The sequence below is a fragment of the Populus trichocarpa genome, chromosome 1, assembly GCF_000002775.5.
Source record: "Populus trichocarpa isolate Nisqually-1 chromosome 1, P.trichocarpa_v4.1, whole genome shotgun sequence".
NCBI lineage: Eukaryota > Viridiplantae > Streptophyta > Magnoliopsida > Malpighiales > Salicaceae > Populus > Populus trichocarpa.
This window is the reverse complement of record NC_037285.2, coordinates 32783157-32912562: the sequence shown is the minus strand read 5'-3', so window position 1 is coordinate 32912562 and position 129406 is coordinate 32783157. Positions and strand designations below refer to the sequence as shown.

At 33.0% G+C, this 129406-nt stretch overlaps 12 protein-coding genes and 1 non-coding gene across 15 annotated transcripts in view; 4 read left to right on the top strand and 9 right to left on the bottom strand.

Moving 5' to 3' along the window:
- The first annotated feature begins 19396 nt into the window (after positions 1 to 19396).
- Positions 19397 to 21467, top strand: LOC7495843 (protein ECERIFERUM 26). The gene is made up of 2 exons (XM_052446759.1): positions 19397 to 19944; positions 20259 to 21467. The coding sequence occupies exons 1-2, from the start codon at positions 19513 to 19515 to the stop codon at positions 21156 to 21158; spliced, it is 1332 nt and encodes a 443-aa protein (XP_052302719.1). The 5' UTR covers positions 19397 to 19512; the 3' UTR covers positions 21159 to 21467.
- Positions 21468 to 25416: 3949 nt separating this feature from the next.
- LOC7495844 (chaperone protein dnaJ 20, chloroplastic) lies at positions 25417 to 27092 on the bottom strand. The gene is made up of 2 exons (XM_002300115.4): positions 26605 to 27092; positions 25417 to 25848 (listed from the first exon to the last, which is right to left on the bottom strand). Exons 1-2 carry the CDS (start codon positions 27043 to 27045, stop codon positions 25696 to 25698), a joined length of 594 nt encoding a protein of 197 aa, XP_002300151.1. The 5' UTR covers positions 27046 to 27092; the 3' UTR covers positions 25417 to 25695.
- Positions 27093 to 35661: 8569 nt separating this feature from the next.
- LOC7461644 (uncharacterized) lies at positions 35662 to 42567 on the bottom strand. The gene is made up of 5 exons (XM_024608260.2): positions 41869 to 42567; positions 40757 to 41197; positions 40063 to 40579; positions 36122 to 37459; positions 35662 to 36036 (listed from the first exon to the last, which is right to left on the bottom strand). Coding segments are annotated over exons 1-5 (2862 nt in total). The 5' UTR covers positions 42434 to 42567; the 3' UTR covers positions 35662 to 36035.
- A 4364-nt stretch (positions 42568 to 46931) lies between these two features.
- Positions 46932 to 68057, top strand: LOC18095239 (U3 small nucleolar RNA-associated protein 20). The gene is made up of 31 exons (XM_024589072.2): positions 46932 to 47148; positions 47285 to 47407; positions 47602 to 47759; positions 48565 to 48609; positions 49626 to 49704; positions 49804 to 49883; positions 50106 to 50212; positions 51138 to 51320; positions 53049 to 53252; positions 53371 to 53587; positions 53683 to 53757; positions 53849 to 54198; positions 55320 to 55506; positions 55633 to 55885; positions 55965 to 56301; positions 56814 to 56988; positions 57104 to 57244; positions 57352 to 57613; positions 57726 to 58184; positions 58599 to 59062; positions 59562 to 59686; positions 59769 to 59950; positions 60048 to 60425; positions 60905 to 61030; positions 61509 to 61574; positions 61655 to 63513; positions 63615 to 63936; positions 64660 to 65217; positions 65416 to 65940; positions 66095 to 66260; positions 67308 to 68057. The coding sequence occupies exons 1-31, from the start codon at positions 47074 to 47076 to the stop codon at positions 67568 to 67570; spliced, it is 8544 nt and encodes a 2847-aa protein (XP_024444840.2). The 5' UTR covers positions 46932 to 47073; the 3' UTR covers positions 67571 to 68057.
- Positions 68058 to 69152: 1095 nt separating this feature from the next.
- Positions 69153 to 73688, top strand: LOC18095238 (probable magnesium transporter NIPA2). Of its 2 annotated transcripts, none has more exons than XM_006369752.3 (9): positions 69153 to 69439; positions 69711 to 69919; positions 70044 to 70100; positions 71723 to 71813; positions 72015 to 72175; positions 72362 to 72489; positions 72569 to 72706; positions 72920 to 73012; positions 73181 to 73688. In XM_006369752.3, the coding sequence occupies exons 2-9, from the start codon at positions 69793 to 69795 to the stop codon at positions 73382 to 73384; spliced, it is 999 nt and encodes a 332-aa protein (XP_006369814.1). In that variant the 5' UTR covers positions 69153 to 69439; positions 69711 to 69792; the 3' UTR covers positions 73385 to 73688. The 2 variants fall into 2 exon arrangements, with proteins under 2 accessions (XP_006369814.1, XP_024444852.1); XM_024589084.2 differs by lacking the exon at positions 69153 to 69439 and adding an exon at positions 69480 to 69584.
- Positions 73689 to 75260: 1572 nt separating this feature from the next.
- LOC7495846 (stress response protein nst1) lies at positions 75261 to 77268 on the top strand. The gene is made up of 2 exons (XM_024606013.2): positions 75261 to 75449; positions 75552 to 77268. The coding sequence occupies exon 2, from the start codon at positions 75638 to 75640 to the stop codon at positions 76982 to 76984; it is 1347 nt and encodes a 448-aa protein (XP_024461781.1). The 5' UTR covers positions 75261 to 75449; positions 75552 to 75637; the 3' UTR covers positions 76985 to 77268.
- Positions 77269 to 80504: 3236 nt separating this feature from the next.
- Positions 80505 to 82880, bottom strand: LOC7495847 (probable inorganic phosphate transporter 1-5). Its single transcript, XM_002300117.4, has 2 exons — positions 82650 to 82880; positions 80505 to 82314 (listed from the first exon to the last, which is right to left on the bottom strand). The coding sequence occupies exon 2, from the start codon at positions 82247 to 82249 to the stop codon at positions 80642 to 80644; it is 1608 nt and encodes a 535-aa protein (XP_002300153.4). The 5' UTR covers positions 82250 to 82314; positions 82650 to 82880; the 3' UTR covers positions 80505 to 80641.
- A 1610-nt stretch (positions 82881 to 84490) lies between these two features.
- LOC7461646 (F-box/kelch-repeat protein At3g06240) lies at positions 84491 to 85910 on the bottom strand. The gene has a single exon (XM_002300118.3). The coding sequence runs from the start codon at positions 85753 to 85755 to the stop codon at positions 84637 to 84639; it is 1119 nt and encodes a 372-aa protein (XP_002300154.2). The 5' UTR covers positions 85756 to 85910; the 3' UTR covers positions 84491 to 84636.
- Positions 85911 to 87474: 1564 nt separating this feature from the next.
- Positions 87475 to 89187, bottom strand: LOC7461647 (F-box/kelch-repeat protein At3g06240). The gene has a single exon (XM_024599264.2). The coding sequence runs from the start codon at positions 88755 to 88757 to the stop codon at positions 87663 to 87665; it is 1095 nt and encodes a 364-aa protein (XP_024455032.1). The 5' UTR covers positions 88758 to 89187; the 3' UTR covers positions 87475 to 87662.
- Positions 89188 to 91351: 2164 nt separating this feature from the next.
- LOC18095236 (cold shock domain-containing protein 3) lies at positions 91352 to 94292 on the bottom strand. Its single transcript, XM_024606088.2, has 3 exons — positions 93761 to 94292; positions 93463 to 93675; positions 91352 to 91863 (listed from the first exon to the last, which is right to left on the bottom strand). Exons 1-3 carry the CDS (start codon positions 94208 to 94210, stop codon positions 91549 to 91551), a joined length of 978 nt encoding a protein of 325 aa, XP_024461856.1. The 5' UTR covers positions 94211 to 94292; the 3' UTR covers positions 91352 to 91548.
- Positions 94293 to 110877: 16585 nt separating this feature from the next.
- LOC7461649 (uncharacterized) lies at positions 110878 to 116622 on the bottom strand. 2 transcript variants are annotated; one of them, XM_024595824.2, is made up of 12 exons: positions 116455 to 116622; positions 116252 to 116363; positions 116056 to 116119; positions 115826 to 115927; positions 115668 to 115735; positions 114910 to 115008; positions 114472 to 114551; positions 114168 to 114381; positions 112711 to 112766; positions 112352 to 112480; positions 112049 to 112232; positions 110878 to 111523 (listed from the first exon to the last, which is right to left on the bottom strand). In XM_024595824.2, the coding sequence occupies exons 1-12, from the start codon at positions 116508 to 116510 to the stop codon at positions 111398 to 111400; spliced, it is 1290 nt and encodes a 429-aa protein (XP_024451592.2). In that variant the 5' UTR covers positions 116511 to 116622; the 3' UTR covers positions 110878 to 111397. The 2 variants fall into 2 exon arrangements, with proteins under 2 accessions (XP_024451592.2, XP_024451596.2); XM_024595828.2 differs by having other exon boundaries at positions 115835 to 115927.
- Positions 116623 to 117500: 878 nt separating this feature from the next.
- On the bottom strand, positions 117501 to 117574 carry TRNAV-AAC (transfer RNA valine (anticodon AAC)). Its single transcript has one exon. It is a non-coding gene; the product is annotated as a tRNA-Val (tRNA).
- Positions 117575 to 126407: 8833 nt separating this feature from the next.
- LOC7461651 (uncharacterized) overlaps positions 126408 to 129406 on the bottom strand; it is a 7825-nt gene continuing 4826 nt past the window's right edge. Inside the window, exons 11-16 of the mRNA XM_002300123.4 lie at positions 128846 to 128967; positions 128504 to 128584; positions 128306 to 128380; positions 127560 to 127765; positions 127299 to 127449; positions 126408 to 126864 (exon numbers count right to left, since the gene is read on the bottom strand). Coding sequence (XP_002300159.1) covers positions 126667 to 126864; positions 127299 to 127449; positions 127560 to 127765; positions 128306 to 128380; positions 128504 to 128584; positions 128846 to 128967 — 833 coding nt within the window. The 3' untranslated portion in view covers positions 126408 to 126666. The remainder of the gene's footprint in view (positions 126865 to 127298; positions 127450 to 127559; positions 127766 to 128305; positions 128381 to 128503; positions 128585 to 128845; positions 128968 to 129406) is intronic.

The following is a 129406-nucleotide window of genomic DNA, read 5'->3' as shown; positions in this document are numbered from 1 at the left end:
TTGATTTTATTTTTTTAAAATTAAAATTATCAAAATAGTATCTTTTTTTTAAAAAATAATCTTGAAATAATAGTATTTTGAGTCGATATAAATTAACACATCCAACTTGTAACTAAATCCTGAGTTAGATCATGAACTGGGTAATGTTACTTATAACTAAATCCTGAGCTAGATTATGAACTGGGTAATGTTTAATAACTTTATACGTGACATCTTAAGAACATCACTGAAAAAAATATAGAAATTACATGAAAGAAATTTCTTTTTTTTAAAAAAAAATTAAACAGTGTAAATTTCCCATTCACAACAGAAATTTTAGAAAAGAAAGTTACGTTAATTAAGTGTATGGAAAATTAAAATTTTAAAAGTGCTTTTACATTTTCACACGAAAAGGAATGGCTAAATGGTTAGAGTTGAAGAAATTAAAAAATAAAGTAATTTAATGATACAAGAAAAATAAATGGAGTAAGAATCAGGAAAAGTAAAAAAATATAAGTTAGTTAGCCATCTGTTTTTCGATCTTATATCTGTTTTTTTTAATATTCTATATAAAATATCATATATCTCAACATAAGAAAAATTAATTCCTAAATCTAAAGGAAACAAATATATGCCTCAGTCTCAAATAAATGCAATTAAACTATAAGTCGATGTGAATTCTTTAAAATTATTAAAAAAAAACTAATTAATTTTAATTTACATATAAACCATAATTTTAAAATCCCATACAAAAATTAATTTAGAATAAAACTCACGTCATAGGTGGGCAGAGTCAATCCAAAAAAATAATTTACTAAAAAATTTAAAACTTCATCATTTTGATAAAAAAAAAAATTAACAAGTTAGATATTTGAATTTTGACCGGATCAATTTAAATTTTTTTTTCAACCTAAACTGAATTAGATCTCAAGTTTATCAGCTTCAAATTGTTACACGAAGCTAATCTAGTTTTAAAACAATGATACAAACTTTTTAAAGCTTCTTTTGAAAAAAAAAAAACAGAAATATGGATTTGTTTTATTGAGAACAACAAGAAATGGCAGGTAAAAAAAGACCATTTCAGTGGCAAATAATTTATAAAAGAAAATACACCAAAGAGTTTTACCAACTCCAATAGCATTTAATGCAATTATTTATTTATTTTATTTATATAACAAGTCATAATTACACCTTACATATCATCAGGTTGTTACTTGTTTTTATCAATTTATAAGATTTATTATTATTCTTTTTTTTATATATAGACTTTTATTATATGTAAATACGTGTCTTAAATGACCATATTAATGTGCCAAGAGATCTTCAAGTGTACTGTTGTTTTCAATGAATATAAATAATTAAGGGTATTTTATGTTCAGTTTTCATTTATGAACAAATCTCTTTTTAATTCGATCAATATCTATATAGATAGGGATATTAATTCTTGGTTGAAAAGCTTAATTAAGCAGTTGATATTAGAGATAGCATATTAATGTTAATATTGAATAATAAAATTTTATAAAATATTTAATATTAAATAATAAAATTAAAAAAAATTTAGTAGTGGCACAACCCGTAAACCTGACCTTGTATATATTTTTTTTTATAAGGGATAATTGACTTGTTATCCATTTTTTTAAAAAAAAATAAAAAATAATAGGTAATTTATTGCATAAAAGACAATAATATTGGCCCCCGATACTCGAAGTAGCTAGCAACCTCAACTCATACTCATTATAATATACAATTGTTAACTTCTTGAGCTATGAGACACATATTTTATAAAACAATTAAAAATTTATCAACATGATTTAATATTCATATCCCATGTTATTTAATTGTTTTGTTAATATTTCAAATTTTGTTCAAAGAAAAAATATAGAATATAAAATTTCTAATAATTATGTCATATTATTACATTTAGACCTTTAAAAAGAATTAATGAATAGAAACACCTTTTTAAAAAATTAATCAATAGAAACAGATTAAAGGACCTTATTTACATTAAATAGGTCATTTTTTCAGAAGTCATATTAAATGTAATAAATAGCCTATTACAAGTAATTCTACCATTAATCATGACATTCTGGTCATTGTTAGTTTAATTAGGAAAGAAGAAATCTTTTAGTCTCAAGATACTGATAATAGAACATTACATTAAAAAAACATAATTGATGAAATTTTTATAAATTTGTTAATGATTGTTGCATTAGTAAATTAGTATTCTAGTTCACCTAAGATAAATTGATTTGTTAGAAGTAATGAATGAAATATTTTAAGATTTTATCGTAGTAGTTTATGAAAATAAAATTTATTATATTATATAAATTTATATATTACTTACTAGAGTATATATATAAAAAAATGATGCATGCATTAAATTTTGAATTCATCTCAATTTGTTAGTAGAAAAGAATCTCTAGGTTAATTCAATCAATTTGATACATATTTTATTATAAAATAAAATGAAGATAATAATATATTTGATAGTGTTATAATTACGAACTAATGTTAAATAAGTGATAGAAACTAAAAATGTGATAGAGTTAGTATTGCATGAGGACATAATAGTTATGCTGGTGAATAAAAACTTAAACTAAACATAATTAATTGTGCGAAAAATATTGATATTGGAGAGATATTATAAGAATAAAGACTTACATGATTGAAGAAGATTGATTATTTCATTATCATGTTTAAAAAGCTAAATAACACATGGAATGATATATCCATTCAATTTTTTTTTAAAAAAAACCATGTATTCACTAATAGAAAATACATGTAAGTGATTTTATACTAATAGAAAACGGTTGAAATCATATTTCTTTAAAATTTAATTATTATTTTTTTGATAATTTTTTTTTATGTTTTTAGATTGTTTTGATGTGCTGATCTCAAAAATAATTTTTAAAAAATAAAAATAAATATTATTTTGATATATTTTTAAATAAAAAATAGTTTAAACTACAACCGCTATCATAATTTCAAACAAATCTTAACTGGTTACGACAGCTACAACGTTATTTGGTTCAGTTTCGGGACACATGTTAACTTATTATATCTTCTCCTATAGATTTTATTATTGCATTTGAAATCGATAGAAAGGACATGTAAGAACAATTTTATATTGTGCTTGCAATCGATAGAGTTTTGTCGAAGTGAAGAAACAATAATAAATGTTGTCCATCAATTCGAATGAATAGCATGAAATTAAAGGCAAAGGGTGTTGCTGTCATTTTGAAGCTTTCAACATTTCGCAAATTTTTTTGCTTGAAAGAATCAAATCTTTTTTCTAAAATATATTCAGCAGCTATGTTTATAATTGTAATACAACACTGAATTTTTTTAAAAAAATAAAAAACACCTTGTGTCTGGCATACAAACAGAAGCTTTAAATGGAGGGTCTGTGCAAGAAGTTCTGTTGAGCAGTTGTGGAAAAAAATGCAAAATCATTTTGATATTGTCTATGAAGCTTAATTATTAATTGTTTATATTGGATCTAATATTAAATGATGAAATTTATAAAAATTTTAATTAAAAAAATAACATAAAAAATTAGCCAAGTCAACCCGGGTTAACTCATTAAGCACTATTCTTGAGTCATGAGTTTAAGATAACCTAATAAAAATCAAATTAAAATAAATCATGAAGCCTAATTTTTTATCAAATATATTATTAAATGATGAAATTGAGGGGAAAAAGTCAATTAAAAAAAACAAAAAAAAACTGAGTCAATTGGGTTAACTTGATAAACTCGTGACCTGGGTCATGAGACGGGGACAACCCAATTAAAAATAAATCCAATGTTAAAGGACTTGTGACCTCGATCATGACACCAAGATAACCTTTTAGAAAAAAATTAAAAAAATAACTCAATTTGACCAGGGTTATAATGTCAAAACTCGCTTATTATTCTTCATAAATGTCAACACAATAAATGAGATTTTAAATAGGCTCACTACATTTGGTGGAAAAGGGTGTGAGCATTCACTAAATGTACATATTGTCAAATGCCTAATTGAAAAGCTTAATTCAACAAATGAGTTGGTTAAGTTATTTCATTCTACTAGAGATAGTATTCTTCATAGTGATAATTGTAATTATAAGCTATGACTATTTGGTTAAAGGTTGAATGATGTAAGATAATATGATGATCCGATGTTAGCTAATATTGGTGGCTTAGTTGTTAGTGATATTGGTGATTTATTCTCTAAACGCAATATCATCATTGATTGCCACTCTGGTTCTCTTTAATAAATTTCTAAATTACAACCAAAATTTATAGCATTGCATTACCCACTTCTTTTTCCTTATGGTAAAGATGGATTCCATAATAACTTGAGTCTTGATGAAAATTATTGTCCAAGCCCATGTAAAAGATGTCGAATAACAATGCGAGCTTATTATGCCTACCTCATTCAAGATTGAAGTGACGAAGATTGCACTCTGCTCCAAGGAGGTCTTTTATTTCAACAATTCTTTATTTGTTGATGCTTTTGTTAATGTTGAGGAAGATCATCTCGACTATAGTAGAGTGAACCAAAATAACTTAAGAACTGAGCTTTACAAAGAAATCCATGATGTAGTCTCATTAGGCAATTCTATCAATGCAAATGTTGGAAAAATCATTATTCCACCGTCATTTACATGGAGTATTAGATATATGATTAATAACTATCAGGATGCAATGATAATTTATCGTACTTATAGTAATTCAAATTTGTTTATTACATTCACTTGCAATCTCAATTGGCCTGAAATTCAAAGAGAACTCAAGAAAAGAAGAAACTATACACACAAGGATAAAATAGACATTGTCCCTCGTCTTTTTCGAGTTAAACTTAATGATATGATATCTTATATTAAATCAGGAAAACCTTTTCGGAAAACCATTATTGGTAAATCATCTTTCTACCCTTTTTTTCTATTCTTTTGTTAGTCTCTTTATATTTTTCCCCTTAATACTTTCAATAACATAACAAATTGCTTTAACTATTTTGCTTTGCAATTTTTAACAAATATTTGTGCCATTGAATTCCAAAAAATAGGCTTTCCTTGTTGCCATCTTCTCATCTGGCTTCAACATGAGTTCAAGTGCCATACTGTTGAAGATGTTGATTCAATTATTTATGCTGGAATACAAGACAAAAAGAAAGATCCTATATGTTACGGCATTGTTTCTCAATTTATGATTCATGACCCATGTGGTATGGCTTATCCAAATGCCCAATGCATGAAGTTTGGTTCATGCTCCAAACATTTCCCAAAATGTTTTAAATTTGAAACAACATTTGATAATAATGGTTTTTTTTATTATAAATGTTCTAACTATCCTAAAAACTGTCATTAAAGGTGATACTTGATAACAATTATGTTGTGCCTTATAATAAAGGACTTCTTATTCGCTACAATGCTCATATCAATATAGAAGTTTGTTGTCAATCAACACTTATAAAATATCTTTTCAAGTATGCGAGTAAAACCATGATGAAATATAAGCATATTCCAACTGTCATTTCATATGTCTTTATGAGGTTGTGTGACGCCTCTTGAGTGCCCAATTCATCTTTGTGGTCCTCCTGTTGAGCGTTTATAGATACACTTGTCGTTGCAACACCCTATTATTTTCTCAAACAATATGTCATTGCTATCTCTCTTAAGGAGACCTAATCTTGATAGAACAATGCTTACAAAGTGGTTCAAATGTAATAAAATTGATTCTGAATCTCAATCTCTCTATTATTCAGAATTCCCTTCAAGATATGTTCGGGATCCTGGCTAAAAGGTATAGAGCTCACAAATAAAAGGTATATCCAATGGTAGAATTGCCTATGTTCATCAAGCTGCTGGGGAATTATATTTTCTAAGAATCATGTTTAACAATGTCAAAGGAGTAGAGAGCTTTGATCATTTAAAAATTGTTGATGGTATTCTTCAATTGACATATCAGGTAGCTTGTTGTTGCTTAATTTCGCAACTGCATAAATCGTAACAAGTCGTAATAAATAATAAAGTAATGAGTAGAGTATCGTCCCACGAGGATTTGCAAAAATTACTACTAATACCAAAATCTTTTAAATTATGATCTATTTGAGGAATTGAATGAGATAGTTTTCAAAACAAAAATTAATAATTAAAAAAAAAACCAATTGATTAAATATTAATGAATTAAATTCTACTAGTTCTAGGTTTCTGACTTACCACAACTATTCCTATGTGAACTTGCTCAATTGAATTAATTACTCCTAGTGTTGATAATCAGGTTTTTCTAATTTAAACATTAATCTCTCTCGAGTATCAATGAATTATTTTAACAAGCAAACTTCATATACTCTATGAAAGTTCTGAACTTGTCGAAATTTATTAAGTACCGTAAAACCTTTAACGATTACAAAAGTCCTCGGATATCTCTATCCTATAGATTTTTTAAGGTATTTCAAACAATAGCTAAAATAATTATCACTTCTCAGTCTCAAATTGAATTATAAATAATGCAGATGTTGGACGAACATACAAAAGCATTAAACATAGAATGAAATACTTAACAACTTAATGTAATAATTCAATCAAAGAAATTGTTCACATATTCATAGTAATGTTACATAAAAAAATCCCAGAATAAAAGTCTACTTCATAGTTAAATTAAAGGGAAACAAACTTGATACGATGAACATCACTTAAAAAACAGAGAATGACAGTAGAATAGATAAGTGTCCTCAAATCTTCTCTGATTTTCGTCCCCTGTTTTCTCTGCTTTTTGTCTCCTGTTTTGTATCTATTTTCGCCTCTGTTTTGTGTCGCCTCCTCTCCTCTTTTTTATGTATTATGTGGCTTCTTTATGTCTCTCTATGTGTCCCAACTGAACCCCTTTTTTTCTCTTTTATATTCTGGCCTTTTTACCCCCAAATGGAAAGAAGAAAATTTCCTTCTCTGTTTCGTATTCCTTTCCTATTCGGGTATTGCGGGCCATATTTGAGGCAGGAAACGTGTGAATTCAAAGATCTCTATTTTTGGAGAAACTTTAGAAAATCGAATCTTCTTTCCAATGACATCAATCTTGCAATTTTTGGACCTTTAAGACTTGAGATACAAGCCATAACCCGAGATAGCATTTGGAGTGCAGGAAGTTCAGGTCTGATTCAATCCCTGCTTTTCGACTCGCTTTTTGGGCTTCAAAACAGCCAAAACTAAGTTCTATGCCTTTCATATGATTTGTAGACCTTCATCTCAGATATTTAAAAATGGTGATGAATGTTTGGAACAAAGTTGTATAGCTTCCTTTGCAGCCCAAAATCAATCAATGTTCGGTTTTACTGTCGAATTTTGCCTACTCAGTAATCTAGTATCTGAAAACATATTAATTTTCCACGAGGTTAGTAGTTCAAAAAGGGATCCAAAATTCTAATTAACTAGTGCAACACATCCAAAATATTTCAAAATCAAGCATGAATAGTGGAAAATATACATACTAAAAATTCTCTTATCACTTGCAAAGCGTTAGGCCTTTTTAGAGATGACAGAGAATGGATAGAAGCTTTACAAGAAACCATTTTCACTGCTTCATATTCACAATCAAGACAATTTTTTGCCAACATCATCCTTTTCTATGAAGTTGCTGATCCAAAGTTATTATTTTCAACATTTTAGCAATGTATGTACAACAATATTATTTCAAGATTAAGATCTTTCTATCAAATGCCAAATCTATGGTTATTTGATGGTGAGATCCAAAATTATGTGCTCTGTGAATTAAAGTTGTTGTTCAATGCTTCAGCTACTTCTCTTTTTAAGCATACTTTACCTATGCCTAATAGTAGATTAATGACCAAGATACAAAACAAGATGTTAAGAGAAGAGCTGAATTATGATCTTAAAAACCAGTATTCCATTTCTTTTCCTAAATTAAACAATGATCAAAAACATTTATTATTATGTTATTGATGTTGTCCTTTCAAAAAAATCTATAATATCCGCTTTGAAGGATTGATTGTTTTAGTTGTTACCTCATCCAAGATTGTTTCATTACTACTACTTGGTGGTAGAACAACCCCCTCAAGATTTAAAATCCCACTGAATATGGACAATAATTCAAACTGTGAAATTAAAAAAAAATTACACATCTATTAAAGCTTATAGAAACAACTTCGTTAATAGTTTGGGATGAAACACCAATGAATAATAGATGATACTTTAAAGCATTAGATAGGACAATGCAAGATATACTTGGCTCTTCAAACGTTGATGACCATTGCATGCCATATGGTGGCAAAATTATATTACTTGGTGGAGACTTTCATCAAATCATACTTGTTATTCCTGTGGGAATAAAAGAAGAAATAATTTATGCCTCCTTAACGAGCTCACGATTATGGCCAAAATTTGCAATTCTTACCTTGAAAGAAAATATGAGGGTATCAGATAATAATTTGAATAGTGAATAAAAAATACATCTTTGTATTTTTGCTGATTGGATTCTTGATATTAGAGAAGGGAATATTTCTGATATGCCTGTGATTAATGATCTTGATTCATCTCTCATCAAATTTAAGAATTTTTAGATTGCATCTCTTTCTACCAATTTCAATAACGCTTTTACCTAAAATCCCAGTTTCTTTTTCTAATGTCTATAAGAGTTTCTCCCTCCCTAAACAAAAATAAATTCCTTTTCAAATTCTTAGACTATTTTTTATATACAATGAATTACTTTATGCAGGTTCAAGATAAAATGTTTCACCACAAATGGAAACGATGTTTCCAGTTTTTTTCTGATGGGAAAAACAACTAGGAGTTTCTATGATCAGAAATACCAAGATCCTCACATACTTCCTTCCCTTTTTACAGAAAAACTAAACAAGTTTAACGTTTTCCAACTTAAGTTTGGATTATTCAAATCTACAAACAATATATGTGATATTGTTGTCACCTATGTATTTACTGATGATGATAAACCGAAACTATTGAGCCATCACAAATTCAACAATTCGACAACATAGTTGCATATAACTCTATCTCACAATTATAAGACAACCTAACTACTCCACAACAAGCCAAACATATAACTCTTCTTCCATCATACACTCCACCAACAATCTCTCATCTGCTTTCAATATCTTACCAAGACAGCCACATTCAACATGAAAAAAAGACACTGACCTTTCAATCAGATTCCAAAGAAAGGTATTTTTTCGTTATCATAGCATATTACTTTTAAATTTTTAATGTCTTCTGACTATTTTAACTATAACATCTATACTGCTTTTTTCTTTTCACTGTTCTTTATTAATCTTAACCAAAAATTGATTGCAGTAGATTATAATCCTCTTTTCTTCTTCACCATTTTTAACGTTTTTTCACATGTATCAACAATCAAAATTTAGATAATCTCAACTCACATATATGCATAAATCACTAAACAAAGTTACATCACCATTTTATGATCTTTCTCCATATTATGACAACTTTTATTTTAAAAAAATGACTTTCTGAATCGATTACGACTTTAAAAGGTCTAAAATATCTATAGTTTTTTATATAATTGTTTTTATTGATTGAGTATTGTTATTCTTTGAATTCGGAGGATAGTTCATGTTTTTTAATTGCTTTCTTTATATCTTCACAAAAACATGTTTTCTTTTTACTATGCCTTTGCCTTTTGTTTCCTGTTGGATTTGTCCCTGTCCCTGCATTTGAAAGTCATATAACCTAAATTGTTTTCTTTATCTTTCATGTCATGTTGTTAGAGCTTGCAATGAGACAAGGTTGTAAAGACCTTGCTAACTTTATAAAGGAATCAATCAAGTTTAAACTTATTAGAAAATTATATAACAAATTCTTGCTGATGATATAACAGAGATTTCATGGGTTAAAACTAGGCCATTTATATCTGCGTTATTGGAGAAAAAATATTTTGAACTTTATTTAGAATTTAAAGGGACAAAAAATAAAGAGACAATATTGACATGGTAAAGCTATCATTAATTAACATTCTTTTATTCTTATTGTTGTAGTGAAAATCTTTAAGAGATAAGTATCAGTCCTCTTCCACTTGAGTAGTAGCAAGATACTAGACATTTTTATTAGCAACTACTAAAAAAATAACCCTAACAAAGAAACAGAAATGTTTCACACCGCTTTAAGAATAAGTAATTAGATTTCAAGAACATTCAATGTGTTGTATGCTTTGTTCTTTTGACAAGAACTCATTCACCATCTACTCGACACCATTAAAAAAAAGTTTCAAAATTAACCTATCACTCAGAATTCTAAAATAAAAAAAAAACTAGCCAATTCAATAAATATACAATATTTGTAATTTATATAAATACAACAATACTCGATAATTGTTGTTTTACGTATAACAAAAAATCCCACTAGGTTTCCTATTCTAATACTACTTCACATAGTATACTTGACTCTTGCTTTTTGGTTACACAGTTATTAAATCCAAGGACACCTCTGGCCTTCTACAAGGACACCAACCTACAGACTAGTGACCGTTTGGAAATGTGGTTCAACTCGCGTTTTAAAAAAAATTAATTTTTTTTTGTTAAAAATTAAAATTTTTTATGTTTTCAGATCGTTTTGATGTGCTGATCTCAAAAATAATTTTTTAAAAATAAAAAAAATATCATTTTAATGCATTTCTGAATGAAAAATACTTTGAAAAACAACCGCAACCACGCTCCCAAACAAAACATCAATCTAGGAAGAGCTTTTGCTGATTTTGTGTTTTTCTTTTGTCATTTGTTAATAGAAAAAAAAAACCATGTGTCCTTAGTACAACTAGCAGCTCTTAGAACTTCTAGTGTTTTTTATATTAACAAAAACTCTAAAATGTTTTCTAATGATAACATTGTCCTTTAAAATATATGTTATTTACACTTTACATGTTTCAAAATACAATCTCTTAGCCCGCACGCAGTGCCGTTAACCATTATTTGGAGGCTAAAAAGAAAAAACACGTATACCTGTTTTTTTCCACAATAAATAATGTTTTTTTTTTTTTTTGTAAGAGAGTACTTGAGAAGTCTTATATTTACCATAATAACATAGCCCACTTTGAATTTATTCCTCGATTATATGTTTCGTCTTTTTTTCCGGGCTCTAGACAATTTCCCCCCCTCTTTTCTCAGTGTATATGCTACCATTTTCTTTTCTTTTTTAAAAAAAGTTATAATTATTAAATGAGACTTGACAAGTAATGCTTCAGTGCTGCTACACGTTATCCGATTGGTAAACATGGCAGTCCAGAGGGGAGTCGTAGAGATCAAGGAGACTCCTATTTTATTCTCAGACAATATCCAGATGAAAGCGTCCAGACACAGGTTTGGTCTCCATCAAAAATTATAACACAACTACAAGCTGTTCCGTATTAACGTTACATTTATAGAAAATGGAGGAATGGGATAACAACGAATCAAAGAGAGTCCCTTTCCATGCCTTCTTGAGATCTGGGTTGCATGCAGCACTGTAGTCTTGCATGACAGACTTTTTTTAAAAAAAATAATTTTTTTAATGTTTTTAAAATATCTTAATTAGTTAATATTAAAAATAAATTAAAAAATTTATATTAATATATATTTAAATAAAAAATATTTTAAAAAACAACCCCCACAGCGGAATTAACTAATCACTAGTGCAGTAGCTACTTTGCTCTCGGAGATCAAACCATGCCACAGTATTTTAAAGGCATGGAACTTTCAAGGACATGAGATCGTTATCGTCTTCTTGAAAGACTTGTGTGTGTTTGTATCATGTTTTTAGAATAATATAATATAATATATATTTTATTTATTTATTTGGGAGAGCCTCAATTTAGTCCTTAATTACTTCATTTGAGCTCTTAACCCTTTTTCTTCTTTTCTTCAATAATCAATATAAACAATGTCGACATTCAAGTACAGGGATTTGAAGAGGATAAAAACGAATCCATCGTCGTTTAACTTCTGCTTCTATGGGTTAAAATTTCCCAACGTTAAATAACATATATACTAGAGTAAAGTATAGCAAAAGGGAAAAGGGTTTTTTTATATATATATATATATATATATATATAGTCAGTGGTTAGACAATTTCAAGACATTAGAAATTGAGTTTATCTTGAGCAAACTCTTTAAAAGAAGGATTTGAATCAATTGTAAATAACTTGCTATCCTATGTATATTGATATTTGCTTAGAAGACAAAGTTTAAATTAATGTGGCAAATCGTGGGCAATTGGTGCGAGACTCCGCAAGACAAAGGTTGAAAATCATGGGTGATTAAGAGTCCATTCTATGTGATTTTATTTAATCATGATTTCATCTTATTCAGTTATAAAATAAAACGTAATTTTCATGCATGAGCCCCACTAATAAATGAGTTCTGAACTCGGTTTCTAAGAAGCTATTTCTACATGTTTTTGCTACGTTTCTCCTCTGCTTTTCATTAAGTTGTGTTTTGTTAATTTGCTACCCAAACCAAAATAATAAAAAAATTAATGTTGGGTAGTTTTTGTATAGGTTAAAAATTTGCAAAGATCCAAGTTTTTATATTTGTAAATTATAAAAATATATATATTTTAAATCTCCCCAATTATTTATATAATTTGATCCTCATCTTAATTAATTTTGTTTCTGGTAATTTTTTTAATTGATATGGTTTAATGTTCATAATCTCATTAAAACTAGAGGTCTTCCTATATAGATTATGTTTGTGATGAAATTGCAGTAAATTTAATGAAACAATAAAATCAGTATTGTAATTCGCATGATTATTTTTTTAATTGATATGGTTTAATGTTCATAATCTCATTAAAACTAGAGGTCTTCCTATATAGATTATGTTTGTGATGGCATTGCAGTAAGTTTAATGAAACAATAAAATCGGTGTTTTAATTTGCATGATTATTTTTTTAAAATGTATTAATAATAAAATGTACATTAATGTAATTGCAAAATAAAAAATTAATACATGTATTTTTAGATTATTTTATTACCAATATTAATTTTAATTATTGTTTTAATCAAATATTTTGTTAGTGAAGAAAACAAGGTTTTTTTTTAATAATATTATCTTAAATATTTTTTATTTTTGTAAAAACTTGAATTTACCTGTATCAACCATCAACCACCGTCCAGAAAATCTGAGTTATGAGGTTGATCGCCTTCACCATCCATCATGTCTTGTACAACGAGTTTTTCATGAATTTTTCACTGTGCAAAACTGACTTGGAAATAGTTTGACGTGACAGGCATGAGTGGTCAAAAATCATGCATCTTTCATTAAGTTTTTATTTGCATTAATTGATTTGTTTTTTCATTCTGCGAGGCATAGTTATTAAACCCGGTCCGGGGATTGACCCGACCAAGAAGCCGGGTCCCAGGTTTCAGGGGTCAACCCGGGTCAACTTAGGTCAATCCGGATTAACCCGGAAAAATTAAAAAAAAAATAAAATTTTAATATTTCATATGAAAAAATCCATGTAAATATAGATTATACATATTATGAAGTTTAAAAGAATATTTTAAAAAGTTTTTTATCCCACATTAAAAAGATATTATGTTAAGCTTTTAAGTTAAAGTATTTAAACTAAAAATGTTTTTTATCCCACATTGAAAAAACATAACTTTTTCCTTGGAAACATAGAGTATATATACTAATGGGTTTCGAATCCCACATTGAAAAAACATAACTTTTTTCATGGGAACATGGAGTATATATATGAAAGGGCTTCAAATCCCACATTGAAAAGATATTATGTTATCCTTTTAAGTTGAAGTATTTAAACCAAAAGGTTTTTTATCCCACATTGAAAAAACATGACTTTTTTCTTGGGAACATAGAATATATATACTAATGTGTTTCAAATCCCATATTTGAAGGGAAAAAAAAAAACCGGGTCTCGTCCGGGTTCGCCCGGGTCGCCTGGGACCCGGGTCAACCCACCGGGTCGCCCGGGTTTGGCCGGGCTGTTACCACAGCCGGTCTTTTGTTAAACCCGGACCGGTCCAGCCACCAGATCAACCCGCCAGGCCGGGCCAGGTTTAATAATAGTGCTGCGAGGAATAGAAAATTAAATTAATATATTTTTAATGTTTTATATTATTTGGATTTTTTTGTTATTAAAAATAATTTTTAAAAAATAAAAAATATTATTTTAATATATTTTAAAATAAAAAATAATGAAGATATTCCGAGCACCGTCAAATCCATGATTGAAGGAGTCTTTTATTATGGACAGTTGAAAAGGACTAGGACTTCTCAGCTGAATTAGATGCATAAAAGAGACTTGCACCAAATTCTGGGACAAATCATTAATGTCCACGTAGATCTTATTAGCCTAGACGGTGACCGTTTGGTTTTTTCAATGTTCTTTTTTTTAATTTGTTTTACTTAAAATAATCTTTTTATTTTTAATTTCAATGTATTAAAATTATATAAAAAATGCTAAAAAAATCAATTTAATATTTTTGCTACCTGCCCTGGGAACGGGAAGCCATCTTCTGCGTCTCTTAAAGCACATCGCATATTAAATTATTGCGTATTATTTAGGAAGTATTATTTTTAGCATAGCTTGGTAATTGTGATTATTCTTTTTCATATCTAAAATTAGAGGAGAGCTTCCATCTATAATACCCAAAAAGGAAGTCAAAGATCAGTGGCCGCTGTTTCACCCAAAGAGGTAAAAAATCTGGTTTATCTGCCAGATGCAATGCTTGAAACATGATCAAGGCTCTGCCCAGCAGTTCCTGTAGTAGAGCAAAAGAAACCACTACAGCCAGATCCGAAGATGAAAATCATGTTCCTAGCGCCGCGATGGGAAGAATGGCATCTGTATAGTGAAAGAATAATTGTGACGTTAGAGACAGAGAGAGGAAATTATAATAATGGGATCATGGAACCAAAAAGGGTGGCCGTCAATTACCATAAAAGACAAAGCATGCAGGCGCAGCAATGGCTGGAATGGTAAAACAGCCTTTTGCTGTGAATTCGAGGTTCGATATTGAGGAATGTATACTGGTTTGATGCAAGGCAACATCTCCACCATTAATGTCAACACGAAGAATTAAAGCTGCATCTTTAGAAACCTCCCCGTGATTAGCTTAGATGCAAACAGTACTGAGTTCATCTTTAGAAACTTGGTCGCATATGAAATATCATCACATGCTAGCTAGCACCTGGGCAGGCTCTCCTCCCCATTTCAAATGGAATATTTTTGCAAATGTTACTGCTGTAAGATTAAAGTTTGATATGAAGTAGGATATTTCTTGATTAGATAAGATTGAATCAACCTTTAAGGAAAAGAGATGTTCATGGTGGTGGGTATAAACTCAGTACTGTAGTCCCACCATGTCTTTTTCAGAAGAAGCAAAACCCTCCTTATTTGATGATGATGATCCAGCATCAAAAGAAGCCATGGAGTCATTAACTTCAACAGAACCCCTTGAAGAAACAAACAACCATGACTGACAATCAAGAGGAAGAAGGAGAGTGTGGGGGCTCTTTTTATAATTTAAATTCACACACTGTCAAGTAATAATTATAATTTGGACTTTCCAAATTCTGCCCGTAACAACACAAGATAATAGTACCATCAGCCATACAGGGCTGCCGCCGTCTTTCTAATTGTGGTAAGGTGATAATTCAATATGTTTTTTATTTAAAAATATATTAAAATAATTTTTTTTATTTTAAAAAAATTATTATTAATATTAAAATATTAAAACGATTTGAAAACATAAAAAAATTATTTAAAATAAAAAATTTTAAAATTTTCTAAAACACGATTTGTATTATATTACCGAACATTCTCGTATGCGAATTGAACACAATTTAGTTTTGGTTCTTAAATTTCATTTATTTACATGAGCTGTTTGCCTTTAGGGTTGTGCTGTTTAAGCCTTTAAGGTCCATAATTTCATACCATAAATAACGTTGGTAGCGGCTCCTCGTATCTATTCTAACCACCTGGCTAATAATTACTCATGTGTTTATGAAAATCATCCCATTATTTTTATGTTTTAAAAATATTTTAAAAAAAATTAAATTTTTTTGTTTTTTTTAATATTTTAAATTAATATTTTTTTAGTGTTTTGAGATCATTTTAATGTGGTGATATCAAAAATAATTTTTAAATAATAAAAAATATTATTTTAATGCATTTCCAAGTAAAAAATATTTTAAAAAACAACCATAATCACAGTCCCAAACAAAACTTTGAATCTATCAATTCCTGTATGTGTATATATACTACATATTAATTTAATAAAAATTGGTTGACTAAACTATTATGGGTCAATGTTGTTTTACGATCCTAGTTATTACTTTTCTACCATTGTTCTTTATTTTTATTTTTTTCTTAATTTTGAGAGTTAATTATCAATTAGTGCCTTTGATTTATTAGAATAATTTTTATGATTTTGTGTTCGTTAATAAATTAGTTTTTCCTTATTTTTTCAGTTATTGAAGTGATGAGTTGTCCGGAATTGAGTTGTTTTTCCAAAAATAATTGTTTTTTCAAGTCAAGAATTTCAATTACAAACAAAAAATACTACAAAATACATGTACTTAACTCGAGTACTCCAAATGGCACCACTCTAAGAGCGTGTTTGGCAGTATGATTGTGGGTACTTTTCAAATAATTTTTCGTGCCAAAATGCATATCAATGATGTTTTTTTATTTTTTAAAAATCATTTTTAACATCAGCACATCAAAACAATCCAAAACATACAAATTATATTAAATTTTAATAAAAAAAAAATTAAAATTTTTAAAAAACACAGCTGCAGCCGCGTTCTCAAACGTTCCCTTAAACAGGTGGAAGGTGGGCAGAAAAAACCTTAAAGAGTAATATTATATACATAGACCTCTAGATCCAGAGGACCACTCTTTTAGCACCTACACAAATGGCAGTTCCAAAATTCAATTTTTCCCATCTTCTGAGTTAGTGGCAAAGATGCGTGAACCGAAGAGACAGGTGGAAGGTGGGCGGGAAAAAAAAAAAAAAAAAAAGGGTTTAATGACGCTTTAATGGTTTCAATTTTTGACAAACACTAGATGAAACTTTTATAAAAAAAAAACTAAAAATTAAAAATTAAAAGTATAAAGATTAAAAAATATATATATATATATATATAATAATTTGGGATCGAAAAATAAAATTGAAAACAAACAAGACTCTTATAAAAGGATTAGGAAAAGAAATAATCATGAAATCAAAAGAATAAAAACTGAACTTGAAATATAAAAAAAAAAAACCAACCTATAATTCTTAGGACGGGAGAGAGACAAGAAGAAGAAAAAACAAGAAAGGCCTACCAACAATAAACCATCTTATTTCCATCAACACGAGCCACACCATCAGGAAGAGTATGCAATGACGCATTTAAGGACATGACAGCAGGGTATTTTCTACCACCGGAAGCGCCGCTCAAAGCGTGTGGGCACCTCCCTCACGCCAACAAATATTTGCATTAAAAATTAATTAATCAACCTTAAAACATGAAATTGCCCTCGGTGGTTATGGAATTGACAAAAAAAAAAAAACCAGTGTGGAAAGAACAAAAGGTCCCTAGGATACTTGGTTTGATTTTTTTGATATCAAGGATAGACATGTCTTTCAATTGTATTTTTACAAATGAAAAAACAAAAACACCCCTCTTAGCAAGTTTTTAAAAAATTAGTCTATTACTATATTAAAAAATATGAAAATTATACTCTTGGCCAAATCTATAAGTGAATAGTGAATTATTTGTGTGGACAGTGAATCACCCTTTTATATATATATATATATATATATATATATATAAGGCCTTAATTCTCTATTTTTTAAAATAAAAAGATATAATCATGTGTTTTTCTCTCTATTTTTTTCATTTAAAATCATAAGTTGTGTTTCATTAATGTTTCAGGGCAGAAATGACAAATATAAAAAAAGACAAAAATATATTTAATTAAATAAATAAAGATAAAAACATAAAATAAATTTATATAGTCTTAAAATAAAAAATAAAAAAGACATATCTCTCGTATTTTTATTATTATCGTCTCATTTATCTTAAAAAAAAGTAATAACACGATACTAAATATTTTTATCCTCTTTAAAGCAAGGTTGTTAACTATGTTCTGTTTTGTCCGGAATGACTAAAATATTTCATATCAATTTAAAAATCGGAACAAAACGGAATAATTTCCATCTCATTTTAAATCTCGATCTGTTCCGGATTTTTTAGATAAATTTCGACCGGAATGTTCCGGTTTCATTTCACATGTTCCGTTTCGGGCTTGAAAAGCCATTGAATCAACCCCAAACTTCAACTTATTTTAACCAAAACAAATCGTAAAAATATCATATAAATATTAATAACTCCATTTTCAACTACAAAACAATCTTTAATCAATCTAAAAATAAAAAAATCAAACAAAACAATAATAATAATAATAAATTTATGAACCCTAATCTATTTTTTTGGCATGGTCAAAGGGTAAATTCATCTTCATTGAACTCCCCTCTCCTAACAAACCTTCACTGACACCAATATCTATTACATTCTTTCTATTTTTTTGATTGAATTAAACATGAGTTGCACATCTTTTTTATAAAATGTTAAGAGATCAAAAAATCATTCTCCATTAATATCACAATAAAAATATATTTTGCATTACGATTATAATATAAAAAGCACTGGATTACTTTTTATTATCCTTAAGAAAAACATGATCTCCTCGTGATATTGAATGAGTAAACTGAAGGGAATTTAAAGGGGTGACAAACAAAATTATAGTTTAATTAAGGGTTAAAAAATACTAATGGGATGATATTCGTGTGTTAATCTAAATGTGCCACTCAGATTCCAACTTCTTCTACATTCGTTCAAGAATTAATTGCCATAGCATTTTGACGTGAATAACTTGTGTGACTTCCCTTTATCTTTTAGAAGTGAAAAGTTCGGGTTTGATTTATGTTTTTTTTTTTTTGTTAAAACATTTTACTTTTATAATATTTTGGTATTTTATTTAAGCTGAATTATTTTAAATTAAAGTTCTATTTAATCTTAACTATTTAAAAATATTTTAAATTTTAAAATTATATTTATTTGACATTGTGTTTGTATTATATAATTTATTATTAATTTATCTTGAATTTAAATTATGTTTATTGAATTATCCGAAACAACCCACTAAAACATTTTGAAATCAAAACATTCTTTTTCAATTGAAAATATAAAACACTTCCCAAAACAGAAAAACAGAATTGAGAACCTTGCTTTAAAGTATCCTAGATTTACTCGATCTTGAACTTAAATGCAAAAACAGAGTATGAAACTGCTTCTCACACCAACCAATAGCAATAACACACATAGCATCCCACATTAAAATTCTTACCTGCCTGAAAAAACTCCGGTGTCCTCCTTCCCAATATAAAGCTGCCTAGCTAGCTGAGCCATTGCTACAAATACCATCCATCAAACAAATATATCCCATCATACTCTTCTCCCTCCGTCTGCCCTTGCTCCTCCGCCACCTCCCTCCATTGTTTTCTCCTCTTCAAACATGGTTTCTTGCAAGGAGGATCAAAATTTGGTCTATGACATTAAACTATCATCTGCTGGACCGGGTCGTATTACTGGTTCGGACGTGATTCACGAGCCCAATGGCATGGACTTGGCCATGAAGCTTCCCTATCTAAAAGGTGTCTACTTTTTTAACAGCCAAGCATGCCAAGGATTGACCATCATGCAAATTAAGGGAAGCATGTTTTACTGGCTTAACGACTACTATACAGTTTGTGGCCGCTTCCAGCGAACGGAGGCTGGACGGCCATACATGAAATGTAATGACTGTGGTGTGAGGATTGTAGAGGCTCGGTGCAGCAAGACAGTCGATGAATGGCTAGAAACAAGGGATTGTTCTCTTGACAATCTTCTTATTTACCATTCACCTATTGGTCCTGAATTATTTTTCTCTCCTTCGCTTTACATGCAGGTAATTAATGTTTAAGTCATTTAATTATGCTAAACATGTTTACGTCAAGAATAAATCACTTTCAAAATTAATTAAGTCATGTTCATTTTTCTCGTTATTTATTGTTTGGAATTGTGTTGCAGGTACTTTTCAGTTTTTATTTTATCTTTTTAAAAAATAGTAATTAAGTGCTTTTTAATATATATAAAAGCAAAAGCTCTTGGATGCTGGCTATGATTTCATGAGGTATAACCTCATGGAAGTTATTGTGATTACCCAATTATATAATTAATTAATTATATAGTTTGGTCTTCTAAGACTTTTTCTTGTTTAAGGTAACCAAGTTCAAATGTGGAGGAATGTCCTTGGGCATTAGCTGGGCCCATATAATTGGAGATGTGTATTCAGCTTCGGAGTGCCTCAACTCCTGGGGCCAATTCCTGGCTGGTCTTAAGTCGTATGGGCCTTTGAAGCTCACAAAATCACCCACTGGGCTTGAAGATTCCAAGAGCCCATCTGTGGGTACCCAGGAACCCGTTTCTCTGAAACAGGTCGACCCGGTTGGTGACCTCTGGGTAACTGCCAATGACTGCAAAATGGAAACTTTTTCATTCCATTTATCTGCTTCACAAGTATCTCAATTACACTCAAGAATTTGGGGTCCGAGTGGAATTGCCAAGATCCCATTTTTTGAGTCGCTGTGTGCTATAATGTGGCAATGCATAGCCAAAGCTAAAGATGGGCTTGAGCCTAAAGTTGTCACCCTCTGCAAGAAAGATCCCAACAACCCTAAAGATGGGATTTTGAGCAACAGTCAAATTATAAGTTCAGTCAAGGCAGATTCCTCAGTTGTGGACGCAGATTTGCAAGAGCTGGCCACGTTGCTGGTTGATCAAGCCACAGAGGAGAATAGCCAAATTGAAGAGGTGGTGGAAAAGGATAATGGAGTATTTGATTACATTGTGTACGGTGCAAATTTGACATTTGTGGACTTAGAAGAGACTAATTTTTATGGACTGGAATGGAATGGACATAAACCAGAAGCTGTGCACTATAGCATCCAAGGTGTTGGAGATGAAGGAGCTGTTATGGTACTTCCATGGCCAAAAGATTCAGGCACGGATGGCAACATTGGAAGGATCGTGGTGGTAACTCTGCCTGAAAATGAGGTGGTGAAGCTCAGATTTGAGCTGCAAAAAAATGGTCTGATGCTTGAAGATGACATCGATTCCTGAATGCCTACAAGGCTGATTAAATATTGCCTGAGATCAGCAGTACTGTGTGTAATTAGGACCTGCATATTGTCTACTAATGCTATCCTTTGTCACTCCAAACATAAATAAAATATGTAAGAAATTCACTTAGTAGAAAGTCTCGGAGTGCTCAAGTTCATGTATCAGTAACTCCCTCGTCTTTATTGCTGGAAATTATGAGCTTTACGAGGATTACCCTCATGGATTAGGTTAAGGCAAGATCATTTTCTTGAGCTGGAATGTAACCCATCAAATTTGTTAAAGGCAATCCACCATCTTCAATCTCCATCAGTTCTCCTGCGCAGCCATAATTTCTTAGTGGATTTTCTTTGAAAAATAATCATGCCTGCTTCCTCCAAGAAAATCAAAAGGATAAATTGACTTTATGGAAATATCTAGTGCAATTATTACGATTAATCACACGTCATGAAGCAACAAACCTTCCGCGTACGCTGTTTGATATCACGGGTATGTTTTAAAGTGTTTTTTTCAGTAAAGATATATTTAAATAATTTTTTTTATTTTTAAAATTTTATTTTTAATATTAATATATTAAAATAATTTAAAAATAAAAAAATATATATTTTTAAGACGAGAAAACAAACTCTCAAGGTTGCACCTATGATGCAAGAGAATGAAAGCACGGCACTCGCACAATAATTAATGATTATGTTAGTGTCTTGTCTCTTTGAAAAAGTGTCAGCCCATCATGAACATATGCGAGCAATAAATTATAATATTTTTATATATTATTAATTTAGAGTGTCAATCCCTCACCCAATGAATTGATTTATGACTTTATAACTCAAGTACTTAGCTAATTATAAGTTTGATTTATAATTATTAGAGGTTTATATTTTTATTAATTTTAAAATTAGAGAGATTAGTTGAATAATACGTAAGTTAACCTGAATATTATTTTAATTAAAATAAAAAAAATTGAACATGATTAGAATTATTTATATCTATAGCATTTATAAAGACTCTGACTTGATTTTTATAAATATTTATTTTTTTGTAAAGATTTAAAAAAATATTTTGTTTAAATAACACATATTAAAAAAATAGCAAATAAATATGGAATAAATTGCATTCTTCTAGAAACGTAATTAATAAATTAAGTTGTAGCAACAAATGTTTAACGGGAAGACGCTATTATTACGTAATTATCTACAATACAACTCATTGAGTATGCTTCTTTTCCTAATTAATTTTTTAACTATGTTTAAAAAGAATGTAAAAGGGCAACAAAACCCACCGTTTTACTTGAGACTGCCAGCTACCAAACAACTCAACAAATGTTTGAAAAACACAAAGAAAGAAAGGAAAAGGTCTAAAGAGGCGTCGAATCATGGAATATGCCATATTTCATAGATAGATATTTTTTTAGATCGGCTCGGTAACTTGTTGATTCAAGGCTTAGTCTGAGTTAAATTTACTTATAAACTAAATTGAAATTTAATCTGATTGATTTGATAAATTAATTTATAATATAATTAATTTAAATAAAACTCGATGAGGTTAATTTAAAAAAAAATTATTCACGGCAACATTATTTATTTATTTTATTTTTAATTTTTATCCCGTGCAACATATTTCATTCAAAAAATTTTGAAAAAACATCGTTTTTGACGTAATCTTGTCAACCCGAGTACATGCACAAATTGAATATTAGATTCCTAGAAAGGATAATATCTTGGAAGAGAAGTCATGCTGATCTAGGTTGAATCAGTAAAAGGGTCCCACTGTCGGCCCGAGGCTTGTTCTACAACTTGCCTTGGACATGTTGGGGCTTCTCTTTCCACCAAGTAGCTAGATGTTTCAATCATGGCTTCCAAGAATGGCCCACAAATCAACTCCAGCTGCACCTTCTTCAACTACACGGATAATGTTTTTTTTCTTTGAAATTTTTTTTTGATGTTTTTATATGCAATTATTTTTTAAAATATTTTTTATATAAAAATATAAATTTAATAAAATAATTGTTTTTAGGTCATAATTGTTTTTATTAGAAAAATAAGAGCGCATGTTTTTTTAATGTTTTTTTTTTGGAAAAAAATCATTATAGACAAGCGCTCACACGGATGAAATTACAAAAAATAAAAAATAATAATTCCAGTAAAAATAAAATATAGATAAGCTTGATAGTGGCATGTTGGACAATATATATAGTCAATGTTAACACCAAATATAAAGAATATGACATGTTGGACAATATATTTTAAAAAGACAGAGGAACTAATTTAATTTAAAATCAAACTTCCTAAAAAAAAGGCATAAATTTAATAGAAACGATGAATTTAAAAATTTGAGATAGCCTAAGTTATTTTTAAAATCAGTAAAAAGCAACGGAGCATAATCCCCCAAAAACTAAAGGATAAAAAAACTAATCTTCAAAACCTGGGTTAATCGCTATCTTATGGGTGGGCAAACATTATCCCAAATATAAAAAAAAATAAAATCATATAACCCTAGCATTTCAAAGAAATAGAGAAAATTTGAGACTTGGGTCATCAAGCCTACTATGTTGAACAATTTCAAGTAATTTAGACCAAATTTAAAATGTAAGAAATTGACACATGCTGATTTGGTGGAAGTATATATAAAAAAAGATAACAAAAAAAAGGTCTCAAGCGAACCCAATAATTAACTCGGGTCAACAAATTAAACATATGATCTAGAACATGAAATTGAGATAATCCTATAAATAGAAAAGCAAAAAAATGCCAGCTAAAAAAATATTTAAAAATAAATGCTTTAAAAAAAAATCAAAGTTGGCTCGGGTTAATCTTTTAGATTTATGACTCGAGTCATGAGACCAGGGTGATACCGTTAAAAACAAACCCGAAAAAACAAAGAAACAAGATTCTTAATCAAACAAATATTGAGCGATGAAATTAAGAACAAAAATCAATAAAAAAAACAATGCAAAACAAAACAAACAGCAATTAAAATAATTAGAAATAAATTTGACATAAAAATTAACTAAAATTAAACGTTTATGGAAAAATTAAATGAAAATAAATGCTAGGGATGGAATTGAAAAATAAAAAGCGAATTGGCGTCAAACCAGATTGAACCACTATACACGCACTACCTAGAGAAAAAGAGGACGCCGAGACAATCAAATGATGTGATGAAAACACAATAAAAACCATTATAATCAGCCTTACGCATCGCGTGAAGGCGGCTGATGCATGCAAAGCACACGTTAACATTTTTTTCTCATTTGTTCAAAAACAAAAATGCTCTTAAGAATAAACAATAATAACAAAAAAAAAACCATTATAAAATTACAACCAAGCTATTAAAACCAAGGCTAAAAAATTTAAATGTTAAGGGTAATAGAGTAACTAAATTGTTCATTGTAAAATGCAATTACTATAATAGACCTGGACTAAAGGTTCTTATTTTTAACGTTTAATGTCAATACAGTAATTGCACAGTTATGAAAAAAATAAAAAAACATTGTTGCCCCAAATAAATATAGAATATTAAATTGACCTCGTGTAAAAATCATTTTACCCCTTAATGAAAAGCTCAATTTTCAACCAAGGGTAAAAGAGTAACTCCATGATTACCTCCACATTAATCTTCCGACCCGACCAGGTTTAGTTTCTGTTTAATATTTTATTTTATTCACAAAGCAATCCTTATTTGAAAATTTTTTTACCCTAATATTTTTTAAAAAAATTACATTTTAGTCGTAATAAAAAAAATTTTGCAATTATAAATCCTTGCATGATTACAATATTTTATGTGATACTTGTAATGTAACGAATCATTAAAATTGCAACAGTCCATTACATTAAATCTTGAAAATTACACAACCAAATATAGAAATATTATTAACCATTGCTTCACATGGTTAATTACATCTAACATAAGCGTGAGCTTGGTCAAAGGGAACCAGCAGGACTTCAGATAAGGATGCCGATCACTGTCCAGAGTGCGGCCAACATATATTTATCTATACCACTAGTTATATATAAAATTAAATTTCCAAGGAAATCCGGGAGAAAGAATGGAAAACGAGTAATAAATCGAAGGAGCAACACGGTAGAAGAAAACACGAATAATATGCAGCCTCCAATGAAAGACAAGCTCAAGCTTCATACATCCATGCATTTCAAAAGCATTCTCCACGAAACATTACAGCCATCATGTTTTACATGAACTTCAGCACGCAGCAGACACAAAACACCAGAGAAATTAAAAGATAGGGGAAGGAGGAATGAAATGAAAGAGAGAAGCTTCAAAACTTAATATATTTCAGACACGAATTCTAGCTTCAGCAGTGGAGATAACACTTGAAGGAGCAAGCAATAGCAGTGAACTTTATGTACAGCGTAAAATGGGCAGTAAGTCATGGAAACAACTCTACAATTTCCTATATCAGATAACTGTTTGGTTAGCATGCTGATATAACTTTATTGCTGCTTATGGCAATGCTAACCAGACAGTTCTTGAATAAGCATCTCAATAAAGACAAGTATATACTGAGTATAACAAAACCTATCTAAAGTTCTTCAGATAATCCTTCCCTGCGTCTCCTCATTCGAGCTGCCCATGACATGCTGCTGCCACCGGCATCCTTGTTCATGCTTCTTCTCTTCAGCTCTGATAGCTGAGACTGCCAGCAATTCTTCCATTCACTTCTCCCTTCCATTTCCTGCTAGTGAAAACAAACCCAGTAAACATCAAGTGATAACATAGAACGACAGCCTTATTAGTACTTTATTACATAAGTGCCCAGTATCCGATGTACAGCTTCACTATCTACCAAAATCAAAGCGATCTAACCTTATTAAGATTCCAAATGTTTATTCAATCAAACAATGAAATTGAAGCACTTGAATACAAAAACAATAATTCTCACGATGAAAGTTGAGTGAAGATCTAAACAGAAAAGGATTGAAGAAATCAAAACTTAATTCTCTGATTCTTTACTAATCAATACTTTAAGAGTTTCTACTAAACTTTGTCAGCAACAACAATTGATTAAACACAGAAACACATAATTTTAAAGTTCCCTCCTTTCTTCTAGGCCAACTAGCACAAACAACCAATAATTAAAAAAAAAAAAAAAAAAACCCATGAACCCAATCTGACAGCATTTTTTTTTCAAAAAGAAATCAATTTACCAAGATTGAACACGCCAAATTAGCCCCAAAAGAACCGATAATCTATCAAAAAAATTAAAAAGATAAAGACAATAAAAACTCCAGAGAATTCAAAGAGAAGAGAAAAGAAATACTACCACGTACCCACTTCAAACCAGACCATAAGGAAAAAAAAAAAAAAAAACTCACTCTGAAATTAAAAAACCAAAAACCCACATCAAAATTTTAACCAAGAATAATAAAGAAAATACACAAAACTAACTGCATGCACAGATAAAATAAATATAAGAAAGAAAAAACTATACCTCATCATTTTGATATGGATAACGTCTCCTAGCAGAGAAAGCTAAATGAAGACCTCTAGCCATATCACGATCATAAATCTCTTTCATTCTTGGATCCGATAAGGTCTCATAAGCCTCTTGAACCCGAATAAACCTCCGGGTATACTCTTCGACCCGACCCGGAGGTGAAACATCTGGATGGTACTTTCTTGCCAGTTGCTTGTACGCTTGTTTTATCTCAGGAAATGTCCCGGATTCGGGTATGCCCAGTAGCTGATACAAGGTCATCTGACCCAATTCTGTGGTGATTTTTGCATTGATTGTGGTTTTGGTTTTGAATGACCCTATTGGGATTCTTGTAACGGGTTTAAACCGTAGAATTGGGCTCGACTCAGGCTTCAATGGTGATGGATAGAAGCGAGCGGTTTCGCTTCCTGGGATCATTAATCCATAGCAACGCATCTCTCTCTCCTACAAGCCTGTGTTTTGGTATTTTACAAGAGAGATAGATTCTGGGTGGGTTTTTATAGGTGGGTTTTATTTATTATTATTATTATTTAAAAGGTTTTTTGGAGTAAATTATAACTTAGTCCCACTAGTCTAGTAAAAGGAACATAAGTCCTTGTGGTTTTAATATTATATATTTAATATCTAATTTTCAATTATAATTTTAATTTAGTCCCTACTTTAGCTTCAAACTCTTCTCCAATTTGTTTTATCTTTTCAGAAATTGTTGCACACACTTGGCATTGCACTCCCCACTTCCAAATAAACATAGAATCCATCGCCACTATTATTTAGAGATTATACGAGAGTTCAAGATATAATATTTGGTATATTGAATCATTTCTCGTGCGCTATGAAAAATATAGACATGTTAATGGATTTCATTTGTTTTTATTTTTTAAATAATGTTATTTTCTAAGTTAATTATAAATTAGTCTTTTTGTATAAAAAATAATCAAATAATCTATTTTTTCTTCTTTGATCAAACTTGCTCAATTTGTCCACTTCTCTATTTGTATTATTCTGTTTTTTTTTTTAAAAATGAAATAAAAATGAAATAAATAAAAATACTAACCATATAGTTTTTGAAACCCAAAAGGACTACCAATGGTTTGGGTTTTGCTTATGTTTGGAAATACTTAAAATACAGTGGGCTCATGCATTGTATACTTAACATACAGTGGGCTCATGCATTGTGCGTCGTCAAAAAAGTATATTGTGTAACACGTGGCGCACAATCCAAACTTTATCCTATATATTTCTTAAGAAATATACTCACCGTTAAAGTTAGAATATGCGGATCATTTGCTATAGTCCTATATATATATAAAAAAGTTGCCTTTATTAAAATTTATATCCTTTTATCTATTTTTTTTTAGTTAAGAGATCATGTATTAATTATCGATGTATTTAATGTCTATTTGATATTATAGTAGTTTTTTCAGTTGTAGTTTATAAAAAATAAATTTTAAAAAAATATTTTTAATTTTGGTTTTAAAAAAAATAGATTTTTAAGAAATTATGTTTGATTAAAATTGTTATGAGATGTATTTTTACTTATAAAATAAATGAAAAATAAATTATTTTAACTTTTATAAAACCAAAATTTAAAACACAATTATACGTGAGGCTATTATATGTGAGGCCGAGTGTAAGAATCATAAACTACCTAGTTAATCAAATATTTTTTTTATGATTCGGCAAAAAGTAGAAATTACTACAATATCAACTGTCTCTAAGCCCATAAAAAGGGTTAATGACATGTTTTTCCTTGTATTCTTACTTTTTATGAAATTTTTCATTGTTAAAAATCTTTTGTTGATTCTATACAACTAATTTTGTTAAATCCTTTAATACTTGTTTAAAATTTATAAGTTTACTCGAGACAAATTGATTTCAGAAATTCATGGTTTAAATCTAATAAGTTGAATTAGAAAATACATTAACTTAGAAAAAATAAATTTAAACCTGATAAGTTAAATTTTAAAAATTATAAAAAAAATTAATTTGACTTGATTTAATCATTTAATAACCATTTTTTTTATAAAAAAAAAAGGTTTCCAAACCGGTATGACAAAAGCTTTTCAATAAAGCAGTGGGAACATGCAACAAGAAAGTCACCTTAATTAATTTCTGTTGTCTGACAAGAGAGAGGCGAGCCACTATAAATTATAGATAAAGTTTTTTATCACATGACCAAATATTAGAACAGGGAGCGGAGAAACTTCTCTCAACTTGGTACGGTTAACTGATTAAAATAAATTGTTTGGGAATGCGGTTGTTGTTACTTTTTAAATAATTTTTTGTGTTAAAATATATATTAATGATATTTTTTTATTTTTAAAAAATTATTTTTAACATCAGCACATTAAAATAATTTGAAAATACAAAAAATATATTAATTTTAAGTAAATAAAAAATTAAAAAATTTCAAATTTTTTCAAAATGCTTTTACAAACATGAATGTTTTATAATTAAAAATATATTAAAATATTTTTTTATTTTTTAAAAATTATTTTTAATATTAACATATCAAAACAATATAAAAATAAAAAAAAATAGACAAAAAATTTTTATAAAATGATTTTCTCTGCGTTCCAAACATGCTTGAAACCCATATCAACAAACTTAAAGAAAAGGATCCAACCATCTAGGTGGTGGTCCAGTGGTAAGAGCTTGGGACCAAGAGGTTTGCTCCCTCTGTGGTCTCAGGTTCGAACCCTGTGGTTACTCATATGATGGCCACTGGAGGCTTACATGGTCGTTAACTTCAGGGTTCGTGGGATTAGTCGAGGTGCGCGCAAGCTGGCCCGAACACCCACGTTAAACTAAAAAAAAAAAAAAAAAAGGGTCCCAAAGAGGTCACCTATCTGATGAAATCTGACTAAATGAAATAACACAAGAAATAACTGTATAAATTTCTAACACAAGAGTGAAATCGAATAATGGAGACAATCATGGGAGTAAAATAAAGGGTTCGGTCTTTCCTTTCTTTTTATCATGATTTTAAATATCTAAAAATAGAGTTTTAAAAAAATATTAAAGAATGTGTGCTTATACAAATGCAATCTAAACTTCAATTTTCCATAATTTATTTCTTATTTTCATAACCATGCTTATCAACAATTTCCCTTTACGGCAACAAGAAAACTAATTTTCTAATTTTTATCATAATAAATATAGGTTTTTCAGTTTTTTTATTACGTCAAAGAGGTTAGAAGTCGATTTTTTTTTAACGGAGGAGATATCCATATTAATTAAGGGGGGTGTTTGGGAGTATAATGTCGGTTGTTTTTTAAAGTGTTTTTTTATTTGAAAATATTTATTTTATTTTTAAAAAATTATTTTTGATATCAATACATTAAAACAATATGAAAACATAAAATAAATAATTTGAAACAAATTCTTTTTTAAAATTATTTCAAAAGCCTTTTTAAAACTAAAAAGCAAACAAATCTAAATTATAACTCATTAGTTATATAGTTTGACATAAGTTTGAAATAGAAAAATAATTAGCTTATAATAAATAATTAGATTAATATAAATGGAAGACAGGTAGTGTTTGTTTTAATACATACTTTTCAATTTTTCTCATAACTTTGAAATACTAATGAGAAAAATAAAATTTAAAAGACAAATAATTTTAATATTTTTTTTATTAAAATATACTTAAAAAATTACATTATGTGGTGATAGATGTGATATTTGACGTGGCCATTTTTCAAGCTATAACGTGAAGAAGGGAGTTTTGGCAGCTTTTTAATAAATAAATAAAGGATTTCGCCAAATAAATATATAATTTTTTTATTAATTAGGACTATTTTAATATTTTATTCCCTTTTAACTTAATTAAGACTCTTCTAAGCCTTTTGAAACCTATAATTTGTGGGTATTCTATTTATAATTAATGAAGTTTCGATGACTAAGATTTGAGATTTTGCATAATTGTTTCTTTCTGTGCATTTCAAGAACATTGTTTCTTCTGAATGGTACATAACATCATATGCATTGATCTGAATTTTAACAAACATCTTGTAGTAAGATCATGGGACCTTTTTATTTTTTTAGGGCAATCAAAATTATGCATGGAATAGAGAGGATGGATAATTGGATATTTATTTATTTATACAGTTATTAGATCTTGTTTGATCTTATTAGTTGTAATCTAGTTAATTATTTTAATAAAAATGACTGGTTGAGGATGATTTAGTAATTTAATAACATTTGGTGAAGAATCTACTTTCGTGCTTGAGAGTGTGGTTGTGGTTGTTTTATAAAGTATTTTCCACTCGGAAATATTTCAAAATAATATTTTTTTATTTTTAAAAAATTATTTTTAATATTAGCGCATTAAAATGATCTAAAAATATATAAAAAAATATTAATTTGAAGTAAATAAAAAATAAAAAAATATTTAATATTTTTAAAAATATTTTTAAAATATAAAAACAATCATGTCGCTTTGAGATTTGTCATCTCACACCGCCCTCGACACTTTTTATCTCATAGCTATGATTCCAGCTCAGCCGACATGATTTTATGTTCGGGTCGCAAGACACCAATGATCAGTAGTTCGCTCCAGGACTCCATTCCCTCGCTAGCAGGATGCCAACAGAGATGCAGCTGGGAGCCAACCTAGACTTTCCTCGAGCTTGCCGCAGCACCTGAAGATACGGTGGGGCTGAAAGTTACACAGCTGGGTCATGAGTTGGCTTGTTGAATCACCGTTGTTTAACGTTAATTATTATCTTATTCTTGTTGTTGTTGTTATTGTTATTATTATTATTATTATGAATGTCCGAATTAGCTTGCATGTATCTTAACTAATTCTACAGATTTTAATCAAGAAAATGATTTCATGTCTTTTATAGACTTCCTAGTAAGAGAGCGTTTTGAAACATGAGTTAACTCGTCTTTTTAAAAGATTCAAGAAAAATTTAATATTTTGTTAAATTTTTTTTATATATTTTGAATCATTTTGATGCGCTGATCTTAAAAATAATTTTAAAAAAATAAAAAAATATATTTTAATATATTTCAGCATGAAAAACACTTTAAAAAATAATTACAATCACACTCTCATGTTTTTACAATAGCCTCAGGTGTTAGTGAATCAAATATAATAATTATAAGTAGAAATTGCTAGCATATATATACAAGCTCAATTATCACAATTTGTTCAGAAGCGTTTGTAGGGTAGGATAATTCATCCTATCCAATCTGACTCGTCAAATCTTGTCTCTGCCTGCTGTTTGCTTGGTGTAGGTTTGTGATTGCTATAAAGGGCATCCAAATTATCCTCTGTATTTCCAACGACGGGCCTGGGCTCATATAAACGACTCTCCTGCAATATATTCATTTTCACTTTCAATTGTGTTTCAGATTTATAAATCTTATGAATTAAATCCGAAACGTTTCCTTTATCTTTTAATCATATCCTTTTATCCAGGATGAATATTTTCAGTTCGGTATAATTTTCATTTAAAAAATAACCAAATTAATTTTTTAAAACCAAGTGAAAGGAACTGTTGAGAGAAAAAAAAATCAACTATTAACTATTAAGATGTTCAAGCATGAATATTAAAACTGTACCTGCTTCTCTTAAATATTTCACCTGAAAAGTTCAACAAAATAGGTTAATATCAACTAAAAAAAACTATAAAAAATAAAAAATACAATTTAGAAAAAAAATACGTAGCATTAAATTTCTCATCCAGATTGACGAGACAAAGAACTTGAAGGAGCGACTGTTAGCTTTGATTTAGAGACAAAAAGATGGAGAGATGAAAATTGTTTTTTATAGTATCACCGGTTTTTTTATTTCTATTTGAACCGGTTCGGTTGGTTTATTTGGTTTCAACTTTTTAAAACTGAAACATGACCGAACCGAATTGTTTTTAAATCTTTCTAATCGATTTTTTTCACGGTTTGAATTTTTCAGTTGTTTTTTTTCTGGTTATCTCGGTTTTCAATTAGCTTTCAAACATTTTTCAAAAACTAATTCAAACGTTCTCAAGCAAGTTTCTTTGTTAATGTTCATCAATATTACTGTCAAAGTTTTACCAAACCTAATCTTTAGAAAGACCTCTGATCACAAGGTCATGTTAAGGGGGTGGGACTTGCGAGAGCTACAGAGTATAATATAACACACAGTCAGGTTCAACTGGCCATGTTTGGTGCTTCACCTGGATCATTATATAGTGAAACAAAAGAGAGTTTTCGAAAAAGACTGCAATGACCCGTTTGGTACCCATCTCTTTCTATAGACACTTTAGTTCTGCCTTCACTCTATTCAACCTCCCCAAAATTGGAGGGATTAGGCCTTTATTTGTGATAGTGCACATTTTTTCCTTAAAAAAAGAAATTCTAGCGGTTTGGGTAGGTCACTCACTCCGACACACCTCAGACTGTCCAATACCTGCCTCTAAACACACCTCCATATATTTTTTCAAGTTTCAAAAAATCACACCGCACCTATTTTTTTTTAGTTTAATGTGGGTGTCCGGGCCAGCTTGCGCGTACCTCGACTAATTCCACGGGCCCTGAAGTTAACGACCATGTAAGCCTCTAGTAGTCATCATATGAGCAACCACAGGGCTCGAACCTGAGACCACAGAGGAAGCAAACCTCTTGGTCCCAAGCTCTTACCACTAGACCACCATCTAGATGGTTCACACTACACCTACTTGCATGCACACCTTGTGCACACAAAATTTATGTGTAGGAATGGCACACACCTGCATGCCTCTTCGTGCATAGCAGAAGCACTCAACCTCTTTATTAATAGTACAACGAGCACTACAAATCAATGATGAAAATCAACCTCTCCATCAATAATATTCATTTTCTTATGCTTATAACAGAGTCGTTCTCTATCATTACTTTACACATCATAAAGTATTTGCAACATTACTCTCCACGCTTCACGAGGAGGTAAGATGAGGTGAAAAAAGTATATAAATATTAAATACTATTAGTCACTAGATAAGACATTTAAGACAAGTTCACGTCATTTAGATTTATTCAAGAGCTTCACACTAGTTCATTCAATAATCACAAATTCATCATTATCTTCATTATATTTCTCTTTTCTATATATTATTTCTCTCTTCTATAAACATTTTTTATTTCAACAAGGAGTTTGTTTTCCAGGGACAATGAAAACTAGAGATAAAAACCTACATTTAATCCCATCACATTTTAGTCTAAAATGAATTCATGAAAAGCCCAACCCAGTGTCAAGGCTTCTTCTCAAAGTTTCAATATATATAAACTAAAATATATATATATATATATATATATATATATATATATATATATATATATATATATATATCTATTCACACACACCGTGTATTAGTTGATCTTCAAAGTCATGCTCGCTAGAAACCCTATGCAACTCTACTGTCTTAATTAAGCATAACTTGCTCATCCCTTTAAATATTTGCTTGTGCCTATGCCTAGTCCTTCGAAGTACGGATTAAAGCAAGCAAAGTTTTGCTGTACAATATTTTCAATAAATAAAGTTTAAAACGCATCACAAAACAGATTTGACAGGATTATGTGAATTCATGAGTCCTAAGAAAGAATTCGTCGCCCTTTTTTAGCCAAGTGTTTTAATGGTAAATGCACATTTACAAGTAAATCCCTAACATTTCCCCTCTAAATTTTGCATTATTTTCTGGTCACTCGTAATGAATAGAGTTTGTTAAACATGTCTCCTTCAGTGCAGATAAGGCAGTGGAAAACGATCCGGAAGAAGGCAATGCTTGTTGATAGCTTACATTTGCTTCCTTTTTTATTATTATTATTATCAGATTTGCAGTTATGCCCAGTGTTAATTACATAAATTAGTAACTTGGAAGATTTTACATGTCTGTTCTTCTGAAAATTTTATTTAATTATACTGATTTACTTCAGACTCAAAATGATGCAATTCCTATGTTTTCTTCAAGAGCCAACTCCTTTCGTTGATTTTCTTCCTACACAGCGTGATGCTGCTCCACTCTTTTGCTTAGGCATTGCCATACAAGGGAGAGATGGATTGGAAGAGACAAGCATCGGTGAAGCTTTGTCATGAGACAGAACTCATCCTGACAGATGAATAGAAATTACCTGTAAACAAAAATCTGCATTTCGCCAAAAAAATTGCTCATGCACAACACTGAGCAACTGCCGCTATGCATCCAAGCAACTCCGGTTTCACTTGACCTCAAAAGCAGCTTCACTAACGCAGACACACCTTTGGAAGGAGGAAAGAAAGGGGGAAGAAGAAGAAGAAGAAGAAGAAGGAAGAAGAAGGAAAAGGAGTAAGGCACCAGGTTTTAAAACATATTATTACAGTTACACAAGTATTGACTTCAGACAGATGCATCCATTTGAGTTATTAACAACAGTCCCAAAATTCCATGACTGGTGGAAGGCTTAACAGATAGGTGTCTCACTCTACTGACTGCATACCTTCATTTACATCAGTAAATATCAACAATCCTGTCATTGATCTCGGCAGCTCCAACGGAAACATCACATATAACCTGCATGTATTTGGGGTATGACCGCCCACCACACCATCAAACATAAATAAATGCTTAACCTATTATCAACCTATCTACCACATATACTATAAGTTTACACCTTGAACAATGATGAAAGGAGATGAAAACTGTAAATGGAAATAGCACTAAATCATGTAGGTTGGGTATGAACACCAGAACTACAGTAAGGTTTCATTTTATCATTGGCCGGTCATGCTTATGATCCAAAAAACACTAATATAGCAGGTTCACTAGTTAAATGCCACAGCAATTATGTAATAAAACATTACGTTATACCACTCCATCAAAGGACCTAAGACCAAAGATGTATATGAAATCATATATATATATATCACGCTAAATTTAAAAGAAGCAAGAAGAAAGATAACTGAAAATAGAAATAATTCCTCAAATAAACATTTTTATCAAAAAAAAAAAGTCCACAGTTAGCGATAGAGGTAGTAATAGTCCAACATACATCTAGCAGTAATAGAAGCTTGCTAGAAAGATTGAATGGTTGATGCAGATGACAGCAGAATACCGTTTGAAACATATAATCCTTATCATGAGTCAGCTCGGGCCTTAAAGAGTCTAGTTCCAACATGTTACAAGTGAACCTGCAAAAGATAAACAAACACAAAGTGCTCATATTTACGAGGAGCCAAAGCTGGCAGAAAAATCCAACAACCAAAGAACATTTAAAAAATCTTCTATAAGAATCGCCCATCATGCAAGCAAAGGCTGATTCTGCAGGATTTAAGTTCACGCATCTCTGCAAGCTTCTCAGATTGGATCTTCTCAGATTGAAGCATGGCACAAACACAGCCGCCTATGAAATACAGCTTCTCTACCGAGCCTTCTAGACTCTGCTGTCCTCAAGAATTAACTTTGGTTCTCTAACGCTCTTCAAATTCTGTAAACCAGGCAAAGGATCTAAGCTAATTAAAGGTCAACAACAACATTGAAAAATATTTTTTTCTCACAATGGTAGTCATTACCATTCCAGTTCAGCTGTGGGATGCACAGCTTTCAGTAACAATGGTTCTTCATTGCTTAAATTCAGCACACATTTGCCCCCCATTACCATGTCTTCCACCCGTTCCTTTGAATCACAATCTTTACATTTTTCTTTGTCCGTAAAAGAATTTTCATCCTCATTGGCATCTTCTGTTTTGTCCGATGTATGCTCATGACGAGTTTCATTTTCTTCTCTTTTTATCTCCTCATCATTTGAGTGGCGCTTGTGTTCTGCAGATTTTGATCTAGAGTGCCTCCTACGTTTTGATTTATTTTCCTCTGAACTTCTTGGAGATCTGATATGTTTACCTTCAGCTGATACTGACCTTCGTCTACTGCAGTGCTTAGACTTTTCATCTATCCTGTGATTGGAACGCCGCTTGCCTTCTGGAGATATTGGCCTGGAGTGCCGTCTGTGCTTTGACTTGCTCTCATCCCTACCTTTTGGGGATGACCTACTTCTTCTGTGATGATTTGACTCAGCAGATATTGACCTAGACTGCACTCTATCTCGATGCTTTGTTTTTTTATCCCTGCTTTCATTTCCTCTCTCCTTGTAACAGTGCCTATCATCAACAGATTTTGACCTGGACCTCCTATCACGATGCTTCAGCCTCCCATCCTCAGTTTTGCCCACTTTCTCATAGGAATGGCGTTTAACTTCCACAGATTTTGACCTGGACCGGCTTCTGTGATTCGATTCATCTTCATCTGAACTTCTATGGGATGGCCTCCTGCCATGGTGTTTAAGCTCCACAGATAATGACCTAGATCTCCTCTCGTGTTGCTTTGACTTTTTATCTTGGATTTCATTCACTCTGTCATTGGACTCTTCCACAGATTTGGACCTAGAGCGTGAGTGCCTTTTGTATCTGAGTTTGCTATCTGTGATATTCCTTCGGGATAACCGACGTCCCCCATGACTCCTAGGTGATCTTGAACCACTGTCTGCTGCTTTTCTTGATCTTTGAGCTGAGCTTTCTAGGCGACGTTTTGGCGAGCCTGAATCATCTCTGTAGGACTTTCTTGTTCGAGGGCTTGCGCTCCTGCTTCTACTTCTCCTTGAAACAGGTGAATGACGACCACGTGATCTATCCGAATCCTGCATTCTCATTCTATCAACAATATCTCTACTATCTCTATATGATCGCCTTCCATAGTTATACCTTGAGTGATAGCGAAATCTAAAGGGAGACCTAGATCTACGGTCTCTATTGCGGCGAGATGGAGGTGAGTAAGAAGGTGACCTCAACCTTCTTTGATAATTAATTGGGGATCTCGACTTGGATCTAGACCTTGCTTGAGGTGGGGATGGTGACCTGCAAGAGGCAATAAACTCGTCAGTGGAGAAAAAAATCACGGAATATATCCTTCAAGTTTTAATTAGGGTTACCTAGTTTGTTTGTCACACGAATTGAAAACAATCATCAAACTATTCTCATAATTGCATGCTTAAGTGAAAGAAGATACAAAGGTTTGCGTTTATTAACAACAACCTAAACAAGAAGGAGAAGTTGTTAATGTAGCTCTAGGAACACATCACTATTCATGGAAATCATTATTTGATGAAATTGCCCCTGGCCCAAAAAGCCTTCACGCCAAACATTGGAGGCAATGTGGTCTTTTCACTATGATATAATTGTTGCAGGGTTAGGTTAGTAAATTCATTTTTTGCATGGTAAATTTACTAATTTACCCCTACAATAAAAAAAATATAATGCCTTTCAATCAGGAGGGTTATGGTCTTTTCAATTTTTTTGAAATAGTTAAATTACTTTGTTAATCGTGAAGACATAATCAACATAACTCTCTCATAAGAATTTTCTTGTCCTTCATCATTGGTTTTATTGTTAATTTGAAGGTTACTCAAGGATATTATTGTAATTGATGATCATATATTAAATATTTATTAAAAATAAATCATATGCACGCTCCAGTGAATGGATAGCCACCGTGTCCTTTGAGCGGCGCGTGTGGGTCTGTCCAACCAATAAACGCCGATTTCTATGATGGGGCGGCACGTGCACCAAAAGTGCCTCTAGTTTGGCACGTGCAACAACCATTTATTTTTATTTTTCTTTCTCTAGTTTAACATCAACCCCTACAAAAAATCATACCAACCCCTACAATTTATGTTTCTTTCACACTTGGTCATTGTTATTTTTATTACTATTTTTTAAAAATTTGAATAATCTATTAAATAACAAATGTTTTTCAATTTCACCCATTGTTTTTTTTATTGCAATTTACTTTGCTTGGGATTATTTTTTAGATTGTTTTTCTTTTATAATTTCATCTTCCTTGGGTTTTTTTCTATCAATTTTTTTCCTATTTTTTTATTGTTATCTTTTCTGCTTTGACAAGTTTTTTATATTGATATTTTTTTCACGATTTCATCCTTCAAAATTAAATTGATTAGGGGTTAAGCTTCTTGATTGAACCCGGGTCCAGGATTTCATAGGTTGCGAGTTTTAGAGATTAAACCGGATTTTAAAGGATCACTCGGGTTTACTTGATTTTTCCTCTCTTTTTTTAAGCTTTATGTTTTCTTATTTTCATCTTTTTTTTTCTTTGTTATTTTGTACGGTTTGCATTCTATAGCGGGTTCATGACCAGAGTTACCGATTTCAAAGTTTAACGCGGGTTGACCTTTTTTGTCCTTTTTTAAATTGATTTATTACAATTTCATCCTTCAACATTTTATTTATAAGAAATTAGTCTTCATACTTTTTTTTTCCTTTTCTTTCTATTAGATTATCTCGATCTTGTGTCCATGGTCATGGGGTTAGCAGGTTAACTCGAGTTAGCTCATGCTTTTTTCCATTGCTTTTTTTAATTAAAGTTATCTTTTTATTTTTATCCTTCATCATTAAGCTCATCATTAGGTTGTTAGATAATTGAACTTCATTATTTTACTCAGTTTGCTTTCAAACATGGTTACTCTAGTGTCACGACTGGGTCGAGGATTTTGCATTTTGACCCGAGTGGGCTCGAATTGAGTTTTTTCAACCTTTTTTTACTTATATTTTTTTCTTGATTTTCATCCTCCAACATTTTATTTGCTAGAGATTGAGCTCCAACTTTCTCCTTTTTATATTTTTTTCTATGGAGTTATCATGTTCTCATTTGATTTATTAAGAATTGATCTTCAAACTTTTTTTCCTGCTTTTCTTTCTACGAGGTTATCTCAATCTTATATTCATGATCGCAGAGTTTACGAGTTAACCTGGTTTAACTGGTTTTTTTGTTTGTTTTTTTAAAATTATTTTTTTTCAGTTTTGTCCTTCAACATTAGAATGTTTGATTCTCCGAATGGGCTTAGGTCGGGTTCTTTTTATTATTTTTTTTGTTGTCATTTTTTTTTCAATTTCTTTATTGTGGTTGCATTTTTTAATTTTTTATTCATATTATTTAAATTACCAATTGAACTAATGACTCGAGTCTTAGATTTTTTTTCCTTGGCATTTTTTTTTAACATCGGAAAAAAAATTGATTGGCCTGCGGCAGAGTGCGGACCACAAATCTAGTTAAATAACTATTGCAATAGCAATTTATAAGCAACCAATTGGTCCTTCATCAACTCAAGCAACTCAGTTCTAACAAAAGATTTCATGAAGGCTAATGGATATGGATGGAGAGAAAGAAAGAAAGCCATGGTAGTACAAGATCATACTAAGACAACCTTGTGCTCCTTTCTTGTACCATGTCTCTCAAATAAAAAAGAGAAAGGGGAGGGAGGGAGAACTATAGCAAATAAAAACAACAGGTAATCTAAATCATGATCCTCATATGGAAGACTCGTTGCAGTATTTATGTATTTCAAAATCTTAATGCAAGGCAAAACCAAAGAATATTGATACAAACTATCAACAAATTATCATCGTTGATCTACTTTAAAAGAAAGCGAGAGAGGGTGACGTACTTGGTTTCTGCTTTTGTTTCCTCTTCTCCAATGACAAACCCATCAGCTTTTAACTTCTTACTTATTTCTGCAGCTCTAGCTGCTGCTAACTCTGTTGCAGACTTCATTGATGCAGCTTTGTTAGCTGCCTGCTGCGCAGTCATAGTTTGTTGCATAATCAAAGCCTGTTGAAATTGCATCTGTTGCATGGCAACAGCTTGCTGCATCATCATCGGTAGAGAAGATGAAGCAAGTGAAGAATTCAAAAGAGGTTTCTGAGGAAGAGATTTAGCCATCTCAACGTTCAAAGGCCGACCCCCAACATCCATGTTGTTCAAGGCCAAAGCAGCGGTTGCTTCTTCCGGTTTCGAGTATTCTATGTAAGCAGAGTGTTTTGAATCGGCAATGGCACACTCGACAACTGTGCCACAAAAACTAAACAGCTGTTTCAGCTGTTCCACTGTCAGAAGCGGGCTGAGATTACTAACATGGAGTGTTTTCTTCAGTGCATCCTCCTTCCGAGCTTTGTCAGGCGAGCCTGGCAAGAGGATAAATGCTCAGCAGTAAGAACTTTGGACAAAAATGAAAGAAAAAAAATTCTTAAACCGAAGCACGGCACAAGTAAAATCAATAACTTAAGTAATGGGAAAGAAAAGGATCCATAAAAGCTATCTGATACATGCATGAGCAGCTAATAAGAAAAAAAAAAGGATACCAGATGAATCTTTGGCTGACTGAGCTTGTGCTTGCACCTGAGCAGCATGAGCTTGAAGAGCTTTGGCAGCAACAATAGCCTGAGCAGCAGCCATTGCAGCTGCCGAAGGCGCCATAGGCGCATGACTAAGAGTCCCCATTGTAGTTGTTGGGGCTAACAAAGTCATGAGTAAACTGTGTGGAGGGTGGCCCAACTTGCAATCCATTTTTGCACACCGGCCATAGAGGTACTCTCGACAAACTTCCCCAAGTGATGCTCCAACTCCAGGCAAAATTGCACCACCTGAAGCACCTGAAGCAATGCCTGGAGTCATTCCTAGGAATGCAGGGAATGCCCCTGAAACACTGGCTGAGTAATTTGGCATGTTGGGCATGGTCTGATTCACAAGGTTTGGAAACGTAGTTGTAGGAGCCATACCCAGCAAACCTCCAGTTGAAGTGCCTGTTAACATGACAACAATTCAATACCTAAAAGTGTTAAAGAAGAATAGAAAGAATAAATGTACAAAGAACAAGTCGGAGACAATTTGAGGATAAATTGGATGGTGAGGAAACACGACTGATACAAACAGTTTTCCTCGATCTCAAAATTATTAGTGACCGTTTAACCATGAAAATCATCCTCAATTAACTTTTCTTACTTTAACAAACCACAAAAGAAAATATCCTCATAATTCCTTCACTTCCATGCAAAAGAAATTGCACATGCCCATATGCATAAATAAACCAAATAAAGATAGGTAACAAACATGGTGTCCACGTAGAAAAACATCAGGAACACGTTATCATAATAGATTAACAGTTAAGATTTTCAAAAATATTCAAAATTTTCCAAAGTATCAAAACAGTATGACTCCGATTTAAACTAATCCCCTCCCCCAAAACGTACAAAAGGATCAAGACACCACATACTCAAAAAATTGCAGAAATGAGCAACAAGACCAAACAACACCGGGAATAGCCCATATGTTAGTGCCATCTACATGCTGCCGATAAGGGTGTTGAAATGATAGACAAATACCTATAAACAAACTCATTATTGCAATCAACATTACCAGGCACTGTATAACTAACAAAAAAAACACAAAATTCCATAGCCGTAAATATATACACCTGCACTGAAGAACACAGGGAAAGGACTCCCCATAATAGCTTTCCCATTACACTCAATAGTAACCATATAATTCCCTCTTTTCGGCACCACATACGTAACCGTGTAAGTCCCATCTCCCATATCCTTCACAGCCCCTTCCTGCTCCGTTCCCCCAACTCCAACTCCCGGCGAAACCCTAACCCTAATCACCGCGCCTCCATTCGGGACTTTCCTCCCGTCCGCATCCTTAGTAACAACCACAAACGTGGCTGGTGCACACGCGGTCCCACCAGCAATGCCAGCACCTGCCGCCGTGCACTTCCCGGGGTCAACTGGTCCCACTGGCTTATTAGCCAAATCCTTCTCCGCGTCTTCCTCCTCGGAATCCGAATCGACAGCTTTTTCGGCCTTATCTGATAATACTTTGAATGTCGCGTCGAATGCGGCTTTCGCTGCCGCGGTGTTTTCTGCCTCGCTTTTTAGTTTCGCTTCCTCTGCTTGCTTCATCCATATTGGTTTAGCAGCTGAAGTATTGGTGGTGGTGACGGCGGCAGTAGTGGTTGTGGAGTTGTTTCGATCCGTCATCGTAAGACCCTAATTTTGCCTGGAGGCGAGAATTTGGGTTTTTTAGGGACCGATTGGTGATAGCGTTGATGAAAGCAAGGGGAAAGGGAAAGTAAGTAGTTGTTGTATTTTTCCTTGGAAGAGAACTAGATATGTACCCACTTTACGCCGCTCCGATAACATCCTTTTTTTTTTATTTGATGTTAATGGATGCATTTATATTTTTTAAAGGAAAAACAATTATGTTAAATAAAAAAAAATTATGTTCAATAATAAAAAAAATGTTAATTTATTAAGTTCGATTTCCAAGTCATTTCATCAAAAATAACAAATTTAAAAAAAATTAAAGTTATAAAATGTTGGAGAATAAAATTAAAAAAAAATAAACATATAAAATAATAAAAAAATAACAATTATAAACCACAAAAAAGCTTGAGTTTGCCGAGTCAACTCGTCAACCTAAGAGTTAGATTGTGAGATCAAGATAACTAGACCAAAAAATAAACTCACATGACCCGTTTTAAAAAACCATTGTTGAATCATTAGATGGGAAAAAATAAATCTAAAAAAACAAATGTCAACCCTTTGTTTTGGACCATTTAATTAGAAACATCAAATATAAAAAAATCATATAGGTCAATTCTCAATATATCAAATATTAAAATTTTAATTTTTTTAAAAAAAATTCAATAAAACAAAAGGATCTAAAAGAAAAAAAACAGTAATTAAAAGCCAAAAAAAAACATGAGCCCACATGGGTTAACCCGTCAAACACGCATGTTGGGTCATGACATCAGGATAAATCTATAAAATAGAAAACAAAAAAAAACATCGATTATAATTTTTTTTAAAATCAACGTCGACTAATGAGATAAAAAAAAATAATGTGAACTCATGCTATCTTACAAAACTCGTGACCCGAGTCATTTGATCAGAAGCACCAAAAATAAATAAATAAACATGAAGCTTACATCATAATAAGTTAAATGTAAAGTATAAAATTGAAAAAAAATCAATCACAAAAAAAATATTTAAAATAAAAAATAACAATTAAAATAATGATAATCAAATTTAAAAAAAAAAGGAGAAATGGGGGATTGATAATTTTGAATTGAATGATTAAATTGAAAAAAAAAATCATTTTCACAAAAGAATGAGGAAAGAAATTAAAAAATATATAATAGATTAAAAATCTTGATTAAATGATGAAATTAAAAATTTACAAAAGAGGAAAAAAAAGATTCGGGAGCAAATTTGAAAAAACTAAAAATTAAAAATTTAGATTGAAGAATGAAACTGAAAACAAATAAATTTTTTTTAAAGAGCCAAGAACAAAAAATACAAATAAAAAGAATGGGACTAATACTCGGATATCTCCAGCTAGGGGGACTACCCTCGAATTTAAAATGCCAAGTATGGATTTGGAGGGAGGAGAAAGTGAAGAAAAAAAAAAGGTCATCGATGCTAAACTCGACGTCATTTGGCCACGCACACACACACACAACCTCTCTAAGGAGGCAATGTTAAAAAGAATCAAACATCGCCATATAAAGCAACGTTTGACCGTCGAGTGGCTCCACATGCACTGATATGTGCAACTCATGCATCAACAACTTTTTTCAGCAATATTCTTATATATTAAATTACATAATTGCCCATATACCTGACCTAAAAATTACAAAAAACCTGAGCGCAAATACAATAATGCCCTTTGACATAAATTATAGAAAATCCAAACCCAATGGCATCTATGTAATTCTACTACTCATAAAATGACAAAAAACAAAAACTCGTATGATCGTAAGCTTTAAAGAATTTTAAATATAAGGGTATAAGAGTTATTTTATTGTGCATCATAAAATAAAAAAAGATGTTATTGTCCTTTTAATTTTTTTTATAACAAGTAGAATATTTTGAAATTACTAAATTACTCCCAGTAATATTATTTTTTAGTTTTGTTTTCAAGGGCAAAATAAATTTTTTATTCTAAAGTTCGAATAAGCCATCCATTTCATTCGCCTTTTCACTTTGGTGTCATGGCTTTCAATCTTGTCCTCCCCTACCAAATTAGCTTAGACTGACCTGCAATGGTCAAGTGTAAGTGTGGGGTAGATTAAAAAAAAATTAAAGGGGAAAAAAGGCATCATGAAAAGTGCCTGGTGGATCCACAATATTAGCCTTTTAGTTTGTGTTGCTTTGTGAGTTATATTTTTTAAAAATGGACATGCATGCTTTCATTGACATGTTTTTATATTTTTTTAAAATATAAATTGAAAAGTCCATCCAAACATCTTATTAAGTAAATTGATGAAATCTCTATGTAAATAGACAAAAAAAAGTAATTGACAATAACTAGAATTAAAACTGAAAAAATAAAAATCAAGAGATAGATACGTGTTAAAATATTTGATCTTGTAATATGAAATATTCACCTTGGTTGTGTCTATTAATTTTTTTTTATTGAAATCATTTTTCATTCAATCAAACAACAATATAAATAAAAACACGCATAAAGCTTATTTAATAAAATACCATGTAAGGTTGCGCATGATGATTTTTTTTTAATTTTAAAATATGAAGTTCGTGTATATAAAACATAAAAAACAATTTAGACGAATCAAAATAATATCTTGAAGAATTAAATACACATAAAACATTTTAGAAAAACTCATTAAAAAAATGCTAAATAATCAAAATAAAAAATCATAAATGAGGGATATTAACTAAAACATAAATTTAAAAATTATTTTTTAAAATACATATGAAAAAGGTATCAATTAAAATAAAAATTAGAATAGGAAAATAGAAAAATACATTGATAGTCTAGGTGATGCAGGAGCGTTTAAAAGAAATAAAAAAAATAAACAACTTTGGTTACAAGTTTGATCGGGTTTAGTAAATTTGTTCTGTTTGAATTAGATGATAAAAAAAATAAACAACAATAATAAAAAGAATAGTTTTTTTTATAAGAGCAAAGATCACGATAGCCTAGGGAAAAAATCTTGGAGGTACACAATTGGATAAAAAAAAGTAAAAAACCAACAATTTAAGTTAACATGGTAGACATATACCTGTGTAATAGGGGGAAAGCTAACCACGATGTACCTGCAAAACCTATGCCCTAATTCATGAAACCATGATCACCTAACATAAAAGAAATTGAAGATAACCACATAACTACATGTTTTTTAAAATTATGTAGAATGATGAAATCGAAAAAAAAAAAAAGCATGAAGATATCAACCTGTATTAATTTTTCAAACCTGTGACTCAGGTCATTAGATCAGAAGCACCATAAATGGAAAAACATGAAGCCTAATCCCTAAGAAATCAAACATTGAAAGATGAAACAAAGAAAAAATCAATCACATAAAAGGATATAAAACAAACAATTGTAATTAAAAGAAAGATGGTGAAAATCAAAATAAAAAATAAATTAGAGGGCAACAAAATTTTTATAAGTGGAGGGTTAAATTGAAAAGAAAAATAACTTTAATAGAAGGAAAAGAAAATAAAAAAAATAAGGTCCAAATTAGAAAAATCAATGCACCATAAAAACTTTGATTAAATGATGAAATTAAAAATTAATAAAATTTCAATAAAAAAAACTAAGGAAAAAACACTAAAAGTAAAAGAATAAAAACCGAATTAAAAAAATAATACATGACAAATAGTAATTAAGGAACTAAATTCAAAACAAACAAAACTTTTATAAAAAATTAATAAATTAAATTAGAAATAAAAAAACAAGAATTAAAATTAAAACAATCAAATATACTCTTTCAAGGAGAAAAAAGAAGAAAAGAAATGAAAAACGAATACAAGCGATAAAATAAGCATCCTTTACCAACATCTCAAAAGTACTTTTATTATTCATTTAAAAATGAAATTACCACAAAAACCTTGGGCAAAAAGTTATTTTTGTTTTTGTTTTTTTTTTATCTGAAAGGTTATTTTAGCAATTCTTATGTACAAAAAAATGCATAAAAAATCTGTAACCCAAATGAGTTTTTAAAAGATATTTGTGTTCTTATAAAAATACAAAAATACCCCAGCTTTTTTTTAGAGGGGTAAAATAGAAAACATTGTGAATTCACTGTGCACATCCTCCATTTTTCCCACGTGTTTTAATTTTTTTAATATAATTATATTTGAAGAGTGAAAAAAGGAAATTAAATGGCTATAGGCACAACCATTGTGTCTACCGAGACAATCACTTTTTGTAAAAGGTTGGATTTTAAAATTTGAAAATGATAAAAACCTCTTTCAAATGTAAGAAAACATTACGTAAATCTTATTTTATATTTATATTTATAGTACTCTTAATTACTATTAAGAAACATAAATTTAGAAAGAGAATAAAAAGTGGACACGATTATAAAATTACTATTTCTGTTTCTCTAACCAGTCCAGCCCAGACAATTAACCCAGACCAATATTAAGACCAAGCCTAAGCCCATGAGAAAGCCCATCAAAACAAAATATAAATACTCCAAATTATTTATATATTTTCAATCTAACCGCTGATGCTTAACTGTTTTACACTTCTTTCTTAAACCCTAACAACTAAATTGGCAAAACCCTGATACCTCTGCAACAATTCACAGGGCAGACAGTCTCACCACGCAAATTTGACCCGTTCACAGGCAGGCAGTCTCACCATGGCGACGCCGTCTCATGCTCGGGCGGTTAAGTCGCTCAACAAATCCCCGGGTCTCCATGGCCGCCGTTTTGTTGTAAGGCTTTCGCTCTCTCTCCCCACAACGCACGATCTCAATAATTTTTTTTTTACTTAGTTTCTTCATCTTTTCGGTTCTTAATGTGATTTATTCCTTTTGTCTTGATTTTGTTTTTAAATTTTTGTTGTTGCAGTTCAAGACATTCTCACAGAGAATTGAAGAAATTGAAATTGATGTTTATTCAAGTCTTAATAAAATTAAGTCTGCCCCATCAGAGGGGTCCACTTTTATGCGGGACTGCCTTATCGAATTTAGGGTATGCGACCCGACCTTGTGTTTGCTAGTTTCTTTTTATGTTTTTTTTTTTTAAATTTTTATTTCGGAAGTTTGCTTTTAGAAAGATGAGTGCGGTGAGTGGGGAGCTGTGTAATTAGTGGAATTATGATTTTTGTTTTGAAACATTCGTATAGAGAAGCAATTCTACTTATAGTTCGTGTCATCACAATTCAGGAATTAAATACAGCAGAAGATTTCATCTCATTTTACGAGGAGATGATGCCCTTTGTGCAAACATTACCTTTGGTGATATTACACAAAGAAACCATTTTTTCGCAACTTCTTTCTAGATTACAAGTGAAAGCACGACTATCAGTTGAAGCGATTCTCAGGTATAATGCAAACCTGTTTTATTGAATTGTTATATGTTTTTTCATATATAAAAAGCCTAATTGAAGTTTGTAAATGCTATCAAGGAAAACAAAATGCTTTCAGATTTTTTTTATGAATTTTACCGTGGGTATTAGATTCTGCCTTTTGGTTGTGGTGTAATTTATCTCAAGGAAGAAAATGCTATCAAATGCGTGCTAAGTTTTTTTACTTGGAAATATAGTAATGTTTATTTACTATCTTCCGCATGGGGATTACTGGTGAATTAGTACTAAGGCATTGTCAACGGGTCCGGTTATTATTGCTGAGAGATGTAGGTTGTATGTAGGTGGTGTTATATTGGGGTGTATCTGTAGATAGTAATTGTAAAATCCAAAATATGCGGGAATAATGCTTACCGACTTTTACTCAAGTCTTACCTAGCTGGTCATTTCCTGCTAAGTTTTTGATATAAATGTGTGTTTGTAGTCAAAGATACCCACTCTGTAACAGGAAGGAAATTAGCTCATTTGTTGTTGTTCAAAAGAATGGCCTATGTCTTTTCAGAAACAGAAGATGATCAATTATGGAGTGGGTCAAACAAGCTTTCTCAGCTTCTCAATTATGGTTGTTCCACATTCCATGCTGTTGTTTAAAATGATTATTTAATCATGCGACCTGCCATTAAATCTTTGAGTAATTTGGAAACCAGTTCCATGGAGAAAAGAACTGTCCAAATTCTGATTTTATTTTTATTTCTTTTAACTTTGACCTTCTTTTCTTCTGCTTTATGCAGTCTGAAATAAAATAATCCTTTTTTATGTACAGGTTGATTGCAGCTTTATGTAGAGATCTTCCTGATGACTTTGTCTCGTGAGTTCCTGCCCTTTATTTCTATCTGTCTTTTATTTCCTGTCTTCGATAATCAGAATTAGGCTTCACATATTATGAAACATACCAACCCTTGCAACCAAAAGAAAAGAAAAGAAAAGAAACTGGTGAAAAGATGGTCTAATGTTGTACATTTATGAAGGATGCCAAAGCAATTGAACAATACAAACTTAGGTGATGAATTTTCCACCCATCTCTCTTGCACAAGAAACAACAAAAATGCCTTTATTGTGATGCAGTGTTGAGAATGAAGAGGTGCACTATGCATTGGGTAGACGAGGCAAAGGATAAAGTTGGTTATCATGCACTAAGATTTTTGTTAGGTGGAATATCTTATTAGAGAGGAGTGATTGTCTTTTTTATTTTCTTTTGTGTGTTTGTGTTGGGTGGGGGGGGGGGGGTTAGCATTAAAAGATGTATTAAAATCATATATCTATGTCTTCTGCCTTTTGCTCTCCTTTTCCACTACATTTAAAGTCTCTTGTTCTTTCCTCGGGTCAGTATGTATTTTACACTTTGAAGTTAGGTCTTACTTTTTGTATTTTCATTTAATAGTTTCCTATATGCTTTAGTTGTGAAAACATCTAGCACTCTTTAATTGATTATCTGTAACCAAAATTATGTTGCAGCGTTACTTGATTTGTATATTTTTGGCTATGACGGTACAAGTTGATTCATCTCTAGTTCTCAGTCCCTTCTTAAACTTTTATCTCTAAGCTCTCTTAGCTTTCTCCCCTCTCTAGTTTTCTACCTTTTTGGGTATTTGGATAGCCAAAGAAGGCTTTAACTCTTGGACTGCACTTTGATCATGGCCACATATTATACTAATTTTTTTCCTTGTTTGAGTGGAATAGAGCTTTAGATTGCTAAATAGATCCCCATTTAATTTTGATTGTTTGTTTTGCCTTAGTGGACACCCACTGTTTTCCATCTTTATAAATTGTTTAGTCATGTCTGTTGTATAATTTGTTACATGTGCATATTTTTTGTCTGCCTAGCTTTCTACCGAGGATTGTTGATTCATTGGTGTCTCTCCTCAAAAGTGGTGCTGATAGGGAGCCAGATATCATCGAGCAGGTCTAGCCTTGGTTTCTTTGTAGTTAATTCGCGAGTTCCATTTTTATAAGACTATCTAGCTTGATATTTATCCCTAAACATTTGATCTTTGTTTTGCAGATTTTCGTGGCATGGTCATATATTCTGATGTATTTGCAAAAATCTCTTTTGGAAAACAATAGGCTTGTAGATGTGCTCAAGTGAGTACCATTTTTGCTATTTTGATTTGTTCTGGTAAATGAAGAGCTTGTAGTTATTTTGCAGGAATTTTTGTTGTTCTGTTGGGCAGATAAAAAACCAATCTTATTGTGAGGAACTTTTGATGCCGAGCATTGACAAATTCCAGGAAACTAGACTGGAGATTTTAAGTGTATTTCTTGTGCGAGTGTGTTTCTTATATGTTTAACCTTATTTTTTGGTAGGCTAACAGTAAAATTAAGATATTACCCTAAGGAGTATGTCCAAGAATTTATGGCAGCAACAACATCATTATTGCTGAGAAATGCTTCTGAGGGGCAGCTTAGGAAAGGTATACCCTACTGTAATTTATTGAACCAGTCCCTTGCATGATCAATCTGTTTCTATTTTGCAATCTTAATGAAAAAGGATAAGAAAATCCCTGTCTTACATGTTTATAAGCAAAGTGTGATTCTCCTGTTTACACATGATGCATTACTGAATTCATTTTTCCATTTTGTTCAAGTAATTTTTTATTTTTCACTGAACAAATTGTTCTCTGGCAGATTGTCTGCTTTATATCTTTTGTCACAAACTCAATTAAAGCCTAAAATCCTAGTTCAAGACCAACTACTGTGTAAACTTGTGGAATCTTGGCTGATCTTTTATCATTTTGCAAAATAACAAATCTATGGGCTGAGAACGCCAAATACTGCTTTCCTATTGCCATTTGGACTTTGGACAATTATGGATGGGCACTGATTATACTTAGAAGCTCAATAAGGAATGAATTGTATATTTATCAGTAGATCAATCTACTTGGGACATGGTGCGATAACTTAATTTTTTGGATAAAAAGTTTTTATTGCATGATTTTCTGACGTGGTTATGGAGGGTATGTGGTAGAGAAGGATGTTTCTGTGCTCTTTCTCATCATCTTTGTAATTTTCTTGTTCTTCCTTTGATCAAAACTTGGTTTAGGTAAAGGCTGCGTATAAATGTATTTGTGTTTATGATTTAAAAAGATTGTTGTTTATTTTTGTTTTTTGAGGACAACTATTGTTTTTTTGTATCTTTATTTTTCTTAACTCTTTTAAAATCTTATTCCTTGTTTAAAAGGAATTGGAAAAAAAAGAAGTAATTGCATTCTGTTTTTAGGTTCCAGCTCATTAGTTATGAGTAAATGAACTCAAATTCTTGGCCTGGTGGTTCTTTGGATTCTCTTGTGTTGAATTTGAGTTCCTATTAAACTTAATGATGTGAATATCCATTTACAGGTATTGCAAAGGTCATTCTTGAGGTTGTCAAGAAACCATTACCTGTGAAAAATTATGGAGCCAGCGCTTTGCTTTATTTTGTTATGAGAGGAACCATGTCAAGGCCTTATTCAAGACCGGATCGGGTACTGCAGCAGTTGACAAGCAAAAAAATATTCAGCATTGGTGATGAGTGTGATCAAGGCAAGTTCTTACACTAAGACATGGTCTGATATTGATCATTTATGGCTCTATTTCTTACCATTTTATTGCCTTCTTTCTAAACCACTAAGATATAAATTTGAAGTTCTTTGATTTCAAGTTTGTAAAGGTGCGAGAGAAAATAATTTTTCCCCCCTAATTGAAATTTATAAGCCATCTTGCACATCATTCGTGGAAATCTTGCTTCAATTACCAGCTGATTTGTGTTTTGAGAAAATCAGTCCAGATATCAAAGAGTTATGCTCTATGGTTTATTAAATTACATCACACATGAAATTTTTTCTCCTGAAGAATTTGACATTACAGTTATTCTTTTCATGTGGTTTCATTCTTGTATGCTTCCCACGTAGTTAAATAGCACCAAATGTCTCTGTGCACCTCTAGAAATGTCTCTGCGCACCTCTAGAAATGTCTCTGCCTCACATTTACTGAGACACAAGAAAAAGCATACTCTGAGGTTAGATGTTACGTGTTTGAATTTGTTCCATCGTGTGCGTGGTGTGCATGTTTATGTATACACAATCTCAGATAGGGGTGAGGATGGTTCAAGGGGCTAGGACTTGTGAGAAAATATTAATGTTTTTTCTACGATGACAGAAGTCATATTCAGATATCCTCCAAAGTATTCTTCAAAACTCGATGGAGAATCAGATATCCTTAAGGAAAATAAACCAAAACAAAGAAAAAGAATAAAGGAGCTCAATGCTTCTGAATATCAGTTAAGGTTAAGGAAACACCCATAAAAGCACCTGAAGCATGGCACTTCAGGGGAGAAGGAAACCTATCCTATCCCATAACAATTGTCTGGTAGTGTTCTGGTTCCTGAAAGCTCCAGCATTTCTCTCTAATTAAGTACACCAAATGACAACTTTGGTGGTGCAAAACCATAATCTTTTAACTCTTCCCTCCTCCCAAAACCCACAAACAACAAAAAGTCCAATAATCAATTTACCCATTCATTGATGATAATTTTTTTGGGCACCACTGTCCAGATGAAGGCTTGACTTTGGTGCGAACCTTGACTGTGAAATAAAGATTACTTTAGGAATGTCAAAATGGGAATAACATTGGTTCCTTCAGACAGTGATCTGAGGCAATACTAACAATCAATTAACCCGTTCATTTACATCCAAGCCTAAAGAAAAAGGACAATTAATTTGGTTTATTTTATTTTTATTTTTTTTATATCAGAGCTATATTCTGTAGTAAACTAGTTTTCAGTTTTCTTGTAGGGATCAAAATAATATTGGATTTACAAGAGCAGGATTACACATTTAATTAAAACCATAAGATTGATTTAAAGGTGCTACTTATGATGGTCATCTTTTTGACTTCTCATCTTTTGATCCAAAGTAGCACAAGTCAGCTGCCTCCAAGAGAAAAAAAATTGAAGCACAAGGTTCTGATGGATTTAGCTGTATGAAGATTGGTTGAAATTCTAAGATACACCCTGATATCTAAACTTTTCATTTAGTGGTAATTCTGACCTGCAATGCATATTCTTCTTCCCTTAATTAATTTTTCTGTGGTAGTTTGATGCTTTGATATTTCTTCATTTTAATGGATGATCTCCTAAACTGGTGGTGCTTTCTTGTGCTCCCACAAATTTTCCTTTGTCTCAATGTCACTGATGGGGAATGGAGAAAGACAGCAATGGGAATTATTATTTGACTATTTAGGAACTTTAATTGTCCCCATTTCAATTTGCAGGTTCTAAAACTGTTGATGAAGTTCTAACTACAACCCTTCAACGTTTATGTGAGGAGCTAGAACCAAAGGAATTAGATTTTTTGTGGAATAGCCTATATCAGAAAATAGACTACTATGCAATCAATGATCACTTGCCATATCTAAGTCGCTTTTTGTCACTGCTTATATCAAGCGCCCAAATTAATGATGGCCACAAAGTTTCTGGTAAGTGATAATTTTGGTAAAGGTTATCGATTCCTTATTTGACCCACTAAGTTGTTATATGCACTTGTTTTCATATAACTCTTGCATTGTGATCTTAAACTGCCTTGATGTTGAACAGATTACCAACCTATGCTTGAATGTGTGAAAAACCTTTTTGAGAGGTTTATCATTCCTTATGTTGCTTTGAAGGGAGAAAACCATTTCTCTGAAGTTATTGATAAGGTTCTACAATTATTGCTATGCACTCTTGATGGGCTCAAGAGTTCCAATGATATGGCTACCATCTCGCATTGTTTGTTGCAATGGGCTCCTGCATTCAAGTTGAGGAATTCAAGGTATTGTCTGTCATGAAATAGTTTAATTTTTTGTGTCATCCATATAGTCCCTGTGTTCGTTTTCTACTGGCTTATGTTTGGGCTTGGGTTTTCAGCATTTTGACCTTTTTAAGTGAGCTAATGAAGAGAGACCCGTGCATACTATATGAATTCAGAGCTAATATCTTGAGGTAAGATTCATATTTACAGTTGATTTTGGGATGCCCCCAGTGGTCTGTAGTTCGAATGCATAGTCTCTGACATTTTCTATTGGGTTTTCAGTGCGATGAATGATTTAATAGAAACTTCACAGAAAGAGATTGTATTTCTGCTTTTGACTTTCTGTGAGAAACTGCAAATGGATCCTCTTAGATCCATCTTTTTAGATGGTTCACCTGAAGGACGATATTCAAGGATTACTGGTTTTCTGCAACAGACAGTGCGCTTCTGGCTGGCTGTGATTGATAATATCGTTAATGGAAATGGCTCATTTACTCCAATTGAAAGGGGCGAGTTGACTCTGCTGTGGCAAGTTGTCTGCTGCTATCCTTACATGATGGACCTTCAAGAAATGCCATCCTTGTTAATGGATCTGATAGATGCACTTGATCGGCTTTTTATAATTGAGGCTGGTAAAACTCTTATCTCTATGTTTTAAGCTTAATGAACTTTTAAGTTCCTGCCATGCTTTGCTACATTTGTTTTCAAGAATGGGTTGTATATGTTATACTTGCATTCTATTGAGCCTGACCTTCGTTTGAGTCCTGCACTGAGAGTTTCTTTTTATGTTATTGATCAAATGTCAAAAGTGTGTTTGGTGTGATATTTCTTGTTATTTATGAATACATTATTTTCCTGATTGAGTTTGTAGCTTAGTATTATGAAAAACCTTTTCTCTTTGTTACAAATGGCATTTACTACTCTAAAGATCAAAGGAAGCTGTTTTAATATCATAGTCCTAAATACACATTTTTGACTGCTGGATAAAGCATGTTATCTTTTATCCAAAGGAGGTAATGTAGTAGGCAATATCGTGAAGTTATAAAATATTTTGAAATAAAACTATTAAATGTGATCTCAAAAGTTATCATTGTTGTTGAGCATACAGATCCAACAAGTTTAGGCAGCTAGGCAGCCACAGAGAATCCCTTGCTTCAGTGTCTGTTTTTGCTACAAATTCTGCTTCATGCATGTTTTATCAATCTGTACTGCCCAATCATACAAGAAAGGTATAATTATGCATGACCCTACGTAAGTTAAGACATGAGCTCTAAGGAATCAAATTCATGCTGGTTAGCGGGAGAGACAGTGGAACTGTTAATATCCAGCTGTTTCTTGATTCTTAAAGATAGCAAATTGCTTTTCAGCGTGCATTTTTATCCATTTTCAGCCAGGAAATTGAAGCTAGAATGAGATATGGTTTAAGTTTATGAAATATCATTGCACAATTTGGGGATGTGGTCACAACTTGCAAACTGCAAACTCACATGCTTAAAAAGTGTTGTTTCAGAAGTATCTTTGTGATTCTTTGCCCAATTACTCCTCAAACTGCCTTTCCAAGCTTACACCGCCATACCAAAGACACCTTATAAGTATAAAAAGTTAACTGAGAAGGTGTAGCCTCGTGAAGAGCATTAAATGGAGGTGGTTGTTAAAATGTTGTAACTAATTGGCATAATATGCTTGTCAGCTTGTTTCATCATGTAGATTTTCTTTTGCTTGAATCTAGGTTATTTATATTCTTTTCTTTCAGAAAATATTGCAGGTTTTCCTAAACATACTTGGCAAAGCTTAATTGGTGCTTCTTTAAGTTCCTATTACAAATGCGGTAAAAAGTTTGAGCTTGAAGAAACAAGCAAAGTTCTGTGTCTTGCAAAAACATACAAGTCATCCTCGCAAGTATTGTCTGCTGTTGCTGATTATTTGGACCATGTGCATGGGTAGGTTGATTTGTTTGATATTTGTTTTTCTTTTCTTAAGTCACCGTTCTACTTGGATCTTGAATACCTATTGTTTGTTTGAAAACTGTGCACTTCTATAACATTTTGCTATCATTAATATTTTAGGTCAACACTGGAAGCAGACACCAGCCATAAAATATATCATCCCGAGTTTGAAGGGAAGAAGGCTGTGGATGCATTTGATGTATTTGCTGATAATTTGTGCAATCCTGACAAGGGGATTCGCGTTCCGACTCTAAGAATTTTGTGTCACTATGAACCTCAAGGTTGTCAAATGTCAGCTATAGACCAGCCACCTGAGAAGAAAATGAAAACAGAATTTTCTGAGACATGCCCCGAGGATAGTCAGAGCATTGATGTATGTATATCTAAGGTCTTGCCACTCATTATTTGACTCCCTACTCTAATTCTCTGGCAACTGCTGTTTGAACTTACAGGTTCTTCAACTTCTTCTCTCGATCGAGGCAACTACACTTTCAATATCTACCAGCAGGAAAGTTGTCCTATTGATCTCTAGAATACAGATGGGGCTTTCTGCTGGAAGAATAGCTGAGGCTTATATACCCATTTTGTTGAGTGGGATGATTGGCATCTTCCATAACCGTTTTAGTTATCAATGTGCTTCGGCATCTGAATGCCTTGCAGTTCTAATTGGCAAGCATGTTGCCCTTGCATGGGACAAATTTGTTTGTTATCTTGAACATTGCCAATCTGTATTTCATATGTTTCATGATAAACCTGGAGGAAGTGCTGAATTGTCTGACCAGTCCAGTGGTATGTGATATGATTTTCTCTTTTATGCTTATTTATAAAAGCTTTTTCCCCCTGTTTATTAATCCTTATTTTCCCTTTAAGAAAACACTTGTCCTCAAGGGGAAAATCCAGTGGTAAGTAATGTATTTTGTAGCCCAAAATTGTGTTATCCCAAGGCCCATGGGTCTCCCAGTGAACCAAAAAGGAATTGTATTGATAGATGTTTATCTTAACTCCTGTGTCATACGATGCCCTTGGTTAGGGCTTTCAACTTGTCAATGGTGCAGGTTTTTCCCTTTTCTATTGTGAGTTTCTTTTCAGTTGTCAGAACAGGATATGCTGGTTCTTTTATAGCTCATATGTTTCTGGGTAATACCCCTGGTGTATTTTATCCTTGATTTACCTAATAAAATGGAAAAATAGAAAGTTGTTTTACAATGATAAGACAGGTGATTATTGAGCCTAGTCCTCTTGCTAATTTTGTAGCTATGTTATCACTCTGAAAATCTGATAATTCTCTTGCTTGTTCTCAGACTTGGCTGAGTGTTCATTTGTCACTCCTGTATCTGATAGCACACCATGTGCCACTGTTCTATCTTCATTGCTTCAAACTCTGCAAAAAATTCCCTCTGTTGCTGAATCTCGTTCTCGACAAATAATACCTTTGTTCTTGAAGTTTTTGGGCTACAACAATAATGATCTTGCTAGGTAGGCACATTTTCTTGTCGTTCTCTTGTGTAGGGAGGATCACTGTTTTTGGTTTGGATGACAAATTGCAAACTTTACAACATGATTGTGTCTACATGTGAATTTGCAAGTGCAGTGTGGGATTATTCAATCCAGTTACTTGCAAAGGTAAGGAGTGGAAGGGCATCCTCAAAGAATGGTTAAACTTGCTGAAACTTATGAGGAACTCTAAGGCCTTCTACCAAAATCAGTTTGTAAAAGATGTTCTGCAAACAAGGTTGGTGCAGTTCTAGGGGATACTTTGTTGTTATACTTGCCTTTTCCTTTTCTTTTTTAATATTGGTTGTTTGAGTTCTTCAAAAACTGCTTGGTTGTTTTTACCAGGCTCATTGATGAAGATGATGTTCATATACAAACGAGTGTCCTAGATTGCCTCTTAACCTGGAAAGATGATTTCTTGCTCCAATATGAGCAACATTTGAGAAACTTGATCAGTTCAAACCATTTAAGAGAAGAACTAATAACATGGAGTTTAAGCAGAGAATCTGCAGTCATTGAAGAGGGCCACAGAGCCAATCTTGTGCCTCTTGTTATTCTCCTCCTGATGCCAAAAGTGCGAAAACTGAAGATGCTTGCCTCTCGAAAGGTATGTCCTATTTCAAGAGCTTCCACATTGATCTAGCAACTTTATGGCATCTGTCTGATTTTGAATGCGGTCTCTTATATCATTGAATGTTGCATATCTTCTCTTTATGCAGCACACAAGTATAAATCAACGAAAGGTGGTTCTTCGGTTCATAGCTCAACTCGATGTTGGCGAGTTAACTCTTTTCTTTGTGTCATTATTAAAGCCCTTGCATATTTTACCGGAGGGAGTTGATAGTGCTGCAATTTTTTTTTGGAATTTATGCAAGAGTTCTGTGGATGAATTTCAAACCTCTAATATCTTGAAGCATTTCACCATGGAAAAAATAATGGCCCTTTCTTGGAAGCAGAGGACTGGCTTTCTGCATGTTGTGGAAGATATTCTTGGAGTTTTTGATGAATCACGCACCAGACCTTTTCTGGATCTATTAATGGGATGTGTGGTTCGGTTATTGGGAAGCTGCACTGCAAGTCTTGATGCTGTGAAGGATGCATCTTCTGTAGTCGAAGATAATACTAGTGACAACCAGAAATTGCATGAGAACAACAATGCGATATTAAATCAAGTAGCGGTAATGTTTAAATGTCCTGATTATAGTGAATTCTTGCTGTTTATGTCAAGATTTTAGTTAATTTTGGTTTGTACATGCCTGCTTGTCTTGTTTTTTCACACTAAATGAAAACAGCTGACTGATAGTAAATTATGCACTCACAATTAAGAAAGCTGGAGAAGTGATCCTTTTTATTCATCATTTACTTATTGATTGCAAAATGGTACCCTGATCTTCCCTTCTCACTCTCCCTTCCATTCTAGATGTTACAACTTGCCTTGCTGTGATTACCGTCATTGTACATTTTCTTGGCACAAACTCACCAAAAAGCTAATTCCATGTCATTAGAAGATCACAATAGTTCTTTTTTATTTTTAGCATTCAGTTGTCTTTCAATGTATGGTCGTTTATGATTAAAATTTTTCCCATGCGCAGAGAAGCACAGCTGTGAAGCAGTTTAAGGATATGCGGTCTTTATGCCTAAGAATTGTTTCCCTTGTTTTGAACAAGTATGATGATCATGATTTTGGCGATGAATTCTGGGAATTGTTCTTCAAATCAGTGAAACCTTTAATTGACAGTTTCAAGCAGGAGGGTTCTAGTAGTGAGAAACCAAGTTCATTGTTTTCATGCTTTTTGGCGATGAGTAGAAGTTCCCATCTTGTACCATTTCTGTTTAGAGAAAAGAATCTTGCTCCTAATATTTTTTCAATATTAACTATCCCAACAGCTTCCGAGGCTATTATATCTTGTGTTCTAAAGTTCATTGAGAATCTGTTGAATCTTGAAGATGATTTGGATGATGAAGACAATGCTGCACAAAAACTTCTACTTCTGAACCTTGATGAACTCATCAACAGCTTGCACCATCTCTTTCAAAGTGATAAAGCAACCAAGAGGTATTAATTATGCACTTTAAATAATTTGCATGTATTTGACTATTTTCCCATTCAGGAAGAAATATACGAGAAACTCAAATTAATGGTTAGTTTTGCTTGCCTTGCATTCCGTATTCTTTCATAAAGGATGCTTCCATGCAGCTTAAGTTAAATACATTTTCCAGAACTACTCTGTTCTGCAAGTATTGAGAAACAGCAATGATTAATGATTTGTTTTTTTTGTGTGCACGCGCATGCATAAGTCAATGTGAGATTCACTTTATCATGAAGATAATTCTCAAATAAAATATTTTTCTTTTTGGAATCGGTGTGTTTACCAAGTAATGCTATTTGTTGCCACCTTTGTTGATCTTGTTGTGATACATTAATTTCTAGCTTCATGGTCTTTCTATTTGAAAATGGAATGGTGTCATTTTCAGAATGTGTTTGTTTTCTTTCATTTGTGGATCAGTAATAAGATATGCTAGTTAAGTGCCCCTCTTTGTCCTCCATTGGCTAGATATCCGGGAGAGATTCAAATTAGAATTTTCAAATTCCTATCGAAGTATATAAAGGATCAATTGCCAGCAAGGCAGCTTGTGGATATCTTGCTTTCATCATTAGCAATGAGATATAAAGATTCAGGTGAGAGTATTCCCTAAGTTTAAGTATTGATTCTATTTAACTTCTACCTGGATATTTTATATTATACAAATGGTCATTGCAGATGTTTGCATTGAATATTTGCAAGTAGTTCGGGACATCATTCCAGTAGTAGGAAGTGAGAGTGGTTCAAAAATTCTTAAAGCAGTCTCTCCACTCCTTACTTCTGTTGGACTTGATGTGCGGTTGCCTATTTGTGATCTTCTTGATGCTCTTGCTAAAAGTGATCCTTCTTTCCTCTTTGTGGTAATAATTGTCTTCTGAGTACTTTTCATGCGGTTATCACTGTTAGAGGAACTTCTGCTTTCTGTGTTTGAACTCTGATTATATTGACTTAATGCAGGCAAAGCTTCTCCATGAATTGAATGCAACCTCTGCCACTGAGATGGGTGGCCTTGATTATGATACAGTTTTCAAAGCTTATGAAAAAGTTGGTGTTGGTTTATTCTATACTATCCCAGTAGATCAAGCATTAGTTATTTTGTCGCATTGTGTGTATGATATGTCATCAGTTGACATAACTTTAAGGCACTGCGCTTATAGTTCATTGCTCTCATTTGTTGAATTTTCCTCTGCAATTCTTTGTGGAGAAGATCAAAATCAACCAGTGATAACAAACTGTGAAGGTTGTTGGACAAGGGCATCTATTCAGCGCACAATAAATAAGTTTCTTTTGAAATATATGGGCAATGCAATGAAGGCAAGAAGTTCAGTTAGAAAGGTATGATAAGACTTTCAGCCTGGTTGTGTGAATTGGATTCATTTTAACCTGTGCTTTATAATAGAATTTATGTGAACTTATTGGCTCAGCTAGTGGAAAGCAGATCTCCCGTAGAACTATCGAAGCATGGAATTTCATTATCATGTTACTTATTTCATTATTTCAACTGTTCCTTTTTAAATTCTCTTTCTTCCATAAAAAGGTCCTGTTCAAAAATATCATTTTTTTAGGAGAATTGACTATATACTATGTCCAGTGACCACCGCTTAACTTGTATATATTTCTAACTTTCCCCTTCATAAAAGTTGGTATTTGAATCCAAAGATCATTGTGCAGAAATGTAGGCTGGGAATAGGCAGATCATAGAAAATTGAAAACCCATTCTGTCTTTTCAAGGGAAAAATGGAAAGGTGGACTTACAGGATAGAGTGAGATTTTTTTTGTATTGTCATGATTGTTGTACTGAATTGGCATCTCAGGAATGGATTGAATTGTTGCGAGATATGGTGTTGAAACTTCCAAAGGTGGCGAAGTTTAGTTCATTCAAAGCTCTGTGCTCTGAAGATGCTGAAGTAGATTTTTTCAATAATATTATTCACTTACAGGTAAATTCTTTTCCCTTATAGGTTGTATACGAGTTACATTTATTAAATGTGACATCATTTTTATCTTTTAATATGTCCGTATGTGTTATAAACTGGCATTTATTTTGAACGTCTTTTTCAATACCCAGTTCATGCTTTCAGAAAATGGTGCATGGAGAAATGTTTTATTACTGTAGTTTCTTTTCTTATATTTAATGCGATGAGAAATGTGTTAATTACTATAGCTGTTCTTACCTGTACCAGATTTTTTAATAGTATTGGGTAATGAAATCACTTTTACACGAGAGCGTAGAGAATTTCTGTGCCTAAAGTCATTTCTCTGTTTCTTCATGAGAGTTACGAGCCTTACAATTTCTTCATTATTGCAGAAGCACATGAGAGCAAGGGCTCTGTTGTGTTTTAAAACTGTCCGTGTCTAAAGTCATTTCTTTGTTTCTTCATGAGAGTCAAGAGCCTTACAATTTCTTCATTATTGCAGAAGCGCATGATAGCAAGGGCTCTGTTGCGTTTTAAAACTGTTATCAGTGAAAGTACCGCATCAGAGGTAATTATCTTAATTGCTTATGTTATACTTAAAATATTTCTCCATGTTACTTAATCTCAGTGTACTTCTTTATCTTCCAGGACATCTTAAATAAAATATTTGTCCCTCTTTTCTTCAATATGTTGCTTGAAGAACAAGGAGGAAAAGGAGAGCATATCAAATCTGCATGTTTGGAAGCTCTTGCCTCAATTTCTGCTCTCATGGAATGGAAGTCATATTATAACTTATTGACTAGGTGCTTTCAAGAAATGAATGTGCATCTAGACAAGCAGAAGATTTTGTTGCGCCTAATTTGCTCTATCTTGGACCAGTTTCATTTTTCACAAATTTGTTCAAGCCAAGAAGTCAAAGACCCTCCTGACAGTAGTTTAGCTGACACCTCTGATAGTTGTTCTATGGCTGTATCGCGCAAATGTGTTGGTGGTACTTCTTCAGCTATGGTACACAAAAACGGTACTTCTGTTGGGCTTTCTGAAATACTGGCATGCCTCCATAAAACTGTGCTCCCGAAGATACAAAAATTACTGGACTCTGATTCTGACAAGGTCAATGCGAACATTAGCGTGGCAGCACTAAAAGTTCTAAAGTTGCTTCCGGGGGACACAATCGATTCACAACTTCCAAGTATCATTCATCGCATCGCAAACCAATTAAAAAGTCGGATGGAAAGCATTCGCGATGAAGCTAGGCTTGCTTTGTCCGCTTGTTTAAAAGAACTTGGGCTGGAATATTTGCAGTTCATAGTCAGGGTTCTACGAGCTACCTTGAAGAGAGGATATGAACTCCATGTATTGGGATACAGTCTCAACTTTATCTTGTCAAAGTTTCTATCAGGTCCTGTCTGTGGGAAGTTGGATTATTGTTTGCAAGATCTTCTTTCTGCTGTAGAGAATGACATTCTTGGAGATGTTGCTGAAGAGAAAGAGGTGGAAAAGCTTGCTTCCAAAATGAAAGAAACTAGGAAGCAAAAGTCATTTGAAACCTTGAAAATGATTGCACAAAACATAACATTCAAAACCCACGCTTTAAAACTTCTTTCACCTGTCACAACTCACATGCTGAAGCATCTGACACCAAAGGTGAAACCTAGATTGGAAAGTATGCTAAATCACATAGCGGCTGGCATTGAGCATAATCCATCAGCTGATCAGACTGACCTATTCATTTTCATATATGGCCTCATTGAAGATTGGATCAAAGAAGAAAATGGTTCTTTCAAGAATTCTTCCAGTGCAGTAGCAAAATTACACAGTAGAGGTGATGTGAGTCAGAAAACAGTTTCTTCAGGCCGAGTTGTTGGCACTAAATCAGTGTGCTCACATCTTATTGCTCTGTTTGCTCTTCGATTATTCCAAAACCGTATAAAGAGAGTGAAATTGGATAAAAATGCTGAGCAGCTTTTATCAATGCTGGATCCATTCGTTGAACTGCTAGGCAATTGCTTGAGTTCTAATTATGAAGATATTTTATCCGCTTCCCTTACATGCCTTACTCCACTGGTAAGACTGCCGTTGCCATCCCTTACATCCCAGGCTGATAGAATAAAGGTGACATTGTTGGATATTGCCCAAAGTTCTGTAAACAGTAGCAGTCCTTTGATGCAATCATGCCTACGATTGTTAATTGCACTTCTGTGGAGTACTAATGTTACCCTTTCCTCGGAACAATTGCATCTGCTAATTGAATTTCCACTTTTCGTTGATCTGGAAAGGAATCCTTCTTTCATCGCCCTCTCACTCCTAAAAGCAATTGTGAATCGGAAGCTAGTTGTTCCCCAGATGTATGATTTGGCTATTCGAGTTGCAGAACTGATGGTCACAAGCCAAGTGGAGTCGATTCGTAAGAAATGCAGTCAGGTCCTGTTGAAATTCCTACTTCATTACCGTCTTTCAAAGAAAAACTTGCAACAACATTTAGATTTTCTGCTCAATAATTTAAGGCATGTGTCTCTCAGATTCAAATTTTACCTCGTGTTCTACATCTATCTATTTATATGTATCTATCTATATTTTTCAAAGAATGACGTGGCTATTATTGCAGCTATGAGCATTCAACTGGAAGAGAAGCTGCACTTGAAATGCTTCATGCAATAATTATCAAATGTGGAAAAATCAATATCGAAGAATTCAATTCTCAAGAAGGATCTCAGAAGAAGTTTTTGGAGAAACATGGACAATCTTTATTTATACATTTGGTCCAGTGCTTGGCGAATGATAGTGATAATAAAGTTCGGTTGATGACCGGTGCAGTTATAAAGCTTCTCATTCGACATATAAGCTCAGATGGATTTAATTCCATTATGGACTTCATTCTATCTTGGTACATGGATGAGAAGCAGAACCTGCAAAGTCTCGGTGCTCAGGTAAATTTTTATGGATTTTTTTTTCCTGTTGCAAATACATGAAAGTTACCTGATGCAGTCTATGAAAGAAGTATTTTGGTCCCACCATTAATAATGTAATTTCATTGATTTAGGATTTATATGTCGTGTAAAACATACTTGTTTTTGGGTCATGTAATACACAATGTCAGGGTTATATTTTCTTAGGATTTATTTCCTATTTTGATTTGAAATCTTTGGGGTTTTGACATGCTTTGTTTGAGCACACATGTTATGTATTTTGTGGAGACCATTAATTGATGAACAAAAATATCATCAATTCAAATTATTATGTTCTTTTGCATTTGAAGAACCCTAGTTTCTCTTGGAGTAGAAGTGCTTCTTGTGAATATCAAGGGTTTTGCCTAGTGGATTCTAATTTTTTTATCCTACTTATCCTTCTCTCCCTCTGGTTCTACATCATAGATTGTGTGATCATGCCTTGTTTTTCACTAAACCTGCATGCGCTGAAGGCAAAAATGATACTCTAGGAAAATGGGAGGGATGTTGCCCCTGCAAATGCTGTTTTCTCCTTCAAATTTCGTGCTCTCTGGTTATATTATTTTAACTGATCATAATGAGTGAGGTTATACTGTTTATAACAGGTTTAGATTCTTGGTTCAAGTGTGTTCCATTTTCTTCAGTATTTTTCTTTGTCTCAGCATGTTCCATTTTCTAATGGGTTCCAAATTTTTTTCGGTACAGACCATGGGGTTACCTGTTGAGATTTGTTTAGACATGAAGGAAGAAGTTGAACGCATGAAGGAAGAAGTGAAGGGCATGAAGGAAGAAGTAGAGGACATGTCAGATAAAATTGGGGTCTTGACTAGAAAAGCTGAGGCCATGAAGAAGGAAATTGAGGACAAGTCTAAAAGAATTGAGGGCATGAAGGAAGAAGTTAAGGGCATGGAGGAAGAAGTTGAGGTTCTGGCTAAAAAAGACAAGGTTATGAAGGAAGACATTGAGGATAAGAAGAAAAATGTTAAGGACAAGTCTGCAAAAATTGAGGGCATAGAAAGAAAAATTGAGGCCACAAAGAAAAAAATTGAGGTTTTGAAAAAAAGCTTGGATAAGTACATTCATAGTGCATTGCCAGTGAGCAAAAAAATCTTGCAGTCTGCTGTAAAAGTTGTTGCTAGTGAGCCTCTACTAGATCATTCTGATGCAGCCATTCCTTTGTGGAAAGAGGCGTATTACTCACTGGTTATGCTAGAGAAGATTCTAAATTGTTTCCATGATCTATGCTTTGAAAGGGACCTTGAGGTATGGAAAAACAAATTCCTCTATTGAGTTGCTTTAGTTGTTTGATCTTTTAGTTTCCATTATTATAGGTTTTTGGTAATGCTGGTAGTGTTTTGCTTCTTTTAAAGCTACTGGGCAATGCTGGTGGTTTTTCCTCTCTATAATTTGCTAACTTCTGTTTCTGGGGTGTATGGGGTTGTGCCCACTACTTATTTCCAGGATATATGGGAAGCAATATGTGAGTTGCTCTTGCATCCTCACACATGGTTGCGCAACGTTTCAAGTCGTCTTGTTGCTTTTTACTTTGCCAGTGCAAACAAGGCCATCAAGCAAGACCATGAGAAGTCATTGGGAATGTTTTTCCTTATGAGGCCAAGTAGAGTGTTTATGATAGCTGTCTCCCTCTGCTGCCAGCTGGAAACAGAAGTTATTGATGATGCCATGAGCAACCTGATCACAAATAATCTTGCCACTGCAAGTTTTGCGACACATATTTTGATGGGAAGAATGGAATGTGTTGATCCTTGTAAATTGTGGTCTGCCCTTGACCAACATGAACAAGGGCAATTTCTTGAGGCTTTCCAGCTGCTTGATACAAGAAAAGGAAGAGGCATGCTTTTACATGTGATCTCTGGTGTACGTCGCCATGACAATGTGAATCAGTCTGATAATCTTCAGTATTTTCTAGTCTCTAACTTGCTTAAAAAAATGGGAGATATTGCTCTTCTAAAGGATGCTATTCAGGTTGGTCCAGGGAAAAGTTCTATTTGAATTTCTAAGCTTGATTTGGATGCTTCTGATATTTGCACCTGCTTGAAATTTCTTTTCTGATTTTAGAGATTTCTTTTTTGCTTTTCTGCCCCTCAAGTAATTGTTTTGAATGTCTAATATTCCACAGATGGAAACTGTCTTCAATTGTTTTAAAGAGTTTGTGGCTCATTTCTCAAAGGAAGAAAAAGAGTTTGCAGCTCACATCAATCAGGATGACTGCCAACATTATGCATTTGACATGCTGCTGCCCTTATATAAAGTTTGCGAAGGATTTGCTGGAAAAGTTGTCCCAGGTTAGTTTGATATTTCACTTTCTGTTAGCATTTTCTGAGAGCAGAGGTGAATAATGCTGTTGTAGTATTCCCTTAATTGCTGAGAAAAATCTTTAGGTCTAATTTAATCTAGTTTTAGAAAATCATATAAATGTCTTCCAAAAGTCACACGATTCTCCATTTAAGTCAATGTATGATGCTGGTTATTTATCTTCTTATGGTTCTTTATTGGGTATTTATTATCTTGTATTTTATTTTATTTTTAAAAACTGACGTGCATTTCATGCTTGTAGCCAAACTTCCATATCCAAGAAGAGTAACCACTGTTACAGAATTGTTTTCATTATTATCTTTTCCAGTTTTTGTTTGAACCTGAAGTCAAAGTATGAACATGAAACCTTCCTAGTTTTATGACATGTTTGAAGGCCATCTCAAAATTTCTTTGTTCATGTGTTGGATTGTCTATTTTCTCAGCTGTGTACTTTGCACCATAAAGCTGTATTCAGGTTATATTTGGTTGATTGCTAAGCAGTCAGTTTCCATCATTATCGTGGAAATAACTGCAAAAGAAATTATCCTGCTGTTTTGAACTCTATGGCAAATGTATTCTTTTGTTCATAAATTTTTATTATGCCTTTGGGGAATGGGGACTGATATTTTCTCAATTTTTGTTTCTTCTAGAGCCTTCTTTTTAAGGTAGAAAAGCTATAATTGGAAAGTACAACTGTGTTGGAAAGAATATCCATATTTTTAGAAATAATCTAACAAATACTTTGAAATGAAAAAAATTATGGTCTCTCCAAACACTCTTCATATCACCATTGGTGAGATCTATCTGCTGCGGGTATCAATCATTAAGATGTCCGTTTCACCAACAGTGGTGGGTTGTCTGAACTTATCTAACAAGAGAATAATTTTGGTTGTGTTTCTTTAAATTATAACAATGTGGTGTATTTGCTTGAACTTATATTCAACTGTGTTGAAATTTCTTTTTTCCTGACTGCCTCGTTTGTATTTCATGATACTTGTCATGGAGATTTGATAAGAATTGGCTGGCCTGTCTTCCAGATAACTTGAAGCAGTTAGCGCAAGAGGTTTGTGATCGCATACGAAAAGTTATAGGCATGGAGAATTTTGTACAGGTTTATAGCAACATACGAACGAATATCAAGGTAAGGAGGGAAAAGAGGAAGCGGGAGGGAAAAGTCATGGCTGTTACTAACCCTGTGCGGCATGCCAAGAGGAAGCTACAGGTTGCAGCTAAGAATCGTGCCCACAAGAAAAGGAAGATAATGACAATGAAAATGAAAATGGGAAGATGGACGCGTTAAGAACTGAAGCTCATCTTAAATGGCCACAGTTATGGCATTAGATGGATACCTTGCCTGGGTGTGATGTTTTCTCACTCCAGCCTTGCCTTGGCTGGCCCAAGTTTCCCACCGCTCTTATTTCGACCGTAGCAGGGCCGTGGCCGGGTTACCTCATCAACCAGTTTTGCTGTAGACATAGAAGAGAGCATAAGGCATCGGAATGGGGAGATTCTTGACATGATGCTTGGACGGAGTTTTGTGGTTTCTGTCCAGGCTGCAGCAGCTTTGTGATCCTCTAGGTGCTACCTGAAATATTCAATCACTGTAATAAATCTCAATTCGAAAACCTGGCTTTTCCTGGTTCAAAGGTATATGTATAACTCTTAAAGGTAACCTGGAGCTACCGCGTGTCCTATACTTTAGGGTGTGTGCCTCTCGAAAGGGTCTCTGAGTCATTGTAAGGATCACAACAGAAGAAATGAAAGATTCTAAAACTAAGGTTTGAGAAGATTGTAAGATTCATGGGGTTCCAGCTGGCAGGATGCTATTTTGCTTTTTTCTTATTTGCCGTTTGGAACTGCACATCGTTTCTTTAAATTTTGATTTTTCTTTGTTTTAATTTTTTTGGATCTGATGATAAAAATATTTTTAAAAAATAAAAAATATTATTTTAATATATTTTTTTAACAAAATAAAATAAAATAAATTTAACCGTTCTCAACTTCTAAAAAGAAAAACTCTGGTAATGGGCTAGAGATATTGGGCCAGGAAGCTTAGGATCTGCAGTTCAAATACAAGATTCTCGTTTTCAAAATAAAAAAGAAGGGTATTTGTGTGCGCATTAATATGAAAATAAACGTACGATAGAAATATCTGAAAATAAATTGTTTCTCTTTAAACGATGAATTCAATGGCATGGGAAAAACTAAATAGCAGAGTTACTTATAAACTTTCTATTTAGAATGAATTAATCTTAATAATTATCACCAAATTAATAAAAAGTTTTAAATATAGTAATTAAACCTGACCGAATACATCTAGTCGTGTTTTATGTCATTGTTTTTTTTTCTTATTATTTCAAATTTATCTTTGAAAACAATAAATTTATTTTAAATAACATGAGAATTATGTAAAATATGGCAACTACGATTACAAAGATTTTCCTAAATAAAGATTTCCTTAAACAATAACTTCTAAGCCACATATTATTATACAAGGAGACCTATGCTCATTATTTCCCCTGCCGAGCTCCGTATCATACAGCAAGGTCTATGCTAAACAATTATATCTTTCTTATTTTTGTAAGTTTATTATTTACAAGCTTTCGCTATGGTTTTGTTTGTCGAATTTTCTTTATATAAGCTGCTATTATTTCTTTATTTACTGTTTTCTTTTGGCAGAACCTGCATCATGTTAATTGCATTAGGTTTAAGGGAAGAACTTACTAACACCAATTAGCACAAGCTGTAAATCTAAAAATTAATTTTTTAAAAATCATTAATATACTCTAATCAGCAAATAAAAAAAAAAAAATAGAAGAAGAAGAAGAAGAAGAGAGACAACATAAATAATAATTAATTTAAGTTGTAAAATGTTGTTCCAACTCCTCCTTCGAAAGAGAAAAGAGAGCGCAGGACTCGGAGCATATCTTCAATTGTAGAGTTGTATTTTTAACAATTAATATTCCTTGCTTTTGTTTTTTTCTTTTCCCTCTTTATTGCTTGTTTTGTAGGGTAAAGCACCAAAATGAACCTTAGAAAAACCTAATAAACAAAGAAAAGAAAAGGAATCACCATCACCATTAAGAAAAACCACAATTTCATGCATGTGACAATGGAGGTGGGACTTTTTTAGCCCCATCAATGTCTGCAGCGTGCCAAGAAAGTTCAGGTACATTTTGTCATTACCTGTTACAAATATTTTATTTAATGGGGTGCACGCCAAGATCCTAGGATTGCCATATGTTGTTACAATCCATGTTAGATAGATCATGTCAATGTCATGTGCTGTTTTTTTAATGATTTGAATGTCTTAGGTTAGAATCAGAACTTTCTTACAAGACCTGGACTCGTTGATACACGTGCAAGATTTTGTATCTAGGTTTTATTAATATTATAGAATTATGTTTTTTCTTCTTGATAATTTGTTTGTGGAACTGCAGGAACCCGAATTTGACACCGATCTTGGCCTGCAAGCAAACATATATTCCGAATATTAGTTGGCTCCAATTCTGTTTTTGATCAATGGGGATATCACCTGACAATGTTCATGGACTTGTCTTGGCTGTCTCTTCAAGCGTTTTTATTGGGTCTAGCTTTATTGTAAAGAAGAAGGGTCTTCTTAAATCTGGGAATAATGGAACCAGAGCAGGCTTGTTTCTTCTTCCTGATTAATATAATTTGTTTTTGAAAGATACCGAGATTTTCAGTTTGAATTAGAAAATATAATTGAAGCAATATCTTTTTAGTTGATTTTGCTTTCACAATGTGATCAGGTGCAGGAGGGCATTCGTACTTGTGTGAACCTTGGTGGTGGGCTGGAATGATTGCTAGTGAGTTTTACTTCCTTTATTTTGTTGATAGTCTTTGTTTTTCTGATAGAGTTTTGATGATTTATGAACATGAATTGTCATCTGTAACAAACATTTTTTTTTTTTTTTGCGATTTTGAACTTGCTGCAATTTTCGAAAATATTTCTAGCTTTTCCAATCAATTCATTAGAAAAGATAGCAGAAAAGGGAGATTGTATGTGCTATCAGTTGATTCTTTAACCCTGGATTACTGATTCTACCGCAACAGAAAGAAAGAAAGGAAGTTTGAATGGCCTTGCATCCATAATATGATGCCGAAATGTCAAGTTACCCTTAACTGTACTGCAAATTGCAAAAGAAAGACAGAAAGATTCCTGCTTTAAAAGCTTTGAGAGAAGATGATTACAAAGCCTGGGCATTGTGAAGCGTTAGTTTCAAAGTAAAAGGGTCAAATTGGCAGCAACAAAACGCAAGGATACACAGGATGATTTATTAGATGTGTCCAGTGGATCTAATCGATTACTAAGAATTTTCAGGGTATAGTTACTGGTTTTGCTGGCGTAACTGTTCTCAGGCTAGCTAGCTACTTCAGTTTCAGGGAGGTAGTTGACTAGTTTCCCTACTTTGTATGTAGTTTGATATGAGGTCAATTTGCTATTATGGAACTTGGAGGTCAGGCCTTGACCTGGTTATGCGTGGAGAATTAACCATATTCCTGCTGGGAGGAGATGAAGCCAAGCTTAAGCACAAGCATTTGACTTAAGACCGAAATGAGCTTTATGGCCAATTAACATCTGAAGTAAGGGGATATAACAGTAACTGAGTAGACAGACAAATCTGACTGGATGAAAATCAGTTGCAGGGAATTTGGAGATCCTTTCTTAAATTTGGAACCAGGGTTAAACTTATGGATAGATGGTGATTCATCCTTAATTTTGCTAAATCCTTCCATGTTCCAATTAGCTATGAATATTGAAAAGAATATAAAACAAGCAAGCTCTTGAAGGTTTTCTTCTTGAGATGGGCAAGAAGCAGTTGGAAAGTCAGTAAAGGACCTAAAGGTGGTGGAGAAACAAGCTGAACAGCACCATTGATACAAGATTCTTGCCTCTTGAGTCTTGCTGAAAACCACATGATTATTCATAGAAATTCCATTATAATTTAACATACCATGACACCAAGGACGTCTTTGGAAGATGCTATCTCACAACTGTTGTCTTCTGGTTTGAAGTGACAGGCAAACACAAAGGGTGAATGTCTCTGCTAAAATTTTTCAATGATTTTCATGCGATCTGAAAGATCATATTTATTTAACTCTTAGAAGAAAAAAAGAACGAAAAAAGATAGAATGGAGACGACCAGTGTGTGGTATAAGAAAATGATAGCTATTTTTGAAACCCTGAAGTTTTTGGCAGGGAGTTGGTCAATGATATTTCATGTTAGAGATTCATGACTCAGTGTTGTTTCATCTGTTTTATTGCCTACTGATTATGCATGGGATGCTTGCCCGGGTTGTGTATTCTGTTCTATTACCTATTGATTTTGAACAGAACTACTATGTTTTCCAATTGCTTTAAGGGATATGATGATATTTGGAATCTCCTCTTTATTTATTTTTGTGTTGATATATAGCTTTCTTACAGTGATTGTCGGAGAAATAGCTAATTTTGCAGCTTATGCATTTGCTCCTGCAATTCTTGTAACCCCATTGGGAGCTTTAAGTATTATTTTCAGGTATGATATATTTTACTACCTCAGTAGTGAATTCAAGAGAAATTTTCCCTTGGCCTTTGTCTTATTTAAGCATGTATTTGTAGATTTAAAAATATTTGTTTGTAGTAATTATATAGATGTATTTGTGCGTGAAGGTGGGTGGGGGTGCAAGCTTACCAATGACTGGTGTAGGTATTTTCTGACTAAAACATCATTCTGCAGTGCAGTGCTAGCTCATTTCATCTTGAAGGAGAAACTGCACATCTTTGGTGTCCTTGGATGTGTTCTTTGTGTGGTGGGATCGACAAGTATTGTGTTACATGCTCCGCAGGAGAGAGCTATTGAATCTGTCAAGGAAGTATGGCACCTTGCTACAGAGCCAGGTATTGGTGATGTTATCCTTAATCCTCTAGCTGCATGCTTTGAATTCTTGTGGATTTATGCTGAAGGATAAAATGAAATAAGATAACAGGAAAAAAAAAAAACACACTCTCTTGACATAGCCTGCACAATTCATCATTTCTGAATCCTTCAGTTTTATCAATCTAAACACTTTCTGTTTTTAACAGGTTTTCTTGTCTACAGTGGAGTAGTTCTGGTTGTGGTTTCTGTCCTCATTTTCCGATTTGCACCACTTTATGGTGAAAAAAATATGATTGTTTATGTCGGAATTTGCTCTCTCATGGGATCTATTACGGTCGGTTCATTATCTTTGAAGGTTGTACTAACAGTGGAAGTTCTGTTCCTATTGATAAACCCTTGATATTTATCTGCAGGTTATGAGTGTCAAAGCCTTGGGAATTGCCTTAAAGCTGACATTTTCAGGATCGAACCAATTCATCTACTATCAGACATGGCTTTTCACTATAGTTGTGGTTTTTGCTTGCCTTTTGCAGATCAACTACTTGAACAAGGTAAATTTCAGAAACTATGGAGCTTGAATCCGTGTGCTTCTTCCTCTTCTGTTGTGCAATATAATTTTATGTTGTTGAAGTGAATTATTTTAACTACATTACGTTTCGAGGAGCGCAATCCTTCCATATGAATTGAAACTACTAAGTATATAAGAGTCATTGAATCTCCGAGCTGCGTAATTTTTCGTTCTCTAAATCTGCAGTGTTTTGCAGGCACTGGACACCTTTAATACTGCAGTTATATCTCCAGTCTACTATGTTATGTTTACCAGTCTGACAATCCTTGCCAGCATGATCATGTTTAAGGTACTAGTATTTTAATGATCCATCTTCCACATTTGTTCCCACACAACTCCTTGCCAGCTGACAAAAACACATTGTTTGATCATGGTTAACATACTAGTTTTATCGGATTTCGTCGTATTTGAAGGTGTCCAATCTGTTCCATTCCTCACATCTTTGGTGACAATACAGGACTGGGACTCACAAAATGCATCACAGATTGTAACTGAAGTGTGTGGTTTTATCACAATCTTATCTGGGACCTTTCTCCTTCATAGAACAAAGGATATGGGAAATGCTCCAAATAGTAAATCTTCACCCGAAACTCCCGTCTCCACAAAGGAAAATTCCACCACAAGTGCAAATACTGAAGAGCAACAAATGGCTATATTTTAAGCACTGCCATGGCCAACCTTTCCGCTCTTTGGAAAAATTCTTATCTTCCAAATGTAAGGTCAAGCTAGCTAGCAAGAAAGAGGGCATGCATTTTTCAACTGAGAGATCAATGTGCATGCTATTAACAACATGCACGGATACTGCTATTTATGCTTAATGGTAGCTCTTTTTGTTTTTTTTTTGGTTGCTTTTCTTGAAGAGATTAGTAGTATCAAGGATGTGAATATTGTTGTGTAAAGATGATTACTGTTTTGGGGCAATATTTTCAGATCTATAAAGATCAGCTAACATAGATTTGTTTCAATTTTCTTTTCTTATTTCTTCTGAAGTTCTATTGAAATGATAACATCATGTTTCAATCTATTTTTCTCTAAAACAAGAAAAAAAATCATGTTCAATCCTTTCAAGGATAATTGAGGTCAATTAACATCAGCTATCTTGCCCTGTCCTGCTCAAGATTATTTTACATTGGTAACCAATTTTCAGTCAGGCAAAAGATGATCAGAGATCTCGCAGAAGATATCGAAAAAAGTGCAGATTATAACTTGGTCCCTATAATTTATCAAAATTAGTTAATTGATCCTTATTGTATAATAAATAAATAAATAGTCCCTGTAATTTCATAATAGCCTTCCTATTAATTTATTGCGGTTTAAACATAATATTTCCTCATTTCCAATCTGTGGTGGTTGTAACTAGAAGGACAAGTACATTTTACATTGTATTAGAAATTATGTTTTTGCTAAGAGTATTTGGCCTGGATTAGATCTCACGAATCGACAAGGGTCTCGTGTTCTGATGTGGTAGAGAGGGGTCAAAGATTTGCCTCATCATACATTTCCTTGTTATTCTTGTTTGGTCTCTAATGAATTTGGAGGAGGAAGAATATTTTAGCTTTTGGGGATGAGTATTTGGAGGATAACCAGATATTACATCAAATTTATTTTCTAAAAGATGTGTTGTGATGCTTGGAATAATCCAAAGGTAGTGTGTAGGCACTCTACTACTGTTTCATGGCTTAGGCCTGAAAAAGATTTATAAAACTGGATGTGAATGACAGCTCTCTTAGGAATCCGGAGAAGATCAAATTTGGGGGTCTCTTAAGAAATTCTGAAGGGAGATGGTTGATGAGTTTTACGGGTTATGGAGGTTTTGGTTCTAATCTACTTCTAGAACTGCAAGCAATTAAATATAGTTTATTGGTGGCATGGGATAGAGGTTTCAGAAAGCTCATATACAACTCTAATTCTACAGATATTATTCGATTGATTCATGATAATTTTAACAAGTATTACTTATTCAGAGTTGTTATTTTTGACATCAAAGAACTCCTGATACAAAATTAAAAAGTTCGTCTGTTTTATATTTTGAGAGAAGCTAAGTCATGTGCTGACTACATAACTAAGCTTGCAACTAAAATTAACTCTGATTTATATATTTAGGAGAACCCTTCTTCAAGAGTTTGTCCTTAATTGTTAGTTGATTCTCAATTTATTTTAGAGGATCCTAGTTTTTTCCTTTTCTTTTCATTGGATCCAAAAAAATAATTTTAGACAATCTATTTTCCCTTTATTTATTCTATTTTTTTAAATATATTGAAAATCACACAATTTGTTTGAGAGAGAGAGAAGATTATAACCATTTTACCTATTTTTATTTTCACATCATTATTTTACATAGAAGAGTACTAATACATGACATCATTTTTTTTATACTTAAAGATGGCATCTTTGAAATGAAAGAAAACATAAAGGACTAAAAATTAAACTTTTTATAAGCTAAGGATCATATGTGTAGTTTTCTTCGTTTATTGGACACTAATAATGTCCTTGACCGACCAATCTACCACCACCGTTTATCCTTAAAGGATGCATAAAAACATTACCGTTTATATGGTTTTTACAGGTACTGTAGTCCTAGACAAAAAGGAAGTCCCTTTCACTAGAAAAGCACTAAACTTTGTACTCTTTCTCACAGATTCCTTCACTTCCTCTCTCAAATTTCCCTAGAAAATCACCCTCCAGAAAGCTTACAAGAAACCCATGTCTGCAATACCCAGTTCAAGGTAAGCACTGTTAGTTACTATGTCTTTTGGAGCTTAGTTTGTTGTTTTCTTGATCTGGGTAGATTTGTTTTGGTTGATGTTAGACGGTTTTTTATGTGACAGTCTTGGGATCTTGATTGAGTTAAGAAGTGTTAGTGGTGATTCTTCTATAGCTTTTGGTAGTTTTTGTAAATATTTTGGTTCATCTAATGATGCCACCAAAAAGAAAGAAATGGACAGAAGTAGAAGAGAAAACCCTAATTGAGAAATATGGAGAGATGGTCTCTGATGGGACCCTTGCAAAAATGAAAACTAGAGAGAAGAAATATAAACCAATTGCTTTGTATGTGAATTCTGCGCATCATGTTCGTGATCCGATTGCTTACCCTTGGCAATGGACATGGAAAGATGTGTCTACTAAGGTGCAAAACATGAGGCACCAGTACTTGCTTGTTAAGCAAAAGATTAAGAAACCTGAGTTTTCATCAATGGACAATTCAGGTTGTGGTGGTGGAGAGTGTAGTGGCAATGGGGATGAGTTTGATTGGTTGGAAGGGCGCACACATTGGTCGAATTTTTTGCTGTACAAGGAGGTTTTTGGGGATCTTCCAGTTTCTTATGGAACTAATGGTAGTAATTGTAATGATTTGATGGGGGTCTTGAATGAGGATAGGGAGAATGGTGGGGGTTTGTTAGGGGGTGTCAGGGGAATGGAGATGGCAGAGTTTGGCCAACTAGGTAATTCGGCTGATGGGGATTTTGCTGGGATTGATGGGGGTGAGAATGGGGTGCTGGGTTTGGGGTTTGATTATGAAGGGGAAGAGGCAGAGGAGAATTGTAATGGTAATGATCGGGTGAGGGAGGATGGAGATGATGGTTTCATGTATGAAGAAGTGGAGCCAAATGTGTCTAATTTGAGGAAAAAGAGGAAGGCACTGAAGGGATTCCAGAAAAGGGTGTTTGGATTTCTATCAAACCAGTTGGTGCAGTTGAGGGACATGGAGGCTCGGTTTGAGCAACGTGAGCTGGAGAGAGAGCGGGAGAGGCAAGGAAGAGAGAATGTCCTGGTGGAGAGGGAGCAAGAATGGGAACGGAAGTTGGAAGAAAGGGAAAAGAAGAGGGAAGAGATGGAAAAGGATAGGGAAAAGTTAACGAGGCAGAGGATTCAAGAATGGGAAGCTATGGAGAAGGAGAGCGAAGAGAGGGAAAGAAGAAGAAGAGAGGAGGAGTTGATTCAAGAGAGGGAATGGGAAGATAGGATGAATAGGAAGAGGTCAGAATGGAAGAAGAGGATTGATGAGATGTTGAGTCAGCACCGAGCAGAAATGGGGCAGTTCCAGACTCGTATTCTTCATGAGCAACAAAACCTTACTGGCCAGTTGCTTGGGATTGTTTCACAATGGACTACTCCAACTGGGCTCTCTGATCATACTGGTGCTAGCAACCATTATCTTTCACAAATGATGCATAATTTGCACCATGTAAATGGTATGGTTCATGGGGACAGTAGGGTTGATGGAGATACTCAGGATGACCAATTTATTGTTGATGGATGAGTCCTTTTCTGTAAAACCATTATCGTCGTGTTGAGCTGGGATAACAGTGGAATGTCTCTGCATTTTTACGTCAGTAACAATTGTAAAGGTCAGATTTGCTACTCATTTTGTCATGTTCTCTTGGTAGAGATGCTTGTATATTTATCTGTGTAGTGCAAAGTTGCAGTCAATAAGGGGTAGGTATTTGTTTGTTTCAACTACATATCATTTTATGTTCATGTCTACAAAGATACGATTCTTATTTGGTAATGGATCAATTGCGCCATAGACGCATTTCATTGTCACTCTGATATTAGATACCTTTCGGCTCTTGCAGTATATCTACTGACATTTCATGCTTGAACTCTAGCCAGTGGATCTAAAACTGGATTGCAGTGGGATAAATAGGCCAAAATAAGAGACTTCAATGAAGCCAATCTATAAGATAATTGCAGTTGTCTATTGTAACTATATTGATTCAGTCTTTAACAAGACTTGGCATCTGAAACTCCCCCTCAACTTTTCCTGAATCAACTGATCATCTCTTGCATGTCTCTGTTTGACACATGAACATACACACGACACCAGTTTCCTTGACCTCTCCTCATCTGTTTCCTGCTTCTTTCAAATGGGATAGTTGCAATTAGGTAAACCAACTTTTAAGTTTTTTCAATCAGATACATAGGCTTTAATTTAGTTCGAACCTAAATATTCATTCTCGATTATAAGTCTCATATCTTTATATTTTATTGATTTGATCAAAATGTTCCAAACAATTCTTAATCAGGTCGTTTTATTAATGTTTCTCAGTATTTTCCTCAATACAAATTGATAAAAGTATTTCTTGAAGTCAATACACACATGTTGGTGCGTGGCGAACCTAAATATGTATATATATATTAAAACTATCGTGTATTGAACAATAATGCATAAGGATATGTATTATACCTAAAATTTGGTAAGGCCCAAAGTTCCAACAAATATGTTTAAATAGATAAATGTTTTTCCAATTGAAAACTATTGTAAAAAGGAAAACAGTTATAACCATGGTTTTAAGACCCGGTCCGGTCCAAGGTCCGGGTTCTGGGTTTTGACTGGGTCGGCTGGGTCAAATTTTTTTTTTAAAAAATCAAAATGACATCGTTTTAGTTTTAAAAAAAGCAAAAGTCACCGGGTCTTGACTGGGTCAACCAGGTCTCCGGGTCAACCTGCTAGGTCAGTCGGGTCACACCAGGTTTTTCCTTCCCCCGTTTTTTCTTCAACCCGGTCCAGTTCCAGCCTCGGATCGGCCGGGTCCCGGGTCGACCCGCTGGACCAGGTTTCAAAACTATGATTATAACAAATAAGTATGTGAACTCATAATAGTAGGAATTGACAATATGGAGCATTACAAGACAACGTATATAGTTGCAAAGGAACAAGGAACATCACAAGGGATCATAGATATTAAGGCCTCGGCACATGACTGACAATATAAAAATGGTGTTGTAAGGATATTTCATATACATATTATAAAATAAATTATATAAAAATTTCACACCGTTTGAATATCTTTTAAAATATTATATTCTTTTAAATCAATAACATCAACTAACCGGTCGACCGATTCAGCCGACTAGCCGGTTGGTTGATTAGGATTTTTAAAATTTTGATCTGTCAGTTTTCAAATATGTAGAACCCATAAAAATGCAATATGTTCCTCAATAACCTATAATTCCAATCATCTAATAAGTTCTTTTAAGACCAACTAATACCCTAAAATGTTTCTTCAAATCTTTTTTTTAAACCTAAAAGCTTAAGTTACAATCTCTAGTTAATTGGGATGGAAGTCACGGCAAAGAGGGAAAAAGAAGAAGAAAGGAAAAGCAAATTCTCTTGCAACTTTTTTCTTTAAATTCTTAAGTTAGTTGGATTGGATTTTGAGCTGAGCTGAAGAGCTTGTTGAGCCAAAACATGGGTCAGCTTTCTATCACTTCTCAAGTATTGAATTCCCGAGTGATACCATCTCGGTTTGTAAGTAGAATGCAAGTTTTCTTTCAAGTCTTGCTATTTATTAAAGTCTACAATCTTTATTTTCGTTACTTGCGTGTTGCTTAATTCCAAAATTGGTAGCATGAACGTAGACTTTGATTGCAATAAAGCTTGGAGAATATAGATTGCTAGTTCAGAGTGATCACAACTACTAAAATTAGTCTATATATAAAAAGGTAAACACAGAACAAATAGGAGGAGGAGGAGGAGGAGGAGGAGTTTGCCCCCTATAGCATAAGGTTGTTTGATTGGACTTTGAGTGGAATTTTAATATTATCCTGCAACCCAACGAAGGCGTCAATTCATTAACAAAAATGAGCATGAAGGCTATGAAGATACAGCATGAGGCCCGACAACAATCCACCAGTGAGTCTACAGTCTACTAAACACGAGGTCCAATGCCTACAATCAAGGGCAATGCCTACAATCAAGGGCGGAGGTATCTTAAGCGCTAGGGTTGGCTGTAGCCCAGATAAATATTTTATAAAAAAATTATAAAAATTTGCTTGAAACCTTCTAATATGATGCTTTAAATTGGGTTAAAATTTCAGAATTTTTTGAGAAATTCAGAAATTTGATGAAAAATTATAATTTGACCAGTTTTACGTTGTCGGGCGTAATTTTCAATCCGACCATCAGATTGAGCTGAAATTTTACGAGAGATCTTAAAATATATTGAATAAAATCTTGTTAAAATTTTAGGATGAACAGAGTTTGGTAATGCTAACAAAAAAAAACCGTCAAATAAAAACAAAACGACTCATTAAGAATAAAATGGTTATTTGCCATTAAAAAATAAAATAAATCAGTTCTTCCTTCCATTTATATGTTGCCGAATGGGCAGAAGCAGAATAGAAAAAGAAAAAAAAGAAAAGGTTAGAGAGAAAAAGAAAAAAGTAAGGGAAAAACATAAAAAAAAAATACAAGGAAAAAAAATAAGAAAAGTAAGAGAATAACTTTGTAAACTTACAAAGTTTAACTTATAAAATACTAATCTAAGAAAGAATTAAGTGAAGGAAGGAGGAATTGAGAGAGGGAAAAAATTTAATTACTTTGTTTTCCAGTTGACATGAGATTGTTATTTTATCCCGATTAAGCGGTTGTTATAATATCGATTTAGATTCGATTATAGATAAATTATATTCCACAAAATATCGAAGGATGTAACTTTAATAATGAGTTTATTTTTACTTTCACTTCAATTTTATGTACTTTCAAATTTATTTTTTAATATTTTGGGTAGTATATTTGAATTAAAACTTTACTGTTAATTTTAAAAATTCATGCATATAAATTAATAATTGATTTTAAAAAATATTTTATATTTACTTAATAACTCAGGATAGAAAAAATTTATAGCTCCGTCCTTGTCTACAATTATAAAAAAAAAGAAAAAAAGAAGATGCAATGATAAGTAAGTTTTGACATAAGATTGTGTTTCAGTTCTAGCACTTTACCGAGGCTGCGTTGTACGTTTTTTGTTTGCTTGGCGTAGTGATTGAAAGCTAAATGTTGTAAAGTTTGCGGACGATGTGCTTGCATCATTTATTCATTACAGATCATGGCAGTATTAAATTAGAGAATTACATTCTATATGTTACTAAAATAACAAACTTTCATCAACATTTCCTTGAAAAAAATCCCAAATCATTGTGGCATTGTCCTAACTGAAGAGGCCTGTTGATGATCGTGCACAACATCTTCATCCTCGTTTTCTCCTGATATCTCCTCGAGTGATTTTCCCTTTGCTTCTGGAACCAATAGAGTGAACAAGACCCCAAAGAAGTTGACCCCACCTAGCACTATAAGTGAATTTTTAACACCAATACCAGGAGGGTAACCAGCATCAGTCTGTGTAGGATCTGTGCTTTGTGCAGCATACAAGAATCCAAATGCACCTACAATAGCCCCAGCCTTTCCAGCCGCTGCTGATATACCATGACAAGTTGATCTAAGCCTTGCAGGAAAAATCTCTGCTGGCACAACAAATGTGGTGGCGTTGGGTCCAAAATTTGCGAAGAAAAAGGTCAGTGAGTACATGACCAGGAAGCCAATGCGATTAGACTTCTTTGTCCAGTGATGATAAGGGATCGCAAGCGCGAACATGAACACGGTCATGAAGAAGAATCCCATTAGTTGAATGGCAAACCTTCCTATATAATCAATCAGAGCTACCGTGAACCAATACCCTGGAACTGTACCACATAATGCTATAAGAGTTTGTGCTCTTGCAACCAGATACACTTCATGTATAGCATTCATGGTTTTCGCAGGTGGAATCCATCCAATTGAGCTGAAGATATCCTTCTGGAAAAGATTTGAACTATAATAGCCTATGTCTAACAAGAACCAACAAACGCTGGTTCCAAGCAAATGAAGTCCATGGCGACGTGCGAATTTCTTGGTGAAAAGGTCGAATGATTTGGATGACTCGTGCTCCACCCTGTTCTCTTCAACTAAGAGATCCACTTGCAATACCTTAGACATGTCTGAAGCTGCCTGCTTAGCATTCTTGGCAACAAGGGCTGTATAACGAGCAGTCTCAGGCATCTTCATTCGCCAGTAGTAGGTCATGGCTGCAGGCACCGATCCAAACATCAAAATGATGCGCCACACATAGTCTGCTTCAGGCACAGTTGATGCCACTGGATTAGTTTCATATGAAGGGGCATGGTATGCATGGTCAAATGCAGTTGACACAATGAGAGCAACAATTCCCCCAGTTAAAATTCCAAATCCTTGCATGGCAAACACTGAGGCGATGAATGCCCCACGAGTTCTTTTGTTGGCATATTCGGACATGATGGTGGCAGAGAGGGGGTAGTCACCACCGATGCCAAAACCAAGCCAAAATCTGAAGAAACAAAGCGTGGCCATGACACCCTTTGCAGAATGTCCAAAGGAAAGTCCTGAGGCAATAGAGCTGATAACCATGAGCATGAGGGTCATTCCATAAACATGTTTTCGGCCTAATTTATCTCCAAGCCAACCAAAGAAGAGCTGGCCAGCTAAAGTTCCACAAAATGCAACACCATTCACTGCAGCTGCAACATTCGGAGGCAAATTGCCTGGCTTTTCTGCACTATCAACATGGTAGTATATACGACCAAGCAATTTGGTGACAAGCGAAATGGAAAATAGGTCATATGCATCTGTGAAAAAACCCATCCCAGCAATTATAATTGCAGTGAAATGATACCATTGTGTCTTTGCCACATCAAGTGCATTAAGCACTCCCACATGGTTTCCAGCCATCGTCAGATTTCTCAATTTGCAGCACTACCCGACTAGTCTTCCTTGAACAATTCTATGATTATGTCCTGTAAATCAACAAAGATTAACATGAGGTAAAAGGATCATCTTATTAGTCTTTAATAGGATATTAGTGGAGAATTCGTATTATTTTATCAAACATCTAGCTTTTTAAGAAACAAGAAATCTAACTAAAGACCATAAACTACTGATTATTAAATGGTCAAGACTCTTATGTTTTGTTACTTAAGTAGGATGCAACTTTCAGACTTCAAGATTCACCAAAACTTATTGCCACTGCTCCAAAAAAACTACCAAAACACGAATAAGGAAAGCCCTAGCTAGAGCATCATTAGAAACAGATTCCATTACAGAATTTATTAGGCTAGAGGAAGAGACTTGCCTCTTGGATTGAAGAAACAAGAAAAAGGAAGTTGAACAGCTAGAGAGTGGAGAGACAGAGAAGTGAATATTTTGAGTGACCCCAGTAGAAAACAAAAAACAATGAGCTCCTATAGCAATTTATCATGTGAACCTGCTCAATGCAGACCAGGATAAACTCCGGCATCTCAGAGCATATACCTTAGTCTTCTAGTATTTATTTTCTTAGCCAAGTCAAATCTTTCACATTTCACATTTCGAATCTTTCTAATATCTGTTGCCATCCATTCAAAGATAGACAGCTGAACATGAAAAGGGTAGCCTATCAACATTAAAAGATATGTGGTTAAGAGGTATGCTCCTAAAAAATTCTCAAAACTGTGTCAAGTGTCAAGTGATGATTCAAGCCAGTCGACATTGAAGTGATTAACTGGTGATTCTTTAAGCGGGACTCTCCTTAGCCGGCCATGCTTTTTCACATGATCCATTAATTATTACTAAATTCATCAAGGGTAAATCACTCCACTCGTTATTTGTGTGGGATAAGGTTACAGTAGTAGACAACCTCAGGTGAAAAGTCATATAACAAGCATGTAATCTTCCTCGGAAGCAATGTCAATACCTGAGAAAAAAGTTAAAGCATGCCCATGCACTTAATATCTCACAAGAAGACGATGAACACTTCTCCAAGCAATCACGAAGAAAGTATAACAAGCAAATAAAGTTGTGGTCACGTTTTATTTATTTTTTAATTTTTTTTTAAAAAACTCAGATTCAAACAAACATTTCCTGGTCCAACTTGATAAGATGGCTCACGGATTATTATTTTTTGTATGATAAAGACATTATTGACATTTATTACATACATTAATTATTGATAGGTGTTTCAAATTACTCATCAATTGGTAAAAATAAATAAAATAAAAATAAAAATAAAAGAGGTTCCACGTACCCCTCAGAGTTTGATTATAACACATCTTGGTTACACGTCGTTCCGCCTCAAATCAGCATGTCTTCCATAATTTGCCCTTATATGTCAGGCTAACATGAAATTCATGGAAGCAATGGCCAAATCCACCAAGGAAACGATGTTAACTCTTTCATTTCTTGAATTATTATCAAAGACTCATTGTGCGTGTTGACTAGGTGATTTCCAGTATTTCAAGAACAACATTGTTAGCCCTTTGCTGCTAACTTTTGGGGCTAGGAAATATTCCACCATGTTCGCATGTGTTCTATATTGTGATAATTTTTGTAGTTATTGTATGAAAAAGTAGGTTTAAAAACAGTTATAACTTGTATTGTTATTTTAATCAATGTTTTAAGAGTATTTAATGAAATTTATATAAAATTACGGTGTATGTTGATTAACTAAATACTTTTAAATCTGCAATTGAAACAAAACACATATTATATTATAGAAACAAATAGAGCCCAAATATCATAGTTATCCTATTAGGTTTAAGAATTGACTTAGAAAATGACTTGGGTCACTATCTTATTGAATCAATTCAGGTTAATCATTTTTATTAAAACAATTTCATTTTATTTTTTAATTATTTTCTTGTATTGATGCAACAAAATTTGAATTGGATTTGGTCTAGCTAATTAGGTCAATAAAAACTCAATTGAGTAAATTGAATTTTAAAAGGTTAATATCTTTTTTAATTTAACTTTAAATCTAACACGAATCAAGCTTTAAATTAAAAATTTTCTAGTTCACCTCAAGTTTAAACAGTTATATTTGATATATTTTTTTTAAAAATTTATTTTTAGATAAGATACCTTGAAAGCCAGATAGATACTAAGTAAAGCCCACATGTTAAGAAAAAGAGGAAAAAAAGCTGAATAAAACAGGGATACGTAAATAACAAAAGCTAGCTCATCTCAACCTACACCCAAGCAAAATATTTGAACAATGAACACTAATGCAATGTTGTACATGCCAAATGAGAAAGGTCCCAAAAATCCAATTACCAACAAAGACAACAAGTAATCCAACAAATTACTTAGGCAATCACCATTTTTCTCCAACATCTTCTTCTGGGGTCTCTACTGTCATCACCATTGATGGAAACTAGACTCTCTGTGTATATTGCTAAATCACATAAATTGCTATCTCTGTATGCCCTGATGCATTTATTTTTGTCTGCTACAGGATGGTACAACGCTAGTTGCCATTCATCATAATCAAGCAGAAGTTCTCCTTTCTTTGTTAAACACAATACTACTTTAGGTTCTTGAGAAAGCCTGTCAGCTGGGAGCCTGAATAATCTTCTGAAAGATGCACTGCTATCATATTCCTGCTCATGTATCCATGCCTCAAAATAGCTTCCATGGCATTCACCAAATGCACACAGGGAATTTCCTGACATCCCCAAAACCACCGTATCGAAATGATCCGGAAGTGGCACAACTTCCTTGAATCTCTCCTCTGCTACATCAAATGAAACAGCCACATACTCTTTCTCAGACCCATTTTCTTGCTTTCCTAACCAATGCACAGCCCCATTGCAAAATAACCCTCGATAAGCCCCTACCAAGGTAGTACCTTGACAGATCTCCGGGACTTTTCTCCAGACATTGGTTTTCAATGTAAGAACTTCAACCATAATTTGTTCAGAACCATCAGCCGTAGTGCAGCTAGGAATTACAAATTTATAATCATCATTAGAGGAATCATAACCAATTCCAGCAAAGAAATCAAAGCCATGATCACAACTGGGTTTTGGCATTTCCTTGTAATCTCTAGTAGATGGATTCCATAAGACGAGTTTTGCATAGTCAACAAATAAACAAATCAAGCCATCGCAAGATCCCATAATTCCAATAAAGTAAGTAGGACTGCACCTTACTACATCAGGATATTCAAGCTCCTGTACTGCATTATCCTCATCACCTTCACTAGCTGCTTCGAAGTCAACGGACTGAGGAGTCCTGGTTGAAAGGAGAAGTCTCTGGCTCTTATTAGAGTTGACTTCCCTTGCTGTTTTGAGGTGTGATTTCACAAACTTCGGATCCGAGATTAACGAATGCCATAGCTTGCACACACACTTGAATCGTAGTAGGGACTTAACTGGTAGGTAAGTGAGTATATCAACCATGATGTCCTGAGGGAGTTTGGACATGGCTGTTTAGCTAGATTTTGGTGTTCTGTTTTTTGGTTTCAGCTATAATTCTGAAACTTAACTGCTCTTCTTGGAAGTCAAGTTTGAACAGCTAATATTCATATAAAAAAACTGTTAGAACAGCTCATCCCTGGTTGGATTTAGTCATTGAAGTTGGTACCAAAACTTCTTGACCTCTAGGAATCACTATAAATACTTGTAAATGCCTTTACCTTTATTTAATATTTACCCTTATTAGTTCCCCCTACATGTATGCACATGGATACCAAATAAATAATATCCTAATTGTTTTTGAAACACAGATTCAGCAACAGTTCCAAGCAGAAGCCTAACAAATACAACCTGACAAATAAATCCAGAGTAGGGTTAGAAGATTAATTTCCAGCACCATAAAACTAGCCCACACTTTCCATCCTTTTCTTTGAACAATTTTGATAATAACGTCCAAATACTTCACAACCAAAAGCAATAAGCTGACAACTTTTCAAAATTATGATATCTTTGAATCAGGAGGAGTTAGTTCTTGTTAAGAATTGTGTTGCTGTGTTTTGTGCAGGTGAAGGGATGCACAATCAAGAACAACAATGTTGAGTATTGAAGAACACGAACTACACACAAGGTGTTTGATAAAATGTCTCAGTCAATATTTTATTAACTGCATATCTTTAAATACATGAGAAAACTTAACAAACTTCCCTAGTTAACAACCACTAACTGTAGTGGACAATGTGCTGCCACTAACTCAGCAACAATATCAGAAAAACAAGGGATTTACTTTGACAAAATCAAAACAGAAATAAAAGAAAAGAAAAACAGACAATACTTGATTGAATTAAACAAACTAAAACACTAGAGTTAAAATGTCAATTGTCTAACAGTTCTATACAAACGCTTGCATGAGACAACCTTTCCCTTGTTGCTGTCAGCTTATCTGTAAACAAAGGTGTACCAACCGTACTTGCAATCTTACTAAGGATTGAGGAGACCACACCTGGAGTTTCAAATTAGGCAGTTTAATCCAAATAGGCACTGGTCTTATACCAGCTGCTTAGTTTCAGCTGTTTCAAAATCAAACAAAAGAACTCCTGGTTCTATTATAAAGAACCTGACATTCCCATATGTTCTCCTCCACTCAGAATCAACAAACCCTTTCATGGCCATGAATTGTAGATCTTGACCTAGAACATAACCAATCGGGGCATTTCCCCATCTTTTAACTTCAGGGGCCACTTCCTTGTCACTCACTGAAACCACTAACTTCCCATTTTTCTCTACGGTTCTACCTAACTTAACTTTATTGCTATAATCTGATACGGTTACCTTTGGCCTTTGTGTGATGCCGGCTTAGTGTTGAATGGCTGCAGTGGTTGATACTTGATACTCTGGTGTAAGTACTTCAGAGAAAAAAAATTAAGGACGAGATTATATATCTTGGTTAGGTAGAAATTAAATCAAATCCCATGATTTTCACGATTGTAGAAAGAAATAAAGGAGAAACTCAAGCAAATATAAAATTAATAATGCTCATTTTTGTGAAGATATTAATAATCTTCCTAGTTTATTGTTTCAAATTTGGATCATGAGCACCCATTGTGGTGACCTACTCATAGCTCTTCTTTTGTACTTTTAATGGGAGGTCTGGCACGTTTTGGGCTGCATAACAGCAGTACTTCTCTTTGTAATAAACCTCTATTACGATGCAATATTATGCACAAAACAGACAAGAAACTAGTCAATCTATCAGCATTGCATACATACACTGTAGATACCAAATAACAATGGTACTTGAAATAAACCACTTACAATAGGATGGAAAAAATGTAACGAAAACGTGCATAGAAATGAAAGAAGAAACAGCTTGATCTGTAGCTTTATTTTGCTGCTTTATGTTCTTTAACATTCTAGATTTATCGTAGTGAAACAAGGCTTTCTGTATATACAGCAGAATCATACATGGGATCCCTATTGTTTTTTACTCTTAATAACTTTGTTGCATCTTCAACTGGGTCGTAAAGCTGCAATGTCCCTGGACATCCATGATGGTCCATTAGAACTCCTTTCTTCGTCAAGCACATTTCTGTTGAAAAATAATCCATATATAATCTGTCAAAAGGAATAGCATACCGTCTTCTCCAAGATGTCTTGACTCCGTATTCACTTGTTATCCATGCCTCGAAGTAGCTTTCATCAGGATGCAGTTTGCCAAAAATGCACAAGCAATTTCCTGAGATGCTCAAAACAGCTGTACAAAAATGGTTCGGAAGGGGCACAAACCCCATGAACTTCTCCTGTGCTACGTCAAGCGAAAAAATAACATCCACATCATGATCAGCACCTGTTTCTTGCTTCCCTAACCAATGCAAAGCCCCGTTCCAAAATACTCCTGCACCTCCTTCCAAGGTGATACCAGAATGGATGCCTTGAATTCTTCTCCATGAATTGGTTTTGAGGGTGAAGACTTCAGGCGCCATAATTTGGTGAGAACCATTGGCAGTAGTTAAGCAGGCAATTACTAATTTGTAATCGTCGATAGTTGAATCATAACCAAGTCCAGTAAGGAAACCATGTTTCTGCACAGAAGAACTTGGTTTTGGCAATTTCTTGGACTCTCTAGTAGATGGATTCCATAAAAACATATCGTGAACGTCACCTCCATTACGTATACATACTAAACCATCACAAGATCCCCGGATCGATGCAAAAGCGAAGGATTCAGTACGACTTGCTGCGCTAGGATAAGGAAGCTCCATTACTGCATTAATGCCATCACCATCACTAGCTGCTTCAAAGTCTACAGAACTATAAAGAGGCTCGGCCGCAACAAGGAGCCTTTGGCGGTTAATATTGTTGCCTTCAATTGCCCGTTTGAGATGCAACTTGACGAATCGAGGGTCGGAGATTAACAACTGCCATGGCTTGCACACACACTTGAATCTAACAAGAGACTTGACTGGCAAGTAGGTAAGGATATCAACAATAATGTCTTGGGGGAGTTTTGACATGGCTATTCAACTTGATTTTGGTTTCTCTAGCTGTTGTTGGAGGAGAAAGAAATATTAGTATAAGAAATGATTTTCAGCTGTGAGGTAAGATAGAAGCTTCATTATTGACCTGGTCATGTCTTGAGTGGGTTGGTATAAATGGAAACCACAAAAGGTGACTAGACAATTTGTCTGCTTCACCTACAAATGAGCCTCTTCCATTTTCCTTAGACTAATATTCGGCGAACAGGTCATCAGAGCTGGACCATACAATGAAGAGTATCCCTGTTCCCGGAAATGATAATTGTTACAGAATGAACGACTTCCATTTCCATGGCCTTCTTCTAAGTTCTAGCATTAGGCTAGTGGTTGGTTGAATAAGTCATCGGTGCCGGACCAAAAAGTGAACTAACTGTTACAGAATACAAGTATTTACATATATCAGATGATTGACTAATATAGCTGGGCTTTGAAAGCATCCTAACAATTATACTGCAAGGAAGTTAGCCTGCTTGAATGTTCTGTAAAAATAATGCTTTAAAATACATTAAAATAATATATTTTTTTATTTTTTTAATATTAGCACATTAACATGATAAAAAAAAAAAACTAAAAATTAATTAATTAATTTTAAGCAAAATAAAATTTAAATTTTAAACAGATAATATTTTGAGCGCAATATACGCACTATATTGTTATGCTTGACCTGGTTTATGCCTCTCTTATTACTTTGAATTCATAGCTATTAAACCTAGTACACGCTTACAAGTCAACTAAGTACCTTTGACATAGATATTGGGCTTGATTTTACTTTGAATCAAATTGTTTTGAAGTTTCTTTTTTTAAAATAAATTATAGTTTGGGTTGACTCACTAACTCATAAGTTAAATCACCCAATTTCCAACCCGGGTCCTAGGCCGTATCGGTTTCATTATTGAATCTTATTTCCATGCTTGTATTAGCAATAGAAAAATTGACATGTAGAAAGCCATGACTCGAAAGCATCATTTTATAGCCTCATATATGAACGAAAATACTGCATCAAAGTAATTTAAATATCTTAAGCTACGATAATAGATCGAAAAAGAGTAGCTCAACTTAATAAGTGACGGCCTGGAAACCCACTTTGATGAAAGCAGCACACTACGATAATATCAATGGCATTACTGGCCAAAAAAAAAAAATTATCTGTATTTTATGATAATATTTACAGACTGAATTAATTTCCTCGCTAACCCTGTCAATATATATCAACAAAAATATTTCATTGGATTAATTTTTATTTTCACTTTTTTATGCATAGGACCATGAGATTTGCAGGTTAATCAGTATCGACTCAAATTTTTTTTATATATTTTTTTTCAGTTTTACTCTTTCATATTAAATTATTTAATAATTAAACTATTCAATTTGCTTTTTCATGGTTCAAAATAGCTTTCCATGTGGTCGTCGATTGTCAAATAAGCACAGGTAGAATCCTGAGATTCCCAAAACCAAAACTGCTGATAAAAAATAATTCGGAGGAATTGGAAGTGGCAAAACCTTCATGAATTTCTCTTCTGCTATATCAAAAGAAACAATCATATCCACTCCAGCATGGCCACTTTCTCGCATCCCCAATCAATGCAAGGCCCGTCCAAAAATATACATTGACGGTGTCCTCCCATGCGAATATCAGAATAGATGCCTTGAATTATTCTCCATGTAGTGGTTTTTAGTGTAAAGATTTCAAGCATAATTGGGACTCTATAGTAGCTGGATTCCATAAGACCATATTGTCCACCTCGTCAATTTTGAACACTAAGCCATTACAAGATCCCAGAAACAACCCGACAGCGAAGGAGTTATTATGACTTCGTAAATTAAGACAACGAAGCTCCACTACTAGCCACTTGGAAGCCTACAGAATGAAGAGGTTTGGTTGCAACGAGGAGCCTTCGGCAGTTAATGTTGTAGTTTTCATTTGCCCTTTCGAGATTTAACTTAGCAACTGGTTCGTAGGTGAGTATATCAACAATGATACCATGAGGGAGTTTCAACATGGCTTTTCAACTTGATTTCGATTTTTTAATTGCTATTTGAGGAACTTATATGATACACAGAGGTTTTACTTGTAGTTTTTTTTTTTGGAAAGTTTTGTTTATCGTTTGTTGGTGGAAAAAAAAAGTTTATGTCTAATGCCATATGTACAATGGCTATAATGGAAAGAACAGAGGGATCTTGGATCCTCTTCTCAACATTATATATGAAAATTAGGTGATGCTACTAGAGGCCAATGCCTTTATAGAAGATGAGGCTACCTCCATCCAAATTGTTCCCTCCATGTAATTAGAGGTTTTGGCTAGAGCATGTGCTACTTAATTGCAATGTCTAGTTGTCTACTAACAGACACCAAGAAGATAGCTTGAAGCTAGAAGCAAAATGTCACTCACAGTGCTACCAAGGCAGGTGTAATGACTCGTAGACCAACATTCATAGCGAAAACAAGACTATAAAGAATTTTCCTCTCCAGATTCGAAAGTGGTAATATTTTCCTAAAGAAGTTAGATTTGACATGTAATCAGAATTAAGAGGCATAAGTAATTACAAATCTACTCAATTCATAGACAGGGAACTTTCAAAAATTGGATCCATGAGGTTAGGAAATCTTCGCATAGCAAAATGAAAGTTCCAAACAACCAGTCTCATGTAAGGTCTGCAGCCATGTAGAGGGTGGGATATTTGGCTTTACCCAAACGCAAAGTACCCTGATTCGTAGTAACTAGTTAAGCTACAGCAAAGTGATCCAAGAAATACAAGAAGCATAAAACGATTAGTATTGCTGGGGAACATTCTTATATTGACTAGAAGTGCAGTCCCTTGCCCAATGCCCTGGCTTACCACATTTGTAACAAGTACCAGATGAACCAGAACCTGCTCCAAATGTAGCAGGAGAATCAGACGTAGACATGCCACAATCTTTTGCCCAATGGCCTTCCTTGCCACATTTGAAGCAGGATGATCCGGTTCTTGCACCAAAGCTTTTGTTGCTGGAGTCATTCATGTTGATATAGACCTTGGGAGCACTAGCTTGAAGACCAGCTGATGCAGTATTATCATCGCACCATTTGAAGAAACCACAACCTCCCTGCGAAGCAACCAAAAACACATGACTATCAGATAAAGCTGCATCTGTCTATAGCATTCCAATTCACCAATTGTTCCAGTAGGGAGGGGGGGGGGGGATCAGATCATGTCATTGAACCGCGGAATGGCAAAATGAGAAACGTTGACTATAATTTACAGCATGTATAGTCTATCTCAAGCATGCATAAACAATTCAGAAAAAAATTATAATGAAACAGAGAAGGTATGTTTCTCAGGGTGCCTTTTTCACCAACAACCATCCCTGTCAAATATTTCATACATGAACTCCAGTAAACAATTTCCCAACAATAGAAAACTTACATAGTCAACAATCCATAGCCAAAGAAATTCCACTGCTTTCATTTATGTTAATCGCATTTATGAAATATGCCATTGAGCTCTTAGAATTGTGAGCTAACAGTTCGTGCCATTTAATGGTTATCTGACCTGTAAACTTCTTTGAAATTGACATCAAATTAACCATTTCCAACAGGTCACAATCACAAGTTCACTGACTCCAATTTTAATGTATACTTTTCTTCTTATCCACAGGCACTGAAATGCACTTCATCATTATGACTTCACAGGGGAAAAAGATATAGAACTATGGCTTTCCATTGAATTAGAACAGAAAAAATACAGACCATGAAGGACAATTAAAGGGTGCTTTGAGATTTCTTTGCAGTAAAAGGGGAAAGCTGAGACATGAAGCGGATATAAACTTATAATGCCTGCACATATAGCATATGATATACAAACAATGGTCACATTTTGCACTGCAAATACTTCACTATTCACTACGAAACAACCGTGAAAATTCACAAAAGAAATCTTATTCCACAATAACTATAAACACTCGCTTCAAAATCCCTTCGATATTTATCATTTTCAACAAGCCACAACCACAAGTTCACTGCCTACAACAACAACAATGTCTCCATTGCTTATTATGCACATTCAGAGCAATGCATCTGTTACCCCCATCTACTGAATCACAGCCACATCAACCACTAAACCTAATGTATGTAACTCATATCTACCACTAACAAATGTTTATCTGATTATCTTTCACCTACATCTTTTCCATCACACACACTCTTTTAACATTCAAACCTTCCTTGTCCGTCAACTCTCTCTGTTAAGGCTCACAACAGTAAAGAAGAAATCCAAGACACGAAGCAGTTCACATTGGTAGACAATTAAAATTATAAGCTGTTCGAACAAAATTCACTTTTGCACCAACAATTACCTTCTTTCCATTATGAAACAACCATGAAGCATGGACCATGGTTATAAGACCCGCCCAGGGTCCAACCCAATCTAGGGCTTGAGTCATTAGTTGGCCAGGTCAAACCACGGACAGAAGGTTTAAAAAAAATTAAACAACAAAAACAGGAAACTATGTTGTTTTGGTAAAAAAAAAAAAAAAAATCCGGTTGCCAGACTCCAAGACAACAGGGTCACCAGTTTGAATTTTAAGTCAGATCAGGTTTTATAAATGAACGGTCAAAATAAATAAATAAAATCCCAATTCCAGAATACAACTGGATAATTTAAAAACACCCAAATAACTTCCATATGAAGAAAAGTAGGTACCTACCTGATTTTCAGGACATTTATAGAATTGCTTCCCATTATTGTCCCCTTTTCTAGACGTCAAAATCAAGCAAGACCCAGCTCCACATGAACATTGAAGCTCAGGAAACACAGAATTAGACACAGAACCATGGCTCCCACCCCCACCGAACCCACCACCATTATTTGCCGCTGGAGATTCATCACACCATTGAAAAAATCCACAACCCCCACTTTCCTACACAAAAGCAAAACCAAAGAAAACTCCTCAGTTTTAACGCGCACGAATGTAATACACGCACGGTCAGGATACGAATCTTTACCTGTCTTTGAGGGCATTTGTAGAAATCCCGCCCGCGATTCCTTTCAGTATTAGCAGTAAAAACATTACAAACACCCAACCCACAAGGACACACCTTCTCGGGAGCCACCGCCCCACTGCCACCGCCACCGCCACCGCGAGCATTGTAATCAGGAGGAGGGAGTTTGGAAGAACCAACGGCTTTGATTCGCTGTTGCCATAAAGTACTTTTACTTCCTTTTAAAGCTGCCATGTAGTCCCCTTCATTTTTGTATTCGTCCTTCACTTTGATCGTCGTCGTCGTGGTTTTGGTGTTCTCTTGGTTTTCGTTGAAACCTACGGTGGTGATTTTGCGGCGTTTGATGTTGGAAGCGGAGAGAGCTTCGGACTCAGCTTGGGCAACTTGAGAAAGGAAATCATCGTCGTCTGTGTCTTCGATTTCGATTACTGTCGTTTCTCTTTTGGATTTCATTTGAAGGGTCTCTCTCTCTATCTCTCTCTGAATTTGTGTTCTGCCTTTCTGAGTTTTGTTTGGCTCTTTTTCCCTCTTTAGTTTACCCGGGAAAGAGATTTTAAGAGAATGTTCCGTAACGCGGGTGGAAATCATGTTTTTAAAAAAATTAATTTTTTTATTAAAATTTAATATAATTTATATATTTTAAATTATTTTGATATGTTAATATTAAAAATAATTTTTAAAAAATAAAAAAAATTATTAACATGAAAAGTTATTTGAAAAGCAACCGCTACCACACTGCGAAACATACTCTAAGATAATTTATTTGTTGGAAATTTTCTTTTCTAAAAGTGATTTAAAAATAAAATTAAAACAGTAAAATTTTTTCTGATATTTGATGGTATTATAAAAAATAAATTAGAAAATATTTTTTAATATTTAATTTTATTATAAAAAATAATCTGGAAAATAATTTTTTAATATTTTAATATTTTATTTTTAAAAAATTTTATTTAAGAATATGTAATATAAATATTTAATTACTTATAATAATAAAAATGAGATCTAAAAGATATAAGGATGATTTTTTTTTAATTATATCATATATTTATATATAGCTTATTTTATAAAATATAACTATATATGTAATATAAATATTTTAAATATAATATTATAGATGTATAACTTTGTGAAATATTTCTTAAGTAAAACCTATTAGTATTTTTTTTTATTTGTAAACGTTTAAAATAATTTTTTGATGGTATTAAGTGAAAGTTAGATATTTGGGTTTTTTTGGTATGAATATTTTTTTTAGAGATAAATAGATACAAAAATATTTTAATGAGTTTTTTTTATAAATATTGTTTTTTTTAAAAAAGAGTATGGACAATTATCCCTTTAATATGTATCAATTAAGCATTAGAAAATAAATATAAACATTTTACATCAAACATTGTCATCTATAAATATTAAGTTTTGATGTCATACACATACATATTAGTTCAAATTAACAATCATAAACCTACTACATCAAATAAAACAAGTAAACATACTTGTCAAATAACAAACATAGACTTTCTTATCATGGTAAAATCATCTTAGCAATCAGGTATGTAGTAGTGTTGGTTCACAAAATTTTGAAACCAATTTTTTCTCAAATTAGCATTTTTTGCGATAAATGTTGTTGCCAGCATTTTATTTTGGACCAAGTGATCAAAAGCATCACCAAGAGTAATCTCTTCAAAACCTTCAATTTTCATCATTTTTGTATATAGCTCATTAACATCAAGTTGATTTTTGCTTAGACTTTAAATTGTAAATGCTACATCTCCAATCTTTTTAGACAACTTTTCAACACTTTCATCTTCATACATTTGATTTCTCTTCTTATGTTGTCTCTTTTGTGCACTAGAGGAAGATGTCTCTTTACCTTTTGAAGTTTCTTCATATTCCCCTTCATTTTCAATTGAAATAGATTGCACTTCACTGTTCTCTTCCAGGTTGATATCAGCATATGATTTGGCATAATTTTCGGTTGTCATGTCTTTTCCAACAACAATTGTCATTGCTTCATTCATATAAAGTTTTTTGTTGAGATATTTGTCATGATTGGGATGTGCTTGTTCATAAAGATTAGAATATACAATTTTTAGTTCCTTTGGAAACAAAAGTAAATGTAAAAATTACAAAGAGTATACTATTTATTATACATTTACTTCGTCATCATATATATCTTTTGAAACTGTAATCATCTTTAAACAATTATCCCAACCAAAACCACTTTTATTTTTAAGTTTGGTTATTATTCCTCAATCTTTTTTCACAGTTTTGAGATGATTGTTCACATGCTTAGGCTCGCATTGCACGTTGAACTTTTGACTAATTTATGTTGCTACCTTTATAAAAGATTCTGCTTTAAAGGTGGAAGAAGGCTTGTTTCCTTTAAGTGCTTTCTCGACTAATATCTCAAGTAGCATGTGAGACATGGGCTTAGACCATGTGAAGTGCTTACCTTTGCACTTTTCATTCTTCGAGGTACTCATTTCTACAAAAAAAAATCCTAAATTTTTACAAAATAAAATCATACAATATTTAGATTGAACTAATTTTATACAAAAAAAAATACAATTAATATCTAAAAAAGAACACATGAAATACATAAGAAATTATAATAAAGGCAACAAACAATCCAAATATATAACAAAGATAATACAAACTCATGAAAGATATAATAAAAACAAACACATATAATTAACACTTAATTACTAGTTTCTTTTAGTGTTATAATCATTCCACATGGTTGATGCAATCATTTCTCTTTTTGTTATCCACTCCCTATTCTCTTCCTTATCCTTCCATTAGCTTAAACTGATTGTTCTTTTAATTAGTTCATTTTCCGAACATATTTCTTCCATAAGAAAGTCATAATGATCGACTCCCATTATGTGATTATGAATAATACAACATGAAAGCACAACATTCACTTGTGTTTCATAAGACCAAAAAGGTTTTCCATCAATTGATCTAAAACGACTCTTCAAAATACCAAACCTTCGCTCAAAAGCGATTCTTAATGAAGAGTGTCGAAGATTAAATAAATCCTTTTTATTTTTTAGTGAATGTTCTGTAAACTCATTCAAGTGGTATCGAACACCACGAAAAGAAAAAAATGATTCCTTTTCGAATACCGTAACAAGCATCACCAAGATAATATTTCCCTACAAATAAAAAATCAAACCTATTATTATCTTTATCTAATTAGACAATTTATATGTTTATTGCATATTATAAATATTTAATTTATACCTTCTGGAATTTTTAGACCACTAGATCTTAATAGTGCATCACCCAAAACTCGAGAATCGTGTGCATTTCCTTTCCATCCATCTAAAACATATATAAACTTCACATTAAAAGTTATAGCTGCTAAAACATTTTGTATTGTTCCCTCTTTTCTACCTCGAAACTTTCCTTGAATTTTAATAGGAACATTTGCAGGAACATGGGTACCATCAATTGCTCCCACACAATCCTATATAAACATGAAAAAATAATTTATAACCTTTTCTTCTAGATATAATTAATTAATGTATAAAAATATTAGTATTGTTATCATATCTTAAAATAAGGATAGAATCTGCGATTATTCATTATCTTCACGGGAACTGTATCCCCTAGGTCTTTAATAGGGTGGTTGTATAACTTAGGAACGACTTTTAATACAATTCTAAAGTAACGATGAATAATTTCAACAGATCTATAGTATGTACCACTAATAAAATGAATCTTTGGTTTCGACCTATAATTTGTAAGAACACAATTATTTGCTCCCTAATAGACATATTTTGAGATGATCGCAATAGGTCATAACTTGTGAGAACATCACACAAATTATAGGTTGTTCGACGCAATGTCTATAACCTCGATTCAAAATGTTATCAATATAGAATTCTCGTTGAGTAATTGCATTTATACGTGGTTCTCTTGGTATATAAATTTTATTTCTTTCTCGTTCAATAATAGCTACCCCTGCAACTATGATAATTACAGCTGCTCCCATAAATGTTGCATGAATAATCTTACTATTCATAATAAAAAAGTGAAGTTTTAAGATAACAAAACCTAAAAATTTTGGGGAATAAACATTCAAAAAGCATATCAAATACTTACACAATCAATACAAGAAATTATGATCAAACCGACACACATTATAAATTAAAAAGTTAGAAATAAGAGGAGCTGACAATGTATCATAATTATTGTAATGATATTTGATTCCCTAAACAAACAAGGCCTTAAAGTGGATTACTAGTTTGATAGTAGATACTGAATGGTAAAGTTAGTCGTAAAGTTTGGCAGTAGCCGGTGTGCACACATATGCAAACAACAAGGCTCAATACCATAATATGGTGAGAGTTCTCAATCCTTATATTTTTATAGTTTGCAAATATAATTTTCTTATAAAATTCACTCAATCCCTTTACAGTTGCATGGTAACAAACTGTTTGTGCTTTTACTTGCCATTATTTATTCATACAGACTGGGAATAGTTTACTGGAAAGGGTGTCTCATCCGAACATTGTAAAGCTTTTGGGTTTTTTGTCTTGAAAATGAAGAGAAGATCATTATCTATGAATACATGCAAAAAAAGAGCTTTTAGACTGCCAAATATTTTCCAGTAGACTACCATTTTTTCTCAATTTGATTATTCTCAATTAAGAGTTATATATTGCAATATTAATCTCAACATTGTATAACTTTATTTCTATTCCTAACACACATGTTTCTTTTGGTATAGAAAAATCAGATCGAGTACTTTCATGGGAAATTAGGCTTAAAATTGCGATAGAAATTGTTGAAGGACTGTCTTACTTGCATTCATTAGAGCACCAAGTAATTTTTAAATATATGAAAAGTCAATAACATAAATAATTCCAAACAATAGCATCTGAGATTTTTTAAAGCGAAGGTCATTCAATTTCTTATAAGCATCTAAGATTGAATCAACAAGCAAGATCCTAAGATCCTATACAAAACAAAGCATGAGATTGTTATGTTTTTTTTTTTTCAAAAACCAAAAAAAACACAAAAAACACAGCAAATTAACAAGCTCACAAGATTTATGCCACAATCACAATCATAACTAAAAATCCAAACAAAGAACAGGAAAACAAAAGGTAGATAATAAAAAAAACTTTTGAGGAAAATGGTTACCTGAAATAAGATGATTCAATGCTTCAATGGAGATTGTTGCAGTTAACAGGGAATAAAAAGGAAATTATTATGATGATCTTTTGTTCTAATAAAGAGATTTGAGAGAGAGAGACTTACAGCAGACACGCAAAAAGTGTTTTTTAAAGAGAGTTCCAGTGAAACTAATTAAGAGAGAGGGAGAGATTTTGTTCCCGTAAGTCTAAAAGGAAAGTGTTTTCCAAGGATAAGAAAAGAAAAACACTTTCCAAACACTAAAGTGTAACTTTTCCTTTGACCAGAATTTAATTTCCTTTGACTAACTTTCCACATGCTTACCAAACATGAGAAAGTGAGGAAAATTGTTTCCAGAAAAAAACAAACAAGACCTAAAAACATCTTTCTTTTCCCCGCCTGGTGATTTTTTAAAGGTAAGTACGTCAATTTCTTTTTCTTAGGGGATGATTTGTGCAGTGGCAGTGACAGTCATATTATGTGATTCAAACAACAAAATAAAAACAATAGAATCTAGATTTTACTATATTTTAGGGGTTTTATTGCCAGTGAATAAAGTTATGGTTTGAGTGCTTCATATTTGGAACAATATTAGGAATAGTATTAGAGGTTTGAAAATATATTAAAATAATTTATTTTATTTTTTAAAATTTATTTTTTAAAATTTATTTTCAACATCAGCATATCAATACGACCCAAAAAATAATAATATGGCAAAAAAATTCAAAAATTTGCAAAATTATTGTTCAACTGTAGCATCAAACACCCTTTAAACTAGTGTTATTAAACTCAGCTCAATTCGATGAATTGATTTGGTGATTTGCTAATCCAGGATTTAAGATAAATTTTAAATTAAATTGATTAACTTGATTGACCAAACAGAACTATATTTGACTTCTTTTACATAAAAAAAAAAACCCTTGAATTGATTTGGGTTAACTCATCCAACATGTAATCTAAACTTTAAGTTATATCGAGTTTCATAACTTTAAAAAATATTACAAATACTCTAAAAGGCGTGGGGAAAAATTGTTCCTCATGCCACTGTTCAACTAGAGCCAGATCATTGTGAATTACAACGGTATTTTTTTTATCCCTTTTTATTTTTTTTTCTAATTACACCCTTATAAACCTAAAATGATGGCCAATTAAAACACATTTATTAAGGAATGACAAGATTCAAAGACAATGAGCAAAACTAAAAAAGGTACCAAAAAGAGGTGGTTTCCAAAAACTTAGGGCTAAACGCTCACTTTGATCCTCCAACTTTTTAAATTATAAACTTTCAATCCCTAAAAAATTATGAAATTCATTTATGGTCTCAAACTTTGTTTTCTTTATTTTTTGGTCCCTGGTTTGAGAGAGGAGAAAAAAATGGTTGGATTCCGATGGTAAAGAAAAAAAGTCTTGGTTAAGACCAATTCAGGGCATGAAAAAGAGTGATTTTGTTGTCAATGAGTTCCTTTTAATAGGGAGAGTTTATCCTATGTGTTGTTTTCACTTAAATTTGCCTAAAATGGTAGATTCGAGCCTGTAATATTTTGAAATAAAGAAAGAAAGGTTTAATAGTAAATGACAACAATAACCTTGCCCTTTAAGGAGTAAGTTTTAGGTATAAATGATTGAAGGAAACTTTGGTAATTTGCTTAAAAATTGGTAAATATAAATAGAAAGAGAAAAAAAAGAGAAGAATCAAATTTGAAGAGAGAAAATCAAGAGTGAGAAAGAAGAAGAAGAAGAAGAAGAAGAGATAAAGGAAGGAGAAGAGGGTTAGAGAAAATAAGTTTAAAATGTAAGATTTGTGCTTTGATGTGTATAATTGTTGGCATTAATTAAGATTATGAATTTATTAAGATTTAGGGTTTTAAATTTTATGTTTTGGGTTAGATTAATGAGTTGATTGAAATATTATGGATTAATTGTTATGAGTAATGGTTTAATTGGTTGGTTTTTAGATGATTTTGTTACGAATAATGATTTTGAGACTAATTTGTTTAATTGATGTATTGGGTGTAAAAAATTATGAAAAGACCCTTGCTAGAAATACTGGACATAAGTGTCTTGAGGTTGAGGGTGATAAAATTTCAATTTGGTCCCTTATTTTTTAAAATTACATTTTATTCCCTAAATTTTGGAAAAATTACAAATTGGTCCCTGGAACAAAATTCGAGATTTTGTACAAGATTTAGGATGAACTATGGATAAAATTTCAGTATAATTATGGATTTATGATATTTTTAGTTTGGTCCTCCAATTTAGCAAATTACAATTTGATCCCTAAAATAATGAGAAAAGCCCATATTAGTCCTTAGATGTAATCCCAGTTTTTCAGATTGGTTTTGATGAAAAGTTGAGGTTTATTAGTGAATTATTATCAAGTTTTATAATTTGTTTTTTTTTTAATTAGATTTCGGAAAACCGTTTGACTTTTTACTTTTTTGGAAAAAAGACCAAATTGGTTCCTAAACGTATAGGGTTATAAGTTAAACCCTAAGTTGAGTGTATTAAATTGAATTTACATTCCTTTGAAGATTTTTTTAGTATGTCTTTTTTTGTATTTAGATGTTCTTAATATTCCACTTACTGGACATTAATAGGATTTCTTTCAGTACTTGATTTTGTGTTTGTTCTACTTTTGAGTCAAGTAAGTGGATAATGCTTCATATGCATAAGAAATAGTATAAATATTTAAATTGTTAGTATGAAACGGATCATGCTTCTTCTATATATATATATATATATATATTGATTATTATTATTTGTTGTGATAAAGCATGATCATTTGTTTAATCTAAATTCTGGATATGAGATATGAGTATGACTGATTTGATAGTTTCTTATTTGATTGATGTCATGAGTTAATCCTTGAGATATAATTTTATTAGTTTGATTATGATATGACCTCTTAATATGCCAGTCAGAATACCCATGTTAATAGCATAGTGTTAGTCTTTGTGTATATCGTATAAGAACCCTAATTAGTTGGGGGAATCAACAACTTGTGCAAAATAATCATCCTACACTTTGGAGCCATATGTTCATCTCATTTTGATTTTCTAATGAGCTTTACCTCATGATAGTCCTTGTTATGGTTTGTTTGTGAAACTTTCTTGTAAGAGCCTAAAATCAAATTTGTATATGTTTCTCTTTGTCGTTATCTACTCACTGAGTTGTTGAACTTAACCTCTCATTATTTATTATTTTTAGGCATATAGTTTTGCTAGCAGGTCACTTTTATTGGACTTCAGAACCTACTTTTTTTATTGTAATTAATGTTATTCTGTTATGTCTAGTTAGAGCTCTATAATTATGATATTTGTACTAACTCTTGTATTAAGATGTTGATTTCTAGTATGGACTTTAATTATGATATCAGAAGCTGCGTAAAACTCTAGTTTGTTTAAATGATAAAAGTTTGTATGTAAATTTGAGTTCGTATAGGTATGGAAACCTAGAGAGGGACCTTACTTATGTGTCTATCATGGATCCGGGAATCGGGTCGTGATAAATTTGGTATTAAAGCCTTAGGTTAAAAAAACAATAATTAATTTCATAATATGTAGAGCATTAGGAATCATATCGTCTTGTCCGTTGTCTTTGAAATTCTGAATTTTCATCAAGCATGTCTTTTTTTACTCTTTGAATTTTATGGTAGATATACTTTCTTGTAATACTATGATAATTATCATGCTATTTTTCTACCATAACTTAAATGCTTTCACTTTTTGTAGAAAATTCTGAAAAATAGACAACTAATTGGTACTAGTAGAGTAGATAATGATCAGGATGACGTCCTTATTGTGTAGTTGAGGATTGCAAGGCAAATGAGGAAAGGTGGTGCATGAAACACTCCACCTCACTAACAAGATATTATCCGCTTTGGGCCTCCCAGTCACCCATGTCCAGGGCTTCCACCCAGTCCCCCTCACGGGTTTCTTCTTGGCAGCCACACATGGCCCCAAAATGCGTGTCAAGGTGAGCATGCACTTATAAGGCCCTAGCTCTGGACGCTCGCTTTCGATGTGGGATATCACAGTGCACCTGTACCTCAACATGTTAGGGAGGTACCTCCACTAATGGAGGAGGAGCCTTTGGAGTTAGAAGAGGCTAAATAGGTAGAGGAGTAGTTAACCCTAAATACCTTACAGAATTCCAGCAACTTAGTTAGGTTATGCGAATCCAAATAAAGTTTACTATGGAAAGAGATTAAAGAAGGGATAAATATGTACCATCATCATCCCACACTATTTAGAGATTCAATATGTTGTTGAATGACTTTATAAAGTTGGCACCTCCTACCTTTACTGGGATAGATAGCTCATAGTATCCTCAAAGGTTTATAAATGACATATGGCGGCGTTGTGAAGCTTTGGGATGACAGACCATCAGGCTGTAAGTTTGGCATCATTCAGGTGGGAAGTTGATGTGGACATCTCTTGGTATCTTAAGTGTTTTCATCCTACTCCTCAATAGTTGATAGCACCAGGTTAATTGAGGCATGAAAATTAGAGGACATGACTGCAAGCCAGTCTAAGAGGCCCGAGAAAGAGATTTAGTCTTTTAGACAGCAAAGATTAAATGCAAGCCCATCCAAGGGATAAAATGGTCGTTAGGGCTCATGGGTTATGAGGAGTTTTAGACAAAGATCTTCACTTAGTGGCTCAAATAGTCAAAATGACAATAATAATGCTCATAACTATAATCATAGTTCAGTTTAGAGTGCACCTCGTAGCTCTTTTGTTCCATCTAGAGATAGTTCTTCATGTCAGCATCGTGGAGGAAGCCATACTAGTGTATAGTGCTACAAGAGGACTGAGGTTTATTTTGGTTATGGTCAGATAGGTTATAAGATTCAGGAGTGCTCAAGGAGATAGTCATCAGCTCCGGGAACATCTATTTAGTTCAGGCACCATCGATGTATATGGCTCATGGTGGTCGAGGATTTGGTGGCCGTGGTCAGAGAGGTCGGGTTACAGGTGACAAACGTTAAATACAGCAAGGCAAGAGGCATGTTAGAGTCTTTTCCTTGACTCAGCAGAATGCCAAGCATCTAACACAATTGTTTCATGAATTCTTTTTATTTGATCTTTTAAAGCAAACGTTTTATTTATTAAAGGTGCAAGTCATTCATTTATGTCCTTGTATTTCACCATGAGGTTAGATAGACAACTAACTCTGTTAGGATTTCTCATTTCAGTCTTCACTCTCTTGGATGAATCAATATTAGTGGAGTATATGTTTTTGAATTATGGAATGGAGATTGGAGAAGAGATCTTTATAGGAGACATAAATGTCTTAAATATGGTTGATTTTGATGTGATTTTGAGAATGGGCTGGTTAACAAAGCATGTGGCCTCGGTCAAATGTTGGGGGTAAGAAAGTGGTTTTATTTAGATGAAAAGGTTGGGTTAGTGTTTCAAGGAGACAAGATTGCATCTTCATCGATTATGCTATCGGCCATCTCGAGGCAAATGGCATGGAAAGGGGTACAATGCTACTTAGCATATATGATGGATGTAGAAAGTTCTCTAGTTAGACCAAGTCCCTATAGTCAAGGAGTTGATCAATGTTTTTTCCAATGACTTACTGAGATTGCCTCTGTTTAGGGAGATTCGGTTTAGCATTTATTTGGTTCCAAGTACCTAATCAATATCAATGGCACTATATAGAATGATGCTAGTAGAGTTAGGGAGCTAAAGGAACAATTGCAATATTTGTTGAACAAGGAGTTCATACAACCGAGTGTGTCTTATTAGGGAGCTCCAGTGTTGTTTGTCAAGAAGAAGGATGGGTCATTAAGATTGTGTATAGATTATAGGCATTGAATTGGGTGATAGTTCAAAATCGATACTCACTCCCTCACTAAGTTGTTGAACTCACCCTCTTGTTATTTATCTTTTTTAAGCATATAGTTTTGCTAGCATATCACTTTTGTTAGACTTCAGAACCTGCTCTTTTATTGTAATTGATGTTATTTTATTATGTCTAGTTAAAGCTCCATAATTACGATATTTGTATTAAATCTTATATTAAGATGTTGATTTATATTATGGACTTTAATATGTATCAAAAGCTGCATAGAACTCTGGTTTATTTAAATGGTAGAAGTTTATATGTAAGTTTGAGTTTTTATATGTATGGAAACTTGGAGGGGAACCTTGTCTATATGCCGGTCATGGATTTGAGAATCGGGTCATGACATAGCCCAAAAAGAATTTTAGTTTCGGGTTGATTATGGGTTTTAAAGCTAATTTTTAGGTTGTTAGAGGCTATGAATATGTTTTACAAGGTGTTTAGGGTATTTTTTTTAGATGAAAATATGGTTGAAAACAGCATTTTCTAGGTCTAAAATAGCATAGCCAGATTTTCCAGGGACTAGAGGTCGCTGGAATCTAGGCACGGCAGTTGATGTGTTGCTCACTATTTTTTTTCAAAAATTAAAGGGTGCACAACCTGTTGTCCACCACCACTTAAATTGTTTTTTTTTTTCAAACTGAGAGGCGTGGGTTGCACCAGGCACGCACACCTAGGCCTTTTTCTAAAGGCCTGGGAGCTCTTAGCCTTCCAGACCCAAAAGCCTGGGTCTTTTTTTTTTTCCTTTTTATCTATTATAATTGGATTTCTTTAAGTCTTCTTGCTTATTTTTTTTTCAATTTCATCATTTAATATTTGATTAATTATTAATTAGGCAACATAATTTATTTCAGTTTGATTTTTTTTCCAATCATCTCAATATTTGATTGGTTCTCAATTTTATAAGTTTCTATTTTAGATAAAAAAAATTATGAAAAAAGATTGTTGAACCCAATTGAACCCTTGACCGAGGTCACGGGTTTGGTTAGTTAACTTCTGCTAGATAGGGATCGGGCTTCATAAATTTTTTTTGTTAGATAAATAGTTCTCAATTTATTTAATTAGATATATGCATAAACTTTTTGAATTCCGCTTGGAATTTTTTTTATATACAAAAACACATCGTAAAAGCATATTCTTTTAAGAAAAAAAATATTAGACCCATAGCAAAACATTGGTCAAATAGCTAGTTATAAGTTACTCAGTGATTTTAGATGTTTTGATCTAATAGCATTATAAATTCATGTTGTAATGATTTTTTATGAAAACACACAGACATATGATTCAATTGTCCATATGATTCAAGTTGGATGATTGGGTCCTAACAGTTTAGTTTAATAGATAATGAAAGTCTCCCTCATCCCTATTTAAGTTCATTTTGAGTTTTAAACACAAGAGATAAATGTAATTTTTATAACTACTTTCTCGTAAAATCCCTTTATCCATAATTAAGCTAATTACCTATTAGTGGAGTTCTAATATTTAAAGAAACATTCCACTTGAAATTATTACAATCAAGTCATAAATAATAGAGATGATAATTTAATCTGAATCCAATGAATATCAACCTGAGTAAGTTTTTTATAGATATTTACTTTACCTTATGGGTAATTGATAAGGTATATATATTGTCAAACTTGATAAAAAAAAAAAAAAAAACCTCGACTAAAAACCTTACCCAGTATATGACATAATTACCTTTTAAATAAAGACTAGCATAAAAGGGTTTTTTGGTGTTTTTATTTTTTTCTCAAAACAATAAAATGACCTAATTACTCTTAAAAGAAAAGAGCTTAAGCTTTTATAAAGGGGCTTTGTTGTCTTTTTTTTAACGTAAAACCATAAATTTACCCTTGAAATTAAAAAAATTAAGGTTGTTGTCTTAAGGTCATTTTCATCCTTTTCTTATGTTGTTTTTTGTTATTATCAATTTTAGTTATGGAGAATTTAGTAACTTAACAAACATGAATATTATTAAAAAAAGAAAAAATGACTGACACATGTTTTGTATGTGTTAGCATGTGGACGACGCCTACGCCCTTCAGGCGGTGCTTACAGCACCGTCCAATTACCAAACACCACCATCTACAACGATGTTTAGAAGATATCGGCAGCCTCTCCATGATAAGGTGGCATGTGTGTCCGACAAGAATTCAGCTTGGCTAAGGTGGCTTTTTTTCCCCTTGTTTTATCTCTTCACCTCGATTATCTCAATGACCCTTTAAAGCTTCAAGGGGGAACCCTTCATTTATTTTCTCATTTGGATTTGTTCCCTATTCTTTTGATTACAATTTATTTTATATGAAATAATATATCAAATTAGAATTTGTTTTCAATTTAACCCTTTTTTTAGTTTTTTCACATCTCAGGTTTGGTCCCTATTCTTTTTATTACTATTTGTTTTATTTTAGATATTTTTTTTGCAATTTCACCCTCTTTTGTTTTTTTATATCATATTTAATCCTCATTCTTTTGATTGCTTTTTTTTTTTTAATTTGAAAACTTTTAAAATTGATATTTTCTTTCTAGTTTCATTCTTCAACATTAAATTGGTTGAGTATTAAGCTTCTTTGTTGAGCCCAAGACTAAAATTTTATGGTTGTGAATTTGAAAGATTTACCCAAGTTTAGGAGATTTGTCCAAGTTTGCTTGTTTTTTTTTTCTTTTTTTAAATCATTTTTTTCAGCTTTATTCTTTAGCATTTATTTAATTTGAGATTGAGCTTGTATTTTTTTATTTGTTTTCTTTTGGATTTTTCATTGATTTTAAAATGATACAAATTATATCACCCTTTAACATTGGATTATTTAATAATTAACCTTCATAGTTTTATTCAATTTTCTTTTGATGAGATTACCCCAGCATCACAACCAGGTTGTTGATCTTGCATGTTGACTCGAATGGATTCGAGTCGAGTTTTATTCGACCTTTTTTGTATTATATTTTTTTCTTTGATTAGGTCCTTCAATATTTTGTATGCTGCAAAATGAGCTTTAAATGTTTTTCATTTTATTTTTTATGAGGTTATCACATTCTCATTTAATTCTTTTCTTCGATATCAGATAAGATCCTTCAACATTTTATTTTTCTTAAAATTGATTTTTTATTTTAGTTTTATCTTTTAGAGTTTAATTGATTAAGAATCGGTCTTCATTATTTTTTTCTGGTTTCATTTTTATGAGGTTATCTCAATCTTACACTCATGATCACAAGGTTAGCAGGTTTGCCTAGTTTAACTCGAGGTTTTTTTTCTTGTTTTTTTTTTTCAATTTCACCTTTCAGCATTGAGATTTTTTTTTTTGTGATTGAACTTAATGATTTTATTCAATTTGCTTTCAACAAGGTTACCCTATTATTATAACCAAGTTGAATATTTGGCATGCTAACTCGGATGAGCTCAAGTTGAATTTTTTTTAATATCTTTTTTTAATTGTCAATTTTTTTTCACTTTATTACCATTGTATTTTTCTTCAAGTTATTAAATTAATCAAGTTTATTAAACCCAATTGATTCAATAACCCGAGTTTTAATATTTTTTTCTTGATTTTTAAGAACTTTTGTATTGCCTTGATATATATTTTTTTTACATTGAAAAAAAAAGATTAGATTGTGGCGTAGTGTGAGCACCTATATAGTGTAGACTAAAATAAAATAAAATAGAAAGGATAAATTACAAAACCTCTCTCTATGGTTTCGAGGCTTTGCCAACCCTATATTTAAGGTTTTTGCTTTGAAATATACCTTACATCTTTCTTAATTAGGATAAGTGGTTTCCTATTTAATCCTAATATTTAACAATTTTGGTATTCTCTAATCCATGTCTATGTGATGTAACGGGATTTATCAATATTTTTTAAATAACTTTTGTTGTTCTAAGCTTATTTTAAGGAGAATCCAAGCCCTGAAAGGTCTTTAAAAATAGGTTAAGGCTTAGGACATGTGTTTATGCCCAAGTGTTTAGCACGCTTCCTAACTCCTTTAGGCCCAACCCCTCAAGCAGGTGCATGCTTGGACCTAACACCATGTCATACGCACGTCCTCACACCTTTTAGGCTTTTGAGTTTTAACCCAATCTTGTGAGTTTAGACTTTGACCTGAACCCAACACCTAGCCCTAACTTGTGGGCTGAATCCAGCACATATCCCTTTAAGATTTGACTAACCCGGGCTTTTTAATCTAGATCTTCACTCATATCTTTAGGTGTATAAAAATCTTTCATGACCTGTCATATTTTCATCACATTAATACATATGTAAAAAATATTTGTTCCTTAATATTTATGTAAAGAATATTATCATTTATTAATATATGTATAAAAAATATTTATCTCTTTTTAGTATTATCATTGAAAATTCACAATTTTTTCATCATACACACTATTAACAAATAACATTGTTTTTAGGATATGATCTTTTGCATATTTATTACATGCTCTACAAAAATATTAACTTAAACATTTAAAAATCCCTAAATTCACCATATGTTCTTTTGCATATTTATTACATTTACAAAAATATTAACTTAAACATTTAAAAATCCCTAAATTCACCACAATAAAATTGTCTTACAGGTACTAGGATTATTATTTTAAGCTATTGTAAAAACACTATTCCGAAACATCTTAGATTTTAAAACAGAACTATATGTCCTTGTCGCCAAACATACCACATGTACTGTGAATAAAAAAGATCTGAGAAGCCCGTTTGACTACGCGTTAGCGTTCGCGTTTCTTCAAAAACACATTAAATAGCCGTTTGGGTACAGATGGTTAAAAAATAAAAAAAACACGGGTCCCACCATTTATATGCGGTAGGACCATGATTTTTTGGAAGCAATAAAATACTGCTTTTTTACAAGTTTCAACCTGTGGTTGAACTTTCTTTGCCTCCATACAAGCTGTTCACTTTTGTAAGAAGACTGTTCACTTATGTATACAGTATCAATTGTTATGATTGGGAAAGAGAAGAAGTTTACCTGTGCTGGAGATGAAGCAAATGGAGATGGTGCACTCTGGACAATGCCTCTTATTCTGCCTTTAGTTTTCTTTTTCTCAAATTCTTTATATTCTGTTGCTTTCTTTTTTTGTTCTGGTTTGTCCTCTCTTTCTACTGGTTTCGGTCCTCTGTTTTTTTTCTTCTTCGTCTGTGTTTGTTCGCTTGTGTTTCTTTTCTGATCTGTTATTCAAAGGGGGAGAGCCGGGGGGGGCTGGTATACTTGGAGGCAAAGCTAGTGCTCGTGCGTTGGCTGGCCAGTGCTTTCCTCTCTCTGTTTCTGTTTTTCCTTTGCTTACTCTCCGATCTTCCTTCACTGGGTCATTTTTTTTTTGTTGCTTTGTTCTCCTGTTTTTGCTCGTCCTTCCTTTCGCCTTCTGTGTGTATCGTTCACTCCTTATGTTCTTTGTGTCCACTTTGTGTCTGTCCCCTGTTCTTGTTTTTGTTCGTCCTCTGTTTATCCCCGGGGTCCTTTCTGTTTTCTTTCCCTTTGTTTTCGTTCTTCGTTCGTGCCTCGGTAATGGCATGCATCATGGGGGCGAGAAGGATGTTACCACGATTTGCTGCCATTTCCACTGAATCGGGATGAAGGAGATGAACAGTTTGCTTTGAAACGGCGCCGATTTGAGCTGAAGCGGTCATTCTTCAATTTAGCCACTGGAATTATGATATCTTGCCATCACGCACTTATTCATGAAAAATTCTTTTTTTTTTTTAAATTTGACCCCTGGATCAATTTCAATTTTTAATTTTATTTTTAATTGTGTTTTATTCAAAAAAAAAATTAGAAGGAGATCGCTTGATGACGTAACAATTACAAAATTTAATCGCAATTCCAATTTTGTTCATGATGATATTTTACATGATGTTGTTGCGCGCTTAAGAAACCAAAGAAACTGTAGTCCAGATGGATTTCATACGTAATGAAATTGTAGATAGTTTAATGAAACAATAAAAAATATTTGATATAAGTATTATTTATTTCAAGATGTAATAGCAGTAGTTATATATATATATATATATATATATATATATATAACCTCAATTTAAAAAGTATTTTTTTTAACTAAACACATTAAACTACTTTTTATTCAACCTCAATTTTAACAATAGTTTTAACCAAACACATAAATATCAAACCAACCTCAACTAAAAGTCCTTTTTATAAAACAACTTTTTTCAAGTGTTATCACCATTACAACAAACTCCTGAGAATACAAAATGAGACCAGATCCAAGACTCAAGAACAAATGAAATGGTGTTTTGCAAACCTGGACAGAAATTAAAAATAAATAATTGTAGGTTGAGCAAACATACAAGGAAAGGAAACAGTATCAAGAATCATGGATCCAAGATAGCATGATTCTTGAGTGCCAAAGTATATGATCAAGCAAAACTTCGTCATGTTGTTCACGAAAAATGAAACATGAAACATGAAACGCAAAGCGTGCTTGTGAAAACCATCATACGTGAAATTGAGCATGTATTCATATATGGAAGCTTGTGTCGGAGAGGATATCGTTTTGGTAACATCCACAATGATTTCTGAAGAGACTTGACACACTTCTACAGGCATGTTTATGGCTTCAAGTTATATCGGAGCAAACACCCGGGGGTCCATGTATTATTAGGTCCCCAAATCGTGCAGTGGTAGTCATATGCTAGAAGTACCATCTGAATGCAGTTCCAAGTGCATTTGTTCTACAAGAATTTTTTCAACAGAGTCTACAAAGCTTGACAAGTTCTGCCGCGTGTGTACATCCAAGGAGTTCGCCGCTTCCTATGATTGAAAATTACACAACCAACGGAAAATCAGCGAAAACCCAATGAATATACACCCATATATACCTTGCTGAATACGTGCACCCAATATGTTCAAACAAACCTGAACCTTTCAAAGATTACTTCTACACCACCACCACCATTATTAAAAGCACTTGTCATTAGCCTACTATTAGCATGCTTATGAGTCTTATCTATACATAGATCTTCAATCAAATTTGCAATCAATCAGAAAAACGACTATGTTCTGATTAGCATAAAAAGCAAAACTAAAAAAAGATTAAAGAATGCATGACAAGATGTAGGTAGAAATGTGAAAATTGACTGCCTGGGGGAAGTAATACAGATATCAAATTAAAAGTTAGGTAAAAAAGGCACTATACTTATAAGAGATCGAAACTTCTGAACATACGAGACCATTTTATTTCATCCAAAAAAATATTGAAGAACAAGAAACAAAATGCTCACCTCTTTCATCCCCAAAAAAGAATAGAAAAACGAGGAAGAAGGCAAAAACGCTCACCTCAACCTTGCAGAGAAAGCCCAACGAAATTTCCTTTGCATGGTGATTTGCGTTCTTGAGAGATACCAATTTCAATGGGGAATTTGTTATGGGCCAACCCTGAGAAACTTCCATAAAAGCGTCAACACCCCCAACCATATGAGCAACTATTATTTCATCTCTGTCCAAGTATTCAATGGATTGCCTGCAATACAAATTAAGTTATTCTAAACCTGCAAATGCTTTGAAGAATTTGTTCTCACATCTGAGATTATTTCAGAACCTCAAGTTCTAATAACTTTTGCTCAAGCACAGCACTCTCACCTGGATGTACTTGCACTCCTTGCCACCAATCGTCTCAAAGTAGACTGAATAATTCTATCTTGAGCTTTTCTTACAAACCACTCCAGTGAAGAGCTTGTCTCCATCAATGCCAAGTGCAAAAACATTTGCCTGTGACATTGCAAGACTATGCTTCAATGAACTAAGGAAAATCTCACAGCAAATAACACAAAAATATTCTCATATAAGACTCCGTGAGTTTGTTCTTCAAGTAACATATCAAGTTTAAGGTAAGATGGATAAGAAATCTTCACTCCATCTTAATCAGCATCAAAAGGGAAAAGAGGAAGAAAAAAGAAACCTTCGACATTAAAAAGTGAGAAATACCAAACAGTACAAACCTGAAAGACTTTGCAGCATCAACAATGTCTCCTATATATATGTCATTCGGAAACATCTGCGTGAAAACAATAAGTTAAGATGAACATCATAAGATCATCCAATGATTGATCAACCAATGAAAATCAAGATGTCATGGTAGCAGGAATTTGAAAGGAGTAAGATCCTAAAGCCAGATTGCTACACAGCATTTAGAAGCGCATGAAAATCTATGCTCGGGTCCTTTGCATTCTTTATAGGTGAGACGTTTGAGTTTTTGGTCCATGCCTATTAGCCTTACCTTGTTTCCAAATGTCATTAAATTAAATATCTGAAATCTATTCACTTGCTCAATTCAGATTAAGTTTTATGAAGCTAAAATTTAAGTTCCATATTTTAACTAGACTACGAAAAAAGACTGGTATGCTTTCAGTTCATACTAATTTTGTCCACAGATTATCTCAGAATATAAAGTTCTTTAGACTGCACATTAACACTTTACTGACAGAAATGCAACTGGCGCGGTCAACTTTCTGTCTAGTTCAAAAACTTTGATACGAGATGCATTTCATCTATCCCGTATTTCAGTTCTATTACTCAACTCATGTCATATCAAACTTATCCAAAAGCCAGAATATGGTAGCAGAAAGAAGCAAAACTTAAACTACAAAACATAAACAAAATCCAAAAAGTGGTAAGAAATGTAACAAGTGAGGGGAATGTGGAGGAAACTAAACTAACTTTGACAAATACAAAACATGGACTATCTTGGCCATTCCATATCTCTTGCCTATTCACATGAGATTTTATGAGATTGAATGCCAAAATGAAAAATTGAGAGAGAATGGGGGTGGAATCAACAATAAGGATGGTATAGCCTTGTATAAATACTGTACAATTGAATGTAGTTCAAATCTTCCTTCATTTGCTATTTTCTATTATTCTGTAACTGGATCTACTTGGGAACACATTCTGTTGCATCAATTGCTAATAAGGCTGTAGCTTCTTGTTACACAGTTATGGTATCTTCCTATCTGCTGAAACATTTTTACTGAATTGATTGTGCAAACATAAAGCTTACAAATAAGTAATTCAGATGCCTAGGACACCCCTAAATTACCTAGCCATCGCATGTCACGGTAAAGGATGGACAGCCAGCCTCACAAACATTGGAGACCATATAACACCCAAAAACCATTTGGGCAGCCCAGTAAGTCCAGTGTAAAATGTTCCATAACTGAAAAGGTACCCATTGTGATACATTTATATTTTAGCATGATCTCGTTTATGGTGATTAGATTTCTTAGACCAAACCATCAGCTCACCACATATCATTCAGTTTGCATTGTAATGCTACAAAACCTTTAGCATCAATGTGTTATCTAAGATTCCTTTTCTTTTCCTTCTTTGGGAAACAAGATGCAAAGGAAGAATAAGGAAAGACAATTCATAATTTTGGAGAGATTTTAGTTACTCATACCTCAACTTTCTTAATCTCCATACTTCCATTGGTAACTTCTATGAGAAATTCATGGTTTATTTCATATGGCACATTAGTTTCTTCAATCTTCTGTAGGAACAATACATCTTGTTTTGGAATATAAGTCCGCAATGACAATCTAATGCAGGTTCCATCAAATTCAATGACTTTCAGACCCGACAATACATCTTCAATTTGTTCTATGGCATCATACCTGACAACAATGAAAAGAGAAGCTTATACATGACAGGTGCAGGAAAAAAAAATCTAAGCAAATAAGTAAAGTCTAAACCAAAAGAGTTACCATTTGCATACGGAATCAAGATCCTGCATGGACTTCAAAATCCTTGTGCTTTCCTCAATCTGATTATCGAGCTTCAAAATCTGAAATGCAAGCAGACATACTCATGAAATGCTATCAATGAATAGTTGCTCAAGGAAATGAATTCAAGGTAAAAAAAAAAGTTAGATAATTGGTAGTGAAACAGGCAGGACTGGTATTGCATTTTGAAGTTCTAAGGTGCATCACCATTGAAACTCATAACTGAAATGTAATAGGAAGAATCCCAATAGCATTCCCTGCTGCTAAGTCAATCAGGCATGATACAGAAACCAGTTCATTCAATTTCAGAACCTCATAGCTTAGTAATTGCACAAATGCATTAGTCTGTCCATGTAATTTCAGCTATTATAATTCTCAAGTTGCAAACAAGGATAAACTTAAGAATCAAGTTATCAATACCTCAAACTTGTTTTCTTCATTTGTGTTTATCAAATTTGATTGATTTTCTCCACTTGAAAAGTGCTCCATCTGTTCATCTCCTTTTTCTTTCTCTCGATCCTACCAAAAGGTGGGTAAAAATGAGATGCTAAGGGTTGTGATTAGTTCTTCAGATAATCTGAAAAGTGAAGTGATAGAAGACATGGAATTACACAGTAAAACTGTTGCTGAAGAAACTTGTTTAACACCATCAAGGATAATGTTTCACTTACACAGTCAGAGCTGCAGTGAATTTTTGTCATTCCCCCCCTTAGTCTTTAGATTTAATTTCACCTTTTCTGGTACATGATATCCACTAATTTCCACAAAAGTCCAAACTATCCATTCAAAAACGAATAGAAAATCCCACATAATAAGGAAGACTAATTTATTTATTAACCAGACAATATTTACTCTACAATTAGTTGTGTTGAAAACCCCTTTGTATCATCAAAAATTTTATGTCATCAAACATTTTGCAGTCATTATCGTGGCCTTTACCTCCATAAAATTAAGCATAAGCATACAATCCACAACATTATTATCAGCGAATCTTTTCTCCGCGAACAAAAAGAAAGCACATAACAATAAAAGTCACTTGTTTCACAACAAGCACTTGTAAAGTATCAAAAAGTCTAAATTCAAATCAATTCAACAAAAACCTATCAATTGCTGTCATTTCCATTAAATCAGGCATAAAAATATATTAAAAAAATATAGCTCAAAGATTTCCAAATTACCCGCTGTGAAGAAATTAAATCCAACGAACACTTCATCCATTCAAGATCATTCTCTAGTTCACTAGAATCTGCAAAAAATCACAAATAATCTCAGTTTCTCTAATATTTTAAACTTGTTATAAATGTATTTCAAAATATAAATATCATAAATTTTTTACCTTCCATACATGTTCTATTGAGCAACTCAATTTCATTAGAGATCTTTGCACTCTCAGCCTCTGCCGCGTCAAGCTCCTCTTTCAAGTGTGCTAAGTATGCATCTACACCAACAAATTTCCTAGTTAAAAATCAAACAATCACCAGCCAAATTTTTTTAAAAGAAGTAATAATAAAACATAAAACAATACGATTAAAATAAATAAAAATACACGGAGAAATAGAGAATTACCTAAATCTTCAATGCCTAGGAAACTGAAATCGGAGTACTCGGTTACGGTTTGACTCACTTTGCTCTGTACGAAGAAAACGATCACTTTTGAAACAACAAATCAAAAGGAAAAAAGAAATATATGCATAAGAAATAAATAAAATTCATATAAATAAACAGGATTGGACAGGGAAAGCGGAGAGAATTACAAAATTACCACAAGTTGCTGAGCGGAATCTTTCATTAATTCATCAGAATCAGAAGAGTTTATTTCGGAGAAACTATCTGCATTGCAATCTCTGTAGATTTCTTCAAGTTCATTTATTCGACTGGAGAAGAGAAATGAAAACATTTTTTTTATTTTTATTTTAAATTTGAATTTATACACACATAAAATACAAGATAGAGAGAGAGAGAGACCTGCGAATTGTATTCAGATTGAGAGATTCTTGTGTCGTTGAGGGAGAGATTTCCATTTTTTGTTTCTCTCTCTAAAAAATCACCACACTCCCGCTCTTGAGAGGTCCTCCTGTTGAGACTTGAGACTTGAGAGAGGAGGTAGGGTAGTGTAGTGGTTTTATTTTTGAAGGGAATCAAAACTTGGCGAACAAATTGGCATTTAATAATAATAGGCATACGGATTCGAAAAAATATATCTGAATTATATTAATTCATTAAGTCAAATCATTGGAAATATAATTAGATGAACTTAGACTTTATCAAATTAATGTAAAAAAGGATTTTTAAGAAGTATATTTACTAAAAAAAAAAAAAAAAGTTATGAATCCTGAATGAAATTAGTCTCATCATTTAAAAAAGTGTGAAGATATCCAGATAAAAACTAAAAAAAATTAATGTAACTAAAAATTTAATCTACATTAAATTTTGATTTTTGAATTTTTCATATTAACTTTTAAACCATTAAATTATGTTTTTTAATGTATTTTTAAATTATTTTATATTTAAAAAATATAAATTTAATTTTTTTAAAATTTTGTTGTGTTAATGAAAAAGAAATAATAAAATATTATTTTAATTAAGAATATTTTTAAAAAATTGGTAAAAGGAAATGGTAATGATGTCCATCATTATAAAAGAGGCATTGTCGTATGGAGTTGGTCCGATGAAGTGTAATCTCGACTAAAAAGAATATTAATTTTGTTCCAATATGATATTAAAGGTTTTCTAAAAGCAAGTGGTAATGATGGCCCATCTTTATAAGATCCACACCGTGCATCACAAGAATGCTGTTGTGGCCTGGCATTATGCTGCTGACAGTTTCAATTTAGGATTTTACGAATATTCGAAAATTTATGAAAAAAAATTATATCAGTAGTGAAAATTCGAAAATATGATAGAGGAAGCCCGATATCTCAGGTAAAATAAAAATTAATGATAATAACAGCGTGTTATTTTTAGCATATTATAAACAAAACCAAAAATAATTCAAGATACCTAGAGGAGTTTGGCGTCGCCCGGGTTCGAACCGGAGACCTTCAGTGTGTTAGACTGACGTGATAACCAACTACACCACGACACCGCTTGTTCATCTTTTTTCATAGTATATTATTATTGTAATTATAAACTGGTAGAATGGCAAATATTTTTATATCTGAAGGAATGTGCTGCATTGATGCAGATGTATGTCAGAGAAGGAAAATATATAAAAAAAAGGAGTGCAGGAATGACAAACTATTGATTAGATATTGGCTTGCAATTTTCCTCGACTCAATGCAAGAAAATCGATCCTTGATTTAAAGCAGCTGTGGCATGCTCCATTTTCAACACGATAAAAGCTCTGAAGGGGGGAATTAAGAATATGGCTGAACAATCAAATGAAATTAAAGAAATCTTGTTGAAACTTGTAAGAATTCCCCATTTAAGTCCATCTATGGAGCCAAGGTGCTTTCATGTTCAATCTCTTTTTTTTTTAATTAATGTAGGTATTCGGACTAGCTTTCGCGCACCTCGACTAATCCCACGAGTCCTGAAGTTAACGATCATGTAAGCTTTCAGTGACCATCATATTAGCAACCACAGGACTCGAACTTGAGACCACAGGACTCGAACTTGAGATCACAGGAAAAACAAATTTTTTTATTTCAAATTCTTATAACCGGGCCACCTACTAGATGGTTAGGTGATTTCATGTACAATCTTGAGAAAGTAACATATGGTCATCTATCAAGAAGAGAGATTGATGAGACTATAGGTGTACAAAAATTATAATAGAAAATGGGGTGTGTGTTAGAAACCAGGAAGTGTAAATCTTTTTTCGTTTGTCTCTGCCAAACATGGCAATGGTGGGAGAAAGTTTTGAGCTAATGCGGAGCGATGAAGGCTTTGAAGAATGCAAGTAATAACCAGGCATAATGTTTATGGATAGATATAATAGAAGAGAAATGCTTGTGATGCCAATTTTTGTTCAAAACTTAAACTGCTGTGCTGTATGATGTTATTTTGAGGGGTTACCAGTATGGTCCCCTGACTCCCCTTATTTAAAACAGTTTAGTTTCGGTATTCATGCTGCTTTGTTATGGGCCGAACTAATTTTTTATGTATAAGAAAGAAATGAAATGAGAGTGAAAAAATAAATTAATTTTTATTATGACAAATTTGTAAGAAGTGATATTCAGGTGTTGAAATGAGAGTAAAAAATTAAATTAATTTTAGTCAACCCGAGTTATTATAACAAGCTTGTAATCAGAGCTGAGCTGACCGGGATATCTTGCCAAACCTACGATCCATATCATAAAATTAGAATAACTCGATAAAAAAATAAAAAGGATTATAAAGTCTTCTTTTAAAAAACAAAAAGACCGTGTTAACTTTTCAAACTCGTGACCCGAGTCACTAGACCCAAAACATCTAATCTGAAAAAACCATGAAATTTAATTTTTAATTAATTAAATATTAAATGATAAAATAGAAGAAATCATTTCAATTAAACAAAAGGATTTAAAAAATATCAATTGAAAGAACGATCATCAAAATTAGAAAACAAAATAAGTTTTATATTTGATTGAAGGGTAAAATTAAAAAAAAAATCAATTTAGCAAAAGGACAAGAAAATAAAAAAAATGAAAAAAAATAATATTTTGATTGAAGGTTGAAAAGAATAATAATTTTTACAAAAGAGTAAAGAAAAAATTAAAAATCAAAACAATATAAAATCATATCTTGAAACTTCAACTACCGACTTAAGCTATTAGATTTGATTTTTACAAACTTTAACTTTTTTTTTTTTTGTTATTGTTTTTATTTAACCTCTCCCTAAGCCCGGATTTCTTGCCCTTCTTTTAGTTTGGATAGCTTAAAAAGAGAATGGAAGCATATAAATTATCTTTATTTGGATAGCAAAGGTGAATGGAAGTTAACATCTCTTTTATCAGTATATCAGACCGAAGCCAAGCGGTCATGCACCAGCCCATGTGAAAAAGGTGGGATTGGTCTCAAGGAAGCATCCTGCTTAAAGTGTATTTGAGCGTGTAAATCTCGAGTTCTTTGCTAAAATGCTTTCACTTTTCAAACGTGAGCTGGGACGGACAATAAAAGACATTAAAAGCAAGAGCATGAAGTCTCATTGGAGAGACAGAGGAAGCAAAAGTCGTAAAGAGGAAGAGAGTAAATTTGAGGAAATATCTTAGCTAAATTAAATTTCATAAAAGAACAATGATGATTTAGGGTTTTTTATGTAGTTACAATTTAGTATTTTTTTTTTTTTTTGGAATTTGTAATTTGGAGTGAATCTCAAGGTATAAAGGTTAAAATGAATATAATATTTATATATTTATAATATTTAATATTTTATAGTTTAATAATTTGATACAAACTTTTCAAATTTATATAGTAATTAATTTATTTTTTATTTAATAATATATAATTTTTATGTAATAGATATTCATAGAGATAAATAATTTCATCCCTTTATTATTAGAGATAACAATTTAATCCAAATAAATCATTTTTTTTTTATGATTGCCTTATCTAGGTAATGAATAAGATATGAACATTGTAACAATCTCAAATTGTAAACTCAAAATATATGATATATATTCGTAGCTACAAATTTTTTTTTTATATATACAATTTTCCTGAAATTTCGGCAGAGTTTCCTTTGTATTCAAATTTATATAGTAATTAATTTATTTTTTATTTAATAATATATAATTTTTATGTAATAGATATTCATAGAGATAAATAATTTCATCCCTTTATTATTAGAGATAACAATTTAATCCAAATGAATCATTTTTTTTTATGATTGCCTTATCTAGGTAATGAATAAGATATGAACATTGTAACAATCTCAAATTGTAAACTCAAAATATATGATTTATATTCGTAGCTACAAATTTTATTTTATTTTTATATACAATTTTCCTGAAATTTCGACAGAGTTTCCTTTGTATTCTTTAGATACCAAGTTATCGACTCAATCATTTCTCAACCTGTAACATCAATCGCAATATCCGTCCCTTTATTTGGACTTCAAAAAAACTCAAGCATATTTCAATATCTCAATTCTATTTTTTCTATAGAACACTATAATAAAACTAATAAATTCTTAACATGCATCGTCTCTTTTTTTTTGTTTTTAGTATTTGTGCTCAAATATATACACAACCAACCATAATTCAACTTAATAATAATAATAACATTATAAATTACATCATACATAAGATAATAAGTTAAACATTACATTTTTAGATATGGAAGTATATTACAACAAAATATTAGTTCTTCCCATTACATTAATCACATAACAAAATTATTTATCCAAGTATCTACTTTCCAGATCGAGGGTGCGATGTACCTAAAAACATTATCGCATAAAACATGATTAAAACAATTGCACATTTCAATAAATAATTGATTAAGGACTAAATATTCATATACATTAAAGTGACTTTCATATCATAGAATAAATTGTCTTATTTTCTTTAGAAGTTTCTAATTTCATAAATTCTCTTCTAGACATAGGGATACAACTACTAAAATAAAAATATCAAGAGTGTCTCCCACAAACCAGCATATTTAACTTCAAAGTTTTACAATTAATCTATTTTACATCAAGTGACTATCTCATTAATCTGTAAATTAATTTTCTTAACATGGCCATGCAATCAGACATAAATTTCAGTAATCAGGAAATGATCTTCAAGGCTTGTCCATTCAACAGAACATTATTTACAGTAAGTGCCCATTCACTAAGGCATTATTTCCAATAACCAGGAAATAATTTTTCAAGGCTTGCCCATTCACCAGGACATTATTTCCAGTAACTGCCAATTCACCAGGGCATTATTTCCAGTAACCAGGAAATAATTTTTCAAGGCTTGCCCATTCACCAGGGCATTATTTCCAGTGACCAGCACTAGAATTTACAATCTATAAAAATTCATTCTACAATAATAATAATAAAAAATATAAACTAATTAATTACTCCAAGGTGTCGAACACCTACCTGGTATCTGTGCGCGTGAAGATGTCCCTTGTTGCTGATTAGGTCCTGCGGCCTCCTCTGTACCAACAAAAATTACTTTGTCATTGTTCATTCATTCGAACCGGTAAAAATTCTAATACCCATTACATATTCTTTGATTAAATCCAACACCCTTAATTAAGTTTAATTGACTTTTAATTCAAGGAGGACAAAACCCTTCTTTATGAAACATTTACTTATTATTATTTTTTTTCCACAAAAGTCCCTATACAATTTAATCTATCAACATCAATTGTCTTCAATTTACACATTGGCCCTCATTTCTTCTCATTTCTATTTTTGCCACTCAACTCTTCTTTTTACTTAATTCTCACCTTAACATCTTATATTTTATTCTATTGTATCCAATTACAATACTTGGAATCCTTTTATTTAATCTATTCGGTACTTTATTTATTTTACTCATATTATAATTTAGCGGGTTTTCACATGAACATTATCAAAACCGATTTAAAATCTACCTAAATTTAACGTGAAAATATATATTTATATTATATAAATATATTTGTTGAATATTTTTATTTTTTAATGCAATATGATATATACATATCTTAATGTTTAATTGACATAAAATAATAATTTTATAATTTAATACACACACACACACACACACACACACACACACATATATATATATAGATATATATATATATATATATATATATATATATATATATATTATTTTAATTTTTATTGGATAACAAATAATAGTAAGACGATTGATACCAAAATTCAATTGATAATTTATGAATATCTAAATTTTTTATCTGGTAGGTAACAAGTAAAGTATTGATATTAAGAAATTCAACATGCAGGTACTTATTTCCATCCATACTCAACATTTGATTTTAATTTATTTTTTTGTCGAATTCTAACTACTTCTTTTTTTATTGCTCTTTGTTTTGTTTTGGTTTCTTTTTTTTATTGTTTTTTTTTTAAGTTTTATCCTTTAATATTTTGTGATTAAAAATTTTACTTCGTTATTTTTTGGGATTTATCTTTAATGGAGTTAATCTCAAACTCATAACTAATATCACATGTTTCAAATATTAGCACATATTGATCTCAATCTTTGTTTTAAGGTTCTTTATTGAATTTGTTTTATTTGTTTAATCTCATTATTCGATGTTTGATTTACTAAGAATTGATCTTTATGTGTTTTTTTTCCCTTTTCTTTCTATAGGATTGTCTCAATATCATGCCTATGATCATGAGATTAACAATTTAACCTAATTTGATTAGGATATTTTTTTCATTATTTTTTTTTATTTTTTTTTAGTTTTACCTTTTAATATTAGATTTTTTAATAATTGATCTTTTAATTTACTTTTGATAGGGTTAATCCGGTATCACTATTAAATCGCAGATTTTGCATTCTAACCTTGATGGATTTAGGTCTATTTTTTAACATTTTTTTCATATTATTGAAATTACATGGCCTTATTGGTTCGGGTAAAGTCAATAATCTAAGTCTTAGTTTTTTTTGTTTTTTTTTAGAACATTTTGCATTGCCTTGGCTTCCCTTTACGATGGAAAAAAAAATTAAACCATCAAGTATAGACTAAAATGAATTACAATATAAAGCATAAAAATCCAAAATTTAGCCTATCAGTGCCTCTAAAGCAATAATTATTTTAGGTGAAGAAGTTGATTTTAAGAAACATGAAATAAAATTAGTTTGGTGACCGCATAAAAACATGGAATAGAGCCGCCCATGAGCACTTGAAGAGATATCTTAAAATTGAAAGAGTAAGGATAGCACTTCTTCTTCTTCTTCTTCTTCTAAAACTCCACTCACACAAATGTAATAAGTGAAGAATTGTGAGTATCACAATTAATAAATGATTTTTTGAGAATGAAAAAAAAGAATCGTCATATGTATGAAACTTTTGTATAATTTGTTTGCATATATAGTAAATTTTTTAATTTATATTTATAGCTGAATCATACAAATGTGATAACCTTAACAGAAAGGAAAAAACAAAAGTTGCCCTTGTCCTCATGGGAAAATTCAGGTGTACCCAGTGGAATCATCTCCTTGATGGAAGCATCCATGAAGACCTTGACACTGGTGGCATAGTCAGGCTTGGCATGATCTTCCATGAGGTCAGGAATGACACCATCAAGCAGGACTAGGGAAAGTGACCCACCAAATCCTCTCAATGATAACCACTCCACACCGGAAAAAGATTATTTCTTATCAGGGCTGAACTTCTCCACCCACTCTGATTTGAACGGTGAAAGACTTTTGGCCCAAAAGATGCTTTACCCAAAGGATGAACATAAGCTTCTGTAGTGCACTCTCTGCCATTGAGAACCCATACCTAGTAGAAACAGTCAATTCAGAATGGACAGAAATACTCGATGAAGGGGGCTCCAGAGGACCATCTGTGCTCCTGCAGACATCAATAATTTCTCCAGAGTTAAGAATGAGCTGCGTGACAAAATGGCTGTTCACTGGGATTTGTTACAGTGATCCACCTGAAGTGATGAGTTCCAACCTGAACCATTGGGAACAATACCTCATAACCATCGAGCACAAACATGCCACTTGTGGTGCCTTGAGATTTCCAATTACCCAGTACAAATTCATCTGCTTCCACCATATCCATTTTCTTTCTCTCTGACAGCGACTGCTTGCCACTGCCCAATAACCCTGTCCTTCTATTTCCAGTTTCAGCCTCTTCAGAGTGATTGTCATGTCCAATGAATGAATCCTTTTGACGTTTCAAACGAACATGGAATATATCCTGGCAAGGAATTTCAATCTGAGAAGCACTGGAGTCATTTGTCAGTACACCTAGTTTGCATGTATAGAACTTCCTGCTGCATAGCCCAAACTAGTATCACCAATGCTAATATCTTGAAATCCCACAGCTGACAGCACCATTATCTCCATAGGACCCGCATGAATTATATTCTGCTGATTTCTGGTGAAACAATCCCGGGAGGCAGAACATGGATGAACATGTACTTGATGCGGATAAAGGTGTACCGAATGAGGATGGAGTAGAAGGAGCACATGTACCAAACAGAGGTGAGGAGAGGACGCTGATGATGAAGTAGTTGTGCCAAATAAGGAGGAACTTGTGTTTGATGTAGAAGAAGAACCAAATGTGGGATGCTCAAATTGCTTTGTTAACACAAACTATGACACCTACCTTCTCAACTCTTTTATACAAAGACAATTAATTGCTTTTTCAACGAACGCCTTTGTGTATACATATGTTTATGGGATTTCAACACTTCTTCCATTCACTAAAATCCACACAGCTACAAACCCAGAATCCATATTCTGAATTGTATAGAGAATGTCATTTTGATTCAAAAACCGAGTTTGATTTCTTCAAGCCAGACACCACCTCTGTCCCTAAACAATCCCAGTGTAATTTTGCAATTTTCTGAGATTTTGACAGTGAAGCCCCTTAGACAGTCCCTTCATTTGAGGCTATTGTTAAGCTTAGAGTCGCAGAGTGCTCATTTTCGTTTTCTAAGTGCATGGTGGCTTATGATAAGAGGCATGTTTCTAGTTACGTGCCACAAGGTGTGAGAGGGAAAAGTAAGGAGACAAAGTCGTTGAATAAGTTAGAAAAAAAGGACGTTGTTCCTTCAACAGTATGTCATTGTGGGTGGAGAAGAAGGGTTTCAAAATGCTTTGAAGAAACATGTTGGAAAGATTAGCCCAGGCGGTGTTGTTACTGTAAAATCCAATAGAGTTAAACTGGAGAAACATGGAAAGTTGAAGAGTGGTTGGAGTAGGAGAAAGAGAAGTTAACGGGAGTAAATTATACTTGTCAAACCATAAGAATGCTTCCTTACTTAAACCCATATGAAGGTGGCAAAGGATCGACGCTTGAGATGGAGCAGAATTTGATGGTTATGGATGCCATGGATAATTAATTCTGCAACTGTTAATTAGACCCAAAAAAAGAGAGCAGAAAAACAGTCTAAACAATGGATACAAGACGCAGTTTTAATTAAGAAAGCCATTGACCCTTGATTTCAGATTTCTAGCTATTTCTTGGTGTCATTTTTATCAATGTAAGGTCACTTACAGGTGCTTTCTGACTTAGTTTTTTTGCTATTTGCTTCAACCTGACAACACATTGACTTCACCCTCCCTTCTTCTTTGCAGACCTTTTTTCCTTCATTTAATCCCTAGAACTGCTGATTCCTTTTTCATTTGCAGGGTTTCTCCATCAACACCAGCGCAATCTGTTTTCCTTTCATTTTTGCATGCCCCTCTAGACTACTACAACAACATTTTGCTTGGCTCTCTTGCAATGCATTGCTGCTCTTTTTAGATTGATGTGGCATCTTTTTGTTGTTAATTAATAGAATACAAATCTTGTGTTATGCTTTTTTGTTGTTGCTAAATAGAACAGTGTATATGTTGTTTTACTTCTTTAAAATGATCAATGAAACAATCGATGCCCTCCAATTATATTAGTTTTTGCTCTTGCAATTTCTCTAAAATATGGATCTCTTTCACACAACAGATTCTTCTCAGATTCCCTCAATTTTGCTTCACCTCTGCAATAGTTTTAGCTTCATGCAAGATAAGCTCCATCACACCTTCAGATGCTTTTGCTTTTTCTACATTTGTTCGCAATTATAGCATCATCAAACACATTTGCTTTGCGATCCGGCGGCAATGCATCTAGTAATACTTTATTTCTTGTATGTTCACCCATAATCATATAAACAACGTATAGCATCATAACATCATTAAAGAATTGACCATGAATCACATGGATTAAGAAATCCGTAGAACTATTTATGCTTCGGCTGAAGCTCCACCATGGCCGATTATTATGCTGTAATTCAACAAAAACTCAGCCCATAAAAGACCACAATTGCAAGTGGATGCATAGTAAACGGTTCCTTGTGTAAATATATCGAACCTAGATTTTGGTACAAAGTCAAGTCCTCTCACACAGTACGATTTCCAAAGAACAATCGGATGATCCTACTCAGATACAGTACAATTATTGCCTAAAATTTTCTCATATACCTGAGCGCCATTGTTGAAATAAAGAGCTTTGGTTTGGTTACTGCCATCCGCGCAAAAATCAATCCTTCGAACATATCGCAGGGCTTCACAAGAAGTACATCTTGGTCATATCTCATTTTAAACGTCTGATCTTCTTTGTTGAATCTATAATGCTTTGGCCTATTTCCTGGTGTTTGAACTTCAACAGTTTGTCAAGCTGACAGGCAGCCTCGGGGAAGCAATCCTCCTTCAAGCAAACTTCCGAACAAAGGCCAAAGAGAACCATGTTGATGTCTTCCTCAAGCTGAAGGCTAAACAGGTGGTTGAAGACCTGAAGATGAATAGCAGGATAAGACTCAGAAAATAGAAAATTTCTGACAGTGAAAACAAATAGCATTTTGTAATAACAAAGCCAACTCGGGCAGAAAGAGGGGGAAGAGAGAGACAATGCCGCAAGGTAGAAGAGAAAATGAGTATGAAATGTCCACACACAGGCACATTAAACATTTAAGAGGATACCACGTTAGCCCTTCAATACAAGCATATCCCGGATCTCACATCCACCTATTTATGAGCTCACCTTATACTACTATAAACCATCTTAGCCAGGTGAGGGTGGCTACAACTATTCTTCACTACTCTAGAACAGTCTAGACTCAGAAACAATGAAAAATGCATTCAGCTGCTAGAAACTCTAGAAACAAGTCCTTAGGACATAGACACGAAAATATTCTTCAATGAATGAAATATGAAAATCTTCCTCACCGCTTTCATCCTTGAAATAATTGTATCTTTAACAGCTGGGGACCTTGACACCAAATTGACAATGAAGAGACCTTGCTCAGAAAGGGTATCTTTTACAGTCAAAAGAAAAGACTCTTCCACAAAATCTGCAGCTGGACAGGCCATTCCTGAGCTGTACAGGTAAAAAGACGAAATTAAAAAGAGCACAAGATCCTAGAGCATGCAGCGACAATTGCTTAATTGATATATTCAAATGCAACGAATTACAATATTTAAACTTACCTCGAGTCTGAAGAGTCCACGTCAATGATAAGTATGTCAACTCTAGGTCTTCCTCTGCCCTCTGTGTAAGACACACTGCCACTTTCATCAGGTGAAGGCTTTGTACTTCCAGAAGCATCCTCAATTCCATGGATGGCAGGCAATCCATCAGCCACAGCGAAGTTTTTTACCTCTCTAACAAACCTTATCCCATCAGCAATATGTACCTACAATGATATAGCAAAATCATCACTTGAATAATGATATATCTTCTCTGTTTTTGCATGTCAAGAAATCCAGGAGTATAGTCATCAGTTCTTTTAGTCATCGCCAATTTTTCAAAAAACAATAAATAAATTTATGCTTTAATGATTAAATTGGACAAGTTTTATAGTATAGAGTGGCTCTAGATAATTGTAAATCATTGATGCTCTCACAATTCTCATCAGATCCCTGCAACGTTTGGTTTCTTTAGTAACAATAGTTTGTGATGCCATACCACAGCTCCATTATAGCTTCAAATCGATTCAGGATTAGCAAAACCAGCTCAAGTCTGTTAGTTTTAGTTCAAACAGAAAAGATGGTGTAGATCTTAAATTTCAAGTCTTACCAATCAAAATAAAATACAGAAAATCAAAACAATTTCAAATGCAGGAGGGCAGCAAGAGAAAGATCACAAAGAGAGGAGATCACCCAAGGAAAGATCGAACAGAGTACACACAAAAAGTAACAGAAAAGGCAGAACTTATAAGAAGACTCTAAAGTACCTTCAAACGTTCATCTTCTGCAAAACCAAAGTAATCCCTTGCAAGGCTAAGTACCACAGCATCCAACTCCACCACCTGTGGATCAGATGATTTGTCAAACCAATCCCGTCAAGTGATGATCTCAAAGAATGATGTCTATTATTGTTCCACCTTTCCCCTTCTGAGTTGAATGGGAATATTTTTAAATCATACAATTACCTCAATCTGCAAAGAAGGCATGCATCCATGGAGAAACATGGGAAGTAAGCCAGCTCCAAGACCGATGATAACAGCATTAACCTGAAAATAAAATGCTGCTAAACTTAACCAGTCTCAAGGGCAATCACCATAATCTCACACATAGGATAAGCTCTCTTATGCAGGAATAACAGTAGGTATGTTTAATTTCAGAACACCCATTTGGTTGAATAAATCATTTGTCAAACATAAGAGATCATGGATGGTTTGAGAAAAACAGTCTTTTTCACTTGAAACTGAATTATTAGAACATAGGATCATTTCAGAAAAAAAAGAAATTGAGAGAAGAACTGTAACACATACTGTTTTTCCAGTCGATTCCACACTTTCCAAATAAGAAGACATCAACGTAAAGCCAGAAACAATTCCCATATGATAAGAGCTGGCCATATAATCATGATATACCTTCAGTATCTTGCTTGATGCTACAATATTAAGAAGAACAACATCAAAGAGAAAAAAAATAAACAGAAAAAAAACATGGAAAACAAGCCAGTTCTTTATCAGGACAATGAAATGCAAGAGAAATAGCCATGAATCATATTGAATATGGTGAAGACAGCATATATAATTTAAAATGAAGTTAAGAGAGCATCCGTCTTCCTTATTCTGGCTCTGACAGCATTAAGAAGACCAATTTGGAAAAGAAATCATACAATAAAAAGGTTGGAGGTTTTAATTGCAACGTTTGTCATTCAGTTATTTTGAAATAGAAGACACTTTATCTAAAGAAACTTGTCATGGCAGTCATGCTTCAAGGTACAATAATTTGAACAAAACCAACAAGCATTAGAATTACATGAGACAAAAGAACAAATACAATCTGTTAAATAAGATTGATACTAAGATTAAAAGCAAACCCAA

Coding starts and splice junctions, on each gene's coding strand:
- LOC7495846 (XM_024606013.2), top strand. CDS start 75,638: ATGATGCCACCAAAAAGAAAGAAATGGACAGAAGTAGAAGAGAAAACC.
- LOC7495844 (XM_002300115.4), bottom strand. CDS start 27,045: ATGCGTTGCTATGGATTAATGATCCCAGGAAGCGAAACCGCTCGCTTC. Junction 25,849..26,604: donor ATCCATATCAAAATGATGAG/GTATAGTTTTTT, acceptor TTTCACTAGCAG/GAAATGGAAGGGAGAAGTGA.
- LOC7461649 (XM_024595824.2), bottom strand. CDS start 116,510: ATGGAAATCTCTCCCTCAACGACACAAGAATCTCTCAATCTGAATACA. Junction 115,736..115,825: donor CAATAGAACATGTATGGAAG/GTAAAAAATTTA, acceptor GATTTTTTGCAG/ATTCTAGTGAACTAGAGAAT. Junction 111,524..112,048: donor GCTTTCTCTGCAAGGTTGAG/GTGAGCGTTTTT, acceptor TTTCAATCATAG/GAAGCGGCGAACTCCTTGGA.
- LOC18095239 (XM_024589072.2), top strand. CDS start 47,074: ATGGCGACGCCGTCTCATGCTCGGGCGGTTAAGTCGCTCAACAAATCC. Junction 54,199..55,319: donor GCTTTTTATAATTGAGGCTG/GTAAAACTCTTA, acceptor CTTTTCTTTCAG/AAAATATTGCAGGTTTTCCT. Junction 55,507..55,632: donor TATTTGGACCATGTGCATGG/GTAGGTTGATTT, acceptor TTAATATTTTAG/GTCAACACTGGAAGCAGACA.
- LOC7461644 (XM_024608260.2), bottom strand. CDS start 42,433: ATGACGGATCGAAACAACTCCACAACCACTACTGCCGCCGTCACCACC. Junction 40,580..40,756: donor GTCAGCCAAAGATTCATCTG/GTATCCTTTTTT, acceptor TCCTCTTGCCAG/GCTCGCCTGACAAAGCTCGG. Junction 37,460..40,062: donor GAAACAAAAGCAGAAACCAA/GTACGTCACCCT, acceptor TGCCTCTTGCAG/GTCACCATCCCCACCTCAAG.
- LOC7461646 (XM_002300118.3), bottom strand. CDS start 85,755: ATGTCCAAACTCCCTCAGGACATCATGGTTGATATACTCACTTACCTA.
- LOC7495843 (XM_052446759.1), top strand. CDS start 19,513: ATGGTTTCTTGCAAGGAGGATCAAAATTTGGTCTATGACATTAAACTA. Junction 19,945..20,258: donor CTCCTTCGCTTTACATGCAG/GTAATTAATGTT, acceptor TTCTTGTTTAAG/GTAACCAAGTTCAAATGTGG.
- LOC7461647 (XM_024599264.2), bottom strand. CDS start 88,757: ATGTCAAAACTCCCCCAAGACATTATTGTTGATATCCTTACCTACTTG.
- LOC18095238 (XM_006369752.3), top strand. CDS start 69,793: ATGGGGATATCACCTGACAATGTTCATGGACTTGTCTTGGCTGTCTCT. Junction 69,920..70,043: donor GAATAATGGAACCAGAGCAG/GCTTGTTTCTTC, acceptor CAATGTGATCAG/GTGCAGGAGGGCATTCGTAC. Junction 70,101..71,722: donor GTGGGCTGGAATGATTGCTA/GTGAGTTTTACT, acceptor GCTTTCTTACAG/TGATTGTCGGAGAAATAGCT.
- LOC18095236 (XM_024606088.2), bottom strand. CDS start 94,210: ATGAAATCCAAAAGAGAAACGACAGTAATCGAAATCGAAGACACAGAC. Junction 93,676..93,760: donor ACAAATGCCCTCAAAGACAG/GTAAAGATTCGT, acceptor GCTTTTGTGTAG/GAAAGTGGGGGTTGTGGATT. Junction 91,864..93,462: donor ATAAATGTCCTGAAAATCAG/GTAGGTACCTAC, acceptor GTTGCTTCGCAG/GGAGGTTGTGGTTTCTTCAA.
- LOC7495847 (XM_002300117.4), bottom strand. CDS start 82,249: ATGGCTGGAAACCATGTGGGAGTGCTTAATGCACTTGATGTGGCAAAG.